The sequence below is a fragment of the Mustela nivalis genome (assembly GCF_964662115.1).
Source record: "Mustela nivalis genome assembly, chromosome: 6".
NCBI classification, from domain to species: Eukaryota; Metazoa; Chordata; class Mammalia; order Carnivora; family Mustelidae; genus Mustela; species Mustela nivalis.
In genome coordinates this window covers 45,794,652-45,920,114 of record NC_139025.1, presented here as the reverse complement: position 1 = coordinate 45,920,114, position 125,463 = coordinate 45,794,652, and the positions used below count along the sequence as shown (strand labels likewise).

Below are 125,463 nucleotides of genomic sequence, written 5' to 3'. Positions count from 1 at the left end.
GTTAACTATACTGGAATTAAAAGTAAAAATTTTTTAAAAATGTTTTTATCTCTATTTGGTTAAATTGCAACTTATTTTATTAACTGATGTGGAGGGTCCACATTCCAGGCTACATAGGCAGTTATGTAAGAAATGTGCTGTCTTTATCTCTATTCTGTCAGGTGGTCAAAAATTAATCTCAGGGTCTGAGATTCTGGGGTTCTCACCTGTGCCATTGAGTCATCCTGGAGCTGGGAGTCAGAAGCATCTCTTCTATGTTGTCATCATTTATCCATCCTGGCACCTGCCAAGATTGGCAGCATTCCTGTCTGATCTTGGATGATTGATCGGTGGGTCACTGTGGTATCTTTCTGGTCCCAATCTCAAGTTGTCTTCAGGCTTGTTAGCTTTCTCTGTGGTGTATGTTGATCATTATTCAGCTGGAGCCACACAGTGGCCTGTGGAAACCTCTGTGAAGCTGTCTCAGGTACTCTGAGCAAGAAGAGACACAGTTAATTTTAGCCATGCTGACTACTGTGAGGTGGTATCCCGTTGTGGTTTTGATTTGTATTTCCCTGATGCTGAGTGATGTGGAGCATTTTTTCATGTGTCTGTTGGCATCTGGATGTTTTCTTTGCAGAAATGTCTGTTCATGTCCTCTGCCCATTTCTTGATTGGATTATTTGTTCTTTGGGTGTTGACTTTGCTATGTTCTTTAATAGATTTTGGATACTAGCCCTTTATCTGATAGGTCATTTGCAAATATCTTCTCCCATTCTGTCAGTTGTCTTTTTTTTTTTTTTTTTTTTTTAGATTTTATTTATTTATCTGACAGAGATCACAAGTAGGCAGAGAGGCAGACAGAGAGAGAGGAAGGGAAGCAGGCTTCTGGCTGAGCAGAGAACCCAATGCAGGGGCTCTATCCCAGGACCCCAAGATCATGACCTGAGCCAAAGGCAGAGGCTTAACCCACTGAGCCACCCAGGTGCCCCTGTCCTTTGGTTTTGTTGACTGTTTCCTTTGCTGTGCAAAAGCTTTTGATCTTGATGAAGTACCAATAGTTCATTTTTGCCCTTGCTTCCCTTGCCTTTGGCGATGTTTCTAGGAAGAGGTTGCTGTGGCTGAGGTCAAAGAGGTTGCTGCCTGTGTTCTTCTCAAGGATTTTGATGGAGTCCTGTTTCACATTGAGGTCTTTCATCCATTTTGAGTCTATTTTTGTGTGTGGTGTAAGAAATGGTCCAGTATCATTCTTCTGCATGTGGCTGTCCAATTTTCCCAACATTTGTTGAAGAGACTTTTTTTCCATGGGACATTCTTTCCTGCTTTGTTGAAGATTAGTTGACCATAGAGTTGAGGGACTATTTCTGGGCTCTCTATTCTGTTCCTCTGATCTATGTGTCTGTTTTTGTGTCAGTACCATACTGTCTTGATAATGACAGCTTTGTAATAAAGCTTGAAGTCTGGAATTGTGATGCCATCAATTTTGGCTTTGTTTTTCAACATTCCTCTGGCTATTCAGGGTCTTTTCTGGTTCCATGACAGATGTTGGAGAGGATGCAGACAAAGGGGAACCCACCTACACTGTTGGTGGGAACGCAAGCTGGTGAACCACTCTGGAAAACAGCCTGGAGGTTCTTCAATAAGTTGAAAATAGAGATACCCTATGACCCAGCAATCCCACTACTGGTTATTTACCCTAAAGATACAAACGTAGTGATCTGAAGGGGCACGTGCATCTGAATGTTTATAGCAGCAATGTCCACAATAGCCAAACTATGGAAAGAACCTAGATGTCCATCAACAGATGAATGGATAAAGAAGATGTGGTATATATACACAATGGAATACTGTGCGGCCATCAAAAAACTGAAGTCTTGCCATTTGTGATGAGGTGGATAGAACTAGAGCGTATTATGCTGAGTGAAATAAGTCAATTAGAGAAAGACAATTATCATATGATCTCCCTGATATGAGTTGAGAGGCAGGGGGGTAGTTTGGGGGGTAAGGAAGGAAAGAATGAAACAAGATGGGATCGGGTGGGAGACAAACCATAAGAGACTCTTAATCTCACAAAACAAACTGAGGGTTGCTGGGGGAAAGGGGGTATGGAGAGGGTGGTTGGGTGATGGACATTGGGGAGGGTATGTGCTATGGTGAGTGCTATGAACTGTGTAAGCCTGATGATTCACAGACCTATACCCCTGGGGCAAATAATACATTATATGTTAATAAAAATAATTAATTAAGAAAAAAGAAGAGACACAGTGAAGGTATCTATCACGCTAGGCTGAATGGGTAGAGATCAAGGGCTTAGCAGGCTTCTGAGGCTCTTGACTGAAGTAATGAATAAAGAAGGTCTAGCTGTAGGGGCCTAGGAAAGGCCTAAGAGTACCTAGTGGGGGTAGGGAGGACAGGGTAGAGAGGTGGGTGTCAGGGGGAAAACTCTAGGTTAATATCTCAAAATATTATCCCACTGCACAAATATTAATGAGTCTGTATTTAATCCTTGATTTTTGGCACAAGGCAGCAGTGATAAACCTGTAAACTATTTTGACTTTTTCATTCTGAAGATGTAGCTCAGGCAGGATATTGTTTTCAAAAGTCCAGTGCTGTCCATATTAATAGTTAAAATGCAAAGGGGGTAATGTTGCCCAGTGCTTCTAACTTCCCTTTCTTCTCTTTCTGTATTTTAGTGCTTTCTCTACTCTGAGTTGTTTCTGTTATCTTGATTTCTTCTGTCCTGGGGAAAAATGAGATAAATTAATTCATGCTGAAAGTCTCTGTCTTCTGGAAGTATTTACATTTTAAAAGAGGGTGGTAGGGATAGATCCCTGTTTAACACAAAGGAATGGATCACTATAGGTGGAACTCAAGATAGTAGTAGGGCAGATATTTTTATCTTCTCATTGCAATGGTTCAAGGTAAAGGAATGGCCTTCTCTCTCCCTTCCCTGAAAGGCTGGAACAAATCAGGTAAGCAAGGAATGACTCAGACAAAGAAGAGGACCCCTGAGGCAGAGTGAAGGGCTGAATTACAGAGCTGTGGTCAGAGGAGCCAGTTGGAGATAGGCCTGGAACTTGGCTGGTGAACTGGAACATTAGGACAGGTTGAGAAGTGTGGAAGAGGCTGAAGCCTTCCCGGGTGAGGTAGGTAATAGGGAATAGGACAGGCGATTTGCTTTATTTATGTGGTGTGTGCTTGTTGTGTGTTTAAAGATACTGAACCAGACTGGTTAAAGGTCATGACGATATGATGAGGAAAGTAGACTCCCTAAAGTTCCTACCATGCAAATATGCTGTTTCTTGCTTTTGAAATTTGGTCATAATTCATTTCCAAGAGTTGATACTTGGCATTCTCCTTAAGTATCAAGAAAAGTTCATTTTAATACATGGTTTTAAGATGTATATTATTAGTGCCAAAGTTGTAAAAATTCTGTCTTAGTCCATTTGGGCTGCTATCACAAAAATGCCATAGACTGGGTGGTTTATAAATGACAAATTTCTTTCTTTCTTTTTAACGTTTATTTATTTATTTATTTATTTATTTGAGAGAGAGAGAGAGAGAGCATGAGTGGGGGAGGGTCAGAGGGAGAAGCAGGCTCCCCACTGAGCAGGGAACCTGATACAGGACTCACCCAGGGACTCCAGGATTCTGACCTGAGCCCAAGGCAGTCACCCAACCGACTGAGCCACCCAGGCACCCCATGACAAATTTATTTCTTACAGTTCTGGAATCTGGGAAGTCCAAGATCAAGGTGTTGTCAGATTCTGGCTAGATCTACTTCCTGGTTCATAGACAGCCATCTTCTTGCTGTGTCCTCACATGGTGGAGGGGGTGAGAGAGCTTTCTGGGGCCCCTTTTATAAGGCACTAGACCCATTTATGAGGGCTTCACCTTCATGACCTAATCGTCTATCAAATGCCCCACCTCCTAATACTATCATGTTGGGAGTTAGGATCTCAACATATTAATTTTAGGGGGATGCAAACATTTAGTCCATTAACACAGTGTTACTTCTAACATCTTCCAACATAGTTTCATTCCATTTTTGGCCCAGCAAAGTGGACCAAGGTCAGTATAAAAGGAATTGCCTAGAATGTCCTTGTACTCCCACTATCCAGCCTGATCTGCATGCATGTGGCTCAGTATCTTCTTACTAGACTTAGCTGGTCTCATTGCATCTGTAGCTTCTTAGTCAACCCTTCAGCTGATTCACTGGTTGTGATTCTGGATTTTGGTGCCATTTTCTTGCCTTCCTGATTACAGGTCTTTGCTTTTGGCCAGATCCTAGATCAATGTGCCAGGCCCTAAGTTTTTCCTTTGGCACATTATTGTCCAGACATAAGGGCATCGGTTAGGGTTATTAGAGTGGGGAGGGTCAAGATCGGGAGCAGAACCCAAATAAAAACATATAAGCTATACTCTTAATTTCTTCCACTTGTCTTCATTTATTTAAAAATATACTATATATTGGATACGCAATGTAACTACATAAAAAGTTCTTTTCAATACCTTGGTTGTAGATTTACTTTCTCAGATGGCTAATTAATTAAAACAAACAATTTTCTATGCTTCCATCTTTCTAGGTGACAAGCCATCAGAGTGTACATTTAGAGTCAGATACTTCTGAAGAATTACTAGCAAAAGGGATTATTGGTTGCAGTTTCACAAAGCTTGCTTGGGAGACTCTCCTGAGGTGAAGGGAAAGTTAAGACGAAGGGGGAAAATGGATGCACTTAAATAAATATATACAATATTTCTAGCTTTGGATTTTTAAAATAACGGGAACAGGTAAGCCAGTCAGACCCTAAAGAATCTCAGAGGTGTGGTCCTCTCTGAGAAACATTTCAGGACAGAAGTTAATTAGAAAGACAGTTTCACAAACATGGCACAGTCTTGCAGGGAGCAGGCTTACCTTACCCAGCCTTCCTCAGAGAGCAAGGGGTCCATTAGCACAGTGGCCAGAACCTGAACTTTGGAACCAGGCAGGCAAGTTGGAATCCTTGTTCCCCCTCTCTTCCACACCCCCTTCCCCACTTACCTGCTGTGGGCTCTTGTATATGAGACGAACAAATCTTTTTCAGCTTTGTTCCCCCCCCCCCCCCAACCATTAAACAGGGATAGGAATACAATCTGAGAGTTCATATAAATCTCTTGGTCATTAGATGATTGCCCTCGTTTCAATGAAGGAAGGTCAAATTCTAGTCACTCTCATAGTTGGCAGCCTCTTTATCTGGTTATGATGGATAATATGTATGTATTCCTGGACATGAGGGCCCAGCTCAGGATGGCCCATGACTGCCAACAAGTTCCACAGAGGCTGTATCCAGACCTGCCTTATTTTTGCCAAGTGGAGATAAACGCTGATAGAAACTGTCACTTGTCACATTCCCAGGAGATAGGCATCTCTCTAATCTCAGTTTCTCTCTGAGCAGGGCTGTCAGGGAAGGCAAATCAAGAGTTCAGATGAGGGACTGCTCCTTTGGCATCCCTCCTCTGCCCACTCACAGAGACGTGCCAGATGCCCAGAGCCAGCTTGGTGAAACAGACACATCCCCTTCAGAAATATCTGGAGGAGCCAGGATATTTTCATCATAAAAGATGCCTTCACATGTTAGTTTGAGGCAAAGGCATCTGTTTTTATGACAAATATTATCCCTTACCTGTGGTTATTGTCAGGATTAATCACAGCTTTAGTTAACAGTGCTGCCGTGTGAGCAAGTAAGAGGTCCTGGGAAAATGTTTTGGGCTTTTAAAGTTCATCGCAATAAAATTCGTAGAACTTCTGGGTGCTGATGTGGATTCTCACTTCCTAATTACACAGGTTCTCATTTCCTTATTTCATTACCAACTTATTTCAAAATATGAACTTATGTCCCAGTAGTGACAATTGGAGAGCCAGCAATTTCATAAGATCAGGGCTAGAGTTGGAAATGAGGTTTGTTTTTTAAAAAGGGGGAAGGGTTAACAAAAATCCAGACTCTTAAATATGTAGAACAAATTGATGGTTCCCAGAGGGGAGGTGAGTGGGGAGATGGGTGAAATAGGTGATGGGGATTCAGGAGAGCAATTATTGTAACTAGCACTGAGTGGTGTATGGAATTGTTGAATTGCCATATTGTATACCTGAAACTAATATAACACTGTATTTTTTTAAAAAGGTAAATTTTAGAAATACCACTGGAGAGTGGTCAATAAAGTTTGGAAATGGAAAAAAAAAAAAGAAATGTGGTTTGCTTTTAATTGGTGTCTTCTGCTGTCTTTCAGTCAATCATGTCTGAAGTGTTGGTTCATTCAGTGCCTCTACTGCCTCAAGTTGAGTGACAAAGGATATTAAGATTCACTGTCACAGGGGACATTATCATTCAGCAGTATTTATCATAAATTCACTGATGCACAGTGCCAAGGTAATATAAATAGGCAGATTAATTGCCCACTAGTAAAGACTGTTTAAACATAGGTCATTTCATAGAGCCCTTCAGACCCCTGTGCAAATATACTAATGGGACCTTGGATGTTAATTTGCAACAAAGACAACTTGTTGTTGCAACAAATGTGTTTGTTGCAACAAAGACAACTTGTTTGTTGTCTTTGGATGTTAATTTGCAACAAAGATAACACATTTGTTTGTTGCAACAAAGACAAAGGGGCAGGAGAGTTGGTAATATTCTAAAAGTTACTTGATAACAAAATATATACCTTATTTTCTTACAAGTTCTTCAAAAAATGGAAGTGGGAGGCAGTGTACAATAGTTTAGTGGTTTCCAGATACTTGATTTTAATAAATCAGTTAAATTTTAAAACAAAAAAAAAAAAAATGGGAGAGACTAATCAATACAAGGTTGTCAACTCTTTTTTTGCAAATTTTGTGGAGGAAATTACAAAAGAGATTTCCTATAAACTATTGTTATGATTTCATGAAGGAAGACATTCAAATATCAAAATGAAAGGGTGGGTATTATTTCAGGATAAAGAATGATCTTTCAAAATAGATAATAGTGTCTAACACTTATTGAACACTTATATGCAAGGTACTGAGACATTTGAATATACTGTATTACTCATACAACCTTGTGAGATGGATACTGTTATTATTCTCATTCTACAGATGAAGACAATGGGGTACAAAGAGGTAACGTGTCTAAAGAAACACAGTAATGGCAGAGTGTGGATTCATTTCTGCAGAGTCCATGGTTTTCAAAACTATGTGATAAGCATTAATCACACATTACAGTTAGTATCACTAAAAATTGGTTACATAACTTGCTTTTTAAATTTGGACATCAACAGGTGGAAACATGGTCACAGATCTACACCAGTTGGAAAGCCAGGGTGTCTCTCTCTCTCTCTTGAAGGGGCCAGAGTAGGACACTGGAGTGGCTGGGGTGTCAGCTTCATGCAGAGCCTCAAAGTTAGACTTTGATGTTATCTTCGAACACTGTTATACATTTATACACCAAGAGACACCAACTGGTTTAGAAGAAAAAAACAAAAGTCAATTACCAAACTTGTTTTTACTTGCCTACTGCATCAGATGTACCACCTGCAGTGCACTATGGGTTGATTTTTTTCAAAATGCACTTTGAAATTATCTTTTTTTTTTTTTTTCGATTTTATTTACTTATTTGACAGACAGCGAGAGAGGGAACACAAGCAGGGGGAATATGAGAGGGAGAAGCAGACTTCCTACTGAGCAGGGAGCCGGATGCGGGCTCTATCCCAGAACCCTGGCATCATAACCTAAGCCAAAGGCAGATTTTTAACTGACTGAGCCACCCAGGTGCCCCTGTAATTATCTTTTGAAAGACACCATTCTACTCGTATTGAAACTACATTGTGAATGAGACAGTACTTAATTTTCTTCTCCTCATGGACAGGGATAGGCCATTCATTTTCTTCCCAGAAGGAACAGGCAAGGCAAGGCAAGACCCCTTGCATCTGTCCCTTCACTCCTCCTCCGGGGAGATGGAATAGACCTTATTGGTGAATTGGCTTGGCTCTGTATCTTTTGGGCTCATCTTTCAGAGTCAGTCTGTCTTCTGGAGGCCCACATCCTCTGCTCTTCCCTATGGGTCACACTGAAGCAGCACTGCCTCCAGGAAGAGGCCTGCGAGCTCAGATTTGAGGGGAATTCCATTTAGGAAGCATGTTATAAACCCCTTTGGCTTCATATCTAAAGTAACATTATCTAATCAGTTTTATCTGCTGTAAAGGCAACAGATATTTATTTTTCTATCTCCTGCATTTTATTTCTTATTGGTTACAGGTTGTTTTTGTTTATTTGTTTTGTTTGTTTGTTTAAGATTTTATTTGTTTGTCAGAGAGCACAAGCAGGGGGAGCAGCAGGCAGAGGGAGAAGCAGGCTCATGTGGGACTTGATTCCAGGACCCTGAGATCATGACCTGAGCTGAAGGCAGGTGCTTAACCCACTGAGCCATACAGATATCCCTAGTTACAGATTTTAGAGAGGAAAAAAAGAACTGTTATTTATTTAGTCCTTAAACTCTCTGTAAGCCATTATATGATTGTAAGATTGAATTTAGAAGGGACCTGAAGAGGCCATCTTGAACCTGAACCACATCTAAGCTAAAGATTTCAATGCAGTAATCATCCTTTTTTCTTAGCACTTACTGTGTGACAGGCACTGGATCACAAGCCTTCTGCATGAGTGATCTCACTGAATTCCTGTAGCAATCCTATGAATGGGTACTAGTGACGACACCATTTTACTAATTAGAAACTTGAAGCTTAGAGAGGTTAAATAATATGCCCAAACTTATAGAATATTTTAGTAGCAGGGCCCCAGTTGTGGTGGGGGTGGAGGGGGGGTGGTAGAGATTCCATCCCAGCCCTATATGGAGACAACAGATATCGAACAATGAACAAAGGATGGATAACAGCTGTGAGTCATCATGCCAGGTGCTTAGCACACATAACCTCTAGTCTGAAGGGACAAGGAAGACATTCCTCCCTGACTAAGTGACATTCAATCGTGAGGCTCCACAGTGTGTAGGAGTTAGGAAGGCAAAGTGCTGGGTGAATGGGTGGGGCAGGATTAAGGATGAGGAATGGGTAGTATTCCGGGAGGGAAGAGGGTCTGAAGTGAGAAGAGGAGCTCATGGCCACGGCTCAGGAGGTGGGGGAGGAGGTAACCCCAGGTGACGCTATAAAACCCAATGGAGGTTACAGAAGAGGCTTTGCAGTCCGTGCTAAGGATATTGGATCTTGTCTCAGATCTGTGATGTCTTTGAAGGTGTAAAGCAAGGGCATGACAATCGTGCCCACTTTTCTCTGTAGCGTTCCCTATTTCTAAGCTTTTAATTCTGACTACATCAGAGAGAAAATTCCTATTAGGTGCTAATCTCTCTTTAACACCTGGTGGTTTTTGATGAACTACTCATTTCCCTCTTAATAATAAGGGGCAGCGTTCTCAGACATGGCTGTGTCTGAACAACTTTTAAATATTCTGATGCAAGGCCACGCTCAAGACCAATTAAATCAGAATCTCCAAGCATGGGAGCCAAGCATCTGTATTTTTTCAGACACAGCAGCCTCTGCAATTCAATTTACTGAACACTTATTGAGCCCCTACTGATCCTCAATCCAAGCACTGTATTAGATGCTGTGCATACAAAGATGAGTAAGTGTGAACAGCTGTTTTCAGCTGTGAACTATTCCGAAGTCCTAGCAGTCTGCAGCTGCTACTAAAGCATACAAGGTTGAGGCAGCCCCAGGCGTCAGGAGGCAATTAAAAGAATCCTTGAAGTCAAAGTCAATGAAAATAATAAATCATGTGGCTGCATATCTATAGTGTCTCACCTGTTTTTTTTCACCAGAAATCCCAGAAATCAGGAACCCAGAGCCAGGAGATTCAGAGAGCAGTCAAGACACCCTGCTAATGCTCTGATTGCTTTCCTTGCATTAGAGAACAGGCCTGAGGAGGGAGGCAACACTCCTATTTATTCACTCATTAATACATTTACTGAGCACCTACTTTGTGTCAGGCTGTGTGCTAGGCATTGGGGCTACTAAAGAACACCCACATTTCCTGAACTCAAGCTGCTCACAGGAGACAAGGGATCTATTCTGGTTTTTAGTTTATTTGTCAGAATAAATCAGAATGAAAATGCCTTCTGAATGTATTTCAAAAGGCTGAGCTGAGGATAAAAATAGATTATAAATATTCAAATGCTTTGGAAAATAAGGAGTCCATGATGAGTCAACAGAAAATCTTATACCTTGAATTGTGAAACCATAAAACTTCAAGTTTTGTCATTTATGCTACTGATCTTAGAAATATTTTCAGAGAGCAGTAATGATTTCTTCTTTACTTGTTTTATAGATCTTCTAGCATTGTATCAGGTACAAAGGGGTATTTAACAAATTTTTTTAAAATCATCACTGAATAACTCTATCCAAGTTAGAAAGGATAATTTTCTTTTTTCCTGAACAAAGTTCAAAAAGAAAAGCATTCCAAATATGAAAACAAGCCAAATGCTGAGGCCAATAAAATTTTGAAATTTTTTTTTTTTTTTTTTTTTTTAAAGAGAGTGAGAATGAGAGAGATCTCAAAGGGAGGGAGAAGCAGACCTGCTGTTGAGCAGGGAGCCTGATGTGGGACTTGATCCCAGGGCCCTGAGATCATGATCTGAGTCCAAGGCAGATGTTTTACCAATTGAACCACCCAGGTGCCCCCAATTTTGAAGGTTTTAAAAGAATATAGAACCATGTCTTTATTTTTAAAGCTCTGGAGATAACCTATATTTGTGAAGGTCTCTAGGGAGCTTAAAATTCTATGATTTCAACTAGAATAAGAAGGGAGGCATCTTTTGAAAATAAATATCCAAGTTTTCATTGAAGTGTTTGAATTTCTTCTCTTACTTGGCTCTACTTTGAGATAAACAGAAAAAAAATAAAGATATATTTTGTAGTCTTAGGGAATCTTAGAATTGAGGGGTAGAGGGCAGGGTTGGAAAGACTGAGGAGACATCCAGAATGGCCTAGAGAGCTTTTTCAGAGACATACTTGCTGGGTTTCTGATGAGATGATCTGGAGTATAGGAGCCATGTATGGGGGACTTAGCACGAATGCTTTTAAGAAGCTCTGCAGGGGGGCCTGAGTGGTTCAGTCAGTTAAGTATCTGACTCTTGATTTCAGCTCAAGTCATGATCTCAGGATCCTGAGACTGAGCCCCACCTTGGGCTCCACACTGAGTGGGGAGTCGACGTGGGGATTCCTTTTCCCTCTCCCTCTGCCCCCCCCCCCTTCTTGCATGTGGTCCCTCTCTATTTCCCTCTCTCCCCAAAAATCAATAAATACATCTTTAAAAAAAAAAAAAAAAAAAAAGGAAGCTCTCCAGATGATCCTGCTGCCTGTTCTGGTTTGGAACAACTCATCAAGTCCAATTATTCTGTTTTACAGATGAAGAAAATAAGACCCAGAGATTTGAAGTGAGCTATTCAAGGTCTCACAGCTAGTTAGTGATGGAACCTATATTGTGTTTTCTATTATATCACATAGATTTCCATATTTTTGCTAACATTACCATAGCCTCAATTCCACTGACACAGCCTTTGCTCTATAAATAATTAAAACATTTTCCCCCCCGGATGTTGTATAAGAAGGAAGCTTAGCTCTGGATGGACCAGTATGCTTAACCACCAGCAGCAGTTAGGACATCTGATTATAAATGCCTCAAACAACCATTTAAATAAAAGACAGGGATAACTTGATATGTTCTCCCAGCATATGGAATTAAAAGGAAACTGAAAAATCATTCATTTTCTTTAAAAGACAGAATATTTATCATGATACAATCTCTTTTGTTCTACTCTGACTTTTGAAATGAAAAATACTCAGTTATTTAAATATAATAAAAAAGCATACTATTGACAACATATTTAAAGTCTTCTTTATAATATAATAATTTGGGTTAGGTATCTTTTCTTCCCCCCAACCCCACCATTAAATATTTAAGATACTTTTCCCCCCATCTCAATTTCAAGTATGATCAGAGACTTGTATCTAGCCAAACATAATATATGGAGTGGAAAGTTGTGTCACAATTTGGGTTTCCACAGGTTCTCACTTCTATTTGTTTTGAAATACTCAAGAGATTAGTATGCATGGTGCTATTTATTCTAATGCTAAATGGGAATGCAAGTCCCAGTGCAACTCCAAGTATGCTTCTTCCAACAGCTCCAAATTACAAGGTTAACAACCTGTTTTGGTGCTCTTCTTTTCTGCTCATTCTAAAATTGCAAATGGTCCAGCTAGCTTAGCCCACGAGTAAGCTGAAAAGGGGCAACGTGGTTGGAGGTGTGTGTGCATGAATGTGTGTGTGTGTGTGTGTGTGTGTGTGTGTGTGTGTGTGTGATGGAAGGTTACAGAAGGGAGTCCCACTGAACTACTGTGGATAGTCAGTTTACTATCACTTCCAGATTGCCACCTACTAAAGAGCCCTTTAGCCTGGCTCTGTGGCGCAATGGATAGCGCATTGGACTTCTAAAGAGCCCTTTAATTTTTCTGTTCCATGCAGCAATCTTTCTTTCACAGAGAGACAATATTATACCTCTAAATATTAGATAATCATTCCTAGTACCATAAAAAGCACTAAACACGAAGTGACAAAGGGTCAAATTTCCAGAAAATCAAAATCTTAAGAAAAAAAAATCCATACTATGAAGCTATCCATGATTTCCTTCTTAAAAGATAGCCCTCGTAGACTCCGACAGAATTTTGCTTGTGCCCTCCTAATGCTGCGGGCCATCTTCTACTTTGTAATCTTAATTCTGCTGTGCAGCGTAAATGCACCGTGGCCAGTATATTTAGGTATCTGTATCTCCCACAGCCTTTGGGCATAGTAAGCATACATAAAGAGTATCAGAACACTGCATCTCTGACCTAAAGGGAGAGGAGTCACTACTTGATAAATAATATGGCATAAAACATTCATGAAAGGTTTGAACGTACCTGTTCCATGAAAGAACTATTCTCACATTACGTAGCCATCAGATGCTTCAAGAGGGAACAGGTTTCTTTCAGTGGACACGTCATGTGATGGGACTTTGAAAGGAGATATACCTAACGCTTTAGAAAGCTCATAGGAGGAGCTCCTGACCTCTCCAGGAAAGCTAAAAATAGGAAAGGGGAAGAGAATAAGAAAAACCTTTATGGAGGCTCTTTTTACCTGCAAGCTCTGATACAAGAACTTCCCCACTGGACAACCTCTCAGGGGCAAATATAACCTGGCTGTGAGGATTGACTCTCTGAGATTTTCTATGGTTCCCAAACTTTGGTTCCAAACCCAAGCCTAACTTGCTTGGGAACTGGCTAGAAATGTAAAATTTCTGACCCTCCCGGGACCTACTGAACCAGGAACTCTGGGGTGGATCCCAGCAATTGGCTCTTTAACAAGCCCTCCAGGTGATTCTGCAGCAGACTAAAGTTTGGGAACACTGCTCCTCACAGAACCTCCCTAGCTGCTCTGCCCCAGGGGTTCAGATCACTTGGGGCGAGCTCCCTAGGGCCTCAGGCTCCTGGACAGTGGAGAAAATGAGTGTTTGTGGGGAGAAGGGGAATGAAGCTTACTTTCTTTTTTATCCTATTGAAAATACTTCAAAGGTCTCTCTACCACAGTAACACTTTAATTATCCATTGTAATCTTAAAAGGGATTTGCTAATTCAGCTGAGAGGGAATAGTGTTTAGTTGAACACTGTAACTTGATCTGGATGCCCGGCTGAGTCAGGCTGAGTTGTCATTTATCTTCTGTAATGGCCATGAAGGAGGGGGTTAGCAAGATAAGCGATAGTGTATGAACTATTTTAAGCAGTATGTTTCATTTACGTAACCAAAAAATATCAGAGCAGCAAAAGACTTTAGGAAATGATTGTTTTTCTGATCTTGTGTTTCAGAGGTCTCACAGCTAGAGAGTGACAGAGTCAGGACCACAAAGGACTTCTTGTTCTAGGAATTCTAGTGCACGGTCTACAGTACCAGAAATACGTTACACCACCCAGCACTTATGCGTCAGCATTTTCCTTGCATGGGTTGGATGGCAAGTCTGAATTCTGGGTAGAGCAAAGACCAAGATCATAACTTGCACTCAAGAGATTCAGTTGGATGTTTTCAAGGCATCTATTCAAGTTCTAGTTTGAAGGCCTAGGTATACTCATTCATTGTTTCATCAAAAGGTTCAAGAAAATTCTCTTAAAGTCTATTGTATTAATTAGAATCGTTTTGGTTGTCATAACAGAAGCCTATTTGAGCCAGTTTCAGCAAAAAGGGGGCATTAATTACAGTGGTATTGAAGAAAGTGTGGACAAGCAGACCTCTAGAGGTTAGGGGTTGGGAGCATTGTAAGAAGCCCACCTCTTTTTGGATGTCCTCCTCATCTGCTTTTTCCTGCTAGTCAGTCTCATTAATCTCTCATACAACAGAATGGTATTTTTCTATTTTACAGGATCCATGGGAGAAAAAAGAAGCCACACATAGCGAAATATAAAACATAAGTTTTATATGTTACATGTAGGACTGATATTTGACATTTTTCTTTTTAAAGTTTTTAAAAAAGATTTTATTTATTTATTTGACAGAGAGACAGAGATATCACAAATAGGCAGAGAGGTGGAAGCAGGCTCCCCACCAAGCAGAGAGCTGGATGTGGAACTTGATCCCAAGACCCTGAGATCATGATCTGGGCTAAAGGCAGAGGCTTAACCCAGAGTGACCCAGGCTACCCTAAAGTTGGTTTTTTTTTTTTTTTTTTTTTAATAACAGGCTTATTGGGATATAATTCAAAAAGTCACATACCATAAAGTTCACTTTTAAAGTTGTAAAACTCAGTAGTGGTTTTTTGTACAGTTGGTTATTCATGGAAATGTGCACAGTGGTGAAAAATTTGAATTACTAGACTTATATGTTTCCAGCTGAGGTTAGACAACTCTCATACTAAAGACAGGTGCCCTTTTTGTGGTCTATTTAGTGTCGTGTTTTTTGCATTTTTTGTGCTTTTGTTGGTGATGTTGCTGTTTAGAATGGCTCCCATGTGTAGTGTTGAAGTGTTATCTACTGTTCCCAAGCACTGGAAGATTGTGATGTACCTTACAAAGAAAATACATAAGTTTGATAAGCTTTTTTTTTCCCCCATGCATGAGTTATAGTGCTTTTCACTACGAGTTCAATGTTAGTGAATCAATAATGCAGGACATCTAGGAAAAAAGAGGAGGAAATTTGCCAATCTATTCATGAGGCTGCTTTGGAAAACGCTAAAGTAACATCTCTAGTGTATGAAGAAGCCATGGTAAAGATGGAAAAATGCATAAAGCATAGTGGATGGCATCGTTGTGAGACCAAAAGCCAGAAAAATTGACTGTTGCATTACTCAAGGGAAGGAAAATGTTAAACTCTTCTTGGTTAGTGGTTTAGTGTAAAGAAATGCTGCCTATAATTAATTATAAGAAATATCTATTGAATAAGGTCACTTTAGACAGAAATACAAATAAAACAAGGTTATGTATTGATTGGTTGACTAAAATGTTATCAACAGAAGTTAGTGGGAACCTACTCCTCTATTTCCCTGAGGAGCAATGGCTTAGGGTTCACTCCTTGAGTGTTTATAGCTACTTTATAGAATATAATTACATTGAAAAATGAGAATCGGTTGTATACATTTATAAAATTATGCTTTAATAACCACTATCTAATTCCAGAGCATTTTCATCATCCCCATAAGAAACCCCATACCCATTAGCAGTCATTCCCCAATTCTCCTCTACCCCCGGCTCCTGGCAACCACTAATCTATATTCTGTCTCCATGGATTTGCTTATTTTGGACATTTCATGTACAAAGAATCATATGATGTGTGACCTTTTCTGTCTTGGTTCTTTTGCTTAACATAATGTTTTCAAGGTTCATTCATGTTTTCCAAAGTGCCTGCACCATTTTTCAATCCCAGCAGGAGTATATGAGGATTCCAATTTCTCCACATCCTCACCAACACTTGTTATTGCTGTCTTTTTGATTATGGCCATTCCAGTGGGTATGAAATGTTATTTCTTTGCGGTTTGACTTACATTTCCCTGATGACTAATAATGTTTCATCAATCTTTTCATGTGCTTATTGACCATTTGTCTATCTTCTTTGGAGACATTTCTATTCAAATCCTTTCCCTATTTAAAAAATTTGAATATTTGTTGACTGTAAGAGTTCTTTATATATTTTGGATATAAGTCCCTTGTAAGATAGGTGATTTGCAAGTATCTTCTTCCATTCTGGGGCTGTCTTTGATGGCTGAGTGGACTTCTGATCTGGATGTTAGAGTCTCACTTGTTCAGTTTGCAGGGGTGCATACTTTTCAGATGATGGGACAACACTGCAATGGCTTTTTGTATAACCATGTGAAGACACAGGGAGAAGACAGCTGCCTACAAACCAAGAAGAGAGGCCTTCAGTGGAACTAATCCTGATGATACTTTTTTTTTTTTAAAGATTTTATTTACTTATTTGTCAGAGAGACAGAGAGAGAGAGAACGAGCACAGGCAGGCAGAGTGGCAGCAGAGGCGGAGGGAAAAGCAGGCTCCCCGCCGAGCAAGGAGCCTGATGTGGGACTCGATCCCAGGACGCTGGGATCATGACCTGAGCCAAAGGCACCGCTTAACCAACTGAGCCACCCAGGTGTCCCCCTGATGATACTTTGATCTCAGACTTAGTTTCCAGAAATGTAGAAAATAAATTTCTGTTGTTTAAGCCACCCAGTTTGTGGTGCTTGGTATGGCAGCCCCAGCAAACTGATAAAACTAGTGTTGCTATAGAGATGATGTTTTTAGGTATCAACATTTCTCCTGTATCTGAGAAATGCTGTTATTAAGGGCTTTGATTGTGTTCTTGGTTATTTACCAATATCTACTAATTATAATATGTCATTAAGACAGATGGAGGGGTGCTGGGTGTCTTGGTCATTAAGCTTCTGCCTTTGGCTCAGGTCATGATCCCAGGTCCTGGGATCGAGCCCACATCAGGCTCTTTGTTCAGTGGAAAACCTGCTTCCCTCTCTCCCATCCCCCTGCTTGTGTTCCCTCTTTTGCTGTGTCTCTCTCATCAAATAAATAAATGAAATCTTTAAAAAAAAAAAAAAAAAAAGACAGCTCCAGAGGGGAACACCTGGGTGGTTCAGTTGGTTAAGTGTCTGCCTTTGGCTCAGGTAATGATCTTGGGGTCTTGGGATCCAGTCCTGCATCAGGCTCCTTGCTCAGTGGAGAGTCAGTCAGCTTCTCCTTCTGCCTGCTGCTCTCCTTGCTTGTGTGTTCTCTGTCTCTGATAAATAAATAAATAAAAACTTAACAAAAAAACAACCCTTAAAAAAAAAGAGCCAGAGGAATTGCTGCTTGGATATTCTGCTAAAAGAACTGCTATATATGATTATAAATAACAAACTCTTTTAAATTATCATGTAAATATAACTTTTTACCAACTGGCTTCTCCGAAATTAAAGTTAAGTTAGGAAGGTTTTGTTTTGCTAATTTAACAATTCTGGGATTTTTATTTTTATGTTCAAAAATTCTTTTTTTTCCTTTAGAGAGTACACTGTATCCTTGAGACTACACTTATGTAGCACTGATTACGAGCCATGCTGTAGTCTGAATTTTTGTGTCCCTGCCCCCCTCCTAAACACATATGTTGAAATAAATCCTAAGCCTTTCTCAATCGGTGCATTTTTCTTTGCAAGGAAGGCTCCAGGGGTGATTCTAAAGATCATTATTGTCCTTTCTCCATCTCTTTGGAAGCTGAGGCCGTCCCTCCTAAGGGCCGAGGTTTTATCCTCTGCCCCCCTACAACCACAAAATCAATATGAACCATTCCAGTAGCTATAACCTCACTGTCTACCTCCCCCAGTCATCCCCTACTGCATCTGGATTTTGTCTGTAAGGGTGAGTTAAAGGTTGGATTTTTATAAAATCAAATAAATATTTATAAGTTTTTATAAAATCAAATAAATTTATAAATTTATAAAATTTATAAAATTTTCTAAAAGTTGGATTTTTATAAAATTTTTATAAAAGCTGGATTTTTATAAAAATCACAGATATCTGTATATCCCCTATGCTGGCCCATGTGGGTCACTGTACAAGGACTTAGTGAACAGTGTATTTAATAAAGTGGTTATTATCCTTATGATGTAGGGCTATGTTGATACAATGACAGAATCCAGGTGGCTGAACCAGAGTAAAACTGAGTGCTCTAGGCTGTCTTGGGGCAGCTGCCTCCTGGGAGATATACAAATCAGGCTAGCCTGGGGTTGTCATTAGGGAAAGAATGAAGTATGCCCAAAGATCAGGGTTGGATCCTAGATTTTAAAAATAGGCTCATGTACCCCTTTCAAGACCTGAGAGATTGTCTTCTCTGGAGACAGCCAAATTCACTGTAGGAGGTGGTGGAGGAGGAAGAGAGGGAGGTCATCAGAATCTATCTGGATTGATTTTTATGGTGGCTGTTCCAGGCTCAACAAATCCAGATTTGTGTGCAGGGGAAGAAGTATGGAAAGTCCATCAAACAACTGTGCTGTATGGCTTTGGTGGAAAAGGTGGTCCAAAAGCTAAACACATTACACAGATTAGTTTCAAGACTCAGAGTGGTATGGCCAGAGTCAGTAACAACAGCTGATCATTTGTAGACTCTCATAGGTTTGTGTCAGTCTACATTGAGGCCCTACTAATTCTTTCTCTAAAAGGTCAGGTGGTAAATGTTACAGACTTGTGAGTTATACAGTCTCTGTTGTAGCTACTCAACTCTGCTACTATACTGCTAAAACAGCCATAGACAATACGTAAATAAGTAGATAAGGCTGTGTTCTAATAAAACTTTATTTATGTAAATAGCTAGTGAGTTGGATATGGCCCAGGGACTATGGTTTGCCCACCCTGGTCTAAGTTTAAGTAAGTTCATAACCTTCTTTGAGCCAGAGTCCTGCTTCTTACATATATTTATGCTACAACATAACCTTGTGTACTTATCTTTCTAAGGGCGTAATTTCACCATAATAATTTAAAATTACAGCGGCTACTTTGAGGACATTTTGATATAGACAAAGTTGTTCATTTGAGAGATCCTTTAGAATAAAAAGAGGACAAAATAGAAAATGTCCAATGTTCTACATTTTGTTGTTGTTGTTGTTGGTATGAAGAAGCACTGTAAGAAATTCAGATTCCAAAATTGCTTCCTGAGAGGATGCATGGTTAAAAAATAAAACAAAACTGTGAAAAACATAAAGTAATTTCCCTAAATCACAACATTACTTAATGGCCTTTATACTATTCTTCCTGCTTCTCCATCTCCCTCTGTCCCCATATCTCCTGACAGGCTGCCCTTCCTTCCCTTTGGCCAGCTGAGAATCCCCAAATATTGGTTAATTCTTAACTTATAAGGAAAAAATCCCTTGTGGCTGATTTTATTCTCATTCTAAGCTGAGAGCCATTTTGAAGACTTTGAAAAGCTTAAGTAAGATAGAGAGAAATTTGCAAAGAAATTTAGATTACTGTTGGAATGTAAAATAGATAATATGTTAGAGGAAATCTCAGACGCAAAATAACTGGATGGAAAATGTAGGAGAGGAAGACACTGGAGTAACTTAAAAGATGGTGACTGCACAGGAAACAAGAGGAATTTATAAGAGCTATAGATGTTTTACCACTTATTTCGAAGACTATCTTAAAATCTTCCCTGTGAAAATAGAATAGGCTCTGTTCGGTCCCATAAAGAAAGGATGAGTCTAATTGGAGATGTCAGGGATCAGCTCTTTAATTCTTTAGACAGCATTCAGGAGTAGAGCCGAAAGCAGATGTGACCCCAGTTCTCTCCTGACTTTTTATAAATGACCTTAACCCAGAAATAGGAGATTTAATATTCAACAAGAACCAGAATGGGAAATAGCTCTATTGTCAGATCTCTAACACCTTGCTGAATATTGAAAAGAGTCTTAAAAACAATAAGACTCAGAGTAGTTTGATAGCCTTACAGATAAAACAACTAGATGTTCATACGTGGTCCCTAACCACTGGCAGAGTCTTTCTATAAAGATACTTATGGTTTCTGTAAACAGAAAAGACAATGGAAAAACAATGGTCTGTATTAACTAAGTGATCAAAGAATGTGCTCAAACGAAGACTCAAAATAGCCCCATTTTTTTTTAAATCCTTGAACTGACAAGGAAAAATTCCTCCAAGTAAAAATGCTGCAATCTTAACTATAAACCCTACCATTATTATACAATTGCTTCCCCTGCATCAACAAACAGCTCAGTTTGTGGGTATCTCTAATAATTCTCAGACAATCTCCATGGCCCAGACCTTACCTGTCACCCAGACACATTCTTTCCTTCCTTGTGATATTATACTTACTAACTTAATAGAAAGGGATTTGCTATGCAAATGGAATAGCCAGTTTAAATGCTCACTCAATGGTCTCTTCCTTGAAATCCCTAGAGATCTCTATTTATAATGAAGTTATAACTAATTTAGACATTGGTGTTCAGGTATGTCTGAGCCTAAATCAAGCTATAATTGAAAGTATCAGAGTGCCAGCAAAAAAATTATATTGATGTAGGCAAGATTACTGGGGTTGAAACCATCAAAGTTCTAAACCTTTACCCAAACTGGTACAATACTCTCTAAAACCAGAAGCTATTTCCACTAAGGTCAGGAACATGGCAGGGATGTCCATTATCACCACTGCTATTCAACATAGTACTAGAAGTCCTAGCCTCAGCAGTCAGACAACAAAAAGAAATTAAAGGCATCCAAATCGGCAAAGAAGAAGTCAAACTATCACTCTTTGCAGATGATAAGATACTATATGTGGAAACTCCAAAAGACTCCACTCCAAATCTGCTAGAACTTGTACAGGAATTCAGTAAAGTGTCAGGATATAAAATCAATGCACAGAAATCAGTTGCATTTCTTTACACCAACAGCAAGAAGAAGAAAGAGAAATTAAGGAGTGAGTCCCATTTACAATTGCACCCAAAACCACAAGATACCTAGGAATAAACCTAATCAAAGAGGCTAAGAATCTATACCCAGAAAACTATAAATTACTCATGAAAGAAACTGTCGAAGACCCAAAGAAATGGAAAATTTTTCCATGCTCCTGGATTGGAAGAACAAATATTGTGAAAATGTCTATGCTACCTAAAGCAACCTACACATTTAATGCAATCCCTATCAAAATCCCATCTATTTTTTTTTTCAAAGAAATGGAACGAATAATCCTAAAATTTATATGGAACCAGAAAAATAGCCATTTGAATATTGAAAAAGAAAGCCAAAGTTGGTGGTATCACAATTCCAGACTCCAAGCTCTATTACAAAGCTGTCATCATCAAGACAGTATGGTACTGGCGCAAAAACAGACACATAGATCAGAGGAACAGAATAGAAATAGACCCTCAACTCTATGGTCAACTAATCTTTGACAAAGCAGGAAAGAATACCCAATGGAAAAAAGACAGCCTCTTCAACAAATGGTGTTGGGAAAATTGGACAGCCACATGCAGAAAAGTGAAACTGGACCATTTCCTTACACCACACATGAGAATAGACTCAAAATGGATGAAGTACCTCAATGTGAGAAAGGAATCCATCAAAGTCCTTGAGGAGAACACAGGCAGCAACCTCTTTGGCCTCACCTGCAGCAGCTTCTTCCTAGAAACATCGCCACAGGCAAGGGAAGCAAGGGCAAAATGTACTATTGGAACTTCATCAAAATCAAAAGCTTTTGCACAGCAAAGGAAGCAGTTAACAAAACCAAAAGACAACTGACAGAATGGGAGAAGATATTTGCAAATGACATATCAGATAAAGGGTTAGTATCCAAAATCTATAAAGAGCTTATCAAACTCAACATCCAAGCAACAAATAATCCAAACAAGAAATGGGCAGAGGACATGAACAGACATTTCTGCAAAGAAGACATCCAGATGGCCAAAAGACACATGAAAAAGTGCTCCACATCACTCGGCATCAGGGAAATACAAATCAAAACCCACAATGAGAGACCACCTCACACCAGTCAGAATGGCTAAAATCAACAATTCAGGAAATGACAGATGCTGGTAAGGATGTGGAGAGAGGGGAACCCTCCTACACTATTGGTGGGAATGCATGCTGGTGCAACCACTCTGGAAAACAGCATGGAGGTTCCTCAAAAAGTTGAAAACAGAGCTACCCTATGACCCAGTAATTGCACTACTAGGCATTTACCCTAAAGATATAAACATAGTGATCCGAAGGGGCACGTGCACCCAAATGTTTATAGCAGCAATGTCCACAATAGCCAAACTATGGAAAGAACCTAGATGTCCATCAACAGATGAATGGATAAAGAAGAGGTGGTATATATACACAATGGAATACTATGCAGCAATCAAAAGAAATGAAATCTTGCCATTTGCGACGACTTGGATGGAACTAGAGGGTATTCTGCTTAGTGAAATAAGTCAATCAGAGAAAGAAAACTATGGTATGATCTCCCTGATATGAGGAAGTGGAGATGCAATGTTGGGGGTTTGGGGGAAGGAAAAGAATAAATGAAACAAGATGGGATCAGGAGGGAGACCAACCATAAGTGACCTCTTAATCTCACAAAACAAACTAAGGGTTGCTAGGGGGAGTGGGATAGGGAGAGAGTGGTGGGGTTATGGACATTGGGGAAGGTATGTGCTATGGTAGTGCTGTGAAGTGTGTAAACCTGGCGATTCACAGACCTGTACCCCTGGGGCAAATACTACATTATATGTTTATAAAAAAATTTAAAAAAAATTATTAAAAGAAAAAACAGAAGCTAAAAAAAGACTAAAACCCAAAGTTGAGAGCTTAATGGAGAAAGGACTCATTATCCTTTATTACCACCCTTGTAATATTCCTATCTTCTCAGTAAAAAAACCCAATAGATAGGGATATAAACTCATTCAGGATCTCAGAGGCATAAATGAGAGACATTTCCTATTTCCTTGTTATTGTGATACCAACTGGTCTGGTCTAATACAATTCAATTCTGTTGCTAACCACTCAGAATTAATGACAGACTCCACAGGCACAGTATACAACTATTCCATTTCAGAAACCAGGCTATATGCACTTCTGACCAACTGGCTACAAATCCAGGGGGTTCCCATGACCCCTCCCCCCTTGGGTTTGAAATTCACCAGGATGACCCACAGAACTCAGGAAAGTATTATACTTACAATTACAGTTTTATTATAAAAGACATACATCTTTTATTATAAAAGATATAAAAAGATATACAAATGAAGAGATATAGGGTGAGGTGTGGGAGGATCTTGAATGCAAAGTTTCCATGACCTTTCCCTTTGGAATCAGGGTACGTTACCTTCCCAGTACACTGATGTGTTCACCAACCAGGAAGATGGAATTTTTATTGGGAGTGTCATTACAGAGGCACATTTGATTGAATTTTTGGTTATGCGATTGAACTCAGTCTCCAGTCCTCCTCCCCTCCCCTGAGGTCAGACTAACTCAAATCACCAAGCATCTAATCACATGGCTGTCCTTTTTGGTGACCACGTGCCATCTTGAGGCATTTTACCTACTCAGTTGTCATCCAAGGGACCCATAAATAACAAAGAAACTCCTACACTCAGAAAATTCCAAGGGTTTAGAGTCTCTCACCTAGTAATCAGGGATAAAGGCCAGTAAAATTCTTTATTATAAAATTGACCACCCTGTGGACTTTGGCCGTCATTCTTGTTATATGCCTAACATTTGGAGTAGCTGGTGTGGGGTAGGGATAGAAGGATGTTTAACTTCACCTCCCAATACATTTGGTTATCAATATCAGTATTATAATCAGTATCATAATCTTACCAACAATGCCAATGTACAGTATGGGAGATGTAACCTGAAAAATAAGTTAAAAGAGGCTAGTACATTCTCAGCTTCCCATTTAGTCATTAATAGTTTAGTCCATCATCATATCATATAACCAAAATGTCTCCCAAGGTGAGGTCACTCAGGTTTGCACGTTTCCATTTGATCTCCTCAGGTTCCCAAAGCAACAGTGGTCTCAATTGTATGCACACACACACACACACACGAATATTATTCATCCATTAAAAAAATGAAATCTTGCCATTTGTAATGATATGGACCTAGAGAGTATAATTCTAAGTGAGAAAAGTCAGAGAAAGACAAATACAATATGATTTCACCTTCATGTGTAATTTAAGAAACAAATGAACAAAGGGGAAAAAAGAGGAAGGCAAATCAAGAGACATACAATTAACTAGAGAACAAACTGATCATTACCAGAGGGGAAGTGGGTGAGGGGGTTGGGTGAAACAGGTGATGGGGATTAAGGAGTACCTTTGTCATGATAAGCGCAGGGTGATGCATGGAAGTGTTGAATCACTATATTGTACACCTGAAACTAATATAACACCGTATGTTAACTGGAATTAAAATAAAAAATTTAAAAGAAGTGATCTCAACAATATATGGTTTCATCTTTTCAGCCATCTAGTATGATTGAAAGACAACTTTATCTCTTGCTCTGTGTAGAGCTAATGTACTAAGTGCTAATGACTATTTTATTTTCCTCATTGCCTTACTCATTTACTCATTTCTTTATTCTCAGTTATGATTCCTCCTTCTCTCTGTTTATGTCCAAACTTTTCCACCTGTGGAAGGGATGTTAGGTTAGGCCACTGTGTTGGTCCAGGTTGTCAGCAGCGGTATTAGTCTATCAAGTGCTTCCCACTCAGTCCACACCTACTCATATAGGGTAAGGTTACATAAGTACAGAATTAGTGGGTTATTTCTTTTTCTTTACCTTTTTTTTTTTTTTTAAAGATTTTATTTATTTATTTGACAAAGAGAGACACAGTGAGAGAGGGAACACAAGCAGGGGGAGTGGGAGAGGGAGAAGCAGGTTTCCTGCTGAGTGGGGAGCCTGATGTGGGGCTCGATCCCAGGACCCTGGGATCATGACCTGAGCCAAAGGCAGATGCTTAATGACTGAGCCACCCAGGCGTCAAGTGGGTTATTTCTAACATTGGACAATATAGCTGCTTTCAAAGGCCAGCCAAATATTTTATTATATACAACCTGTAATAGCAATTCCAAATATGATTTCATCCTTACTGCCTCTGTGTATACTTTGTAGTTCTAGATTTGTGTTCTTCTCCCCTTAGTGTTCCTTTGGATCAAAATAGTCAGTACTTGTTGGCCTTCTCCTGAGAAAATCAGTAAGATATCTGATCTATTTAGGCCACAAAGGTTTTTGAGGTGCCCTCTTACCTTTCACAAGTCCTCAACCAGGGCTTGTGATTCTATTCTCATGAAGTATGTGAATGACCTTTATGTTGTGTTCCAAAGAAGAGGTAAGCTTCACAACTAATTCTTCTATCAACTTACTGTTATAACTTTGAAAGAGGTAAGATTTCCAAAGAGATGTTACAATTTCATTATTAGCTAGGACATGGTTTATCCAGAGGAAAATCCCCTACTCTTGATAGACTACAAACTATTAAAAAATTCCCTCAGACTAGTAATATGAGACAATTAAGATGATTCCTGGATTTCTCTGGCTACTGAAATTGCCATGCTATCATATGACTTAACTAAATCATGGGTAACCAAATCACTTCCCTATAAAGCACATGATTAATAGTCCTGGGTTTGTCTAAATATGAATCTTTCTACCTTTTTTACTTGAGGGATCCAAACAAGCGCTAGGTATTCTGATTCACCTAGGAATTCAGCAAATACCAAGAGCTTACTACAGTGTCTTGACTCAGTGATGAAACCAACTGGCTTTGCTTAAGACCACTATTTTGCAGCTGCTTTACTAGTGGAAATTCTTATTGACTTGATTTTAGGATCTCCTTAAATCTAGTGATCCCTCATGTTGTATAATTTTTTTTTTCCACACTGAAAACATGCAACATTTTCAACCAGTAGGGTTACCTCTTATGAAACCCTGTTATATTCTCTCATTCATCATTGTGGTCCTTTCAATTCTGCTCTTCTCCCATTATCTAAAGAAGGAGAACCTCACAACCATTGCACCTCAGTTTGTGAACTATCTGTGCCCCAAACTGACTTACTAAAATTCCTCCAGAAAATTCAGACTTAGTCTAGTTTGTTGACAGTCATATCTTAAAACTGAAAGAGGAAAATATCAGATGGCATGCACTAGACCAGATCTCATTTCACCTTCAAATGGGATCTTTGTCAGAGGCAAAAATCTGTTACGTCAGAGAACTCACTGCACTCATCAGAGTTTGTCAATTAGTGATGGATAAAAAGAGTTAACATATACATTGGTAGTAGATTTGATTTTGGGTAAGTCCACGGATTGGAATGCTTTGGATACAACAAAGGTTTTTAACTTTAGTAGGAAACCCTATTAAGAATGGCCAGCAGCTTAAAGACTTCCGCGTGTTCCAATGTTTCCTAAGGAGGTAGCTATTGCAAAGATAAGAGCACATGTAAATGCTTAGACTGATCACTATGCCTGAAAGGTAGTGCTTCCCAAGATCCTAGCACCCATGAAACCCTGATCTTTTTCTGGGTCTTTTTCTGACCCTGGATCAAATCTTTTCAAGCATTCAAAAAGGCTATTTTGAATGGCAGTAGTTGGCTTCAGAGTCAGAAAAAGATCCTGGGAGAAATTTGAATGCAGTCACATGAGAAAATTCTCTGGCACTCTGCCTTCTTCACAGCACAAGAAGTTCTCCAATGGGAAATTGCAAAATATTTACATGAAATTATCCCCCCCTCCCCTCAGAGTCAGAACACATTGAGTACTGTGCTTAATGAACAATTGCATGGAAATACCTGAGGACGTTTCTGATTCATGTTGCATTTGTCACCAGCATAGTCCTGGTAAAATTGTGAAGATAGGATATGGACAAGAGCCCAAATCTGTCTCCTTTGAATACCTCCAAACCGATTTCTTGTATAGTTTCCCTACAAAAGATATTTTTAAAAGTCAGATTTATTGAGCTATAATGCGTATTTGAAAAAATTGCCTTTTTAGTATACAGTCCTGTGAGTTTTGAGAAACATGTAATTATTGCCATGTTGAAGATTAGAACATTTCTGGGGTACCTCGGTTGCTCAGTCGTTAAGCAGCTGCCTTCGGCTCAGGTCACAATCCTGGGGGCCTGGAATTGAGCCCCACATTGGGCTCCTTGCTCAGTAGGAAGCCTGTTTCTCCCTCTGCTTACACCCCCTACTTGTGCTCTCTCTCTCTCTCTCTGTTAAATAAATAAATAAAATCTTTAAAAAAATTAGAACATTTTAATCACCTGAATTGGTTCCCATATTACATTTTGTCCTCAATCCTCTGTCTAGCCTCTGCTCCTAGAAACTACTGACTAAAACTAAAACTAAAATTAAAACACAAAGGTTTTCTCTCCCTATAACTGTCCATTGTCCAGAATGTCATATGAACCAAATCATACAGTATGTACCCTTTGAAGTCTGGCTTCTTTCACTCAACATAATTATTTTGAGGTTCATGTATGTCATTGTGTACATCAGTAGTTCCTTTTTGTTGCATGCTTAGACCACAAATTGCTTATCCATTCATGGGTTGAAGATTTATTTACAGTTCTTTTATGGTTATAAATAATGCTGTTATAAACATTTACATACATGCCTTTATGTGAACATATATTTTTATTTCTCTTAGATAAATACCCAGAAGTGGTATTGCTGGGTCACATGGTAAATGTATGTTTAACTTCATAAGAAACTGTCAAACTTCTTCCTAAAGTGGCTTTACCGTTCTTATACAGCAATGTATCAGAGCTCCAGTTGCTCTACTTTCCTCGTCAATACTCGGCTGTTGTCATTACAAAAAAATTCTAGCATAATAGGTTAAAACTTCATTGTATGTGTGTGTGTGTGTGTGTGTGTGTGTGTTTAAAGATTTTATTTACTTATTTGAAAGACAGAGAGTGAGAGAGAGGACGAGAGGGGAGAAGGTCAAAGGGAGAAGCAGACTCCTCGCAGAGCTGGGAGCCCAGTGAGGGACTTGAACCCAGGACTCTGGGATCACAACCTGAGCCGAAGGCAATGGCTTAACCAGCTGAGCCACCCAGGTGCCCCTTCATTGTGTTTTAATTTTCTTGATGACAAAATGATGTTGAGCATCTTTTTATGTTCTTCAACTTTTATATATCTTGTTTGATGAAGTGTCTATACAAATCTTTTGCTTATTTAAAGATTGTTTTGTTTTATTATTAAACATTGAGACTTGTTAATATATTCTAGAGATAAGTCCTTTATCGGATATTCCTTTCACAAACACGTTCTCCCAGCCTATGGCTTTTGTCATATTTAAGAATCCAAAGTAGCAAGTCTTAGGTTTCCCATTAGACATTTCATTGTTTCAGGTTTTGCATTTAGGTTTAATTCTCTATAAATGGTGTGAAGTACATATATATATATACTTGTTCCAGAATCATTTGTTGAAAAGACTCTTTTTCCTTTTCTCTAATGAAAGTCTCAGAGGCAAGGCTTTCTTAGTGACCTTGTCTTCCTTTCCTTGGCAATCAAACTTTGCCTTGGCAGGTCTTACTCAGGAGAGAGTTTCCTTCTCTCATCTTCTGTGCTATTGCCAAAAGTTGTACTTGTGTTACAAACCACATTACATTTCTACATTTCTATATTTTTACTTTAGACAGTCTTATAAATGAAATAACACAAAATTTTTATATTCACTTTCATTTTAGTGTTTCTGGGATTCTTCATTTCTTTTTATAGATCCAAATTTCTGATATGTTCCTTCTGTGTGAAGAAATTCCTTTAGTATTTCTTGTGGCACAGGTCAGCTGGTAATGGATTTGACCTGCTGTTATTTAACGGAAAGGTCTTTATTTCAGCTTCATTTTTGAAAAAATACTTTTTGCTGAGTATGGAATTCTGGTTGACAGTTTCTTTCTGCAAAAATGTGCCTTTACTGTCTTATGGGTTACGTAGTTTCTGACTAGAAGTATACTAATATTTGTCTTTATGTCTTTGTATATAATAGTTCTTTTATTCTGGTTACCTTTAAGATTGCTTTTCACTTTTTCTTTTTGCTTTTCAGAAGTTTTCTTTTCCCTTAGGGTTCCCTTGGGGTTCTCTGATCATCTTTATCTATAGTGTGATGCATTTTTTTTTTTTTTTTTTTTTTTAGTTTTAGAAATTTCTCATCCATTATTTCTTCCAGGATATCTTCTGTTGTTTTCTCTCCCTCTTCACCTTCTAAGATTCCAATATTTGTAGTTAAAATGTTCATTATTGTCTCACATATCTTGACTGTTCCATTCTTGTATTTTTTAAATCCATTTATACAATGTTTTAGTTTAGCTAATTTCTACTGATCTTTTTTCAAGTTCACTGATTCCTTCCTCAACTACCTTGACTCTATTTATGAATCCATTGAACTCATTCTTCACCTGTGTTTCTGTGGCTCTTAGAATTAGTTCTAATAGTTTTTATTTGTTATAGTTTCTTTCTACTGAAACCCCCCAAATGTTACACTAGAGCCTGTAAGATATTAGGCATAGTTATTTTATTTTATTTTTAAAAAGGATTTTATTTATTTATTTGACAGAGAAACAGAGATCGAGATCACAAGTAGCAGGCAGAGGGGGGGGGGGAGCAAGCTCCCTGTTAAGCAGAGAGCCTGATGGGGCCTCCATACCAGGATCCTGAGATCATGACCTGAGCCGAAGGCAGAGGCTTAACCCACTGAGCCACCCAGGCCCCCCAAGCATTTAAACGCCCTGTCTGGTGGTTTCAACATCTATATCATCTCTGTCTGATTCTGTTGATTATAGTGGGTTTCTTTTATTTGGTTTGTGTGTGTGTGTGTGTGTGTGTGTGAGATTTATAACTTTTTGTTGAAAGATCTACTTCTTGTTTAAAATAGTAAAGATTAGGGTAAATAGTATTTAGGCTAGGAAATAAGCACTCTTTTTCTAGGCTGTTTGTATGTGGGATTAAGTCAGTATTATCAGGAGTTGAGTTGGGTTTGGGTTCTGTTGCTTTGTGATTACCTTTAATGCACCCCAAACTTCAACTTCTTTCAACATTACCTTGTGCTCAAGGGGAGGGCTTGGTATTGATGGATTTCTCTTAGTATTTCAGTCCTTAGCTTTTAGCCTTCCTTGTGTGCCTGTGCCAACGAGATGATCTCCATGCTCTTGCCTTGCTCCCAGGGTTAGACTTCTTTCCTTATTACTTGCTGCATAATACCCTAGCAGGAATTTTCTGTTTTCTGGTCCACTTTCAGTCTTAGACTGGTCTTGTGTACTTAGGTCTTTGGCGGTGGAGATTTCTCAATGATCTTGTCTATCCTCCTTTGGCAGTCAAATTCTGCCTACTTATCTTTGTGTAGAAGAAAATTTCTTGCCCTTCCTCCAATGCTAGGAGATCTTTAATGGTCTGAGCTCAGGACTGCTTGCTGCTCTACTCTCAAAAGTCGAGGTTTTCTTCTTTTACCTTTACTTCAGCTGCAATGGGTCTTCACTGGTGTCCTGTATATGACAAGATTTTCCACCACTGTCTTAGTACCTTAAATTTGGGAATAGGGACTGGAAAGTGTTTAGTATCTTTTCAATAGAAAATGATGACCTCTTCATGTATGCATTGCTGAAGGAGGTTTTTTAACCAGTCTTCTGACTTGTCCCCAATCTTTCTTGTCAATAGCTAGTGGAAGTCCTTGGAGAAGATCCTGTGAGTAGGTATAAACTCCATCTGCATCTGCTGCTTCTAGGTTTTACCCTCTCACAGGAGACCAGTAAGGGGTTAATTTTCAATATCTATAAAGAACTGATACAACTCAGTACCAAAAAAACCCCAAACAATCTGATTAAAAAATGGGCAAAGGACCTTCCCCCTCCCCAGAAAAAGACATACAGTTGGCCAACAGACACATAAAAAGGTGTCGAACATCGCTAATCATCAGGGAAATGCAACTCTTACACCTGCTGTAATGGCTAAAATAAAAAAGACCAGAAATAACAAGTGTTGGCAAGAATGTGGAGAAAAAGGAGCCTTCATACACTGTTGGTGGGAATGAAAGTTGGCACAGCCGCTGTAAAAAACAGTATGGAGGTTCCTCAAAAAATTAAAAGTAGAAATACCAGAGGCTCCTGGGTGGGTCAGTTGGTTAAATGTCTGCCTTCAGCTCAGATCATGATCTCAGGGTCTTGGGATGGGATTCCACATTGGACTCCCTGCTCAACAGGGAGTCTGCTTCTCCTTCTGCTCTTCTTCCCACTTGTGCACACATTCTCTCTCTGTCTCTCTATCTCTGTCTCTCTCAAATAAATAAAATCTTAAAAAAATAGAAATACCATATGATCCAATGATCCCACTATTGGACATTTACCCAAAGAAAACAAAAACCACCAATTTGTCAAGATATTTGCACCCCTATGTTTATTGAAGCATTATTTACAGTAGCCTAGATATGGAAGCAAACTAAGTGTCCATCAATAGACAAATGGATAAAAAGATGTGGGTTATATACACTATTGAGTATTATACAGCCATAGAGAGGATGATTTGTGGCATTTGAGACAACATGGATGGACCTAGATGGTATTATGCTAAGTAAAATAAGTCAGACTGAGAAAGACAAATACCAAAAGACTTCACTCATAAGTGGAATCTAGAAGAAAGGGGAAGAAACAAAAAAACAGAATCATACCTGTAACTATAGAGAACAAATTGATGGTTGCTAAAGGTTCTTTTTATATTTTGGATATTAATCTCTTACTGGATCTATTTGAAAATATCCTCTCCCATTTACAAGGTTGTCTTTTTGTCTTATGGATGACTTCCTTTGTTGTGCAAAAGCTTTTCATTTTGGCATAGTGGCAATAGTTTATTTTTGCTTTTGTTTCCCTTACATTAGGAGACATGCCAGAAAAATGTTTCTGTGGTGATGTCAAAGAAATTACTGCCTGTGTTTTTGTCTAAGATTTTTATAGTTTCAGGTCTTAGATTAGGTCTTTAATCCATTTTAATTTTATTCTTGTGTATGGTGTTATAAGGTAGTCCAGTTTCATATTTTGCATATAGCTGTCCAGTTTCCCAGCACCATTTACGGAAGAGACTGTATTTTCCCATATTATATGCTTGTCTTTTTGTCATAGATTAAGTGACATTGATTAATCTTGCGTTTATTTCTGGGCTCTCTATTCTGTTCTATTAGTCCATGTGTCTGTTTTTGTACCAACACCATACCATTTTGATTACTACAGCTTTGTAATATACCTTGAAATCTGGAATTGTGATACCTCCAGCTTTATTTATCTTTTTCAAGATTATTCTGGCTATTCAGGGTCTTTTGTGATTCCATACAGCTTTAGTATCAATGTTCTAATTATGTGAAAAATACTATTGGTATTTTGATAGGAATTGCATTGAATCTATAGATTTCTTTGTGGAATATGAACATTTTAACTATAAATTTTTCCAACCTGTGAACATGGTATCTCTTTCTATTTGTTTATGTCATCTTCAGTTTCTTTCATTAGAGTTTTATGGTTTTCAATGCATATCTTTTTCCTCATTGGTTAAGTTTATTTCTCGGTACTTTATTCTTTTTAGTAAAATTGTAAGTGGTGTTATTTTCTCAATTTCTCTTTTCACTATTTCATTATTAGTGGATAGAAATGCTATCAATTTCTGGATGTTAATTTTGAATCCTGAAACTTTATTGGATTTATCAGTTCTAATAGTTTTCTGGTGGAGTCTCTAGGATCTTCATGTCATCTGCAAATAGTGACAACTTAACTTCTTCTTTACCAGTATGGATGTCTCTTATTTCTTTGTTCTTGTCTAATTGCCATGGCTAGACTTCCAGTATTATGTTGAATAAAAGTGGCAAGAGTGGACATACTTGTCTTATTCCTTATCTAGAAGAAAGACTTTTCGGTTTTTCACTATTGAGTATGATGTTAGCTGTAAGTTTTCCTATATAGCCTTTAGTATATTGAAGTATGTTCCATCTAAACCCACTTTATTGAGAGTTTTTCTCATGAATAGATGTTGAATTTTGTCAAATGATTTTCTGCCTCTGAGATAATCATATGATTTTTATCCTTTGTTTTGTTAATAGGGTATGTTATCTTGACTTTCAAATACTGAACCATACTTACATCCCTGGAATAAATCTCATTTAATCATGGTGAATGATCTTTTTAATGTACTGTTTTATATGGTTTGCTAGTATTTTGTTGAGGATTTTTACATCTACATTTATTAAGGATAGTGGCTTGCAGTTTCCTTTTTTATAGTGTCTTTGTCTAGTTTTGGTGTCAGGATAATGCTGACCTGGTAGAATATATTTGAACACTTTCCTTCCTCTTCTATTTCTTGAACTAGTTTAAAAAGAATAGTTATGAGCTCTTCTTTAAATTTCAGTAGAATTTACTTGTGAAGCCATCTGGTCCTGGACTTTTATTTTTTGGTAATTGTTTGATTACTGATTCTATTTCATTCCTTGTAATCAGTATTTTCAGATTTTTAAAATTTCTTCTGGTTCAATCTTGGAATTCCTGTATGTTTCTAGGAATTTATTCATTTCTTTTATGTTGTCCAGTTTGTTGACATATCATTTTTCCTAGTATTTTCTTATAATCCTTCTGTGGTCAGTTGTTACTTCACCTCTCACTTCTTATTTATTTGTCCTTTCTCTCTTGTCCTTCATGAGTCTGGCTAAGGATTGATTAGTTTTGGTTATCTTTTCAAGGAACCACCTTTTGGTTTTACTGATTTTTTTTTCTTTCTTTCCCCCTTTTCTAGTCTCTATATCATTTATTTCTGCTCTGATCTTTATTATTTCCTTCCTTTTACTTATCTTGGGCTTTGTTTGTTTTTTCTTTTTCTAGTTCCTATAGGTGTGAGGTTAGCCTGTTTATTTGAAATTTTTATTGTTTCTTGAGGTAGGCCTGTATCACTATATATTTCCCTTTTAGACCTACTTTTGCTGCATCCCAAAGATTTTGGACCTTTGTGTTTTCATTTGCATTTGTCTCCACATATTTTTTTATTTCTTCTTTGATTGCTTCATTGACCCATTGGTTGTTTAGCACATTGTTTAATCTCCACATGTTTCTGTTTTTTTTTTTTTTCTTGTGATTGATTTGTAGTTTCATTCTGATTGGAAAGATGTGTGGTATGATTTCAGTCTTCTTAAATTGATTGAGTCTTGTTTTGTGGCCTAACATGTGATCTATTCTGGAGAATGTTCCATGTACACTTTGAAAGAATGTGTATTCTTTTGGTTTTGGATGGAATGTTTTGTATATATCTGTTATGGTCCAGTGTGTCATCTAAAGATACTGTTTCCTTATTGATTTTCTGTTTGGATGACCCATCCATTGATGTAAGTGGGGTGTTAAAGTCCCCTACTATTATTGTGTTCCTGTCGATTTCTTTCTTTATGTCTGTTAATATTTGCTTTATATATTTAGGTGCTACAGTGTCAGGTGTATGGATATTTACAATTGTTATATCTTCTTATTGGACTGATTCCTTTATCATTATGTAATGCCCTTAAAAAAAATATTTGAGAGAGAGAGCATGAGCATTATTGGGAGGGCAGAGGGAGAGGGAGAAGCAGGCCCCCCATGGATTGGAGAGCCTGACATGGGGCTTGATTCCAGGACTCTGGGATCAAGACCTAAGACAAAGCAGGCACTGAGCCTGCTGAGCTTCCCAGCAGGCTGAGCCACCCAGGCACTTCTGTAATGACTTTTTTTTTTTGTCTCTTATTATAGTTTTTGTTTTAAAGTCTATTTTGTCTTTTTTTTTTCTTTGTCAATCAATTTAAGAAGACTGAAATCATACCACACATCTTTCCAATCAGAATGAAACTACAAATCAATCACAAGAAAAAAAAAAAAACAAACAGAAACATGTGGAGATTAAACAATGTGCTAAACAACCAATGGGTCATTATTTGATAGAGAGAGATTACAAGTAGGCAGAGAGGCAGGCAGAGAGAGAGAGGAGGAAGCAGGCTCCCTGCTGAGCAGAGAGCCCAATGCGGGACTCGATCCCAGGACCCTGAGATCATGACCTGAACCGAAGGCAGCGGCTTAACCCACTGAGCCACCCAGGCGCCCAAGTCTATTTTGTCTTTTATAATTATTGTTACCCTACCTTTTTTTTTCCCCACTCCATTTGCATGATAATGTTTTTTCATCTTTTCACTTTCAATCTGTATATGTCTTTAGTTCTGAGATGAATCTTTTGTAGGCAACATATAGATAGGCCTTTTTCTTTTTTTAATCCATTCTGCCACCCTATGTCTTTTGATTAGAACTTTAGGCCATTTACTTTTTTTTTTTTAAAGACTTTATTTATTTATTTATTTGAAAGAGAGAGAGAGAGAGAGAATGCAGGGGGAGGAGCAGAAAGAGATGAGCAGACTCTGCACTAGGAGCAGAGTCTGATGCTGGGCATGATCATACCACCCTGAGATCATGACCTGAGCTGAAATCAAGAGTCAGATGCTTAACCAGCTGAGCTACCCTCACATTCCTGGCCATTTTCATTTAAAATATAGGTATATACTTATTACCATTTTGTTATTTGTTTTCTTGTTTTTGTTGTTCTTCTTTGTTCCTTTCTTCTTCTCCTGCTCTCTCTGTGATTGAGGGGCTACTATGGTGTTAATTTTGGCTTTCTTTGTCTTTATTTTTAGAGTATCTATCATAGGGTTTGTGGTTACCATGAGGTTCATGTATAACACCCCAACACCACATATAACATCCCAGGTAAATAGTGGTGTCTATTAATTTGATGGTCATTGAAGTTCAAACACAGAAAAAAAAAACAAACCAGAAAATTTTTTTTCTCTTTTGTCCCCCCCTTCCCCCTTCCTTCTTCCTTCCTTCCTTCTTCTTCCTTTCTTTCTTTCTATTCCCTTTTCCATGCTTGGTATATGTTGTCATATTTTACATCTTATTATTTGTGACTTTCTTATGTCTAATTATGGTCATTTTTTCTTCATGGAAAGAAGCCGCTTTAACATTTCTTGTAAGGCTGGTGCAGTGGTGATAAACTTCTTTATATTTCGTTTGTTTGGGAAACTATTTCTCCTTCCAATCTGAATAATAATGTTGCTGTGTTGAAAATCTTGGTTGTAGATTTTTGCTGTCTGTACTTTATATCATGCTAATCCTTTCTGGCCTGCAGTCTCTGCTGGAAAATCAGCTGAGAACTTAAAAGATTTTCCCTTGAATGTAACTTTTTGCTTCTCTCTTGTTGCTTTTTAAATTTCCTCTTTATCTTTAACCTTTGACATTTTAATTTTTATGTGCTACGGTGTGGACCTTCTTGGGTTCATCTTGTTTGGAACACTCTGTGCTTTATGAACCTGGATGTCTATTTACTTCCCCAGGTTAGGAAAGTTTTCACCTGTTATTCCTTCAAACAAGTTTTTTACTGCTTTACCTCTCTTCTTCTTCTGAAATTCCTATAATGTGAATGTTTGTTTGTTGTCCAAGAGATTCCTTAACCTATCCTCATTTAAAAAATGCTTTTCTCTTTTGGCTGTTTAGCTTGGGTGCTTTCCATTACCCTGTTCTACAGATTATTAATCCATTCTTCTGCATCTGCTAATCTGCCCTCAATTCCCTCTGCTTTTTTTTTTTTTAATTTCAGTTATTATATTCTTAGACTCTGAGAATTCTCTTATATTTCCTATCTCTAGTAATTCTATCTATATTATCTATCTTACCAAGTTCTTACAGTCTTCTCTCCAGCCTGGTGAGTATCTTATGATCATTACTTTGAATTCTTTTATCAGGTATATTTCTTTCCTCCATTTCATTTAGTTATTTTTCTGAGGTTTGCCTTGTTCTTTCTTTTGGAACATATTTCTGTTTCCCCATTTTGCTTGACTTTATGTTTTTGTTTCTATGGATCACGCATAACAGCTACTTCTCCTAAACTTGAAGGAAGGGTCATCTCCTATGTAGGCTGTGTGCTGGGTGACTTTTCTTGGTTGGCTGGAGCTGTGGCTGGCATGGCTTGGGGTTCCTGGGGCTTCCACATAGCAGGTATCCTGTCAGAATATCTGGCTACATTTTACTTGTGAACTGGCTAATGCATTTAAGAAGATTGACTGTTGGATTTTCTTGTGGGAGCCATTCATCTTTCTTTGGTACTGGTTACTTGTAATGAATCCGTTGATTTTCTGGGTAATTTGACTCAATTATTAGGTGGCTTTTAAGATGGCAACACCACAAAAGGCCACACAGCCATAAATTTAAAATGCTTTATCATGTCTTATTTAGGAAAGAAAATTCTCATCTCTACCAAAATACTTAGAGACCTCTCATGGGAGCAGCTTTATAACTGAACTTTCACAGGAATAGAGTTTGGAAGAGAATCAGGGAACAGATGGTATATTTTTAGAGACTCTCTTACTTTTATAGATCTTATAAATAAGACTACTTTTCTTTGCTAATGATCTTGCTACTACAAATTTCATTACCTGGTCCTGGATCATTCTTGATTCATGGTGCCAAAATATTACAACACTCTATGACAATGTCTTGAGTGTATTTTGGCTTAAAATAGATCATAGAGTACCCTCTATGACTGGTATTGGATTTGTATACAAACATCTCCTGTGCTACTTACAAACTGTACAGGAACTTTTTTTGTTGTTAAAGTGATACCTGCATCCAGGGTAGTTCCTGATCTTACACAGAGCCTATTTTCGCCTATTGGTTTCCCTCATAGAACAAGATACTACAAGATAACTTAAATCAAGAAGGAAAAAATTGGGGCTTTGACTGGAAAATTGAAACCCTATCTACCAGAGAGGAATTCTGGATTGCTTTCTTCTCTTTTGGTCTCTTTCCTTAACTTTATTTCCTTATTATAAAAATTATAACAAGTCCAGAAAGTAGGGACACCTTACATGCTATGGCATAGAAGGGAGATGGACAATTCTACCAAAGCAATTCATCCAAGTTCATGAAATTCAAAGGCATTAGTTCAGAACAGAGCATTTTAGATTTAATATTGGCCTCTTGAAGGGTATGTTTTGTAGATTTTGAGGATGAATGTTGTATTTATATTCCTGCAGACCCCTTTGGGATCTTTAATATTATTAAAAATTTCTAGGGAATAAATAAATGAAGCATAAACTAGGTAATTTAGCTGATTTTATATACCTGGTTCTGCAGATTCTTCAGGTTGGGAATGGGATCTGTTCTCTGGTTTAATTGGAGCACCTTAGGCTTGTGGATAAAAAGTGGACTACAAATTGATCATAAACTCTTCTCTTGTGCTGCAGTGTTCAGATGAATGATATTCTGAGTCCAAGTTCTATTGACCCATAAAATAATCCAGCAAATGATCACTCAAAAAAGAACAGAAAAAAAAAATGGCATTTAAGGAGTTTAAAAAGAGCACCTTAAGAAACATGATGCATAATCACAACAATCAGAGTAGTGAACTTCCAGACTGATCATGTTTCCAGATGCGAAGGGTCCACCCTTCAGCTTGGGCTTAAGAAGGACCACAAGAGAGGACACTGAAAACTGAAACCATCTACAAATAAGTAGTATATATTCTAAATTAATATAACTTTCTTATTTCAATGTCTTCATTAATATGGCCTTGTTATTTCAGGAAAATCTTAACCAGGAAGATAAAAAATGATAAATAAATGCATTTTCCATTTCAAGAACGTCTCTAAAAACCCATTTAAATAAACATTAAAATGTTTAATACATAGCACAAAATGACAATTTATTCTCTAAGACTCTTTAAAACTCTTGCCTCAAAACACTTACCTTGCTGTGTATACTAATCACAAACTATTACGTCATGATCCTTACCCAATATTAATCAAAACACTTCCTTATTTGACAACTTGCCTTAAGCCTAAAGCCCGAATCTCATAAACATCCCAACTTAGCCTTTCCACTCCAAGATATAACTAAGACTCTGTCAAGGTAGTGCTTGCTTGTATCACTGTAAGCAATAAACTCAGCTTTGCTTTATGAATAGATTATCTTGGCAGTATTTTGAGGGAGACAGCATCAAAAACATTTAGCAGTGAGTATAGTATGGGTACTTGCCAGTCTAGCTGTGTCACTGGAGCAGGCTCCTGGAAGTCCGGCTGTGCCTGGCAATAACCTTTAATTGTTGGATTGTGGAGGAAGTAAGGGAGGCTCTTAGGGTGAACAAGAGTCAGGAAGGCCAAGTCTAGTGGATGGAAGAGAGTGTTTGGGGACAGCATCTGTTTACCAATTAGTTTAGAAGTTTTTCAACATTTTAACAATTAGCTAAAACATTGTACTGGGTGTAGTAGTGGGTTCCAGCTAAATGTCAGTCGTTGGTGAAGTGATCATGGCAAACCAGATGGAAAAAAAGATGACTCATTGATGCCAGCATGGTTTGGAATAGATGTACTTGGCTCTTGGCTGCATTGCCATGCTGTAACCCCCTGTAACTTAAAAAAAAACCCTTAGCAGAGTTAAACAAAACAAATCAACTCTTAGGAAAGCAGGGCATTAAATTGGTTAAGATTAAGTTTTGGCCACTTGGTTGAATAGGAATTTAATACAGGCATTATATCTAGTTCTGGAGAAACAAAGTCATTTGGGTAACCTGAGGGTTTTAGACTGAGATTCAGAAGTGCTATGTGAATATATTTTCTTTTTACAAATGGGATCACTGCTATCTTTCTACTTAGTAGTGTGTCTATGATATAACTTTTTAGTAACTTACCTTATTCTTTAATAGGGTTGCATAGCATTTTGCATGGTATTTTATTATATGAATGTACTATGGTTGACATAACCATTTCTCTGATGGGCATTTATCTTGTTAGAATTGTGTTGCCATGATAAACATTGCTGAACTAAAGCATTCTTTTACATATATCCAAGGAAAAATTCCTACAAATGGAATTTGAGTCAGATATTGTCTGCCTAATTATCTAAAAGTTTACATGAATATATATTTCATATCATGTATGAAAATGCATATTTTATCATTATCAATACTAGGATTTGCAAATGTTGATATATTTGCCCATCTGCTAGGTGGAAAAAAATGATCTTTTTAAAAATGTTTATTTATTTAAGTAGGAGTGAAGTTGAACATATTTATATACCTTTAATGACCATTTGTGTGTGTGTGTGTGTACTGCCTGTTAATGTTCTTCACCTACATCTAAAAAATTTGTTGTTCATTCTGATGTGATTTGAGCTGTTTGTTGAGAAAATTATTCGCTAATCTATTTTATGTGTTACAATGTTTCCCCTTTCATTCTGTACTTGATTTATGGTAGTTTTCCTATATAGAATTTTAGTATTTACATATAATCAGATTGCTAACTCTTCCCTTTATTTTCCTAGATTCAATATTATACTTAGAAAGTCTTTTCTACTCCAAGAATATTATTCTTAAAAACTTCAATCATGTTCTATTTTTTATGGTTCCTTTTTTTATGTTTGAATCTTTGATATATTTGGAAAGTCATTTTGAAGTAATATGGGAGGTAGTGATCCAGCTTTAATTTTTCAAAATATGCTTACTTTCTACTTGCTCAATGTTGAGTATACTGGATTGATTGCTTACTTGTTTGGAATCTGTAATGACATTTTCCCAAGTCTTAGTTAATGAGAATGCTTAAATTCCACTTTAGGGGTAGTCTGTAGCAATTCATTCTGCATGTTGTTTTCCCACAAATGCTGGCTGGCGGCAATGAGAAAAAAAAATTCTACTGTAACTAGAACAGGCTGCCGAGCTTTAACATAATAGGGGAGTGTCTTGATTCACAACAGAAAAGATGGCTTAAAAAATTTTTTGGCAGACTCCTTGGATGGGAAAATTGAAGCCCCCCTCTCCCCATCTACCTCACCCCAGGGCAAAGTCCACAATCTATGGGTGAATTACTTTGCATGAGAAAAGAAAGGGGGTTGTGGGAGAAAAGAAAAAGGAAGCTGAGGGTCAGAATCCGGCAGTTAGGAGAATTAGGGGCTGGGAAAAGAATCCTGTGAGGAATGTAGAGAGGCTGGCAACATGCTAGAGCCCGAGGGAGAATATGGACAGCTAGAAACTGCCCACAGGGAGAATGAGTAGTGGCTTTTTAGATCAGCAATTTTCAATATTCCATTTTAAGTTGTTGCTTGCATTTCATTATATTGTGATCTCCTTCTACAGAAGCCTATTATATACAGCAGTTTGCATTAGTGGTGTTCTGTGGGGAATGAAGAAAGTGGGGGTGGTATTTCCCATCTGGGCAGAAGAGATGGCATCAGCCACCAGGATACACGGAATACAGGGAAGTAGACTTCAGAGCAAATCTTCTACAGCAGCCCATCCCCTCCTCAATGTCCCTACTCCAAACCCACACACTGAAGGAAAGCTCTATGAGGGCAGAACTCTTTTTAACCTATGTTTTTCATGTTCTATCTCTAATGTCCATAGTACTGAGTGTGGACGGTTGAGCCAGTGCCTTTGGATGTTAAAGCAAAAGATTAACCCAGAAGGCTAGAGAGACTTGGAAATCTGGCTTTAATTTATCAGCCAGTAATCTTGGCTGTTTTAGTTCTGTTCTCTCATGTGAGCTGTCTGTGCATATGTTTGAATTTACTCTCTGTAGATAAGCGATTTGTGACACTGAGGTGATGGAAAGTTCTTTAAATTGTGTCCTAAATGCAATCTCCGCTGAAAATGGATTTTCCAGTACATATTACCATGACAATGTCTATGCAGTTCAGTCACCTCAGTCCTTCAGGGGCATTATACCTACATTACACCTACAGTGAGGTGATTTGGGGCTCAGAGGAAGCCTTCTAGCCAGCAGTTTATTCTCCTGTATGGGGGTCATTTAATTTTTGGAAGAAAGGACACAGGAAGGGAGCGCCTTAGTTCAGGAGTCCTAGTGTGACAACAGTGAAGAGGAATTAGTCTCAGTAAAGGATAACTTTATGAGTCCAGCAAGGTGAGGATTGGGGCTTAAATGGAGAATTCTTTCAGAATCTTCGGTGCCTCCACCACAGCTGTGATTCAAATTTTCCTCGGCGAGCAGGTCAAACTATGTTCATTCTGCACTAGTGACAAAAATGTGAAATGCATCTGTAGAATTATTTGACTAAGTTTAGGAATTTGGAGTGGCAACTATCATTCTAAAATGGCTGAAATACTTCAGAACAATTATCCGACCTCACAGAGAGTAAAAAGTTGACCTAGGCAGTTGGCGTCTGATTCTTTGAACTCACAAGCTTCTAAAGATCTTTTGAACTTCAGTTTCCTCATGCCAAAAAAAAAAAAAAAAAAAAAAAAAGGAAGTAATGATACCTACCCTGCTGGGTTTTGATGATTTTTAGAGATAATATATCTATAAATATCTGGCTGAATGCTAATATACACTAAATACCGAATAAATGGTAGCTATTGGGATCATAAATGTGTTTCAGATTTGTTTAGAAATAACTAGACAGCTGGCAGCTCAAGAAAGTCCAAATAAAGGACATATGGGAGGTCAGATTATTAACATACTAACATAGACACAAAGTACATGATTGGTACCTCTCTCCTCCAATAAGAAGCTAAGCAAGAGGCCAGACATTCATATATTCACCAGATTAAAACATGGCACAGAATGAAGGACATGGCTCTGTTTTTCAATTGTAGGAAACATGTTTAAAAGGTAGATTTGTTTTCCTGGCAGAACCTGATGAGGTAAAGAGAATAATGAATAATCAAGATGTAATAATTAGTGTTTTGGAGCATTTACTATGTTCCAGGCCTTGTGCTAAACTCTCTTCTGGAATTTTTTCCCAACTAGCATGTTCCTCCAACTGTTGGCCCTGAGAGATCCATGTTTTTGGTTCTGGTCCAGGAGGTGGTAGATTAGCTGGACTGGGGAAATCAAAGTTTATCCCATTCAACTCAGTCTAGTTAGATCTTGCCTGTTGGTGTAGATGGTTGTGACCTTTTTGTGCTCTAATTCAATCATTTACCATTATTGATTTTTTTTTGTCTTCACGCTGTCTGAAAATTTGATCATTGGACCACGAATACCCTCATTTAAATTGCCAATAAAAGCACTAACTAGTTAGGGACAAGGATAAAGCTCTGCTGAATGCTTTTAGAAATATCTTTCTGGGGTGACTTTGACTCATAATTCAGCATTCTTTGGGTTTGCTCTACTATGCTTTTAAACAGTCCTTTATCCATTGGTCTGCAAAGATATCATCATTCCTGAAATGCATATTTGTAATATGTAGAGCAGCTTTGTGATCCCCTACCACACCACTAATTTTAGGAAAAAAGAGCAAAAAAACTTGTCATGGGTGTTCTTGAATTCAGGGTGGTTCCTTGTGATTACCATTTCCTCTTTCAGTGCTTACTGCCTTTTAAATAATCCATTCGAGAATATTTCCTAGAATAATGACAGACATACCTACCATCCACTTTAGTTTGAAAAAAGTCATATTCTTCCCTTTGTTGATAATAAGAAATTGTGTTCTCCAGATTTCTGGTACCTCTTCTGTTTTCTGTGGGATGCCATTGATGATCTTAGAAAAGTTTTAGAAAAGAGATAAACTAGAAACCAGATTTTAAAGTGTTGAGTTAACTGGAGGGACTAAAAGTCAGATCTTAGATTTCATAATGTCTTTTCTTAATATGGTCAAGTCATTTTTTGTTTTGTTTTAAGTTCAGGCATATTAGTAAGAATTTCATCCCACTAGGAAATTTATGTATAGATAGCTCTTCGGCTTTTTGGGGGCACTTTTTCTTTCTGTCAGGTGGTTATTTACATAATAGCACAATTTATTAAACTTGGCACCATTCTTGCCCTTTTTAATATGTAAATCATGCTGTTTTAAATATATCTTTGATGATTACAATTGCCTGGATAGTTGGGATTATCAGAAAAACAACATCATAAGAATTGTACTTAATAAAGAATTTCAGCTATTAGTCTTTCAAAGCTTTTCATTTCAATCTTTTATTCTTAAAAGATAAGAAGACTACAATAGGCTTGATTTCAAGCACTCAACTTTGGTTTGTCCAGAAACATAATTGAGGTTTTCTTTGTCATTCTGAGACTCATCTACAGAACACTAGAGTCTGGAGCATTGGCCAGTATCTCTGTCTAGTACGGTATATATCACATTTTAAGGCACATTCTGGTAAGGGGTGACTCTGGAACTTGCTGCCTGGAACCTGGGAGTCAGGGACCTGGGATGGATTATATAGCCTATGTCTAGAGCAATGTTAAAACAAATCACCCTAGTGCTGGAAAAGTTTACTATTATCTGGACTGCACCTTCTTTGTTGTTGTTGTTGTTTATTTTTTAAAAGATTTTGTTTATTTATTTTGAGAGAGAGAGAGAGTATGAGCTGCAGAGGGAGAGGGAGAGAGAATCTCTAGCTGACTCACTGCCGAGCATGGAGCCCAATGTGGGCTAATCCCATGGCTCTGAGATCATGACCTGAGCCAAAACCAAGAATCAGATGCCAAACCAACTGAGCTACCCAGGTGCCCCTGGGTTGCTTTTTTAAACCCCAAGATTAAAGTCAACTATATAGTCTTTCTTCATATTATGGCACAGACATATTTGTGAAAAGTTGGTAGAAACTCGAGATGCAGGTTGGACAATATTTTTAAAACATTCTGGTGGCTTAATAGCTGAAAGTATGTATAAGATCTTTTGTAGTGTGAAAGAACTCTCTCTAACTTATCTGCACAAATATGGATTTTTATTTGATAATTTAAAAAAAATAGATTAAAAAAACCAAACCTGACTCTTCTTCTTTAAGAAAGACTGAAAACAGTGGTCTACTCTGGAAGTCAGCATTCTGGCATTTGACATCTATTAATGTTGATAGCACTTTCTTTGGGGATACATTGCTCTATTTCTTTCTCTTCTTTCCTTCCTTTCTCCCTTCTTTCTTCCCTTCCCTTCCCTTTCCCTCTCTTCACATGCCTTCCCTTCTAATAGGCTCCACGCTAGGACTCAGTGTGGTGCTTGAACTCACAACCCTGAGATCAGGACCTGAGCTGAAATCAAGTTTCAGGTGGTTAGCTTACTGAGCCACTATCATACTTATAATTGTCTAAATATTTATTTTTTTTAACATGGTAGTTTGAGAAACATTAAGTGAAGCTTTATCTTAAAAGCTGTCAGAAATTTCTTTCCTGTCTGACTTTTAGATAATGATATCTACTGGATAAGGATATGATACCATGTTAAATAAGTGCCTGAATGAGAATAAAATGATGTATTTGGTATTATCAAAATAAATACAGTTAAAAATAGGGTGAAACTCCAATAATTTGGACTGTACATATTTGGATTTACATAATTTGACCAGATCTTGTGTGGGGATTTAGACATCAGCAGCTCTTACCTCTGGTTGTGCTTTAGAATTACTGAGGAGCTTTTAAAAGACCCTGATGCCTGGGCCTCACACCCAGAGATTCTGACTGAGCTGGTCTGGGAAGTGGGTCAGATACGGTTTTGTCAAATATCCCTGGGTAATTCTAATGTTCAGTCAAAGCTGGGAACCACTGTTACATGGCCTTCAAAGGTAAAGTGTGGTGTATGAACAGTATTAGCTTCACATGGAACTTGTTAGAAATTCAGACTCTCAGGTCCCACCCCCAACTTCTCAAATCAGAATCTGCATTTTAACCAGATCTTGAGGAGATTCATTTGCAACATGTTTTTCGTAGCACTTTGACTTTAAAAGTGCTTTCACAGTCATTCTTTGGTTAATTTCTATATATTTTTTCCCAAGTCTGTTTATTAAGTGTCTGGGGGGGACAGACACTGCTCTAGATACCAGGAAATATGAAAGTATAAGTAAGATTTGGGCCTACCTTTCAGGAGCTCACAAGGGATCTTGGTGGGTGCATGGTGGAGACAGACACCGAGAGCAGAAGCAAGGCTAGAACTGTAATGTAGCTCTAACATCAAGCTGTCTATAGTCTCTGGGGAAAGAAGAAGAAGGTGAAACCCTTGCCCTCTCCACCCCATCTTCATTCAGGAGTGGGGTTTAAGCTGGGATTTTGAAATAGAAGTAGGTGTAAGGCCAATGGCTCTTAAAGGATGGTTCCTGGACCAGCAGCAGCAGGATTATCTGGAAACTTGTTAGAAATGCCAGTTCTTGGGCCTTTCCAGACTTAGTGTATCATGATCTCTGAGGGAAGGCACCAGCAGTTTGTATTTAATAAGCCCTCCATGGGATTTAATACACACTCAAGCTTGAGAACAGTGGGTATAAACATTTTCCAAACAGGAAAGGGGAAGAGAATTGCAGGCATTGGACAAGTACAATCCAAACTGATGTACCGTGAAATTTGTCATGGCTTGAATATAGCAGGCTGACTGTGCTGGGGATTTCCCAAGAATTTTGCTCAACATTTTGTTCCATGCATCTTTATTGTTCTGTGAAGCTTAATCTCTACTGTGTTAGGTCACAGTGATCGTTGTAAGGTCACTTAGGTTGTAAGTGATTGTAAGTCATGTTCTTACTCATATTTAAAAAGAGAGCTTTGTGCTTGGTTGTGTGGATGTTTGATTATTTTATTTCTTGAAACTTAGACTCTACAGTTGTCTGAAAACTCTTGTTATAATTGGAAGACACTGTGATTTCTATAGGAATATACAGAAGAGCACAGCATAAGGATACCCTTAATTATCTTTTAAAGAAAACTGCTTTAAATGTTCTTTCTTGGTGTGGAGCTGGATTTACATGGTCTATGACATTATGGGATAGAGTAAGTCTATATAAAACCAAGCCTCAGGGTGCAAACACCAATTTTAGTGATGTCAGTCTTTACATTTAAAAAAAAATTATTTTTAAAATTATTTTTTAAAATTATCTTTATTAACATATAATGTCTTAATTGTCCTGGGGGTACAGGTCTGTGAATCATCATAGCACTCACCATAGCACATATCCTCTGCAATGTCCATAACCCAGCCACCCTATCCCTACCCCCCCCCCCCACCTCCCAGCAATCAGTCTTTACCTTTTAATGTCCTCTTATCATCACATACAGGAAAGAGCAACCACATTTTTACTTTCCTTTCCTTCTCAAGTTGAAGTGTTAATTAGTACCTCGGTGGCCAAGTGGAGGTAACTAAAGAGAAGAAATGGGCCTGCCTATGTATCATGAAGTAGAGCCCAAAGAAAATTCCCACTGGAGAACTGGAAGGTATCAAAGAAATCAAATGGTTCAGCTTTCTCACATCAGAGACCTCTGAGAGCTTAAGTAAGTTGCTCAGAATCACATGGCTGGTGGGGAACCTGGAATCAGCAACCTCATTTCCAAACTTCTTCTTTAGCATTCTATTACACCACTGACACCCAGACTGTATCCCCATAAAAACACAACTGTATGTGTGAAAGGGGCTATTAGTATACTAGGTCACATCCAGTTTGATGGCTTTCATCATATATTAACTGTTATCTCCAAAATCCTCTTTGGAATAAATTAGAATTTGAGTAAATGATAAAAAGTAAATGTAAAAATCAATCAATCCATGCTAACTACCTTACCAGCGCCCAGATTTTATGTTCAGTAGCCTTCTGAGCAGGTCCACCAGGGCATTCCATATAGGCATTAAAGGATAAACATTTCCCCAATGGTATACATTTTCTCTCCTAAAACTTGCCTTCACTTTTTTATATTCTATCATCATTCACTCAGAACCTTTAAGATCACCCTCAATTCTTCTCTTTCTCTCACTCCACACATCTACTCAATCACCAACTCTGTCCATTTTATCTCATGAACCTTACCTCCCAAATAGTTTACCAATCCAATGCTTCCTCACCACCTGTACCTCCATTAGCTCAATTCAGGCTACTCTTACCCCTTATCTGGGCTATTGCAACAAACTTCATTCTGGAAATTTCTTTTTCACATTATTTCCAGAGTGGTCTTTCCTAAAGTACAAGATGGATCACCCACTTATTTTTTTTTAAAGATTTAATTTATTTATTTGATAGAGAGAGACACAGAAAGAAAGGGAACACAAGCGGGGGGAGTGGGAGAGGGAGAAGCAGGCTTCCTGCTGAGCTGGAAGCCCGATGTGGGGCTCCATCCTAGGACCCTGGGATCATGACCTGGGCCAAAGGAAGCCACTTAACGACTGAGCCACCTAGGTGCCCCAACCACCCATGTTTAAAACCTGTAAGAGGAGTGCCTGTGTGTGTGTGTGTGTGTGTGTGTGTGTACCACATCTTTCTTATCCATTTGTCTATCAATGGACACATAGGTTTCTTCCATATCTTGGCTATTTTAAATAATGCTGCAATAGATACAGAGGTGCAAATAGCAAATGAATGTTTTCCTTCTCTTTGGGCAAATACCGTGTAGTGGAATTACTGGATCATATGGTATTTTCAATTTTTTGAGGAAATGTCATACTGGTTTCCACAGTGGCTGTACCAATTCACATTCCCAATAGTGTACCAGTGTTTCTTTTTCTCTATATTCTCTCCAACAATTTTTATTTCTTGTCCTTTTGAATTTGGTTATTATGATACCTCAATGTGGTTTCGATTTACATTTCCCTGATGATTAGTGATGTTGAGCATCTTTTCATGTATCTCTTGGCCATCTGTATGTCTTTTTGGAAAGATGTCTATTTAGGTCTTCTACCCATTTTTAAATCAGATTGGATTTTTTTTTGTGTGTAGTGGTTTGTTTGTTTGTGGTTTTTTTGTTGTTGTTTTGTTTGTTTGTTTGTTTTTGTTTTTGGTGTTGAGTTGTATAGTTGTTTATATATTTGGATACTAACCCCTTATTGGATATATCATTTGCAAATATCTTCTGCTCTTTAGTAGATTGCCTTGTTGTTTTGTTGATGGTTTCCTCTACTGTGCAAACATTTATATTGATGTAGTTCCAATGGTTTATTTTTGCCTTTGTTTCCCTTGCCTTAGGAGAAATATTTAGAAAAATGTGGCTATGGTTGATGTCAGAAAAATAACTGCCCGTGTTCTTAGCTAGGATTTTTATGGTTTCAGATCTCACATTTAGGTCTTTAATCTTTATTGGGTTTATTATTGTGTATGGTGTAAGAAAGTGGTCCGGTTACATTCTTTTGCATGTAGCTGTCCAGCTTTCCTTGTACCATTCATTGAAGAAATTATCTTTTCCCTATTATATATTCTTGCCTCATTTGTCAAAGATTAATTGACTGTATAAGTGTGGATTTATTTCTGGGCTCTTGATCCTGTTCCATGATCTATTTCTCTATTTTTATGCCAGTATCATACTGTTTGGATTTCTACAGCTTTATAGTATATCTTGAAACTTAGAACTGTGATACTACTAACTTTTTCTTTCTCAAGATTGCTTTGGCTATTTGGGGTCTTTTGTGGTTCCATACACATTTTAGTATTATTTGTTCTGGTTTTCTGAAAAAGGCTATTGGTATTTCGATAGGGATTGCATTGAATTTGTAGATTGCTTTGGGTAGTAAGGACATTTTAACAATATTTGTTCTCCCAATCCATGAACATGGAATATTTTCCTTTTTGTTCATGTCTTCTTCAATTTTTTTCATCAATGTCTTAAGTTTTCAGAGTATAGGTTTTTCACGTTCTTGGTTACGTTTATTTCTATTTTATTACTTTTGGTGCAATTGTAAATGGTATTTTTTTTTTAAACTTTTCTTTCTGCTACGTAATTATTAATGTATAGAAATGCAACAGAATTCTGTATTTTAATTTTGTATGCTGCATCTTTCCTAAATTCATAGTTCAATTCTAATAGTTTTTTGGAATCTCTAGGATTTTCTATGTATAGTGTCATGTCATCTGCAAAGATAACAGGTTTATTTTCTTCCTTACGAATTTGGATGTGTTTTAGTTCTTTTCCTTGTCTGATTGCTGTGGCTAGGAGTTCCAGTACAGTGTTGAATAAAAGATGTAAGAGCGGGCATCCTTGTTTTATTCCCAATCTCAGAGGAAAAGCTCTCAAGTTTGATGTTAACTGATGAATTCTCATAAATGGCCTTTATTATGTTGAGGTGTGTTCCCTCTAAACCCACTTTATTGAGATTTTTATCATGAATGGGTGTTGAATTCTGTCAAATGCTTTTTCTGCATGTATTGAGATAACCATATGATTTTTATCCTTTGTTTTGTTAATGTGGTATATCACATTGACTGATACACAAATATTAAGTCATCTTATATTCCTGAAATAAATCCCAAGTGGTGGGGATAATCTTTTTAATGTATTGTTGAATGTGGTTTGCTAATATTTTGTTGAGGATTCTAAAACAAATTCTTAAAAATATTTAATTTATTTATTTGACACACAGAGAAAGTGAGCATAAGCAGGGGAGGGGCAGAGGGAGAGGGAGAAGCAGACTCCCAGCTGAGCAGGGAGACTGATGGTCTGGAAACATGACCTGAGCCAAAGGTGGACATGTAAGTGACAGAGCCACCCAGGCACCCCTTGTTGAGGATTTTTGCATCTATCCTCATCAGAGATATTGGCTTGTAGCTTTTTGTGTGTGTGTGGTATTTTTATCTGGTTTTGGTATCAGGGTAATAGTGACCTTATAAAATGTATTTGAAAGCTTTCCTTCTTCTTTTATTTTTTTAAGAGTTTGAGAAGAATATTATTATTCTTTTTTAAATTCACCTGTAAAGCCATTTTTGGGGGGTAGTTTTTTGTTTTTTTGTTTGTTTGTTTGTTTTATTGATTTAATTTCCTTACTAGTTACTGGTCTATTCATGTTTTCTATTTCATTCTGATTCAATTTGGGGATATTGTTTCTAGGAATTTTCATTCCATTCATTTCTTCTAGGTTGTCCAATTTGTGGCATGTAATTTTTTTCAGTATTTTATTATAATCTTTTATATTTCTATGGTATCAGTTGTTACTTCTCTTTCATTTCTGATTTAATTTTTTGGCTTATTTCTCCTTCATTTATTTATAATCTGATATTTATTATTTACTTCCTTCTTGGGTTCCCCTCCCCCCCCACTTGTTTTAGGTATAAAGGTAGATTGTTTATTTTCACTTTTTCTTGTTTCTTGGGATAGGCTTGTATTGCCATATATTTCTCTCTTCATCCTGCCTTCACTGCATCTCAAAGATTTTGGACCGTTGTGTTCTCATTGTCTCTTGTCTCCATGTATTTTTTAAATTTCTTCTTTGATTGCTTTGTTGACCTGTTGGCTGTTTAGTATCATATTGTTTGGCTTCTATGTGTTTGTGTTATTTCCAGTTTATTTCTTGTGATTGATTTCTAGTTTCATACAATTTGAACATAAAAGGTGTATGGTATGACTTTGATCTTCTTAAATTGATTGAGGCTTGTTTTGTAGCCTAACATGTGATCTATTCTGGAGAATGTTCCATGCGTACTTGAAAAGAATGTGTATTGTTCTGGTTTTAGGTAGAAGTTTCTATATATATCTGTTATGTCTAATGTGCCAAAGTGTCAAAGACAATATTTCCTTATTGATTTTATGCCCGGGTGATCTATCCATTAATGTAAGTGGAGGTGTTGATTACCATTAATATATTACCATCTTATGCCTGTTAATATTTACTTTATATATTTAGTGTTACAGTGTTGGGTGAGTAGATATTTACAATTGTTGTATTCTCTTGTTGGATTGATCACTTTATCATTATGTAATGCCCTTCTTTGTCTCTTGTTATATAGTCTTTGTTTAGAAGTTGACTTGTCTAAGTATTGCTACCCCAGTTTTTTTTTTTTACCTTCATTTGCATAGTAAATATTTTTCCATTCTTTCATTTTCAGTCTGTATGTGTCTTTAGTTCTGAGGTGAGTCTCATGCACATGGCAAATAAATTTTTCTTGTTTATTTATCCATTCCACCACACTATATCTTATCCCCATGGCATTTATTATTTTTTCTTTTTACTGAGGTTTTATCTTGTTCTTTCTTTTGGGGCATATTCCTCTGTCTCCCCATTTTGTATAACATTCTATGTTTGTTTCTGTAGGTTAGGCAGAACAGCTACTTCTCCTAAACCTGAAGGAATGGTCTTGTATATGGTCATCGCCTATGTAGACTGTGTGTGCTTGGTGAATTTTGCTGGCTAGCTAGAGCTATGACTGGTGTAGTCTGGGTGTCATGGGGCTCTCCATGTAGTGGGGTCCCTAGCAGGACAGCTAAAGCTGAAGTGAGCATAGATCAGAGCTGTTCCTGGGCTCTTCATGCAGTGGATGCCTTGGCAGAACATCTAAAGTTAAAGTGGACACAAGCCAGGGTGTTCCAGGGCTTTCTGCATATATGGAGCCCCAGCAGGGTGGCTAAAGCTGAGATGCAGGGTGGGCTGGGAAGTCCCTGGGCTTCCTGTGCTGAGGGAGCCCTGGCAGGATAGCTGAAGTGGAAGTTGGTGTAAACTTGGGTGTTTTAGGACTCTCCACACAGAGGGGGCTCTGAAAGGGTGGTTGGAGCCAGGGTTGGATGCAGGCCTGGAGGGTCCTGGGGCACTCCACACAGGGCACATGCTGGCAGAAGAGCTCAAGTTAAAGTGGGTGTGGGCCAGTGTTGTCCGTAGGCCATCCATGACACATGTGTCTTGGCAGGACAGCTGAAACTGAATTGGGTACAAGTGAGGGTGTTCTGGGGTGCTCAGTGCAGGGGAGTGCCTGGCTGGGCAACTGGAGCTGAGGCTGGTGCAGATAGAGGTGTTCTAGGTACTCTGAGAATGGATGCCCTGGTGGAGTAGCTAGAATGAATGCAGGCTAGGGGTTTCCTGGTGTGCTTTTCATAGGGGTCATCCTGGCAGGGTGGCTGGCTCTGAGCAGACTTTAGCTGGGTGGTTCCAGAGTACTCTGAGCCAAGTGTGCCTTCTCAAGCCACCTAAAGCTGAAGTGGGATAAGCCTAGAGAGTTCCGGGGTGCTTTGCATTGTGTCAACCTGTTACAAAGCCTAGAGCTATGGTGAGTGCTAACCAGGGGTGTCCTGGAGTGCACCACCTCGTGACCATGAATGCACAATCTTAAGTAACTTATGAGATCCACTAAAAACACATTCTTGAGCTACTTAAAACTCTATGTACATACAACATGACCATTACCCTGGAAAGTTGACTCATGCCCTTTCTTGGGAAATCCCTATTTCCTCTCCCTTCAGAGACAAAGATTGTTCTGATCTTTTTTTTCCAACTAACTTTGCATGTTGTAGAATTTTATATTGATGGGATGGTATATAATTTTGTGTAAGACTTCTTTCACTCAGTATGATGTTTTTGAGATTCACTCATTTTGTTGTATGAATCAGAAGCTAATAGTTTTTATATTATTGAATAAAATTACACTGTATAGATATATAACTTTTATTTTTATTTTATGTTTTTAAAGATTTTATTTATTTATTTGACAGAACACAAGTAGGCAGAGAGGCAGGCAGAGAGAGAGAGGAGGAAGCAGGCTCCCTCCTGAGCAGGGAGCCCGATGTGGGGCTTGATCCCAGGACCCTGGGATCATGACCTGAGCTGAAGGCAGAGCTCAAGCGCACCGTGTCTGTCTTCCTTCTTCCCTTCTCACTTCCTTCCATCCTTCCCTTTCTCTCTCTCTCTCCCATCCTTGTCCATCCCAGTTCATAGTTATATTTGTGGAATTTTAATTCCTAAAAATTATGGTAAATATATACCTGTAATATAAAATTTACCATTCTAGTCATTTTTAATTGCACAGTTCATTGATATTAATTACATTTGCATTGTTCAATTATTACCACCATGCCATCTCCAGAACTATTGTCATAGTCCAAAATTGAACTCTGTACCCATTAAAAAAAATCACTTCCCATTCCTCCCTCCCCAGTCCCTGGAAACCACCATTCTACTTCCTGTCTCTATGAATTTGCCTGTTATGGGTACTTCATACAAGTGGAAACATACAGTACTTACACTTTTGTACCTGGTTTGTTTTACCTAGCACTATATCTTCAAGATTCACTCACGTTTCAACAGGAGTCAGAATTTCCTTGCTTTTTAAGGCTGAATAATATTCCATTGTATACACGTAGCACATTTTTTCTATTTATTCACTGATGGACACTTGAGTTTCTTTTACTTTTTAGCTATTATGAATAATGCTGTTATGAACACAGGTATATGAATATCTGTTCAAGTTCTTGTTTTCAGTTCTTTTGGGTATATACCCAGAAGTAGGATTGCTGAACCATGTGGTTTTTAATTTTTAGAGGAACTGTAATCTTGTTTTCCACAACAGCTATACCATTTTACATTCCCATTAATAATGTATAAGGGTTCCAATTTCTCTACATCCTCACCAACACTTGTAATTTTCTGGTTTTTTGTTTTTTTTTTGTTTTTTTGGATAGGAGCCATTCTAATGTATGTGAGGTGGCATCTTACTGCAGTTTTGATCTGCATTTCCATGGTTAGTGTGGGGTTGAACATCTTTTTATGTGGTTATTGGCCATATACATATATATTCTTTGGAAAAATGTCTATTCAATTCTGTGCTTTTTTTTTTTTTTTTTTTTTTTTTGAGTGGACTTCCAGACAGATGCTCATTTTTTAGTGGAGTTTTCTTTGCTGTTGTTGAGTCATAGGAATTCTTCATATATTCTGGATATTAATCTCTTGTTAAATATATGATTTGCTGGCTTAACATTTTAAATTTTCTATTTTTTTATATTTTATTTTTGGTGATTTTGTGTTTAGATTCACTGAACCATCTTGTCCATAAATCCTTATTATTTTGTTAATTTAAAAAAGGATATAGGAGTGTCTGGGTGGCACAGTTGCTTTGAATATCTGACTCCTGGCTTCAGCTCAGATTGTGATCTCAGGGTTGTGGGATCAGGCCATGCACTGGTGCATGAGAATCTGCTTGAGATTCTTTCTCCTTCTGCCCCTCCCACTCATGCTCTTTCTCTCTTTCTAAAATGGGTGGATAAATCTTTTAAAAAATAATAAAAAAATTTTAAAAAGGATATAAAAATCAATATATATGAATTTACCTATTTTTATTATTATAATTTAAAAGATAATAATTTAAAAGACTACATGGATGTTGAAAAGTATTAACTGCATTTAACTATGATTTTTCTATTTGTTTTTTCATTTAAAAATAATGAGACTGAATTTCTATCCTGATGATAGAAATAGGCATTATTTAAAAAATAATCATTTTGGTAAAGAGGGGAAAACAAGAAGGCTAGGAGAAAAGCTGAATTTCCTGGAATGGGGGAATATTTTATTGGGGGAGGTGTTTATTTTATTTTAATATATTGTTATTTTTTGTTAGATGGAGAACACTGTGCAAGTTTCTAAGTATAGGAAAAGGAAGTGCAAAGAGACGGGGTGAAGAAGTGGGAGGGTAGGACAATGGTGACCAACTGCTAGAACTAGGTCACTTAGGAAATAAGATAAGAATCCAGAACATTCACAAGAAAATTGGCCTCAGCTGGGAGGAAAATAAGTGTAAATCTGGAAAGTGTGTAAATAAGTCTGTAGGCTGGGAGGTCTTGAAGCTGAGAAATGGTCTCTATTTTCTCTAAGTGGGACAAGTGCCATCATTCGGGGAATGCATGGAAGGGTGAGTAAGAGTGGCAAGGTTATACTGACAATCACGGTGTAAATGAAAGCGTGGATTGACCAGGGGCAGGGAAAAGGTATTTCTGAGTGGCACTAAGTGGCTGCAGTAGGAGATCATCTATTTATTCTGGCAGCAGTCCCCCTGGCTGCCACATGTAGGAGCATACATAGTAGATCATTGGATTGATCTATGGGTGAAGAAAAAGTTGTCTAAAATTCTGTAGACGGTATGGTGGAATTGAAGACCACTGGGTCTGTCTTGGCTGGATATGGTGGTAGAAAACTGATAAATTAGATCAAGAGAGGGATTGTGGGATTGGAGCTCTCCATGGGAGGTAGGAAATAATGAAGTTGGAATGAAGGAGTCTTAAAAAAAATAAAAGAGTAGGAGGCTATGGTCAGAGAGATAAATTTAGAGGGATTTTATTAGGCTTGGCTAACAATTCTGAAATAATGAATCTTTTCAAAGAGATAATCAGAAATATTAGTGTTTCAGCAGACTTTATATGAGAATTACTTTGGGAGAGTAAGATGGAGTTCATTTCTCTCCCCTTAGAGATCTCTGTGTTTTAAAACTACAAAATTAAGAAGTAGCTAAATATTTTCTAAGTCTGGAAATGAATATAGGAAGAAACAAAATCCTACATTACTACACTGAAAATGTGGACTAGATCTGACATTACCTTGCTAACCCAGATTACAACAAATGTTTGACTTGCCATTTTATTAATACTTTATTTCTTTTTATCCTTTATAGCTTCAGGCTAATCAGAATGGCTTATATCATTTTACATCATTACCAGCATTCTAATAATTAGGATGACTTAAATCATCTATTTCACCAGCTGGATTAAAATTGGCTAATATGCATACTTTAGAAAGGGAAAATTTGGCAGACATTTGACTGTCATTAAGTTATCTGCATTTTGTTATTTATCTTAATCAAACTGCTATGATTGATCTGTTCCTTTTTTTCACCCTTTATGAACTTTATGTGTATGGGTAGAGCCAGATCTCTTTAGAAAAGTAGTTTGGGCTGCGCCCCCTGAAGCTTTTAGAAGGCAGACTTTCCATGCTTATTCCCCATCTTCACTTCCTACCAGAGATGAGAAGATAGTTATTCCACTGGTGGCCAACCAATGCTAGACTAGTTCAATCACTGCCACCCTTGAATCTCTCTAAAGCAATGCCATTTAATAAGCACCATTTATTCTACATATTCTTCCCCTTATTTAAAAACTCTTTCTGGAGCATAAGGAGTAACACGGAGGACATTGGGAGAAGGAGAGAAGTGAGTTGGGGGAAATCAGAGGGGGAAAGAAACCATAAAAGACTGTGGACTCTGAAACAAACTAAGGGTTTTAGAGGAGTGAGGTGGGGGTTGGGTGAGCCTGGTGGTGGGTATTAAGGAGAGCATGGAGCACTGGGTGTGGTGCATAAACAATGAATCTCGGAATACTGAAAAAAAATTTTAAAAAAATTAAAAAAGATAAAAACTGAAAACAAAGCTCATCCACAAAGCCTTCCTTGATAACCATAGAAGAGATGCCCACATCTCATTTGACCTATTGGTTTCATTTAAGTTTCATGACGATAAGGACCAGGTCTATTCAACTTTTAAATAAATTGTAATCCTTATGGATGTTGACTTCTGCAATTAGGTACTTAACACTTTTTCATAAATTTGTTGACAACATTGATGGTATCAGAGAAACAAAACCCCGATTTGCTCATCTTATTCAGTCATATCAGTAGACTATTAGTAAAACAAGGAATATATATATATATATATTTTTTTTAATGTCTGATCTTATTTATTTGTCACTCTTAGAAAATCTCATTTTTGACTGGACTCAGACTTAGAGGTAGAAGCTCTCAGAGAGGACAGCCTCCGTCTCTTGGCAATCTGTTCCTGGCGTTTTTCTTTGGCCTCCTTCATTCTCTTGGCCAAAAGTTTAGCATATTCTGCAGCCTCTTCCTTGTTTTTCTTAGTGCGCTGTTTCTTCAGAGCAATACGCCAACGTTTGTGTTGGAGGACACGTGGAGTAACAAGACGCTGTATCTTGGGCGCTTTGGTTCTAGGTTTCTTACCTTCTTTGTTTAAGGGCTTTCTCACAACATACTGGCGGACATCATCTTCTTTAGAGAGATTGAAGAGTTTGCGGATTCTGCTGGCTCTTTTGGGCCCCAGGCGTCGAGGCACAGTAGTATCAGTGAGTCCAGGAATATCCTTCTCTCCTTTCTTTACAATGACCAAGTTGAGAACACTGAGATTAGCATCCACGATGCAACCCCGAACAGGTTTGCGCTTTCTCTCTCCCGTCCTCCTTGGTCTGTAGCAGGAATGCCCCTTACTCAGCAGCAGGTGGACACGGCCATGGGTCAAGACACCCTGCTTCATGGGGAAGCCTTGTTTGTCATTGCCACCACTGATTCGGACCACATAACCCTTCCATTCTTCACCGAGGGCGTCCGCAGCAACCTCTGTGGCCATACGCTTCTCATAAAAGGTTCGAAGTTTGCGTTCATCGTCCACTTCAATGAGTTTCTGGCAGCCAGTAGCTGGGAAAGAGATGTTCAGCTTCATCCTGAAGCAGCCTAACGCCTCCGAGGCGCCACGAAAAAGAGCAACAAGGAATATATTTTAAACTTCTATTTAATTTATTTAGTTTACTGTATTAAACTTAATTAAACTTATATTTAATACAGTTTAAAATGTGTATTTAAGACACACTATATGTTTCTACTATTATTTGCTTTCAGAAGTCAGACACTATCACTTTAACTTTCCCTTGAAAATGAAAATGGAGAGAAAAATAAAGTTGTTTTTATTTCGATTATAACGTTTTAATTATGTGGGTATTATTTTACTCCAATCTGCCTCAAATTCATTTTAGGTATTTTACATCTGTATAGAAAAAGATTAAGTAAGTTCACAAAGGAAGTAAGTAATATACTCTTTCCCACCTCCATTCTAACCGTCCATTCTAGAACTCTCATAAATCTTACATACCGGTTCTTTCTCTTAGAATAGGCAACACTCACAATCCTGTACCCCTGGGGGAAATAATATATTATATGTTAATAAAAAAAATTAAAAAAAAAAAAGCATGCTAACTTACTTCATTGTATCACTTTAGTAGATCCCAAGAGGATTATGACTGAAGAGGGAAGACATTTGTAATAGTAACTGCTTATGCTATACAGTCCAATTCACAGCAGGATTTTCTTTTGAGGTAATAAAAATGCCTGTGATGGAGGGATGCCTGGGTGGCTCAATCAGTTAAGCATCTGCCTTTGGCTCAGTTCATGATCCCAGGGTCCTAGGATCAAGTCCCACATCAGGCTCCTTGCTCAGCAGGGAGCCTGCTTTTTCCCTCTGCCTGCTGCTCTCCGTAGTTGTGTTCACTCTCTCTCTCTCTCTGACGAATAAATAAAATCTTAAAAAAAAAAATGCCTGTGATGGAATAGTGGGGGATAATTAAACAATCCTTTAATCAAAGTACTTAAGACATCTTTCACAAGAGGAAAAGAAGGAGACTAATTTACTGGAATAAAATAATTCTTTGGGGCGCCTGGGTGGCTCAGTGGGTTAAAGCCGCTGCCTTCGGCTCGGGTCGTGGTCTCAGGGTCCTGGGATCGAGTCCCACATCGGGCTCTCTGCTCAGGGGGGAGCCTGCTTCTCTCTCTCTCTCTCTCTGCCTGCCTCTCCATCTACTTGTGATCTCTCTCGGTCAAGTAAATAAATAAAATCTTTAAAAAAAAATAAATAAAAAATAAAATAATTCTTTGGCTTATAAAAATTCTCATTTGGAAACATTCAACAGCTCCCTTGTCATGTTCTGAATGTGTGTCTGTCTCTCTTCTCTCTACGTAATTGTATAACCCCTTCTCCTATTTCTGAACGTCAGCTTATTCACACTTTACATCTATGGCCTTTGTCCTAAGAATAAAATAGGTAAGAATAAGAAAATGAAAACCAAGGACTTAACCTTTGTATATACACACAAAAAATTTAATTTCACTTTCTTGGAATTTTGTTCACAGCATCATAGGTTTTGAATCATGGAAGGGGTCTTCCCACTGAATAGGGCTTAGCAGAAAGACCATTGGTTTTAGACTTAGAAGACCTACATTTGAATATCAACTTACAATTTAGCAGTTGTATGAAATTCAGCCAAATCATTTAAACTCTCTGATTTCCTCATCTCTAACATGGGGATAATAATATTTGTCTAACCAGCTTCGCAGGGTTGTTACATCAAGGTATGTAGAAAAAGCTTACAACCACCACGCAGAGTACGAACTTGTTATTATTACAACCATCATTTGACATAAGAGAAAACAGACTAGTCGGAAAAGTTAAGTATTCTCTCTAAGGATGTATAGGTTGCTACTAATAGAGCAGGAACTAAAAGTTGAATTTCCAGATTTTTAGTTTGAATTCTTTTCCATTGAATGTTTCTGAGGGGCTTTTATTTCAAAACTTATAAGAATTGTGTTTTTCTCTCTCATTCTGTGTGATTGGGTTTTATTGACTAGTACATAAATATAAACTTAAATTGTGTCTTTCTACTTTACAGCTTTAGATTTTAGACTGAAGGTTAATGTCAACTCCCTGGATTCAGAGGAAAGAGAAAGTTCAGAAGCGCCATTTGCCTTTTGCAGACTGCTTGCAAGAGCTTAATTGCTCTTTCAGGAGTAGGACATGTTTTTGTATGTGGGGAATTCACCTTTATCATGGCTTCTCAGCTACAATAGGTGGTGGTAGAGGATATACAGAAGCTCATCACACAGTGTTTGATCCCAATACATCCAAAATACCCAACACAGCTTCTAATCTTAGATGGGGCCCTCCAAAGCATCTCCTTCAGGTTAATTCATTGGACTTAAACAACAAAGTGTCCTTTTTCCTCACATGAGTGAGATAATATCTTCTCTGCGTGGTGTTCTGTCCTCTATGCTTCTCACCTCTCATGTTCTAGTTAAGTGGGAGTAGAAACTAAATGGGAACAAAAGAGACCTGTAACAGAGGGAGGAGGCTGATTTATGTAGTCGTAAAGAAGAGGAAAAAAATGAAAAATGTGTTACATAGACACACAGTGGGTAGGAGTCTGCCTGAAGGTGATTTTGGCAGTACTGACAGTTTTTTTAGCTATATACTTCCTGCTGCTATTTTAGATCTTTCTTTCTCTCTTTCTTTCTTTCTTTTCAGTGCAAAAATGTGTTTTTATTAAAGCACAAGGATAGGACCCAGTACAGAAGGAGCTGCTACCATTTAAAATTTCTATCAGGTTTCCTTTTTTTTTTTTTTTTTTTTTAAAGATTTATTTGTTTATTTTAGAGAGAGAGAGAAAAAAAGAGGGGCGGGCAAAGGGAGAGAGAGATTCTCAAGCAGACTCCCTACTTTGTGTAGAGCCTTCATGGGGCTCCATCCCAGGACCCTGAGATCATGACCTGAGCTGAAATCAAGAGTCCTGCTTAATCAACTGAGCACACAGGAACACAAGATTGTTTCCTTTTTAAAGCAAACAGTTGGAGAATATCAAATGGAACTAAAGGGCTGCATTGGAGAAAGTGTAGTTTCAAACACAAACATGTATACAGTAATTTAATACATTGAATGTAGTGAAGGTTCAAGTACAGTTCCTTGAACCTGACAAAACCAAGTGATCTGGAGTCAGAAACAAATCCAGAAAAAGACATGTTTTGGGGATACCACTCCTCTCTCACACATCAACCTATGAGATCATTGTATCATGAGACATTTCAAGAAGGAATAATATTTACAGACATTTTGTAAACACCTGCAGCAGAAAAATCTTTTGTCAGATTAATGAAGGACATTGATAGACACCTAAGAATCACAAGGAGTAAGAGGCAAATGGCTCTTACTGGCTAGGGCTGCCGAAAGCCCCAGGTGTGTGTGCGTGCGTGAACGCACGTGTGTGTATAAAAATAACTTGCAGCAAAAGCACAAATTCTCTTTCCTTTACTATAGCATATGTGTGAGGTAGTGGGGGCAGCAAGGAGTGCCTTGATTTCACTGCATTGTGGTAGAAAGTTCTTGGATTTCAGAGCCACAGCAACATGGATTTATACCCAAGTTCCGCTTCGTAGGAGCTCACTATGAGGTCTGTAAAGGAAATATAAAGTATGGTTTGGGATTATCCTCAGCTGAAATATAAAACACGCAACCAAATGTGGCTTATGCAATAAAGGCATTAAAAATCACTTAAAAAGAAATCTGAAGATAAGCTACTGTAGAACCAATGAGAAGTTTACCAATGTCATCAGGGGTCCAAGCTGTATTTTTATTTATTTATTTACTTTTTTTTTTACCAACTTGAGTATATTGTTTTTCCATTATTAAACTGGTCAAATCATGGTCCCAAGATGGACACCTTACATAAAAAATAATGCCTCATATAATCATATCCAGAGCAGAAAGGCAATAGGACTCTCTCTTCAAAAAGCTCCATATTGTATATGGAAGAAAGTTCCCTGATTCACTTTCCCTGTCTCATTGGCCAGAATTGAGTTGTATCTGGTCCCACCCACCAGTGATTCAGTGTGGGAAGGGGTTGGGGCCTATTTTCTCTGCTGAGATCTGTTAGCAGCTAACTCTGTCTGCTACAGAGTTATCTACCTTACAGGGCAGTAGAAAGCATTAGAGAGAATATGTGTAAAGTTGTTAGCGCTTTGTCCATCTCAGACACCTATTAAATGATCATTATTATTGCAACTGTTTTTAAACTATTAGTACTTTTTCTACAACCTGTTATTTTCCTAAAGAACATTTGAATGTACATAGTTGTAATCAGTATATAGGATTCTAGACACTGCTTTTATTTATTTTATCAAAGTTGGGGGTATGGCCAGTGATCAAATCCTTGCCAGTGGAATGAAGGCATATGTGATGTACTTCACTTCTGAAACTGATCCAAGAAACCTCTGAAATCTCCTCCTCTCTTTTTTCCTGGATGCATAGGCCCTAGTTGACCTTGTGGTAAAGATGGGAAACACTGCAATTGCCCTGGATCCTGAATGGATGTGTGGAGCCGAACCTCTCCTTCCCTCTCACCCTCTACTGCTTGGAACTGACCTGAATAAGAAACATATTCCAAAATGTCAAGCTAGTATGGATTTTGGAATTGTTAGAGCTGTTGTTACCACAATGAATATAGAAATTGTTATCTCGAAATGGTAGCTACTGCAATGAATAAGGCATTAATCTACTTTTATTTATATTTGCTCTCTGGAGCATAACCTTTCAGAATCAAAGAATGAGGGGCGCCTGGGTGGCTCAGTGGGTTAAACTGCTGCCTTCGGCTCAGGTCATGATCTCAGGGTCCTGGGATTGAGTCCCGCATCGGGCTCTCTGCTCAGCAGGGAGCCTGCTTCCCTCTCTCTCTCTCTGCCTGCCTCTCCATCTACTTGTGATTTCTCTCTGTCAAATAAATAAATAAAATCTTAAAAAAAAAAAAGAATCAAAGAATGATGGCGACGATGAAAAAGAACTTATTTCAATGAAAAGCATCAAAACAGTGGAGATAAAAAATTAATATGCATCCAGGAAGAAAATAAAACCACAAATCCAAATTGCTTAGAATGATCCATAATTAATGTTAATATAAATCAATTAATAAAAAGCATTTGCCATAGGGATTTCTAAGCAACGCATATATTTAACCATTTAAGTTCAAGGCTATCAATTAAGTAATGAGTTAATAAATTATGTTTGAATCCTGCTGGAGGGTTTCTTATTTAAAACATCACAGTGTTGCATGGCTGGGGCACATTGTAGCCATGTGGGCAACCGATACAAGATATACAACTCCTTTTAGTAACTGGTCTGTATCTCCAGACTTAATGCCCTGAAGCCATAGTTTAAACATATTCTAGCAGAATAGATTGCTTTAATAGAGAACGCTGGGTAATTGGGAGTGTTTGGGAGACCAGTTTGATTCTGGGTCTATTAGGCAACTCCGAACTTGGTGGAAAAATAGTGGCAGAGACTAATCCATTGATTTTTGTTCCCGGGAGGCATACCATGGAGGGATGGCTAGGGAAACTCAGGTTGTTAGGAAACTCATTTTGGGAGGGGGTTGCCTGAATCTCTTGGTGTATAATTAATTAATCAGACTCAACAGCTCTGAGCCTGCCAGGTAATTGCCAACCATTCAATGAGGAACAATAGATTAAGATATAACTCCATGTCTGACTCCATAGTAAGCACCATTATGATGATGATTTTTTAAAATATTTTATTTATTTTTCAGAGAGAGAGAGAGAGAGAGAGAGAGAGAGAGAACACAAGCAGGGGGAGTGGCAGGCAGAGGAAGAAGCAGACTCCCCACTGAGCAAGGAGCCAGATGTAGGACTTGATCCCAGGACTCTAGAATCATGACCTGAGCCGAAGGTAGATGCTTAACCAACAGAGCCACCCAAGCATCCCACCGTTATGATGGTTATTGTGATAACCAGGCCACTGGACTTTTCCAGTTACTTTGACTTTCAGCTTCTGGTAGCTGGGAGCCAAACCTGAGTTTAAGTTCTGTTCCCTGCTAGGCAGGTCTGGTGGGCCCTGCCTTGGTCTCAATAAGAACTGAGAAGGTAGCTGGAAAAGTTGTGGGAAGAGCACCACACACTTGAATTTGATGCAGGAACAGTGTTCTCAAGGACACGAACTGCAGCTGTATTTGTTTTGTGAAAAACATCTGATACAACTTAACTCTTGTTCACTAAGGTGCTAGTTAAAAATATTGTTATATTGAATGAAATAACATTTGATAGTTGAAAAGAATGAGGTAGATCTATGTGTACTGACATTGGAACATCTCTAGGATGTGGTCTTAAGTAAAATAAATTTTAAGCAATGTTTTAAAATAACATCATTATTAATGGAAAAAAATTGGATATAAGGAAGAAAACCAATTCAGGCAACTTTGCCCAATTTAATAATTTAAAGTCTTTTTTCTTTCTTTTCTTTTTCTGGATAAATGACTCATCTTTCAAATTTCCTCTCTTTTCCCTTCTCTTCCCCACTGGGGTGACTATGTACATAGAAGAACTTGCCAGGTCCCAGTGGTAAGGAGGGACAGTGATTCTTGTGTCCACATGGTGCCCATGGATTGCTCTTTAGTCCTCAATGGTTTATGTACAGAAAATGCCACTTATATTTCTGGCCACTGCACATCCTAACACACCTATAGCCCAACTCAGCAGCTGGAACTCATCCTCTCTTTTTTCTGCTTGCACAGGGCCCTATGTTCCTTGCTGCTGTGTTGAGTGCTGATGTCTGGCAGTGACTCTTAATTGGTCCCAAGTCAGGCATATCCACCCTTCTGCTCCAAGTTACAGCATTACCTGGCCCTATTAAGACAACTACCATAGGCTTGCCTGTGTGCACCATTCACTTTTCAAAAGTAAATGAAAATTTTTGAAATTCTGGGTAGCTTCCATATCACATGGCAGCAGAGGGAGACCCTGAATCCAGAATTTCTTTTAGTTTAACCATACTAATCTATGATGGGGATTTCCTTTCACAGTACTATTATTAGAAGTGGAGAAAAGTCCCTCATATCCTGCCCTCACATTCTTTCTTAAGGTAATGCATCTCTTTCTCTAGGATTTTTACTAGGAGGGAAGTGGTTTTCACACATACTGTTACCACCTATTCTTCCTACAGTCCTACCTTTTAAAAAAAATTAACATATAATATATTACTAATTTCAGGGGTGCAGGTCTGTGATTTCCCTCCTAGCCCTCTCCCCTCCAGCAACCCTCAGTTTGTTTCCTGTGATTAAAAGTCTCTTATGGTTTGTCTCCCTCTTTGGTTTCATCTTGTTTCATTTTTCCCTCCCTTTCCCTATGATCCTCTGTCTTGTTTCTCAAATTCCTCATATCAGGGAGATCATAGGATAATTGTCTTTCTCTGTCTTCTCTCTGTCTTCTCTCTGTCTTTCTCTGACTGACTTACTTTGCTTAGCATAATACCTTCTAGTTCCATCCACATCATTGCAAATGGCAAGATTCCAGGTTTTTAATGACTGTATAGTATTCCATTACACACACACACACACACACACCCCATATCTTCTTTATGCATTCATCTATTGATGGACATCTAGGTTCTTTCCACAGTTTGGCTATTGTGGACATTCTACAGCCATATCTTTCTCTTTTCAGAGTCATTTGGCAAGAAGGGACAGGCTTTCTATTTCCTCTATATGTGTTTTAGTAAAGCATGTAATAAGGTCATGATCTAAGGCACCAAGTTCAAATCTTGGCATACTAAAGGAGACTAAAAACTTTTTTTCTTAAGACTAAAAATTTTTTTTAAATTATTTTCTTTGTCAACAGTAAAGCCTGGCTTTGATACTATTGTATCAATTTGAAGGGGATGTGATTGTCAAAATACACTCTTATTTTGTATACCAGTGAGACTGTGACACAATGCCCTGCTGATAGTTCTGTGGAAGACCCGAACTGATCATACCAGCCTTGTATTTCAGTGAAACATCTTTTTATCTACACCAAGGGATTTGGGATTCTCTGGCCTTTAATCCTAATGCTTGGCAAGTGATGAGAAATAATTTCACATGTATGTCAATAAAATAATGTAACCTAGTTTCAGTGACATGTCAACATCTTACTTTTGTAGGGCTATTGCAGCACTTTGTTGTTGTTTTACAACAAAATAAAAATTGCAGTCATTCATCCAACTACAAGGTTTTGCTTCCCTTATATCAAATTTATATCTCATTGTATTGTTTTTTTCCATTCTGTATATGCAATACATTTTTTTAACCCAATGACATATCATAGTATAATATTTTTGAAGACTATTTAAATTGTAATTATGCTCAACCAGGGAAAAGATGATTAAGTTTGAGTGGCAAAGAGATCATGAGTTGAATCTTGAGGTGCTCTCCATTGTGGATCAGAAGCAGAGACTAGACTGAGGCAGAGACCTGACTTGGTGAGCAGCAGAAGCCCACCTTCCTTCAGAAGGAAAAAAGAGGAAAGAGGAAAACCATGGGCATTCACATGGTAACTGCCTGAGCCACTCTCACTTTCTGTCTTTCTTTAAGAGTCAGCCCCAATGTCGTGTCCTCAACAAAACTCTTCTGACCCACTAGAGATTAGGTTAGATCTTCTATTAAGTTCTATTATAGCACTTAATATAGCTAAAAAATGGCTTGTTTAACTATATACATTCTTATTAGAAAGGAAACTCTATGAGGGTCAGTCCTGCTCACCATTTGATCACTTTGCCTACCACAGTAACTGGAATGTAGTAGGCATTGAGTATTAATGTGGTGGAAGGAAGGAAGGTGGAAAGGAAGGAAGAGAAAAGAAAATATTGAAATTGCTGAAGGTGCCAATAAATAGTTGATTGGAGCTGGAGAATATAGAATAAAACTTTTCAGATTCTCTGTCTTGAGGTTTTTGGATGCTGACTCTGTCCAGATGAGGAATTAGAATCCCTCACACTTGCTAATGATATATCTGTACTGGGACAGTTGGGCTCATCCCTATGACCTATTAGTGTGTCTAGACATCTTTTTTGTTGGGATGGGGGATTAGGAAAGGCAGCCTTGGCTTTGGCAGAAGTCTGCTTAAACACGCTTTCTCCCACCAGGAAGGGTAGATTGTTGGTGCTTTGCTTATCAGTCTAAAGAGATAGTCTAAATAGATAAAAGCACATGCAAAAATTGTTTATATAGTCTTATACTTTCTGCTTATCAAATCAGTTAATAAGAATACTGCAGAAATTTTTATATAATTATGGTAAGCAGAATGACCCTCTAAAGATGTTCATGTCTTAATCTCCAGAAAGTGTGACTATGTTACCGTTCGTGGAAAAAGGGACTTTGCAGATGTAATTAAGATTAAGAATCTTGAGGTGGGAGATTATTTTGAATTATCCAGGTGGGTCCAATCTAATCACATGGTTCTTAAAAGACAAGACCTTCCATGACTATGGAAAAATGGTCAGAGAGATGGAACATTGCTGGCTTTACAGATGAAAAAAAGTGGCCGTGAGCTAAGGATTGCAGACAGTTTCTAAAAGCTAGAGAAGACAATGACAGTGTTATTCTCCAGAGCCTCCAGAAAGGAATGTATTTTTGACATCTGGATTTTAACTCAGTGAATCCTTTGCTGGACTTCTAACCTAAGATAACCTTAGATCCCTAAGATAATACATTTGTATTATTTAAGTCATTAAATTTGCAGTAATTTGTCATACATAGTAGCAATAGAATACAAAAATAATAATGATCTAGGGGCGCCTGGATGGCTCAGTGGGTTAAAGCCTCTGCCTTCAGCTCAGGTCATGATCCCAAGGTCCTGGGATCGAGCCCCACATTGGGCTCTCTGCTCAGCAGGGAGACTGCTTCCCTTCCTCTCTTTGCTGGCCTCTCTGCCTAGTTGTGATTTCTGTCTGTCAAATAGATAAATAAAATCTTTAAAAAATAATAATGATCTATACTTAATAATTTTATGCTAAGGTACTCATAGATGTTTCAACAATGTTGTATCTGCTGTGTTTCTCACTAAGATTCTGCCAGGGTGACTCAAATGCTGACCCTGAGACTTGGTATATTCCAGATGATCATGCAATTTACCCCAAAGTGTGACCCCTCATCAGTGGGAAATAGGAATGAATAGATTAAAACCTCAAATTCCTGTCTTCTGTTGAGAAATTTAAAGTGTGTTTCACATGCTTAGAGCCCTAGAGGAACGAGACCCTATTGCCCACAGCAGTAACACTTCTCTATTTTGCCTATTCCCTCCCTTGAGTGTTACATGGAATTAGGCAGAAATGAGCCAAACTTGGGAAGTCATGGCAGAAGCAAGGAGAAGCACACATCAGACCACTGCCGTCTAAAGCCTCAGTGTCTCCTGGTCTAGGGAGAATCACAGATAACTTTAGGGGAGAGGCTTTTCTGAGTAATCCTGGGGGTGGCAATGCATTTGGTCACCCGGTAGTGCTTGACCAAGGTCTTCAGCCACAGTAAGCCTGAACAATATTAGCAGGTTCATGCTTTGACCTCTTCCTATGAACAGGCTGGAGTCCTGAGGGAGCTCTAATCCTTACTCACATACTCTGGGAGTCAACTAGCAGGAAAAAAGAGAAAGAGCCTCCCTGGCAGAGTAGACAGTATATGAACACTGGTGTGGGGCCTATAGTGGTTGGGAAAGTGGGTTCTGGATGAGAAGTGGAAAATGAAGCTAGAAAATCCACACTGATAATATTTGTAACTGAGCACCTAAATACGTAGAGTACGCAGTAACAGACCTAAAGGGAGAAACTGGCTTAATACAATACTAGTCGGGGATTTTAACATTCCACTTGCATCAATGGATGGATCCTTCAGACAGAAAATTAACAAGAAAACAGTGGCTTTGAATAGCAATTTAGACCAGATGGATCTAACATATATAAGCAGAACATTCCATTCAAAAACAGCAGAATGCACATTCTTTTCAAATACTCATGGAACACTCTCCAGTGTAGTTCACATGTTAGGCCACATCACAAATCTCAATAAGCTTAAGAAGACTGACATTATATCAAGCATATCACCACAATAGCATGAGACTAGAACTTAATTGCAAGAAAAAAAAATCTGGAAAGATCATAAACACATGGAGGCTAATTAAAAAATGGGCAGAAGACCTGAATAGACACTGTTTTTTTTTCCAAGAAGACATACAGATGGCTAACAGATGCATGAAAAGATGCTCAACATCACCAGTCACCAGGGAAATACAAACCCAAACCACAAGTTATCACCTCAGGCCATTCGGAATGGCTAGTAACCAAAAGACAAGAAATAACAAGTGTTGGTCAGGATGTGGAAAAAGGATACCCTCTTATACTGTTGGTGGGGATGTAGATTGGTATAGCCACAGTGGAAAACAGCATGGAATTTTCTCAAAACATTAAAAATAAAAAGTATCATACCATCCCATAATACCATCCCATAATTCCCCTTCTGTCGGTTTACCCAGAAAATGAGAACACTAATTCAAAATGATATACACACCCCTATGTTAGCACAGCATTATTTACAATAGCCAAGATATGGAAGCAACTTAAGTGTCTATCCATAGATGAAAGGTATCTAGATAAATAGGTAGGTAGATAGATAGATAGATAGATAGATACATACATACATACATACCATGGAATATTACTCAGCCATAAAAAAGAACGAGGTCTTGCCATGAGACAACATAGATGGACCTAGAGGGTATTCTACAGAGTGAAATAAGTCGAATCCATGTTATATGTTTGAAATATAACATTGTGCATTAATTATACTTCAATAAAAATACAAAAAAAGAAAGGGCCTATATCTCCGTATCATATTGAATATCACATTGAATATTATTATTAAAAACAAAAAATAGGCAAAAAATATTTCTAACAACTATAGTTTATTGAGTATTTACTATGCGTAGGCACTGGGCCACGGGCTTTGAAGGTGATTGCCATTTGTTCTTCTAACCACACTACTGGTCATTTGCTTTTTGTTCGTAATCCCTTCCCTCCCTTCCCCTGGCTCCACATAGTATCGAAGGAGATTACAATTCCCAGGTTTCATTGCCAACTGGCAGCCAGTCAGATTGTTCAAAAGAAGACCCTGGTGAGGGAGGGGAAAGGAGGGACAGGGAAATCAGGATATTTCTCTGTCTCACCATATCTGATCATTGACTACAGCTGCATCTCCTCTCTGGCCCCAGCTCTATCTTCTAGCTTGCTCCCCTGTTCGGTGTGACGGTCAGGCACTCCAGGGTGAGGTGGGATCCTATGCTCCAGTATATGGTCCTCCACTCCCAGGAGTGCTAGTTGCTTTCCATTGTTGCCAACCTCTGGGTTGCCTTACCATTCCCTGCTTGACCGCAGCCCTTCCCTCACCTGTTTATTCCGAGTGCCTCATTACTTTTCCTCTCGTTCAAAATAGTAGAGTGGTTTCTGTCTTCCCTCGATTGCCACAAGCTCCAAGGGAGGCAGGCACTACTGAGAATCCATTTGAGGACTGAGGCAGCTGAGGCTTGGGAGAAAGTAAAGCGACAGGCTTCAAGTCTCACTGCTAGTGAGTGGGGCAGTGCGAGCTGTGCCAGCTGGGAAATGGCCTTGGATCCCAGGAATTGGGCTTGATTACACAAGAAGTGGAGATCAGCAAAGGCTGTACTCAGAAGAATGACATAAGCAGAACTGTCTTTTAGAGAAGGCACTGGAAGCATGTCTTCCATCTCTAACATGGTTGCTTATCAAAAAAAACTACCCAGTTTCCACCCAGATCTAAGTTGCAAAAAGGCACGACAGACCTTGATTGATATTGTCTATATGTTCTGATTCTCTTCATTGTATGCTGTATTTTTCTGCAGGTTTACTAAGAATCATTTTACTAATAAAAAGTCTTCTGTGCATCAACTCCAACTATCACTACCTGACCAGTTGAAGTCTTTTTGTTAACAGTTTTCAAGTCTCTGTGGGTTCTGTGATAATCTGTAAATACTTCTTTCCTTGAGGTTCTTTGGGCCAAAGAGTGTGCCAAATATACAAAATGAATGTATAAGACAGAAATTATTCATGAGAATGTACAATTTACTCTACACATTTACAAAAATAAATGAGGCAAAACTTAACGTTTTAATACTGACTTATGCCCTCCAGGTATGCCTGGGTTACCAATTAATTTAATTATTAAAGATTAAGCTGTATTTGCCAATCTTAGTGTATTTTCCTGTGGAAACATTATTTTTTTAATATGTTCAAGTTCGGCTGGTGAAAAATGTCTTTTTCTGCTATAAAGTCCCTACATATTAACATTCCATAGTTCTTTATTAATTTGGATAAAAACTAGGCTCAGGTATGAGCATCATAGACTATCTTTACAATTCTAGCACTTTCTTTTGTGTCCCTCACCTCTTTTCTAGCTTTCTACCTTTCTAAACTGGCATAGGATTGTACAAAATGCAGGTACTGATTAATGGTAAAAATTGTAAAAAAATAAGTAATCTATAATCTCTTACTGTTAACATGAAATTTTACTTCTGCAATTTATTTTTTTATGGAAGGGTCTTGTCATTCCATGAAAAGGTGCATGTATGATGATTAAGAACATGGATTCTGGAGGCTAGCTGTGAATCCAGACTACCTACTTACTAAAAATTTGTGCTTTGACTTGGTATAAATCACTTAACTTCTCTATGCCTCAGTTCCACTGTATGTAAAATGGAAAATAATATCTACATCATAGGGTTATTATGAACATGAAATGAGTTTAACAGTTTTGAAACATTGAGAGTTGTGCCCAGCACAATCAACATTAGTTATTATTATAAACTATTATGTGAGTCAGTCCATGGTTTGGCATGGAAAATTTTTATTCCCACCATATATGGTAGGAGCATTACTATATTTGTGGGAGGAGTAAAGACAATACATTTCCCAACCCTTAACTGGTAATATTAAACTATTTAAGCTTCATTGTAGTGAATTCCAGTGTCAATCATTCTTCCTGCAATCGGTTGCTCTTGTGTTCTATGTCCTTGGTGATTGTTAATGTCACAAAGGCAAGTCTTCAAATTTGGAGTAAAAGAGAGGATGAGGAAGGGGTCAGACACAGTACTGTGGCAGTTGAGGAAGGGCTGCTGGGGGCCTCCTGTGGGATATTTGCTCCAGGGCTGATTTTCTGGCGGTCCTCTTCCCTCCCTCCCAATGGCTTCAGAGACAGGGCTGCCTGTTTCCATCCGCTCTGGCTCTACCTACTACTCCTCATCAGGGTTTCTTTGTGGCAGGCGAATACGAAACACAATACAGTTGACAGGTTCTTTGTATTCCAGTGAGGCAGGCACATATTCACTTTCGGAATTTCTAAATTTAGGAATACTTCCTGATAATAGAGGAAAAGCACGAGTTAAAGTAGAACTTCTGTCTCCCCTCTTGCTCTCTCTCTCCTGTCTGGGATCCCCTCCTCACTTCATGGCTACTGTAGCTGCTCTAAGTTCTGTCCTTTGGCTCCTTACACAGCAAGATGGCAGGTTTTCTGTTGGAGTTTTACCCATCCCACAATTGGTGCCTCTTCTTTAGCTAGAAATTGTAAAAATGAAAAACTCACTCGGTACAAGTCCCTTCTTCCCAAGGGCTGACTCTCCTTCAGAATGTGCCTACTTTTGGTCACTCTTTTGGTGTCTACAGATAGTTGTTTTTATAATTTATCTAGAGTTTAGAGTCATTATTTCTGAAATGGTTGGTATGATAGAAATTTACGTGTCCTTTAACAGACATGTTGGGGGTATAGCTCATTTGACTGCATTAACAGACATGTAACCCCTGTATATGATCTAAAATTAACATTCATGGAGTCCTTTATTTCATTTACTATATTTTTTCAGTTGTAGAATTTCTTAGTTTTTTAAAAAATAGTTGTATTTATCTGTTAAAATTCTCCTTCATGTGTTTTGATTACTATAAAGTAATTATAAAGTATGATACTTCCCTTCTCTAGGTTCATTATAGGTCTGCTTTTTTTTTTTTAATGAAATCACAAATTCACCATCAATTAAATATTTAAGAACAGACATAAAAAAGAAGATAAATTCATTTCTTGATTCCATTCATCTTGCTACCTACAGCCCCATTTCTTTGTTTCTCTTTGCCACAGTGTCTTAGAAAGAATTGTTTATTCTTAACTTTTCCCTAATTATCTTCATCCATTTTTTCTCTCAACCTCAGTCTGAGCCATCCTTCTTTCTGTGCTCTCCACAAAACCTCTTTTTATATGCCCTTCGTGGCCTCCACATTGCTAAATACAATGGTTAGTTGTTAGTCCTAATCTTTTTGACCTTTTGGTTGATTATTTACTTCTGCTTGATATATTTCCTCACTTGGCTACCAGAACACTGCTCACTCACTGGTTGCTCCTTTTCTTTCCCTTTTATTGCTTTTCTTAGTCTATCTTTCTTTTCTTTCTCTCTCTCTTTCTTCCTTCCTTCCTTGCTTTCTTCTCTCCTTCCTTCCTTCTTTCCTCCCTCCTCCTTCTCTCTCTTCTTTTCTTCCCTTCCTTCCTTACTCCCTTCCTCCATCTCACCCTTTCTTCCTCCTTCCTCTTCTCTCTTCCTTTTCTTTCCTTCCTTCCTTCCTTCCTTTTCTCCCTTCCTCCCAGCTTTTCTGTCTTGGATTGACCCACCGCTAAATTCTTCCTCTTCTCTTCTTTAGCTCACTCACTCCCTGTGTGGCCTCCACCTGCCTCATAGTTTTAAATTCCACCTATATATTATAATTCTAAAAATTATATCTCCAGCCTTGATCTTTCTTTCAAATTCTGGCCTTCTATATACAACTCGCTACTTGGTATCTATATATGTGAGATTACATATACTCGGTGATGAGTAACCCAAGGGGGTGTTCAGAATTGGGGTTTTATATATTTAACATAGTAGGAGGAGGGAAAAGGGGAGAAAAGGTTCCTATGGGAAGAGCAAATAGATTCCTTTAGGAACGACAAATGGGTTTTAGGAGAACAAATGAGAGAAAAGAAAGTTTGTGATGTGATGTTTGTTTATGCAGGTGCCAGTGGTCTTTCTGTCTTCTTCATGACCCTGAAACTCTCCTGGAAAGATTTATGGTAGGTTCACTCTTGGTCTTTCTCCTGGGAATAGATCTATCCTGAAAAGGGAATTTATAACAGTCTTGTTTCTCAAAAGTTTTTGCTTTTAGTCAAATAACTAAAGCTCCAAGAAGGCTTCTTTCTGCATTTGTTGAATCTCAAATGTTTTTTTAATCTTAAAATAATCTTTATATACTTCTGGGAGGATGAGTGAGTCCCCACAAAATCTTTACTCAACTACTCAAACTCTCAGATGCTAGTTTTGGAAACTGAAAATTTAGAAAACATCCCCAAATGTTACACTACTCTCTCAGCTTTCCTCCTCTCTTGGATTTTGATTTTATAATCCTCTCTACCTAGAGAAATCTCCAATGCCTTTCAGTGGATTTTTAAAAAAGATTTTTATTTATTCATTTGACAGAGAGAGATCACAAGCAGGCAGAGAGGCAGGCAGAGAGAGAAGTGGGGAAACAGGCTCCCCACCGAGCAGAGAGCCCAGTGTGGGACTTGATCCCAGGACGCTGAGATCATGATGTGAGATGAAGACAGAGGCTTAACCCACTGAGCCACCTAGGCGTCCCATTTTCAGTGGATTTCTTAAAAAAAAAAAAGATTTTATTTTTTATTTTATTTATTTATTTGAGAGACAGAGAAAGAGGGAGCATGAGCTGAGAGAGGCAGAAGCAGACTCCCTGCTGAGCAGGGAGTTCGATGCAGGACTTTGAGATCATGACCTGAGCTCACGTGAGATCATGACCTGAGATCATGACCTGAGCTCACTTGAGCCAAAAGCAGACGCTTAACTGACTAAGCCACCTAGGTGCCCCAGCCTTTCAGTGGATTAAAAACAAACAAAACAAAACAAAACAAAACAACATTTCAGGGCACTGGGTGGCTCAGTTAAGCATCCAACTCCTGATTTCAACTCAGGTCACAATCTCAGGGTTGTAAGATCGATCCCCATGTTGGGCTCCACACTGTGCATGGAGCCTGTTTAAGATTCTGTCTTTCCCTCTCCTTCTGTCCCTCTGTGTGCCCCCTCTTTCTCTCTCAAAACAAACAAACAAACAAACAAACAAAAAACAAAACCAAAACAAAACAAAAACACTTTCGTCTAACTTTTCTAGTCTTTTTAGAAGGAGGGTTGGTTTAAAATGGCCTACTCTGTCATTGCAAGAAGTAAAACAGTTTTAAGTATTGTTTGAAGGACTGAAAAAAAAAAGTGTAAGTAAGCAAGAGCTCCCAGTCCCGCTGTGCCTCTTTATATTTACAGTTCTTAGCAATCCCTCAAAGTCCACAACCTCTGATGGTTGAATATATTGTTTGTGTTCCAACCTCTGTTAGTTCCAGGCTCTATCAGTTGGAGGTAGTATAAGTATGTCCTCCATTTTCTGCAGGAACTTATAATCAACCTCTGAGTGTAGGGTTACAGGACAAGCGATAGGACTTGTGAAACAACTTCGTAGCCCTTGCTGCGGATGAACAAGCCAGTCAGGCAATAGACTGTGGGAGGTTATCAAACGCTTCTCTTGACCATTTCACAAGACAAACCTTACTCCACCTATGCCTCTGCTTTCCTCTCACTCCTCTGTTGAACTCTGGTGTCTACAAGGCTTTGGATGCTTAATATATTTGAGCTTTATACAATCCTTTAACTTGACCATTATCATAAAATAAACAATGAATTCTGGTACACTGAAAAGAAATTTAAAAAATAAAAAATAAAAAATAATTCTTTCTTCCTACATGTGGACCACATATCATGGAGATATTTTGTATATATCATTTTGGAAGTTATTAGTGTTTGTCATAAGAAGGTCTATTTTATGATTTATTCCATTTGTTATTTTTGAGTATGTACTGGAAGCTGATGGCTTTGAAAAACTTACCTTTCTCATACAACTGCACTTTTAAAATGACATTTGCCCAGGGAAATGATTTCCATTTTAATTACTCTGAAGACTTCTCTATTGATATCATCAGCTAAATTGTTAAAAATTAAGTAGACAATATAATTATCTACGTAGATATGACATTTTTCAACAGATTTTTTTAGTCTGTATCAGGTCTGCTTTCTTTTCTACACATTACAGATAATTTCAGATTTCAAAGTTATCTAACAATTTTTTAAAATTTTATTTTTATTTATTTGACAGACAGAGATCACAAGTAGGCAGAGAGGCAGGCAGAGAGAGAGAGGAGGAAGCAGGCTCCCTGCTGAGCAGAGAGCCCGATGTGGGACTTCATCCCAGGACCCTGGGATCATGACCTGAGCCTAAGGCAGAGGCTTTTACCCACTGAGCCACCCAGGTGCCCCTTATCTAACAATTTCTAAATGTTGAATAACTTATGTTATAACATAGTCCCTTGAAGGAAAATGGGAAGTTTTCCAGTACATTACACAAAATCTTTATTTCAATAGAAAAAAATGACAACTAATATTTATTGCTGGCCATGTTCCACTTCTTGCCTTTGGTTATACTTTTGGTTTTGACTCATTCCTTGTGAGTTGAAGGAATCCTCTAGGACGTAGAATGATCCCGGGCATGTGTTGCTTGTAAATATTCCTTTGGTTTAATGATATGCTTCAAATAAGGTAATGTCTTAAATGTGTTCTGCTTACTAATGGCCTTTCATTTTTTTAAGTTTATGATGAATACTTTAAATTTACCATTGTTTTATATGTTTTACCTACATTATCCTATTTTATTTGAATTATTATTTATTTTATTTTGTAAAGGAAGAAACAGATTTATAGATAAGTGTGTTGTTTAAAAAAGGTAAGAGGTCATAACTGGGAAATAGTGGAAGAGGGGCTAAAGCCTAGATATTTTAATCTCTGAAGCCTTAATATCTATGTTATGCAACAATTTCTTAAAAATAGAACTTCACCTTTGTGTTTTACTATCACCAGCATTAATGCACACATATGCATGTGCACACATGCACAAACACACGCAAAGTTGCAAGAAACAGTAAGGGAATTGTAAGTAAAACACAGATCCATATTGGTAGTATTACAACATCAAAGAGGAGAAGAGAACTGACAAAAAGATTGAGAATACACCTACAATTTCAGAGAGTCCAAAACCAGATGAAGATTTCAGCAAGATTAGTATTAACTACAATGTAGTAGATTTAAGAGTTACATGAATATCTCAATAAAGCTGGAAAGAACTGAAGTAGTTGCTATAGAAAGGTATATATAATATATAGTAATGCTCAAAAACTGTTCAGAGCTTGAAAGCATAATAAAGGAATAAAAGTGTCATTGAAAGCTGTAAAGAGTATAATTCATTCAGAACAAAGATTAAGTTATAATATATGTGTAAAGGAATAGCAAATCACAACTAAGGTGTACAAAGATAATGCAAAAAAGAAATTGATATATTCATATAACAACCCTTTAGTGAGTACTTACAACTAAGTACTAGGTACTTGAGATACCTCAGTGAACAAAACAGCTAAGGCTGTTTACCTGTGGAGCATACATTCTTCAGAGAGAAGACAGTTGATAAACAATTTAAAAATATGTATATTAAATATTAGGTGATAATAAGTGATCTGGGGAAAAGGGTCATGATAAGGAAAATAGATTATCCTTGGGATAGGGGTGAAGCTGATATTTTATACAGGGTGGTCAGGAAAGCCTTTGTTGATAATGTGATCTTTGAACAGAAACCTGAAGGAAGTGAGGGATCAAGCCATGTGGACATTGAGAGAAGAACATTTTAGCTGAAGAGATTATGAAGTACAAAGCTTGTGAGGTGGGAGCATGTTGAACATGAAGGGGAAGTTAGTTCTGAAGGTTGCGGGGATAATTACAGGAAGAAAGATGAGGGAGATTCTAGAGATATATCATGTAGGGTTTTGAGGTCATTATAAGGCTTTTACTATGATGATGATGGTTTGCCTTTGAAGGGTTTTGAGCAGAGGAATATCACAATCTGATTTATGCTTTAACAGGGTCATTTTAGCAGCTACCATGAGGATCCACAGTAGAGGGCAAAAGAGGAAGCAGGGAGGTCATCTAAAGAGACTATTTAAAACTTCAAGAAGACAGCTATTTGGGAGGGATGGAAATGGTGGAAAGAGTGATAAGTGGTGGAATTTCAGAAATGCTTGGTAATAGATTGCATGTGGAGTATGAAAGCAAGAGAAGGTCAAAGATTATTCCAAGTTTTTTTTTTTTTTAGATTTATGTTTATTTATTTGAAAGAGAAAAAGAGAGAGGGGACATGTGCACAAATGTGGGGAGGGGCAGAGGGAGAGAATCTTCAAGCAGACTCCCCACTGCGTGGGGAGCCCTTCATGGGGCTTGACCTCACAACCCATGAGTTCATGACCTTAGCTGAAACCAAGAGTCAGATGCTCAACCAACTGAGTCACCCAGGTGCCTCAATTATTCCAAGTTTTTTAACTAGCTCAAATGAATGAACAGATTTTCCATTTATTGAGATGAGGGAGACAATGGAAAGAACAGGTTTAGGAGTTGGATACCTATCCCCCTCTGCAAGATGGAAATTCAAGGTTAAATCAGAGATTGAGAAAAAAAAAATGTGGGAATTAGATGGACTTTATGAGGTTATTAAGGGATGAGGATAAATTGAGAGGGAAAGAGGTCCAAGGCTGAGTCTGGGGAATTCTAACACATGGAGGTCAAAGAAAAGAAATTTCCAGCAAAGGAAACTGATGCAGTCCTCAATGAGGTAGAAAGAGAACCAAGAAAGAGTGGTGTCTTAGAAGCCAAGAGGAGAAAACAAGTACAGAACAAAGACAAAAATCAATGGACCAAATGCTGTTGAGGTTGAGTAAAATGTGGTCTGAGACTTATCATCATTGCTCACCTTGACAAAATCCTGGCTGGGGTGGTTTCAAGACTGAATGATAGAAGAGGAGGTGTAGACAGTAAGTATAGGTAACTTCTTCAAGAAGTTTTCATGAAACAGAGAGCATAGTATGAAACAGAGAGCATAGTATGTAACTAGAGGAGGAAGTAAGGCCACATTTTTCTTTCTATAATGGGAAATATTATAGCATATTTATGGGAGTGATCTAGTAATGAAGAAACATTTGCTGATGTTAAAGCAAGAGGAAACATTTCCTTGTTTGATGTCTTTAGGTGGGTGAAAGGAGATTTGACTTGGTGCAAAAGTGAGCCTTAGCTGTGAACTAAGGGTTGCCTAGCAAGGACCATGTCTAATCCCTCTGCAGAAATAGGAAGAAAGTCAGAGTCAGGAGAGATAAGGTGATGAAATCATATGGCAGTTCTCACAATAAAGTTTCTCACTGAGGGGCACCTAAGTGGCTCAGCCGGGTAAGCATCTCCCTTCAGGTCAGGTCCTGATTCCAGAGTCCTGGGATGGAGCCTCACATCAGGTTCCTTACTCAGCAGGGAGCCTGCTTCTCCATCTCCCTCTGCCTGCCACTGTCCCTGCTAGTACTCTGTCTCTCTCTCTGTGTCAAATAAATAAATAAAATCTTAAAAAAAAAGTTTCTCACTGAAATGGGAAGCAAGTTCATGAACTGAGTACATAGAGAGGGAAGGAAGTTAAAGAGGAGAAGGTGTAACCACTTGAGTAGGAAGTGCAGTAGGGTTCTCCAGAAGCACTACCGGCCTACTTGAGGTTGGGTATTAGGAATTTCTTCTTCTTTCTTTTAACAGCCTACAGCACTTAGCATTCTCAAGCAGTCTCCCATCCAAGTACAAACCAGGCTTGACCCTGCTTACCTTCTGAGATCAGATGGGATCAGGTGTATTCAGGGTGGTACGGCCATAGACAACAATTTAAACTGAGACTAGTCAACATATTTATGTGTTCTTCACCTACATTCAGCTACAGGTACAGTGAGTTGGATATATTTACGGTTGGATTTTACTAAATGTGATGGTTAATTTTATGTGTCAGCTTGGCTGGTCTAAGGATACACAGATAGCTGGTAAAATACTTCTGGTTGTGCCTATGAGGGTATTTCCAGAAAAGACTAGCACATGAATTGATGAATCCCAAGGCAAATGGCTTCATCTAATGTGCTGAAGGTCTGAATGGAACAAGAAGGCAGGTAAAGCTTGAATTCACTCTCTTTCTGCTTGAGCTGAGAGATCCATCTTTTCCTACCCTCAGACATCAATGCTCCTGGTTCTTGGGCTTTTGGACTCAGATGAGGACTTATCCAATAGCACCCCGATTCTTAGGTCTTTGGATTTGAATTGAATTACACCACCAGTTTTCATAGTTCTTCAACTTGCAGATGGTAGATTGTGGGACTCACTGGCCTCTATAACTGCATGAGCCAATTCCTATACTAAATCTCTTTTTACATATCCCTCTATACATATCCTATTGGTTTTTTTTCTCTGGAGAACCTTGACTAATACACTATGAGGGAAAGAGGGACAAGCTGGTTGAGGGTGTATGATTAGGGGTGATTAATATAATGGTCCATGGCACTAAGCTAGTTAAGGGGGGGGTAGTGAAACAGTGTAGTTATGGATAAAAACATAGTCTAGGGCATGTCCTGAGCATGTGTGACTGAGGTAGAGTAGAAAACAAGATTGGGAAGTATAAGCTAAGAAATTGAAAAGCTTCTGATTGGAAGAACATAGATACTGAAATTGTTAAGTAATAAATATGTCAAGAATAGTACAGGAGAAATTGATAGTGGCCAGGTAATAATATTCTTCAAGGCATGCGAGGGAAGTTCCAGGGGTCTGTGATGGCTAAACAAAGAAGAATAGAGGGTAGTAAAATCTGAGGGCATAATTTTCAAGACAAGATTTTTTTTTAAAGATTTAATTTATTTATTTGACAGAGAGAGAGAGAGAGAGAGAGACAGTGAGAGAGGGAACACAAGCAGGAGGAGTGGGAGAGGGAGAAGCAGGCTTCCTGCTGAGCAGGGAGCCTGATTCAAAGCTTGATCCGAGGACTCCAGGATCAGGTCCTGAGCTGAAGGCAGTTGCTTAATGAATGAGCCACCCAGGCACCCAAGACAAGTTTTGTTTGTTTGTTTGTTTGTTTAGGAAGAAGGAAAGGATAATATTTTAGAAGTGGCTCTCAGGAGCAGGCAGCACTCCACTGTCTACACTCCAGTATAGACTGAAACGATCTAAGCTCCATTGTAGTCAGTGTTCCATCTGTACTCCAGACTCAGGTACAAGGGCTGTGGGAAATGAAAACAGCCACCACTGGGGGAGGTGGGGCGATGCTAAAATGAACAAGGTATTCTCAGGAAAGAGCCAGTTTCAATTAGAGCAACAGGTGGAGAGCGCTCTGGCCATATTTGGACAATTCACTAGCAGGGCTCTTGAATCTTACAGTTTCTTTGTTGGAAGAGTTTTAATTATGGGTTCAATTTCTTTAATAGATACAGGGCTATTCAGATTTTTAATTTCTTTTTGTGTTGACTTGTAACTTGTATTTTTCAGGAAATTTGTCCATTTTACCAGATTTTTTCAGATAAAATTATTATTTGATTATTGACATCAATTGTTTATTATAGCTTCTTACTATCTTTATAGTGTTTATACATTTTTAAAAAATATTTATTTATTTACGTAATCTCTACACCCAGTGTGGAGCTTGCACTCATGACCCCAAGACTGAGAGTCACATGCGCCTCTAACTGAGTAAGCCAGGCACCCTAGTGTTTGTAGATTTAATAGTGATATTTACCTTTTCATTCATTTTATTGGTAATTTGTGTTTTTTCTTTACTTGATCAGTCTTGCTAACAGTTTATCAATTTGATTAATCTTCTCAAAGACCTAATTTTTGTCTTTGTTAATTGTCTCATTACATATTTGTTTTTTCCTTCACTGTTTTGCTCCAATTTTCTTTTTTCTACTTTGTTTGGGTTTACTTTGCTATTCTTTTTCTTGATTTAGAAGTTATAGCACAGATTTTCAACCTTCTTTCTTTTCTCATAAATGTGTTTAGAGATATAAATTTTCTGCTTAGCATGTGTTTAGTTGCATTCTATATGTTTTGATATATCATGCTTTCATTGTTCTTCTGATCAAAATATTATCTAATTTCACTCATAACTTTTTGTTTAACTCAGTGGTGATTTAGAAGTATGTTACTTTATTTCTGAACATTTGGAGCTTTTATAGTTGTCTTTCTGTTACTGAGTTGTAACTTAATTTCCTAAGGTCAGAGAACATATACCATATGTTGTGAATCCTCTTGTTATTTTTGCATGGTATCTTTTCATGAGCTGATTTGAGACACATCTTACAAGTAGAAGCCACACAGTTTAGGAATGGTTTGGTTGGTGGATGGTGAGACAAAGGAGTCAACTCTATAAAAGTGATGTTTTTTGGTTTATATGGTTCTTGGCACTTTCTATCTTATGTCAGAATTATTTAGGACTCTATGAGTGAGAGTTAGTGTTTCCAAAACCCATTTGGCCATGACATTTTCAGAATACTTCAGAAAAATCTAAACTAGACCTTCTCTTTTACTATAGGGAGGACATCCTACATTAAAAGTTCATATGTTAAATTCCATAGTTATGGAAACCTTCCTTTAAGGCAATTTGCTTTTTCCTATAGGTTAGAGTTTATATCTGCTTTTTTTTTTTTTTTTTCTTTGTGGTCCTTCACTTCATATACTACACATCTAGTAGATATTTATTGAATGAATGTGTTTGCTAACATAAGGTCAGGAAGATATTGGAGCAGCCAGTAAGTAGAATTTAATATTTAGAATTTTGGTTTACCTTATAAAGTTGCTGAGATAGAACAAAAGGCCAAACATGAAGTGGAATAAATATAGAAAACCCTATTGAAAAAAAATTCAGCCAAGTAAATTTGAAGATCTAACTGACTTTATTAAATGATTCATGGATTCAGCATTCCCATCTAGCCACATAAGGTCATCATCAGCCTTGTGGCAGGGGAAGGTTTCAACCTATCTGGAAAACATGCATACAAAAACAGGAACATATTGGTAACCCCTACTAAGTGGCAATTGAATAAAGTCCAGCTGCAGGTGTTCAAAGGGTCCAGAGGGAGGACATGTGAGGCCTCTAGGGACAAAAATAATTTTTCTAGGATTATGGACCTGACAGGTCAAAAGTGCCTGTAGACTGTTTTTATAATTTTATAGAAATCTCTCCACCAATGTCTATTCATAATTTGAATCACTTTAAATGCCCTGTGGTGGGTGAAGGAATGCAAAACCAGACATATGGAGTTCCTGAGGGAGTAGAACCAAGCAGCCATCTTGGGTTTCCCATAGCCCTGACTACTCTTTTATTTCCCCCGGTGTTTTAAGGGTTTTCATTAAGAATATGCTTTTCAAAGTAGCCACATATGAAAGTACATTTAGTATTTTTTAAGGAAGTTAGCATTAAACATTTTTATCCTGACAGCACATTTCAGAGAGAATATATTTGATACAAAATGGAAGACAAAAGACTTGACTTTATTCACGCATTTGTTTATGGAAGACTAAATTATGCATAGTAAATTGGCATAATGAAGTCACATGGTAATTTGAAATTAATTATCATTTGGACGTACTGGTTAAACTTTGTCTTCCCTCTCTGTGAAAGAAAGAAAGGAAAGAGAGATACGTTTTTGTTTTTAGCAAAGTCAAGTATACATAAAGAAAGGGCTTTGCATACTCTTAAGACCACAAAACTACTAGTGTAGAAGTAGCATATATGGACAAACATTGCTTGGGCTAATACAAAAGAGTTCCTAGGTTAATAAGTGAATATACTGTTTTCTGTTGTATTTTTAAAAAAATTTATTCCTTTTAAGTAGGCTTCATGCCCAACATGGGGTTCAAACTCAAGACCCTGAGATCAAGAGTTATATGCTCTACTGAATGAGCCAGCCAGATGCCCAAGTGAATGTATTTTTTAAAAAGCATATATTGGTATATAAACGAAACTTGAAGGATATATAAGATCAAAATAACATGACTTTTTTGACAGAGAAAAGAAGGGTTATTTCAGGATAGTGAAATAACATTGACTAGGATTTTGATATAAGAAGTTCCATATGACAGTCCTTTTGTTTACCTACCTTAATTTACAATGCAGGAGTAGATGGTTGTCATGTTGGGAGGAAATCAGGATGGTGAAAGTCCGACAGTGAAAGGCCTTTTTTTATTGCAGAAGCAGAGTGAACTTCATCCACAAGTGCCACAATCTTTCAGTATAAAGAAAGCTTAGTTATTACTTATTTGACTTCCCATGTAGTTTACATATCATGTATAAAGAAAACTGAGTTATTACTTATTTGACAATATTTCCCACATAATTTCCATATCAAATAAGCCTCATTAGTTAACAAATCCCATGAAATATTCCAGATCAAAAAGGTCTCATTTACAATTTGATTTTGGGAAGTTTGTCAAAAATACAAAAAAAGGTTTTAAAGCACTTGCCTAAATATTATCACAGATCATTATGAAATTTAATACTTAAAAGGTAAAAAAATTTTCACAATCTTATCAAAAGCAAACCAAAAGTTTGTGAAACTTTGTCCTTTTAACAGAGCGAAAACCAAATTCTAATTTTGTACCAGCTTACTTTTTATATTACAACTCATTCTTAAATGGATTCATTTTAATCTTAGCCAGCTTGACCACACATCAAAATTCCTTTTCAAAGATTCCTTGCCACAAACCTTTTACAACTTTCTTTCCCACATTCTGATTTTGTCCTATGTTTTTCCTCTCTCTCTCTCTCTTTTTTTTTAAGATTTATTTATTTATTTTGGAAAGAGAGAGTGCTCACACACATGAGCAGGGGGAGGGGCAGAGGGAGACAAGCAGACCCCACTGTGTGGGGAGCATAAGTGGGCTCCATATGATACCACGTCCCGAGATCATGACCTGAGTGGAAATCAAGAGTCAGCTGCTCAACCTACTCAGGAACCCCCTACATTTTACCCCTTTAAACAACCAGCCTCACTTTAGGATCAAATTTTTCTTTCCCTCAACAAAAAAATACATCTGCTTTTCTCATACCTTCTCTTACTGAAAACACATCCTACTTTCCTGGCATACAGAGATGTTTCTCTTATTATTTCTAGGGTTTTAATGACGTATATTAATTAGTCTTCTTACCCTTAAGAACTTTACTTTCTAGTGAAAACTAAGAAGTAAATAATTATGAACTGTCGGATACACCTGTATACTTTAAATTTGCCCATTTATGAGTGTATTTCATGATTTCTAGAAGCATATGCCTTTTAAAATTTTCCAGTAGAGAACTAACACATCCAAGCATTTTTTTACTTCTCTGTAATAAGAAGCCAAAAGTAGAAAACTTCTGTTCAGTAATTTATGTTTCAGTATTTTATCTTTTTTGGGAAGGATCTAGATATTCAATGACTAGCCATTATGTAATTTAATTTAGCAAAACTCTAAGGTTTTTAGTTACCAAAAAAGATTTGGGGAAACTATTTATGTAGACATGAATATTGCTGAAAAGTTTATTTGTAAACTTTTATCTTACTTGCATCTATTTCATTCTCTTGTTCTTGATAACTATGTTTTGATTAGTTATGAAAATTCACAAGACATCAAACAACTAACCATCATCTTTATCTTTCTTTCTGGCAAATTCTGTAACAGAGATAATATGAGCTTATTTGACTTTCAAAAAGCCAAGGTAGCATAAAAGTATTATAATTGATGCTGACAACTCTAAAAACATACCTGTTTTACTTAAACCAACAAATTTCCATTGGCTTTGATTTATTAAAGATTAATCCTAGAGCCCATGAATTTGAAACTTATTTGGGTTTGTTTCTATTATGTTTCTGAGAATTTAATTTATATAAGTACTAAATTTTCTTTAAGCCAATTAAATGAGCTCTCTTGGGGTACTTGGGTGGCTTAGTCAGTTAAGCGTCTGTCTTCGGTTCAGGTGATGATCCCAGGGTTCTGGGATCGAGCCTGGCATCAGGCTCCTTGCTCTGCCAATAGCCTGCTTCTCCCTCTCCTTCTGCCTCCCACTCCTTCTGCTTGTGCTCTCTCTCCCTCTCACAGTCAAATAAATAATAAAATCTTTAGAAATAAATAAATAAATAAGCTTTTAATTTTGGCAATAATACCACTCTGAGGTAGAAAACACCACACATCTACGACACATATGAACACAGAGATAGAGAAATCTTCTAGTTATTGTTCCAAAATTTTTGTCCATGAGATTAGGTATGATAAAGCAGAACTCATTCGTTTATAAAAGAATGGTTGGACACAAGCTTTTTCTGGCAGATGGGGTAAGTTAAGGTTACCTGCTCAGATTGTTAAAGTTTTTTATTTTTTTTTTTTAAACTAATATTGGGGAGAAGACATTTGAGATTTGTATTTATCCTGGACAAGTAATGTGATGGAAGTTGTTGGCTAGATTTTGAGCCAGAGTGCCTCTATAGCTATTTGCATTTTTTAAAAAGCTTCTTTTTTTTTACTTTTGTTTTTCTTCAGTCTTAGGAATAGAGGATGATCTAGGCAAAAGTTCCCAGAGAGTATTTATAAGAACTTTGAGATAAATGGAGGAGGTTTGAGGACCGATGGAAAGGATAGGTTGGAAGATGTTGAATCCTTTCAGAGGCCGGCTGTATTTCTAGTTTTGCAAAGATTTGTAAGATAAGTTGCCTGTAGTCTCTTGAGGAACGGCTGCAACTTCGATGACGTCATAGGTTGATTTACCCATCCAACCACACCATCCTCGACCTGCTTTTTTCCCTCTGGAATCTAGCTCTAATTTTAATTTAGAGGTAAAAGCCTTAAAAACAATGATCAGTTTGTGAATATCAGTTTATAATCTGGCCAACTTTGACTACAGAGATTAAAAAAAAATCTTGTCCATGTCCTCCCAGGACAAACAGCAAATTTTTCTGACAGTATTAAATAACTACCCTTGGGTGTTAGGTGAACAAGACACACTCTTTCCAAGATCCAGTCACTCCCAAAGTTATTAAAACAAGGAACCAACAACCTGCACATTCTTGGTAGGCTCTTGGGTAGGTGGAAATCAAACCCTGTTAATAAAAAATGAGACAAACAGGAAGGCAATAGCTATCCCAAGGAAAAGGATCCGTGAATGATGGATTTGGATTTGGAAAACAAAGGACAATGTGAAATTTTATTTTCCTCTCTTGACTGGGCACTGCAGACAGAGATTCAGAAAAACTGATGCTGGTTTCTGTCAGTTTTACCAGGATTTCCACTGGTGGCTCTGGTATCTATCAGAGTTCCCTTATGGTAGAATAATAGAAGTTTAAAGGAATAATGAAGCAGTTTACCAGAAAATCCCTGAGTGTCGTCAGCTCTGTAAGGGGCCCAGATGGGGGTCCCTCCTTTGAAGGTAGATATGGAGGTGTCTGTAAGAGCATGAACCAGAGGACTTCTATTTATGTTTGGGTCATCTTTTCAGAGCAGAAAAACAATTTAGACAGAGGATGAATGGAGTGACTCAAAGGTCGACAGAGGAGAGTAACAGAAGTTACATTGGTCTTACCGTCTTCAGCAACCCGATGGTTACCGAGCCAAATTCTTTAGGCCATGAAAAAAGTGTGTAGATTTTTATTGTTTCCAGGACCATAGTTCTTAGAAATAAAATAAGCAAGTCTACTGAAAGGTAGAGTGCTTAATCTTTAGAATTTAAGAATCCCACTAGCTAAGTCTTTTACACAAAAGACAAACATATGCACCTTGACACACAAGCAGTAACCAACACATGTCACTGTGGACTGGCCAAGAAAAGGCCACCAGTAATTCCCAGTGTTGACTAAATTGGCAGACTCCATGAATAGAGAGTACATTCTGGAAATGGGGAAAGGACTAAGCCAGCATACCCTAGTAAATGGGGACTGCAGACTGAAACTAGGGAAGGGATTCCAGTGTGGATTGGGGGCTGAATCCAGGGCCAAGAACTGGTATTCTGTTAAGAGCCCCCTGACCACTCAGGTTGACCCATAATTTGTTTTCCTTTGGACTGGAAAACAAATTAGGTCTGTAGTTTGTATGCAAAAAGAGCAAAACTCAAACCTAGAGGCACTTACCAGCAGCCTTTGGAGATAGTGAGAAAGGCAGTGAACTCAAAAAGGGTTTCCAGGGTGCCATCATTGCGTTTCTCATTGTCTCTGTATGCTTTGGGTCCCATCACTGCTGCCTGATCTGTTAAAAAACAAAATTCAACTAAATACATTTAAAGATCTAATTTGGCTTTAATAAATGATTCATGACTTCGCATTCCCATTGAGCAAACTGAGGGGACCTCTGAGAAGTTGTACAAAATGGAAGATTTTTTTTTACAAAGGAGTGTGGAGCAAGAACGTTTTTAGCAAAAGAAAGGAAAGAATTGTTCCAGGCAAGATCCTCTTGCCTTAGGTAGAAGGGCAGGGGGCCTTATTGGTGCATTTCCTCATCTTTTTGGGGGGATGGAAGGACCATGTGACAGATTACCTCATTGGCATTGTTCAGAAAATTCCTGATTGAAAGGCTGAGACGACATATCTGGGGGAGGTCGAAACTGCAATTAGGTATTAAGCGGCTACTTGGTGACTTGGCCTAAGTGGTGCCATTCTGGGCCTCTAGTCTTTTTTTTTTTTTTTTTAACAATCTTGAAGTTAAAAAGATTCAAGACCTTTAAATGAAATTTCCAGAAAACATTTTGAGGAAAGCTCTCTTTGGACTTCAGGAAGGTACCCTACATTCAGAATGGGTCAAAAGTTAAATACCACAGTACTGACACTTCCCTTTAAGACAATTTATTGTTTCCTTCAGAGGCTCTCAGTATATTTCATCTAACTTAGTTTCTTGAGCTTTTATATTTTAAATTAACATTTCAGAAAGTGGCCTCTTGCTGCCAAATAACATTTTCTTACCCACACACAAGCCTGAGTGTCTTAATTAATGGAATATACAATGTATATTTTTAAGGTTGTAATTATAGCACTGGTTTTTAGAGAAAAGCCACTGATTTGGCAATGGAATTCTAGTATCTTTTACTAGACAATGGACAAACACTCTCTTGGTGTTTTAAGATCAAAATGTCCCTGCTTTCCTGAAGTAAGTTTCTCTTCCATTTTAATGACAATTATTTTGATATATTCATAATAAAGTGCCTTTTTGCATCTATCCTATCAAATGCAAACCTTAACTGTTTGCTTCTTATCAAATGTAATGACATCATTAAATTTTTCCCTTAAACCACTCAATTGCAGGAGCTAAGAAAAAGCACAACAGTTAGCTTCATGGTATAAGCAGTCACAAGTCATTGAAATGGAAATCATTCCTTCTTAATCAAATACATTTTTATAGTTCTCATATATCCGATATAAAGAAGACACAAGAAGCATTCCTGAGCTCGTTGAAAGACAAGGACTTCTATATAACTCTTTGGAGTAGTATAATAAATGTTTTATATGTTATTGCATATTACATGATTGAATTTTATTGCCCCGTCTATGATAGTGGTCCTGCTGTGACTGGCATTTTCTGGGCACTTACTTTATAGTTCATCTTTAGAACTTAATATTATACCAGGATTAAGTTTTAAAGGCAACTTGTAGGGCAAGGGTCAAAGAGATTGACAAAATCCTTTAAAACTCTTCTCAAAATGTCATCTGCAGACAGGCACATGAGCATCCCCTGAGAGCTTATTTGAAATGTAAATTCTCAGACACACTGAATTAGAACTGGTGGTGGGGGAATGTAGGAATCTGGCCTTAACAAGCTCTCTAGCAGTTGAGATGGATGCTAAAATTTAAAGCTCTGCACCATTGTCCACTCACACCTTTTCTCCTTGATTGGGTTTGATGGTTACCTTTCTGGCAAATTGGTTTGCACGTCCAGATATCCAGACATTGCCATTGTTCCAGAATCTTAAACTTGAGTGAGTGTAAGAATAAACACGAATACAGGTTTATATTCATGAAGCCATGCTTACTGTATATAAGGGCAATTGAAGTGTTTTTCTCCAAAGGTTCATTAATTTTGCCATTCATGTTGTCTCTGCAGTCTAATGCTAATGTAATATATGATCTTACTCTATAACATTATTATAGCCATTGCATGATTTACTAGAATGATTAAAGCTTTCTGGTACATTGAAATATTTCTGGTTAGACTGAGTGAACTGAAGATGCTTTTAATGTTAACCATAATTGCTGGGAGAATCTTCCAAATACATTTTTCTCTGACTTATTCAGTAGACTTGCTCTCTTTGATCATTTGAGATCTTAAAACACTTCAAGATGATCATTATGGATATCATTGTACACTACCATTGATAAAGAATACTTATGTTAATGGGTGAATATGTACAGATTTGGAAATATTTCAAGGTTATAGCAAGCAGCTCTCCAAGCAGGGGTGGTGGGAGCTGTTTGCTTACCAAGGAGGAGTCTTATCACTGCTTATGTGGGAATTGCCAGCTCAAGGAGATACTAAAACCCAGAACTTCTAATATGTTTGAGTATTGTCTTAATTTTTTCTTCTTTTTTTGACAGAGAGAGACATCACAAGTAGGCAGAGAGGCAGAGAGGCAGGGGGGGCAGGGGGGGGAGCAGGCTCCCTGCTGAGCAGAGAGCCTGATACAGGGCTCAATCCCAGTACCCTAAGATCATGACCTGAGGCAGAGGTTTAACCCACTGAGCCACCTAGGTGCCCCTGTCTTAAAATTTTTGGCAGAAAATACATCCCCATGTTGACTGTACCCGTAACAGACCACTTCCTCTGCCTTATGCTTGGCACACAACGGGATACAGAATAGTAGAGAGGATAATAGGATAACTATCTATCTACCAACCAGCTTTGTCAATCTTAATATTTTATGATACTTCAGATTTCTTTTCTTATGATGAGATACCACATCACAGATACGACGGAAGCCCTTGTGTGCTCCTCTTTCTTCTGTTCTTACTCCAGTGGGGGTCACCATGTAACATTTAGATTTCTCCATTCCTAAGCATATTTTTATAATTTACTCCATAATGTGTATACCATAAGCAATATGGCATGTCCATATCCATAATCAAAACAGTATTATTTTTGTACATTATTAACTTAATATAAATGGTATTATAATATATATATCTATCTTCTTTCCCCTTCAAATTTTTATATGTGATAGTTATTCATCTTGACAAAAGTAGCTCTAATTCATTAGTTTTCACTGCAGTGTAGTGGTTTAAGCACACCGTGAAGTCTCCTTTTGTGACATGTAGGTTGTTTTTAATTTTTGGTTATCAAACAATGCTTCTATGAACACTCTGGTTCATGTCTTTCTGATATAATGGAGGACAGTTTCTCGCTAAGGTGTATAGCTAGGAGGGAAGCTGCTATGTCAAAGAGTAGGCATATAAAAAAAGATTAGGCATATATTTAATTTGAAACACATCATCAAAATCTGCAAGAGGCTCTGAGGTGGTGGGGCACCCACTGAGACATGATGACCATGGCCTGCGCTAATGCTGTAAGATTTAAATATCATCTGGGATAAGACACTCATTTATAGACTTGAAAACATGCTTCTTCGTTTTCATTCTTTGGGCAACTGCATTTTTTTTTTTCAAGATTTTATTTATTTGAGGGAGAGAGAGAATGAGAGTTGAGAGAGCCTGAAAGGGAAGAAGTCAGAGGGAAAAGCAGACTCCCCGCTGAGCAGGGAGCCCACTGGGGCACTCCATCCCAGGACTCCAGGATCATGACCTGAGCCGAAGGCAATTGCCTAACCAACTGAGCCACCCACGTGCCCTGGGCAATTGCATCTTAAAGGAATGACTTCTCCCTCCTTGGTCCTCCTTATACGCATTTCGATCTCTTCATCATTATCAATCAACATCATAGCAGTTAATTTTATTAACTCTTGTTATTTTTCAGGCACTGTGTAGAATACTTCATATGCACTGTTTGACTTATTCCTCATAACAATCTCACATGGTAGGTGTTATAAATTATTTCCACCTCACATGTAATGAACCCAAAGCCTAAGATAAATTGAGCCCTTGTTCAGAGCGACTAGCCAGGATTCAGGCTGTTACAACCCAGTTCCTGAGATCTTAACCACTGTGTGAAGTTGTGCTTTCTCTATTAATTCATGATCGAAAGCACAAAATCATTACTTTGTTTTCTGATTGGCAAAAGAAAGAGAGGTCTAGTGTCAAATATTTATGCAGAATCATAGAAAAATCAGAAAAGTTTAAAAAATAGATCACTACATTGTGATTTGAAATCCTTAATCACTGACTTAGGTTCAGGACAGTGTGTTCACTCATTTGTTATTTTTCCTCCTACTTTTTACAATGTTATTAATGTAGAAACATTCTTAAAAAGGTGGAAATATTCCTCATTATTATTTTTTCATATTCCCATCTTCATTCTCCTGGATGTCTTTTACATGTTGCAGTTTTAGTGTACATGTAGTTAATCTTCTTTTTTAACTTGTTTTAGAGAGAGAGAGAGAGCAGGGGGTGGGGGAGAAGCAGACTCTCTGCTGAGCTCAGAGCCTGACTTGGAGCCTGATTTGGAGCAATTAAGGGGCTTGAACTCATGAACTTGAGATCATGACCTGAGCCAAAATTCAGAGTCAGACACTTGACCAACTGAGCCACCCACGCACTCCTAATCTTTCTTTTTAATATTTATTTATTTAATATTTTTAAAAAGATTTTATTTATTTATTTGACAGACAGAGATCACAAGTAGGCAGAGAGATAGGCAGAGAGAGAGGAGGAAGCAGGCTCCCTGCCGAGCAGAGAGCCTGATGATGTGGGGCTTGATCCCAGGATCCTGGGATCATGACCTGAGCCAAAGGCAGAGGCTTTAACCCACTGAGCCACCCAGGTGCCCCAATCTTTCTTTTTTAAGATTGGCATTATATCACAAGCATTTTCCATACTATAAATTCTAATAATCATTTGGGTGGATGTGTTAGAATTTATTTATCCATTCTATTGTTTTCAAAGAACATTTTCCTGCATGTTATTTTTTCTTCCATGTGGGTCATTTTCTCAAGATGAATTCCTTGGGGGAAAATTACTAGGCCAATGGGCTGATCATTGCTATGATATCTGATACTCTTTAACATCAGATGCATGCTTAGAAATGAGAATGCTAACTAAATCTGAACCACATGAGGTCATCATTCCATGATCTCTATGGAGATATCTTCCTGACATACCACTTTATTGCTTACAATTGATGTTAATTAGAGGTTTATTTGCCTAATGTCTTAACTGATTGGCATTCTCTATGGTCGTTGTGGTTAGGTCTGGTTCATGACCCCATATCCCTCTGAGATTTATGTTCCTGGAGTTGCAATAAGGTTCAGTGTGCCTTTTTTTTTTTTCTTTTAAGATTTTATTTATTTATTTGACAGAGATCACAAGTAGGCAGAGAGGCAGGCAGAGAGAGAGGAAGGGAAGCAGGCTCCCTGCTGAGCAGAGAGCCGGACGCGGGGCTCGATCCCAGGACCCTGAGATCATGACCTGAGCTGAAGGTAGAGGCTTAACCCACTGAGCTACCCAGGCACACCTTCAGTGTGCCTTTTAACCATTGAAATGGCCATAGGTTTGTTTATTCTTCTAGAAAACAATCATTTTGTTAGGATTCAAAAACCTGGGAGAGCAAAATTGGATTACATGACAGAAAACTAGAACATGGTGGTGTGGACAAAAGGAAGTAGAACGCCCCGCTGTGATCTCTGTCTCATTGTCCCCACCCTACTGCGCTACTGACCATTGCACTAACCCATGAGGACTGTACTGCTGAACACTAGGGGAGGTATTCATGATTTACTAAATTGAATTCCAGGACAGTTTGGATAATCTCCAATGACATTAGCTATAAAAGTGTGTTCCAAGTTATCCAAACCTCTGGATCTAATTGGAAGGTCATACCTATCTTTGTCATTTTTGTTGCTGCCCTTCATCAGCTTAGCCAGATTCAGGACCCCAAAATGAGCTGCCCTCTCTGTGCTGTGATCATGGCCTATGCTGACCATCCCATTTCTCATCACTTATGCCCTAGCCCCCGAACCCTGATAGGTAACCCCTGGCGTGTTAGGAAAAGCATATGTCACTAAGCTCTTGGCGGGGACTGAAGGCAATATCCCATTACATATTTATAGTTGGAGATACTAAACTTGAGATATTAATCGGTGACTTAAAGGCTTGGAATTTGGAACTCCAAATTCAAGATTTCTTGAACGTGGGTGTTTAGTTATTCCCTTATTTTATACCATATGAAGATAAATGTCACATGTGGCCTATAGTTTGCCTCAAGGCTGCCCTCATTTTTTCACTGGTGGGAGTGGCTTCAATTGTTATTCACAACTGCTCCAGTGCAGATCACCTTCCCTTACCTTCCCCACTGGCGACTTGCTCTGCCTTTTGTTTTGAAAAAACCAAGAGTGATACTATTACTCTCTAGTTTCACTTTCCATTGAGTCCATGAAGGTCTCATGGCTTGTGACCCTTCTGCCATGGTCACAAGACAATAATAAGGTTTAGAAGAGACACTGATGAATATCTCAACACAGCAAGCAGCTGAGCCGATTGGCTGTTTCTTGCCTCTTCACTGAAAATTGGTGCTTCACCACATTTCCTTGACTATGACTTTCGGTTATTGTGGTGGTTGACTGTGGTCCTTTGGTCTGGCTAGATTGTTTCCATGTAAACACTTCTCTCATTTCAGCCATGTCCAAGTTCCTGCTACCTGTCCTTGTTGCTGATAAGGCCAGCATTTTACTATGGGCTGGAACAGCCTCCATCAGCTGAGGCTGAAGAGCAGTGGCCCTTGCTGGACAGGACAGGCATGGGCCAGTTCCCCTCAGGCAACAGTCCTTCCACATTGCCCATTTGGGATACTAGTTTGGCCGTAGGCATTTGCATTTGCAATGCGTGAACAAGCTCATTAGCTTCTACCTGCATGCTAGTAGGCTCTCTGTCTACCTGTATTCTATGTCCCCAGGACTGTGTCCTACATTTACTCATCCAGTGGCTGCCCCTGATTTGCCATTCTGAGCTAGGGACTGCCACCACTGCTAATGTTACTGGTGCTCTCGGGTGTGCAGAGGTTTACCAAGGACCCCAGCCATTAGGGCTGTCCATTTGCTCAGTGCTGTGATGGTTCTCACCCTGCTGAGCATAGGGCTACATTCTATCTCCCCACAGTGTCATACACTATTAGATGGTCTGGCCAGAAGTTGCTGGGCCCTGATTGCTGCAAAGTCTGACAAGAGCTGGGAAGTCTCACACACTCAGAGGTACTCTCACACACCCATTGGGCCATGAGGGCAGGTTCAAGAGACACTATTCTGCCCTTTCTGTACCTTGGAAGCAGCCTGCCTGCCCCTACCCCATGTTTGCCCTGTAGTAGAGTCTGGCTTCCTTTAGGATGATTTGCTTTCAGAAGCCCTGAAATTGAACCCTTTTCAATAGGACACTATGGGATTTCCCTGCCCTACTTCTTGGTTCCCACATGTTTACGTATTTCAAAACCCCACTTGCAGTTTTCAACTTTTCCTCTAGGAAGCTCTCCAGTCTCCATAAAAACTGGAGAATGCAACAGATACAGGGAAGGACAATTGTCTACCCTTGCCTCTGGAGACCTGAAACTTTCATATCTCAGCCTCCCCCAGAAAGTACTTCTTTGATATGCATGAAGTCCATGGTATAGCATCTTGTTTCCCAAAACATGCTGCAACAATGTATCTGATTCATGCTGCCCCCCCCCGCCCCCGCCTCTCCCCGCAAGTGCCTGGCACAGGACCTTCTTCACAGCTGGTATCCAATTTATGTTTTCATTAAATGAATAAATGTTTGATGGAATAAAGGTATGTTTTAAACACAAGGAAGAAAGTTGTTTTTAGCAAAGTTAAGTTTGGGTTTCAGGTGTTCAGTCTGTGCTTCCACCTACAGAATTATTCAGTTTCTAATTTAAAATGCTTAAGGGGCTTTTAAGTCATCTGAATAACAATGTTTTCTGGACTGGAAAGATGGAGGCAGGTAGGCAGCCAGACGTGGCAGAGCAAGTCATTATCAACTGGTAGTAAATGAAAAGTTAGGTCTAAAACAGGGCGTTTAGTGTGATCCCATTTTAAAAATGTATTTGCACAGAGAAAAGAAGGACTAAGGGACATATGGCATGAATATTAACAGTGCTCCCTAATAAATGAGTGGCATGATTATGGTCTGTGCTTGTCTTTTCTTTTTGATTATTTACAGTGAGGAATAAAATAGTAACAATGGACATATATTATTTTTTGTAATAAAATGTTATATATAATAGCTTTAAAATTTTTATCTTACTGTATTTATATCTTAATAACAAGGTTGCAAATGGTGTGCGGAATTTTGAGCCCCTCTGGGTTGTTCCTGGCTTGAAAACAAATGCTTACCTAAAGGAATTTCTGAAAAAATTCTAATAGAAAAGTGTATGAGACATCTCTGTGTATGAGGCTATCCCCATGGGAGGAAATATTGGGAGGTAAGAATGTTTGTCAGAGAAATAGAGTTGGTGTCCTCTATATAAAACAGCAAGGGTAGCATTTCCTCAGACCTTTTATATATACTGGGAGAAAAACACAGAAATGTTCTTGTGCAATTTCAAATGACCTTTGTGTAAGGGAAGGATATTTTTATTAGAATCCCATGAAATACTTTTTACCATCATAATCCTTACTCATGATAACAATAGCAATATAGCATAGCACTAAAGATCATGGCCTTGGCATCCCTCAGTCAAGTTTGAATCCTGGCTGTTACCAACTATGTGATCCTGAGCCAATCATTTAACTCTATTATTGTTAGCTTCCTAATGTATTTTACTTTATTTTTAAAAAGATGTATGCATGTATGTATGTATGTATGTATGTATGTAAGTAATCTCTATGTCCAGTGTGGGGCTTGAAACTCATGACTCTGAGATCAAGTCACATGTTCTTCCAACAGAACCAGCCAGGTGTCCCCAGCTTCCTAATTTTTAAACTGATAGATAATAATACCAACTTGATAGGGTTCTTGTGAGAATTAAGTGAGGTAATGTAGGCAAAGAACATATACTTTTGGCATATAATAATAACAATAATAATAATAATTGGCATTCAGTACAAGCAGGTATTGTTGATAAAATGTAATAGCAACTGTTGGTAATACTTTTTGATACATATTATGTCCAAGCCACTATTTTATTCCTTTTATGTCTCATTTTCACTTATTCTATAAATTAACTTCAAGTTAGGATGAGGATGAGAAAACAGGCCCAGAGAATAAGGTAAAGAAATGCATAACCAAAAAGCAAGAGGAGATTTGAACCATTATCAACCGATATCCTCTGGTTGTTCAATATTCCACAAGATTAAGCATTAATAAAGTATTATTGATTGTAATGATTTATTTTTAGTAATTACCAATAACACAATTTGACAGCCTTCTCAGCCAAGCTTTGTGGTAGAAAAAATATTTATCTGACCACCAGGTGGCGTTTGATCAAGGTTCTACAATTACACTCACCACTCAGAACCTTTCCCATTAGTTATGATCTAAAGTGAAATCATTTGCCAGGTTCTACGTGGGGGAATTAACAAAAGGCAGCGGTGTATAAAATGAAGTAAATGTGTTTACATGTGATATAGAGCCTGTTTTATGTAGTCTATGTGGAAAAAATGGGAATGAACCTTCAGACTATTTGGGGACTTCCATCCTTAGGCACACAATTTATTTAATGAACGTAATCCACTTTGATATGTATTAAAATAGCATCTGGCTTAACAATTTTAATGGTAACTCTGTATTTAATACGATTTTCATGTGCTCAGTTACAGTGCTTGAAACTTGAGATTTATGGGAAGAATGGCAGGTAGCAATTAATTCTGGTTACAAGGTGGAGCAAAGGCCTCCACTTTATTGCCCCTGAAGGAACCGAGCAAGCACACACCTATATTCCATAAAGATATAATGTGATTAAATAAAAGCAAGTATATGGCCATTTAACGTGTAGATTAGCAATTGAACACTTGTAGGGAGTGTTATTTTTACTCTGATAGTCTTGGTTTGTAAGTCTACAATACCTGTTCTTGTAGGCACTTAATTAACCTGTAGCACTTTGTGTCAATTGTAATGACAAGAACATGCACAGCCATTATATGTTTGAAGCCAATTTAGAATATTTGCAGTTTAAATTTGCCAATGGAAAAATTTCCCTCTAATTGTAAGAAACAGCAAATCTGAAATGAGAAGGGTCAATTCTGAGTTATCGAAAATGGAATTATTCCATTTTTAGATTGAGTCGTTTTGCTTCTCATTCCATCAATAGTTAAGAATTGGCCCATAATTTAACAAATACATGTTGGATGGATAAATAAAGAATGGATGAATGAATGTTCCTCATGTGCCAAGTGCAAATCTAGAGGCTGTGGGAATTATGAAACAGTAGTTTCCATGACCTCTGATCTGTAGGAAGTTGATGATATAGTTGGAAGATCAGAGACATAAAGAACAAGAAAAATAATACAAATGTTAAGTAATAATAAAAGATATCATATGGAAGATATAATTATATTCCACTGAATGCTACATAGGGTGAGAAGCATAAATTTGACACAGAGAAGGATTTCTTTGGACATCTGTGGTCAGGGAAGGCTTTCTGGAGGAGGTGGACATAAGCTGGCCTTAAAAGGTGGGAAAATTGGAGGAAGAAGAGGGCACTTCCAAATGGTGAAGGAAATAGGAGATGAAAAAATGAAAAGAACCAAACCCAAACAATGAAGATAGGAATGAATAGCAAATGGGTACTTGTGGTGGTGGAGATTGCCCACGGTGGTAACAGGTCTACAGGCCTATGCTTTTCAAACTTCAGCATTCGCCTCCCTAGTGGAACACTTGACCCTCTCATGTAAATGGGGAGAATTTCCTCACTCCCAATTTATACTTAAAAATGTGAAGGATAAATGTTAAATAATTTAACTGGCAGATATTAATATTAAAGTGAGTGTGGAAGTCCTACAGAGGAGTGTTGAAGAGATAGAAGTCCAGAAAGTTTGTGACTTGCCCAAGGTTGTATAACTTGTTCAGAGGACAAGTTCAGCTGGAATGGTCCATGGAGCAGGTTGTGCCCAGCCTTTGAACATCATGGTCAATGGTTTATTTTGCTTTTCTCTTACCGTTATTTCTTTTTATATTCTCTGGCGAATCTGCCAAAAAGTGGTAAGGGAAAATAATGAAAGGAATTTGAAAAAATTCATTATTTTTTCCTTCTTGTTCATAGCTCTGGTATAAGGATTGAGACATTATATCATAGATAAAATAAAGTTTAAAAATAATTTGTTATTTGTAATCCTTTCTGTGTTCCCTGATCTCTATTTTTATCAGAGACAGTAAAATTGAATATTAGTAAAATGTATTGTAATGATTACTAATAGGAAGACTGTATATATTTTTCAGATCTAGGACACATTTGATTTTGGGGAAGAAACAACTGATTCATTTGGCAGAATGTACTGGATGAATACAGCCAATTCAAATACTTTTCTGGGCCCTGAAAAATAGTCCTCCATCTTTAATGGTGACCTGGCTGGAAAGAGAATCTTGAACCCTAGTTGGGTGGGCTGGATTTCTTTTGTAGTCACAGGGCCAACTTCTGAAGACATTTCCAGAATGTCTTTTAGCAGAATGCTTTTTAGGGTTGAATTAAAACCTAGAGCAAGTGACTGAGAAATGCTACATTATTAGTATCCCAAAGATAAGGATGGGATTTGTTGTCAGGGTTTGAAGTGACTTGGGAACTCATTTAAGTAGACGTGGTACTCGGAGGGGATTGTGACCTGACTTGCCTCTCAGAAATTCTGGAAGAAAATGGGGAGGAGCAAAGTAATGCATGTTTTGGTTTGAAATCTTTTAAGTGTTGCAGAATAAAGATGCTGATGATTTGAATGAAGATCCAAGGTGAAATTTAAGAGAAAGTGTCCTGCCTAGGAGAGACTTGGAGGGTAAAAAGCAGACCCGTAGACCTGGTCTACCCTGCTCTAACCCGCATCCTCCTACTCACACACACCATGAATAAGAATGGCTCCTAGACCTTCTGCTTGTTCCGTGGGAATTTGAACCTCCTGATTCTCACAAATGATTCTGAAAGCTCTCAGGGGGGTGTATCACTAGTGTATTATTTTCCTAATGCAGCTGTAACAAATTATCACACACTTAGTGGCTGAAAACCATATACATTTATTATCTTACAGCTCTGGAGGTCAGAAGTCTAAAACGGGTCAGCAGAGCCAGGCTCCCTCCAGAGGCTTTAAGGGTGAACCTGTTTCCGTGTCTTTCCCTGGCTTCTAAAGGCCATTTGCTTTCCTGGACTTGGGGGTCCCATTCCCCGTCTTCAAAGCCAGCAGTACAGCACCTTCAAATCTTTCTCTGACCTCTGCTTCTGATGGCAAATCTCCTCTAACTCCAACTCTCCTGCCTTCCCCATATAAGCACCCTTGTAATTATAGGAGGCCCACCTAAATAATCCAGGAGAAACCTCCCATCTCAAGATCCTTTACTAAGCCACATCTACAAATTCCCTTTTGCCACGCAAGGTAACACATTCCCAGGTTCTGGAAATTAGGACATGAGAATCCTTAGCTGACTCTTCAGCTGACCGTAACCAGTTCTCTGAGAACTAGTTCTCTTTGTCACAACAGAGATCTATTATTTTCTTCTTCTTACACTGGGTCCCTGTAACGTGACAGTGGCAAGGGCAGCAGCGGTGCTACAGGTGTCCCATGGGCACCACGTCTTTGTGGATACACCAGTCTCCAAGATGGAGTGTGGTGCTGTTGGCCCTGATGTTGTCAAGGCCACTGCTGTCTTATTATTGCCATCACCATCAACGTAGCCATCACTGCAAAGGGGACCAATAATGTGGGCACATTTCTGGGTTTTGTTCTATCCCCATGGGAATCAGATGTGAGTCTGGGAAGGGGGTTACAAGGTAAGCTGATTGACAAGCACTCTATCAACAAGCACCCCACCTCCCCATGTGTCTTGAATGAGCTTCTCTTTGCCCTGGGGTTCAGTGTCTCCCAGCAGGCTCCTCTGTCCCTCCTCACACTACCACTTCTCTTTCCAGGCTCAGATATTTTGGAATCCTAGTATAAACACAGCTGGGACTCAGGCTGCTACATAACACATGCTTCTCTTAGGCTACCTTCCCAAGTGTTTACATTCCATGCTTGAAGAACTGGCTCCTTCACGAAACTCAGGGGAAAAAAAAAAATCAGTACAGTTCTTAATTTTTCACACTTTCTACCTAGTCTAGGGTTAAGCATCTGGATCCCATTGGAGGCCATTTGTCCTAATTTAGCACTTCCTATTAATTTTGTAAGGGATTACTATTGAAATACATAATTTAGTAACTTCAGATTTTACAAGCCATGTCAAGTGCCATACCAAATAGGGTTTGACTGAATTTATTACTGTTGAAAAGGAAATCTTTGATTTCGTTCCTCCTAGCTACTATTGATTCATTTCGTACTAGGGTGTGTGAAATTGGAGCTATAGAAAACATGCTCCCCCCCCTTTGATCTGGTTGGAATAAATGTTTTCACTTCATGAAATAAACAGTGAAAGGCTTTTCATGAATTTCTATGTGTTTTTAATGAGTTGTGCTTCTCATGATGGACTGACTGTATTAATACTTTACATGTTGTCCTCCCAGGAAACGGAGGAACCAGAGACCTTCCACAAGCTTTGGCTTATGCGATAGGGATTAATATTCATAACGTTAAAGCCCATGGCTGAACCTCTGGTTTTGTAGGTTGACCTCGCAGAGGAGGCAGGTTGAAGAGAGGCTAGCAATTGTTGCACAAGGGAATTTCCCTGTACATCTTTCAGCTGCTTTAGTTCCGCAGTGAGGCCACAGGTTTCTGATGGCTCAGGAATGTGTGTGCAGGTCTTTAACAAGGACTGAAGGACAGGGAGACGAGCGGTAGGCGTGGTGGGAGAGTTGGGGCTCAGGGAGCCTGCAACAGGTATATGAGTAGGGTCTGAGTTGTTGGGCTAGAGTTCTTCACCTAACCTTTTCACTGGTGCCCAAGCTTTGTTTACGGATTCTAAACCATTTCCATTTCCTGGGATAAGAATCATTTCATCCTTCAAAAAGAGATTGCCAAGTAGAGTTCAGCCTACCCAGTTCCGAATATAAGTCCTGATATCGTAGAGAGCTGTATTTACAACCTATTCGTAGTTATACCCAGATAACTTCCATTTATCTTACTTTCAGGGACAGAGCTCTAGTGGCGCTCCGCAAACTGAAACGAAGGACGCGTCTGCCACCTCCTGGACACTCTGAGAAATTCAAAGGATTTTTCCACAGGAAGAGGGTGAGTTTGATAAATTTCATTTCAAATTTACTTCAACAGATGAGAATTTAGCCAAGTATTAAACAGATTAATTTCTGCCTTTGTGAAGGCTTGCACGCCTTTGATCATTCAGTCGTTTTAATGAACTCAACGTGGTTGTTTCCGATTTGGCCTTGAAGTCTTGGCACCTGGCCACAGTCTGAGTGGTGGAGCCTTACTGCCTCCAGCTTGGGTTCCTCAGTTTTGGCAGGGCTTGCCTTCCCACTGATGGAAGGTTTACAAAGGAAAAAAAAATCATTATGTCTGAAATTCTGCCAGGACACATCAGCGTATTTCCAGGCTGCCATCTATCGTGCAAGTCTCTGAAGATTTAATATTTTTTTAAAAAATTGAAATGCACCTGCTCCTAAGGAAAACCATCTTGTCATATGATAGCATGCTTTTATTAAATCAGCGAATTTTAAATGTTATTTGTTAAGGTTTGCAAATTGGGTTTTTTTCCTTCAGGCTTCCTCATCTCTGTGTTGCTTCCAAGGTCAGCCTCCCACCCTCCATAATGAGCTCAGAGATTTACCAGGGACTTCTGACACCAGCTTTACCCAGCAAGCTGATCACAGCACTATTTGTGGTCATATCCCAAGTGATTCAGCAGCTCTTCTATCTTTAGACTCTTGTCTCATCCCACACAAAGCTCTTTTCAGACCCAGTTTGACATTATGATATTGTACTGTGGTCCCACAGGGTCAGGGAAAATAATGTGGCAATTCAGTATATGTCTTATAGCAGAAAAAGGGCATTTAATGTTTGGCAAAAGGACAGTCTGAAGACAAGGAACGTGCAAGGCAACATTCAGTGGCTTCTGCCACTTTGCTAGGTAGGAGTGAAACATGTCACCCTGAAGAAAATGGCTCCAGAAGCACATAAATTATTTTCTGTTGTTTGTTGGCTTTTGGGTACCAGGATCTCAGACCTAATCTGGTTGTGTGTGGCTAGAGAAGAGGCTCTTCTCTTTGGGATCCCTTTCTTGGTGTACCGTTTTGTGGCAAGTCCACTGAAGTTGACTTTGTTAAAGTCAACTTAAGTTACTGAGCAGGTCTGCTTAAATTATTAGATATCAGTTTTGCTGGTGTGCTTGGAAGCTTAAATCTATGAGGACTTTTCCAAATTTTATCCTCTATTCTTGTTTTCTTTCACTAGTGTCTGTAACAGGTCCAGATTCAAAAAGCTATTTGTGGCCATCCCGGAAGTGAGAATAGTAGAGCACTCCAAAAAAGTGGGATATTGGGTTTGCTCCATGGAATATTTAATATCTAGAGTAACCTTTCATTTAGGAGCTATTTTAACCTGAGACCTCACTTAGAGAGCAAACTGATGGATAGGACCATAAAAAATAGAAAGTTCTTGTGAACGTGATTTACATATTAACTATTTACCTTTTAGGGAAAAAAATGATAGCCATAATCTGTTCCTTCCTGATTAACATGCCATTTCTCACTATTAATGATAAGTAACAATAACAGTAATAATTCCCTCCTCTTAATCATGTTTCTCAGATGTGGGAGACTTGTGTTAGGTTTCTTCCAAGTTGTCTGTCCCACCCTAGACAACTTGGAGGGATAATGATGTCAACATTAACTGGATTTTCCTAATTTCAAAATTGCGTTTATTTGCTTGGGGCAGATTTGGAGGAAGTTTATCTTTGCACTATCTATGAAGACCTTGTTTGCTAGGCAACTTAACATTATCAAGGGAGGCGGAATTGTATTGTGATGTGCTTTGCTTGATGTGAGGACATTTGAAGTCTAGTTTTATTCTACTACTCACTAGCTGTGTGGTCCTGGCATAGAATTTTCTCATCTGGAAAGTGGTTGTTATAATGTTCTCTATGGCTTCTTCTAATTGTAGAATTCTATAAGCTGCCTTCAGTTGGGAGCCAAGATGACCTGTGACTGTTCTTGGGAGCAAGGGGTGCTATGGGCACAGAAAGGGGAGTGGAACATATCCCATACCAGGCACCTCAGGTACAGGGGCTTCACACTGGAAAGAAAAATCCCTAGAATATTTGGCTTCGAAAACCAGAGCGGGTTAACTTCACAAGTTCTTACAATAAGTGGGTTTTAACACTTAAAAATCATGCGCTTGTCTCTAGGAGAGCTGGAAGGGTGATAGGAAACTTGAGTTCCTGACCTTAAAGAGACAGTATGACAGTCCCTCTGAGATATAGCAGAGGAGCAGCAGTTTGAAAAACTCATGGAGTATACAAGAGGAAGATTTGTTTACAAATCTCAGAGCATGTGCTAGAGGGGCAGGGATCTTTGGGAGACTTCTCTAAGAACAAGAGAGCTGATGGGTGCCATTTTTCTTCCTCTCCCCATAGCCAGACACATGGACACCTATGGGAAACTGCACAGTGCCAACGCTCCCCCTAGCTTACTTACTAACAGCATGTCCCACTCCATTGTTCTCCTGTGGACATGCTTCCTCCATCATGGCTATGGCAGGAATTTTCCAAAGTGGCTCAAGGTCCCTAACCACAGTGGATTGGCACAAACTGTGCTAATACCACAAGCCCTACCCACTCCTTCTCCTACATACCTTCCCCCTTCTAAATCAGCATCAGCAAAAATTTTTCAAAGCAGCCACAGGTCCTTGACCACAGCCCACCTGCACAAACCTTACTAACACCTGGGGCCCCACCCCCACATTGTCCTGCAGACATGCTCTTGGCAGGGGTCTTTCCAAAATAGCACCACAATTGTGTTAGTGTGCAAGCAGCTCCAATAGGGGCCAGTGCCACTCTAAAGTGACTTCTGCCTGGGGAGGGGAGAAGATAACCACACATACCAGCCTGACTGTGCCCCAGCAGACATTTGGTCTGACCTTAGGTCCCACCTACCAATGAAAGCTTCTTAAGGGACAACACAGAGAAAGTACCCAGTAGTTTGGTGCTATTTCATCTCTGGTAAACACTGGTCTGACTCAACTCAAGCCCAAGGAGGCCCCAGACAGGCCCATTAACAGCACTAGGACCAAACCCTGCCCAGAATAGGCAAACAGAGCCATTGCAGATGACTGGACCAAAGGCAAAAATTGTTCAACCACAACCATAGGGCACATACAACACACATAGGGGACACCCCTGAGACACCAGGTTCTGGTACACAGGGCACACTGTACTGCAGGGCACTACAGGACCTCTTCTTCACAAGGCCACTGCTTGCAAGAGTAGGAGACATAGATAACTTTCTCAACATATAGAAACAGACACAGAGAGTTACATAAAATGAGGAGACAGAGGACTATGTCCCAAATGAAAGAACAGGACAAATCACAGCAAGAGACATAAACACAATGGAGATAAGTAGTATGTCTGCTAGAGAATTTAAAATAATTTAAAATAATGGTCATAAAGATACTGGACTTGAGAAAAGAGTGGAGGATCTTAGTGAGAACCTCAAAAAAAAAAAAAAAAAAGAGAGAGAGAGAGATAGAGAATGAATAACAACCAACCAGAGACAAAGGACTCAATAACTAAAATTAAAAATACACTAGAAGGAATAAATAGTAAACTAAAGGAAACAGAAGAATGGATCACTGATCTAGAGGACAGAGTAAAGGAAGGCAATCAACTGAGTTGGAAATAAAAAATAATAAAAAGTAAAAATAGATTAAGGGAATACAGTGACACCATGAAACGCAATAACATTTACATTATAGGGATCCTAGAAGGAAAAGAGAGAGAAAAGGGAACAGAAAATATATTTGAAGAAATAATAGAAAACCCCTGGATCTGGAGAAGGAAAACAAAATCCAGATGCAGGAGGCACAGAGAGCTCCCAACAAAATCCCAAAGGAGGTCCACATCAAGATACATGGTAAATGAAATGGAAAAATACAGTGATAAAGAGAGAATTTCAAAAGCAGCAAGAAAGCACCTGACTGGCTCAGTTGGTAGAACACACAACTTTTGATCTTGGTGTTCCAAGTTTGGGCCCCACTCTGGGTGTAGAGATTAGTCAAAAATTGAAGAAAAAAAAAATTCTTTGGGGCACCTAGATGACTCAGTTGATTAAATGTCCGACTCTTGATCTCAGCTCAGGTCTTGATTTTAGGGTCATGAGTTCAAGCCCTGCATTGGGCTCCAAGGGTATGGAGCCTACTTAAAAATAAATAAATAAATAAAACAAAAAATAAAACAACTCAAAAAAAGAAAAACAGTTACATACACAGGAAACCCCATAAGGCTATCTGCTGATTTTTTGGCAGAAACTTTGCAGGTCAAAAGGGATTGACATCATATATTCAAAGTGCTGAAAGAAAAACAAACAACACCCTGCATCCAGGAGTACTCTACCCAGGAAGGCTGTCATTTAGAAGAGAAGGGGAGATTAAGATTTTCCCAGAGATAAAAGAAATCATTGCCACTAAACCAGTCTTACAAGAAATGTTAATGTTAAGGAAAGACCATAAGCAGTAGAAAAAAAAGTAGGAAATATAAAAGCAGTAAAATAAAGTATATCTGTAAAAATCAGTCAAGGGATTCACAAATTTAAAAAAAAGTGAAATATATATCTAACATGTGTGGTGTTTAAAGGAGTAAAAATTTAATGCTTTTAGAATGGGTTCAAACTTAAGTGATCATCAACTGTTGTGTGCATAAGTCGTTATATATAAACCTAATGCTAAACACAAATCAAAAACTAGTAATAGATATGCAAAAAATAAAGAGAAAGGAATTCACATATATCCTTAAAGAAAGCCAGTAAACCCTGAGAAGAGAGAACAAGAGAAGAAAGAAACAGAGAACTATAAAAATTACCATAAAACAAGTAAAAAAGTGACAATAAGAACATACCTATCAACAATTACTTTGAATGTAAATAGACTAAACGCTCCAATAAAAGACATAGGGTGATGGAAGGGATGAAAAAGTAAGACTGATCTATAGGCTGCCTATTAGAGACTCATTTCACACCTAAAGACACATGCAGATTGAAAGTGAAGTGGAAGTGAAAAGAAAGCCTGGGTAGCAATACTTAAATAGAACAAAATAGACTTTGAAACAAAGACTGTAACAAGAGACAAAGAAAGACTCTACATAATATTAAAGGGAACAATCCAAAAAGAAGATAAAAAATATATAAATATGCACCCAATGTGGGAACACCTAAATACATAAAGGAAGTAATCAATCGTAATACAATAACGTAGAGGATTTTAACATCCCATTTGCATCAGTGGATAGATCATCCAGACAGAAAAGCAACACGGAAACAGTAGCTTTGGATGACACATGGGACCAAATGGGATCTAATAGATATATTCAGAACATTCTATCCTAAAACAGTGGAATATACATTTTTTTCCAGTGCACATGGAACACTCTCCAGAATAGACCACATATTAGGCCACAAAACAAGTCTGAACAAATTTAAAAAGATTGAAGTCACACATGCATCTTTTTTGACCACAACACTATGAAAATAGAAATCAACCACAAGAAAAAACCTGGAAAGGACACAAATACATGGAGGTTAAATAACATACTACTGAACAATGAATGGATCAACCGAGAAACCAAAGAGGAAATAAAAAAAATACATGGAGACAAATGAAATTGAAAACACAATGGTCCAAAAATCTTTGGGATGCAACAAAAGTCGTTCTAAGAGGGCAGTTTATAGCAATACAGGTTTACTTCAAGAAGCAAGAAAAGTCTCCAAAAAACTAGCCAAACAATACACCTGAAGGAGTTAGTAAAAAAAACAAACAAAACCCCAAACCAGTAGAAGGAAGGAAATAATAAAGATTAGAGCAGAAATAAATGAAATAGAAACTAAAAAAAAAAACAATAAAACAGATCATGAAACCAGGAGCAAATTCTCTGAAAAGATCAACAAAATTGTTAAACATTTAGACTCATCAGGAGAGAGAGAAAGAGAGAGAAGACTCAAAATTGATAAGAAAGAGGAGAAATAAAAACCAACACTACAGAAATACAATTATAATATATAAGAATATTATGAAAAATTATATGACAACAAACTGGGCAACCTAAAAAAAATGACCAAATTTCTAGAAATATATAACCTCCCCAAACAGAATCATGAAGGAATAGACAATTTGAACTGACCAATTACCAACAATGAAATTGTATCAGTAATCAAAAAACTCCCAACACACAGAAGTCTAGGACCAGATGGCTTCACAGGTGAATTCTACTGAATACTTATTTTTAAAGATTTTACTTTTAAGTAATCCCTATACCCAATGTGAGGCTCAAACTTAGAGCCTTGAGACCGAGTGTCACATGATGTATTGACAGAGCAAACTGGTGCCCCTTTACTAAATATTTAAAGAAGAGTTAATATCCATTCTTTTCTAACTATTCCAAAAAATAAGAGAGGAAAGAAAGCTTTCACATTCATTCTTGAGGCCAGTATTACCTTGATACCAAAACCAAATTAAGATCCAAAAAAAAAAAAAAAAAGAACTATAGGCCAATATGAATATAGACCCAAAAATCCTCAACAAAACATTAGCAAACTGAGTCCAACAATATATTAAAAAAGTCATTCACCATGATCAAGTGGAATTTATTCCTGGGATGCAAGGGAGGTTCAATACATGCAAATCAATCCATATGATACATCACATAAACAATAGAAAGGATAAAAACCATATGATCATTTCAGTAGGTATAGAAAAAGCATTTGACAAAGCACAACATTCATTCATGATAAAAATCCTCAACAAACTAGGTTTAGAGGGAACATACCTCAATCTAATTAAGGCCATATATGGAAAACCCACAGCTAAGATTATACTCAAGGGTGAAAAACTGAGAGCTTTTCTCTTAAGATCAAGAATGTTCACTCTCTCCACTTTTGTTCAACATAGTCCTGGAATTCCTAGCCACAATAATCAGACACATGCAAAAAGAAATAAAAGGCATCTAAATTGGTAAGAAAGAAGTGAAACTTTCAGTATGGCAGATGACATGATCATATATATAGAAAACCCTAAAAGACTCCACCAAAAATACCACTAGAACTGATAAATGAATTCAGTAAGATCACAAGATACAAAATCAAGATACAGAACTCTGTTACATTTCTATACACTAATAATGAAGTAACGGAAAGAGAAATTGAGAAAAATAATTCCATTTAGAATTGCACCAAAAATAATAAAATATCAAGAATAAACTTAACCAAGGAGGTGAAAGATCTATACTCTGAAAACTATAAAACATTGATGAAAGAAATTAAAGATGACACAAACAAAAGGAAAGAGATGCCATGCTCAACGATTGGAAGAACAAATGTTGTTAAAATGTCTGTACTATCCAAAGCATTTAATGCAATCTTTATCGAAATACTAATAGCACTTTTTATAGAACTAGAATAAATAGTCCTGAAATTTGTATGGAACCACATAGGACTCCCAGATAGCCAAAGCAATCTTGGAAAAGTTGAACAAAACTGGAGGCATCACAGTCCCAGATTTCAAGATATACTACAAAGCTGTAGTACTGAAATCAGTATGGTACTGGCACAAAAGGAAATACACAGATCAATAGAACAGAATAGAGAGTCTGGAAATAAATCCACTATTATATGGTCAATTAATCTTTCACAAAGGAGGCAAGAATATGCAAGGGAAAAAAGACAAGTCTTTTCAGCAGATGATGCTGGGAAAACTGGACAACTACATGAAGAAGGAGACTGAACCACTTTCTTACATTGCACACAAAAATAAACAAAGTGGATTGAAGACTAAATGGGAGACCTGAAACCGTAAATATCCTAGAAGTGACACAGACAGTAATTTTTCAGACATTAGCTGTAGCAACATTTTTCATTTGTCTCCTGAGGCAAGGGAAATAAAAGCAAAAACAAACTACTGGGACTGCCTCAAAGTGAAAAGCTTCTGCACAGCAAAGGAAACAACCAAAAAACCAAAAGAAAACCTACCGAATGGGAGAAGACGTTTGCAGTTGACATAGCCGATAAAGGGTTAGTATCCAAAAATATATAAAAACCAAAAAAGCAAATAATCCAATTAAAAATGGGCAAAAGACATGGACAGACATTTCTCCAAAGAAGACCATACAGATGGCAAATAGACACATGAAAAGGTGCTCAATATCATTTGTCACTAGGGAAATGCATATCAAAACCACAACAAGATAATATCTCACACCTGTCAGGATAGCTAGAATCACAAACCTAAGAAAAAACAAGCATTGGCAAAGATGTGGGGAAAAAGGAACAGTTAGACCCCATTAGTGGGAATACAAACTAATACAATCACTGTACAAAATAGTGTGGACCTTTCTCACAAAATTAAAAATAGAAATACCATATGATTAAGTAATTCTACTCCTGGGTGTTTCCATAAGAAATACAAAAATGCTAATTCAAAAAGATACATGTTCCCTTCTGTTTATCGTGACATCATTTACAATTGCCAAATGGTGGGAACAGCCCAAGTATCCATTGATAGATGACTTGGGAAAGAAAATGTAGTATATATATTCAATGGAATATTACTCAGTCATAAAAAAGAATGAAATTTTGCTATTTGCAGCAACATGGATGGATCTAGAGGATAAAATGCTAAGTGAAATAAGTCAGAGAAGGACAAATAAATATGACTTTATTAATCTGTGAAATTTAAGGAACAAACAAACAAAGGGAAAAAGAGACCAAAAAACCAGACTCTTAACTAGAGAGAAAAAAAACTGATGGTAACCAGAGGGGAGGTAGGTAGGGGGGATGGGTGAAATAAGTGAGGGGATTAAAAGGACACTAATTGTGCTGAGCACTGAGTTGTGTATAGAATTGTTGAATCGTTATATTGTACACCTGAAACTCATATAACACTGTATGTTAATTATATTGGAATTAAAATTTAAAAATAGAAAAAGAGCAAAGAACAGAGCTGAAAATGGAAAGAAGCTGGATATGTCAAGAAGTTGGTGAGCCACTGAAGTCTTTCCTACCCCTGGACTTTTCAGTTATATAAGACATTAAATTCCCTTATTTATTTGCTTTCTATGGTTTATCTCCAAAGATACCCTACACAACATAGATGAACATTCTCCTCATTTTATTGCTGAAGAAATTGGAGCTCAGAATGCTTGAGTGGGGCTGGATACACTGATCCTTTAGAAAACATCCAAGGTCATACATCTAGTGAGGTTGAAACTGGGATTGGAACCCAGGCTGTCTGCCTCCAAAGCCCATGCACTTAACCACCAAGCTCTTTTTTCTCTTCAAGAGAACTATTGTATAATTCAGACGTCAGCCATTGAACACTGGTTTACTCTCTATGTAGGGACTAACTCTAGAAACCGAGAAGTGAAGCCACAAAGTATGAGAAAGAATGTGGCTTGGGTTGCTAGCAGAGGAGCCACTATTTCTGCCTGCCTAACACTTCTCCTCTGCTAACAACCTTCTACCCTCTGCTATCCCTGCCCTACCCACTCTCAGCCATGTGGCTCAACTGCCCAATCAGATTCTTGCCCCCCCATCCCCACTGGAATATTTTTTTTTTTTAAGATTTTATTTATTTATTTGAGAGAGAAAGAGAGCATGAGAGGGAGGGGCAGAGGGCCAAGAAGCAGCAGACTCCCCACTGAGCAGGGATCCTGATGTGGGGTTCAGATCCAGGACCCAAAGGCAGCCACTTAACCAACTGAGCCACCCAGGCGCCGCTCCCCCTCCCCCTTCAGAATCTCTAGTCTCCCTGCAGGCAAAGACTGGATGGAGCAGTCATCTGTGGAAGCACATGGGAGGGGAGACCATGAGCTCCTGCAGGGGCTTCCAGGTGCCTGTTCTGTCTGAGGTCTGGTTTTTCATCTGTTCCTACAATTCTAAGAGTTCCAGCCACATCCTCCTACACAAACCTCTTTTGGCCTTAAATTAGCCAGTCTTGGTTCCTGTTGCTTGTAACAAAACATCCTAGGTTATACTTAGGACAATATTCAAGGCTCTATTCCTAAGGCCACCTGTATATTTGGTATTTGGATAATTGGTGGACTGCAAGGGCATGTGGTTATTTCCATGTACCAAGAAGAAGATGGTCCAGATGGTCAGTTCAACCTGCCTATCTCAGGAGTTTCCATTGTAGCAGCATTCAAAAGGATTCTTTTAAGAGGGGTTGTGAAAAGTTCCATTTAAAAGGTATCAAATTATAACGAGCAAGTTATGTATGTTGTAGTTATTAATATATATAGGTATACTATAATTAATTATAGCATTAGATGTACTCCTATTTACCCACTCCCAGCTCCACTCAGTTAAGGATTGGTAAAATCTTCTTACGGCTGTTTGAAGACAAAGAACTCTAATCTTTATCCTGATCTTGGGTTTTTCCTCACATATTCTCTCCTCGAGTTTCATGGTCGAAGATATCAATGATTCCTCTGTTTTTTGCTCTCAGTCAGAATGCTTGGAGGGACTGTTTATCCAGTCCCTGGAGTTTGGGACCAAAATAAAACTATTTCTGGGAAAGCATGGTCGTGTTTACTGAGCTCCTGGAAAACAGCAGGATTTTCTTTGAGATACTTTCCTCCTCACTCACCCCCCACCCCCTTTTCCCATATTGCCCCTTACTCCATATTTAGGACTGGTGTCAGCTGGTACTAATCTTCATCCGCTGCCCATCCTGCTTGATGGATGCTCAGTTCTTGAGTCATCACAGACAAGTTGAGGAAGTAGAACCAGAGCATCTGCTGTCCCAAGGGAGAAGGGTAAGGATTCAGGATGAAAGTGTGCTGCCACCGGGCTAGATATCCACTGAGCAAGGCTGAGCTCTGAGCCTCTATTTAGCCCTCTTGGTCACAAAATTATTTTCCTGTCTTTGTTCGATCTGATTAAACTTTTTACTCTCAGAGAGGGTTTTTTCTTTCTTTCTTTTTTTTTTTCCTCTCCAAGAAGCTTGGTGTCCTTTACTGCCATCTAGCTTCAGTAATGGGCTACCCTGGTCCCCTAGAGAGATATTTAACTACTTTAAACTTCAGAATGAAGGGAGCGGAATTTCTGGTTATTTATTTATTTATTTTTCTCTTTCAAAAGGTCTATTTCTGTGTAAATTTTTGGGTGCACACGGAAACTTACTTGGCACAGTCTGGGTCCCTGGCAGCAGCTGTGTTCTATGTTGGATCACAAAGTCGTGTTAGACCAATGCCTTACAACATTAAGTGGATAAATCTTTCTTGGTAGAGATTCTCAACAATACGGTTTCCTATAATACACCTAATTTTACATAAAAGAGCTATATCCTCTCTTTTTTACATAAGAAGGCCATTAAATATAAAAAATAGAAATATCAAGAAATATTAGTATAATCATATGGTGGTAACTATTATAAAAAATAGCTAAGAGAGCTGAAAATACTTCTGAAGTTATTGTTATGTCTTGTAAATTTATTTTGGTTTTTAAACTTACAACTTTTTGACTTTGAGGGAAATGAACTCTCTAAAAAATGGCATCATTTTTTCCTTACATGGACACAAAATTTGTTTTGTCTCCATGGATTATGTATGTGGTCTCAAAGTTCCCCCCATTTTTTGTTTATTTTGAGCCCACTCTTTGATGTTAGTGATTTTTCCCAAATATGTGATATTCATGGCTATAAGATCATACTGAAGCATGTGACACTGAGTGTAAAAAGAAAAGTAGAATGTAGGTAGATCTGTGCATGGGGGAGGAGATTATTGAACTGTTGAATAACTGGAATGGGCTTCTTCATTAGGGTCCTCCAAACGACAGTCTTTGTAGGATTTTTTCCCCCCTGGACTGGTGTTTTTCCAATGTGACTTTGCCATCTCTCATCAAGAGTTGAGTCTATTTCTCCACCGCCTTGAATCTCATAGGCCCTCGGACTACTTTGACCGGTAGAATCCAATGGAAGTGATGCTAGGTCAGTTCTGGGCTTGGTCTTTAACTAATCTGGCAACTTCTGCTTCCTGTGTCTTGAAAGCCACTAGCCATTTAACAAGTACAACTATCCTGAGGCCACTCTGCTATGGGAAGCCCAAGTCATGGGGAGAGGTTCTCTAGAATGAGATAGCTTGTGTGGAGAGGGAGAAGGGGAGGGGGAGAGAGAGAGAGAGAGAGAGAGAGAATAGGAGAAGGAGGGGGAGGAGGAGGAAGAAAGACGGAGGGAAGAAAGAACAAGGTCAGGTATCACTTAGGTGCCAGAATATGAGTGATGAAGCCATCTTGGAAATGGATCCTTCTAGGGCTGCCCCAGTGAATGCTATGAGGATCAGAGATGACCTGGCCAGCTGAGTCCTTCCTTAATTCCTGACCTATAAAACTGTGAGCAAAGCAAAACGGTTGTTTTAAATCACTAAGTTTTGGGGTCAGTTTTAATGCAGCAATAAATAAGAGAAACACTATATTATATATATTATATAGATTTTGAAAAAATCCTTTGGTTTTCAAACTTCTGCAGACTCTTTAAGAGGTATGAAGTATCCCCAGTTCTTGAGCCTTCTGTCGTCCAGATCAGTTTGCTTCTGCTTTTTCCCTTCTGCCAGCTGAGGTTTTATTTTTCTCAGGTTTGCTCTAAGTCAGTTATCACTAGTTCATTTGTTTTTCAGCTTACAAAATTTAGTTACCCTAATTTCTCTTACTGTTTTCTTTTTTGCAGGTATATGCTTTATTCTTTCCTTACCATAATTTTTGTGGCCTTTGCTAGGCAGTGGAGGTAAATATACACATTTAATTTTCCCACATTTAACTGAATGCTTCCTATAAGTTTTATTGACTACTTAGAAGGGCAATGGGGATTTGGGGCCTTGGGCCTAGAGAAATAATAGTTTCTGAATGTTTTTTTGGCCCAGGGAGAATTTTCTGATTTCTCCATAAAAAGTGAGAACTGAGTAGGGCTTGTGAGAAATAGGCTCTTGGTTGTCAAGGGAAAAAAGGACACACACACACACACACACACACACACTCCATGAACTTATATGGGTAAGTTCATGAAGATTCTTGAAGAAAAAAGCCGTACTGTGAGACTTTCTAGTATCAAGATCACTTACCATTCAGATGTTAGTTCACTAAAAGGGAGGGTGACATGATATGTTAAATGACTTTCTTGATTACAAGAAGAGGAAAAAGAGAACCAAAGTAAAATGGGATTTTGTAGAACACAGAAAAAGCTTAAAACAAAAGGCCACTTAGAGAGTTCTAAATTCTCAGGTAAGGGTTTAAGAACTTCTCTGACAACATGAGTTAGAATTCTGAGGGGAGAAGAATGAACCAAGCTTTTGTGAGATTCTTGTTCAAGATGGTGTTGTAGGAAAATCCAGAATTCACTCTCTCCCCTCAACAGACCCCAAGCCTACAGCTATATATGGAACAATTTTTTTTTCCTGAAAAAACCCTAAAAACTAGATGAGCAACTCCTACACATTGGGCAAACAAGAGAAAAAAAAAAAGCCACATCAAAGTTGGTTGAAGAGCCCAAGACACAATCTTGCCGTAAACCCCACTCTCAGCACTGTGACCTATAATCAGGAGGGAGCTCAAAACCCGGAGCTTCTCCCTGAAGAGCAAAGGGTTTGAATTCCACATCAGACACCTCAAATTTTAAGACCTGCACCTGAGAGATAAGCTCATAAAATATCCAATTTTGAAGATCAATGGGCCTCATGTCCACAAGACCCACAGGCTATAGCAAACTGAGAAATGAAATTTGTTATTGTAACAAAAAAACCAAAGATCTGAAATTGCTTTTTTTCTGTTTTTTTTTTTAAACATTCTAAAAAGTGAGACTGAAACTTCCATTAACTTTATGTCAGAAAGTACTTCACATCAGTTGGTTGAATTATCCCACAAAACAAACCAGCCAAACTGAAAACATTTGCAGCCCCATTATTATTAATTTTTTCCCCTGATTTGACCCTAGTCTCTTCTCCAACATGAAAGCTATCTGGCCCTATTTGGTCAAGAGCGATTTTAAACCTAAGTATTAGGTTTTGAAGGTGTCATTTCTCAAGGGAGGAACAAAAGTAATAGGCTGCAAAACAAAGCCTAAAAACAGAGTTTCAGGGAAACAGTGAGTAGGAGAGATTGGTGACACTGAGAGTTGGGAGAAGATTATGAAAAGCGACAGGACATTTTTGGAGAAACCTTCTTGTTGGAAGAACTCCAAGAGCAACAAATAGCACATTCAATGACCTGAAACAAGTTTATTAGGAAAGACTTGGGTGTGAGGAACAGCTCCACATCAGCCCCTGGGGATATGCATTGAAGAAACAAAGCCCAGTTCAAGGAGATTTTGGTAAGTGGGAGATCCAGGGATCATTAAACGGAAAGTAAGAATTAGCTTAAAAGTACAAAGGAGTTTTAAAGATCTTAGACAATTATCTAACTCATGGGGAGTTCCAAGTTTTGTGGTGAGTAGGAACTTCTCTGGCAAGAAGATAAACAACTGAAAGAGGGGAAAACTAATCAAATAACCATAGCCAAACTAAAGAGCCACAGTGTGTGGGTGGTGCTTAAAAACAGGGACACTATGCTCAGGTATTCTGGGATTTTAGTCCTTGTTTCTCCCTGGCTAGTCATGTGATTTTGGGAAGTAACTTATTTTTTTCTGAGCCTCAGCTTTCTCATCTTTAAAAGTAGGATAATAAAATGTATTTCCTTGGGTTATTCTGAGGACTCCACAAGAAAGTCTTTGGTAAGGACTTAGCAGGGGACTGGAACACAGTAAATGGTAGCTTCTGCTGCCACCACCACCACTATTATATTCATTTTAGCAGATTTGGGTTGCTGTCCACAAGTGATTCATGTCCTTTTTCATAGAGAATTGTTTCTGGGAAGTGGCTGCCTGAACAGGGACTACATTTCCCATCCACCCTTGCATTCAGGTGGGACCATGTGACCAAATTCCGACCAATGGAATGCCAGATGAAGTCATCACATCATTTCCATGCCTGATCCATAAATACCTTGTAGGTGATCTGCCTTCGCTTTTTACTCCTCTATTGATCATGTGTCAGTGGCCAGGGTGACCTTGGAAACCATGTGTTGGAGAGGACAGAGCCTTTGTTGGTCTGGTTTCTGCATGATTGCATGGAACAAAGATTTCAGGTCTTATCTCTTATAGCAGTTGTTAACAATGCAAATAGCATCATTGTGGCTCAGGATCACAGTAGCCTGGTCAAGTCTGAGTTCAAAAACAAACATTGGAGAAGCCAGCTTGGAAGAATCCTACTTTACTGGTGACTAAGATGGTAAAGAAAAAGGTTGTGGCTTAGACTGAATATAAACTATATCTGAACTTGTACATTTGTAAATTATTCAGCACATTCAGTGTTTCATCATGAAATTTCTTTACACTGTATCCTAAACTGCTGACTGGAAGTTTGTCCGGTGGATCTGTCACTACAGACAAACCCCAGCAAGGGGTAATAAGGGAGAGGCCATGACTTCTGCAGGAGAAAGGTCAATTTCCTTGGGTGTTGGAGTATTCATTATAGTAACTAATGCCAGATAGAGTCTTTGCTTTTGGACTCCTTAGCTTGTTTAATCCCAGGATACTGCAAGTCTTTCTGCTACTGTGTTGAGGGTTCAGATTCTTGAAAGAAAAAATTCAAGTGACTTTTTAAAAAGTCTTGGGAGTGCAGACTTCATATCTGGGATCTAGCGAGGTTAGATTATCTCCAGGAGTACTCAGTGACTGGGAAGTCCAAGCTATTCAAAGTAATATATTGGTTTTCTTCCTCTGTTATTTGTAGCGGCTGCTCTTTCTTCATTACTTTCTGAGAAAAAACAAACACACAAACCTTAAAAACACCAAAACTATAGACCAAAGTCTGATCTATGTAGCAGAACAAACTGAAATAGCTTTCTGGGTGGCAGTGGGTAGCCTTCTCTAGCTTTCATTTGGTGAATGATGGTGAGGATGTGGGGAGTGGATGGTAAGATGGGGAAAGCCTGAAACTGCCAAAGAATTGTGGTATGGCTGGGAGGACTGAAGTGTGTTCAGATTCTACTGTTACTTGTTTTGCATCTTTCCATCACCCTTCCTAAAGTCTTCTCAACCTTTCAGTTCTCTCCTTCTGCTCCTGTGAGCTGGTCTTAAGCTGTAGAGCTAGGTAGGAGGGAAGCAAGGGCATAACAATCATGTGCATGGGCTTTTGCTAATTGGGTCTAAGCCTAGTCAGTTAGAAGGGGGCCTGCGTATCCCAAAAGCAGTGGTCAGGGTCTTAGAAGATCGAAGAATCAGGAAGTCAACCTGTGATGCCCTGACTCAAGACTCCAGATGCATGAACATCCCAAAAGCTAACTCTATCATTTGATCCAGTCTAAAGGCAAGTGTTATTTTTATAGTTGTAAGTCCTATACCACAGCCTTAACCAGAGCCCAAACCTCTAACTGGGCTGGTAGTCAGCAGCAGAAAACTTTTTAAATCCATTTCTCTCATTTATCATCTTTTCACTAGGTCACCAGAGAGCAAAGCAGGCTTTGCTTATGGACTCCGAGCAAGGATAGGGAGGAAGAAAACCCCTTTTAGTCCTTTTAAAAAGTGATTATTGGCAGCCCTTTTTGTTTCCATGACCTGGAAGAAGGTTAAAATTATTGGGGGGTATTCGGTAATTAACTAAAAGTGTAAGACTTGAATGCTGGGGTATGTCATTATTGAGAAACAAAAAAGTGCTGCTGTTGCTTTGGATTTCTTCTCTCAAGTAAGTCACTGTGAGTCTCAGTGTGAGACTCACAGCCTGTCAGGTCCAAGCAGGGAGGGGTAGCTGATTCTGTGTGGAATCAGGATTCTAAGATTATCCCTCATGACCCATACCTTTGTATAATGCCCTCCCTTTGAGTATGGGAGAGACCTGTGAATATGATGGGATATCACCCTTATGACTTGGTTTCTAATCAGTTGACTTTGAGTTAACCAAGAGTTTATCCTGGGTGGGTATTACCTAATCAGCTATACCTGTAGAAGATGATAAAGTATCAGAGAGTTGCTCCTGATGGCGAGCGAGAAGCAGGCTGTGGGCTGCCCATGGAGGGCTGCATAGTTAGCATCTAAAGGACCTCCTAGGAGGTTTTAGGAAAGAGTAACTCCTAACCAGTAGCTGGCAAGAAAGTGGGGGACTTTATACCAACAACCTGGATGATATTGGAAAAGGACTTTGAGTTCAAAATGAGAATGCAGACCCAGTCACACCTTGAATTCAGCTTTGTAAAATGCTGAGTGGAGAACTCAGTTACATTATGCCCAGACCACTGATTCACAGAAACTGTGAGTCAATAGATGGGTGTTGTTTTAAACCAATAATTTTTGTAGTAATTCATTATGCAGCAATAGAAAACAAATACACACTGTTATCAGCATACTTCATTTTTTTTTTAGATCTGGGGAGTCAGCATTTGATTTACATATGGCTGGAGTTCATTTTACTATCACTACCACATTTTGTGACATAACAAAAAAGTAATACACTAAAAAGATCTTGTTTGTCTTTGAAGAGCTCACAAAAGTTCTGCATTTTTCATTTAGTTACTAACTGTGAAGATAATTGAATATATATATAATTTATATATATTCCTTATATATATTCCTCCCCCTCCTCCTCCTTCTTCTTCTTCTACTTGTTAAATCAATACATTTTACTTTTTAGAGCATTTTTAGACTCATAGCAAAATTGAGTGAAACGTACAGAGAATTCCCATATACCCCTGTCCTCACACATGTGCAATCTCTCCCACTACCAACATTAGGCACTAGAGTGGTTCAATTATTACAATCAATGAACCTACATTCATGAATCATTATTATCCAAAGTCCATAGTCTACATGAGAGTTTCACTCTTAGACTTATACATTCTGTGGGTTTAGATAAATATATTATGACACATACCTAACTTGTAGTATTTTATAGACTAATTTCACTGCCCTAAAAATTCTGTGTGCCCTGCCTATTCATCTCTGTCATCCCTAACCCAAGGAAACTACTGATTCTTTTACTTTCTCCATAGTTTTGCTTTTTCCAGAATGACATATAGTCAGAAACATATAGTATATAGCCTTTATATGTTGGCTTCTTTTAGTTAATTATATCCTAAGCCATCTTTTGAAAGCCTTCCAACCAATTAAATTAAGTCCTCTGAGGAAAATCTCCTTTTTGATGAACTTAAAGTCAACTGATTAGGGACTTCAAAAACATTTGCAAAATTCCTTCACAGCAGCACTTACATCAGTGGTTTTTGGTTTTTTTTGGTTTTGTGTTTTTTTGTTTGTTTGTTTGTTTTTTTAATATTTTATTTATTTATTTGAGAGAGAGAGAGATATATTGAGAGAAACAGCATGAGTGTAGGGGAGGGGAGAAGCAGGCTCTCTCCTGAGCAGGACCCTGGGATCATGACCTGAGCTGAAGGCAGACACTTAGATGACTGAGCCACCCAGGCTCCCCTATATCAGTGTTTGAATGAATGACTGAAAAAAAAGCTTTTGTGTGCTACAAACTAGCCTTGCTTCCCTTCTGTTCTCCAACTCTTACAAGAAAATATCACCTGCAGCACACTGTAACAAGAAGCATCCTAGAAACATACTGTCTCGCTTTCTAGGCTCCTGGGCAAGCTGCAGTGCTTCTCATAGCCTCTTCCTTGTATACTAAAATCTTTGCATATAGAAGGGAAAGGAAAGAAGTGAAGATGGAATGAGATGGCAGGATGAGAAATGCGGGCCCAACCCCCCATAACTTTAAGAAAAGACTGCACTTTAGGGTTTCCCTTCATCTTCCTGAGCAAATGAAGTGGAGTGGTAATGGTGGAATGACATGCTTAGGCATAAGCATAAGTGATGAGGGAGCAGGAGGCTGGTTGAAGACAGAGCAAGGGCTGGCACCTTGCACCCCCTCTCTTTCTGCTCCCCCTCCATAGTGTGTGTAGCATTCCTCAGGCACCCTTGACTGCCATAGGAGAGGAAGGATGTTGGCTTTGAAATATCTTAAGTTCTTTTCTTTTACAGTCTCCTCTTTATTCAGTCCAAGTTATCCATTGCCTTAGGGAAAATTCAGATTGTTAAAATGGGGATGCAAAAAGGTAAAAACAAGTTCCTATTTGGCCTTTGACTTCCGATATAAAAGGTTTGGAGTAACACAAGAAGTCTTTAAACCTCAGCTTTATCAAGAGAGTAGTATTTTCTAAATTCCATGTACTTTTTAAAAATATTAAGAGCCCAGTCTGGTGGAGTATCTCAAAGTGTAGAGGTGGCAGTTGGTGTCCTATGAGGGATGCTCCTGCCAAACAGGAAAAGAAAGTGGAAATCTCTCTTCTGTAGGGAGAAATGAATTGTAAAAAGATGGACAACTGAGTAAAGATGCTGCCTTGGGCAGGGGCTGGGGTGAGGTGGGGGGTGTTGGAAAAAAACTGTCAACATCATCTCATTGAGGGAACAGCTAGAAAGAGAGGTTACCTGTGTCCTGTTTCTCATTTATGACTTTTATTTTTTTATTTTTAAAGATTTTTTTTTTTAATTTGGCAAGAGAGAAGAGGTTAGAGTAGGCAGAGAGGCAAGCAGAGAAAAGAGGGGGAAGCAGGCTCCTCACTGAGCAGAGAGCCCGATGCGGGGCTCGATCCCAGGACCCTCGATCATGACCTAAGCCAAAGGCAGAGGCTTAACCCACTGAGCCACCCAGGTGCCGGCCCAACCCCCCATAACTTTAAGAAGAGACTGCACTTTAGGGTTTCCCTTCATCTTCCTGAGCAAATGAAGTGGAGTGGTAATGGTGGAATGACATGCTTAGGCATAAGCATAAGTGATGAGGGAGCAGGAGGCTGGTTGAAGACAGAGCAAGGGCTGGCACCTTGCACCCCCTCTCTTTCTGCTCCCCCTCCATAGTGTGTGTAGCATTCCTCAGGCACCCTTGACTGCCATAGACAATAAACAAATAGCTAACTTGCAGAGATCGTGGTCCTGCAGGACAGGAGTCTCCCTTGCTTTACGAATGCCCTGGAGATCTACAAACAGGGAGGTTACCTTACCAATAGCACAAATTTCCAGAGGCAAATAACTCTCAGTTCCTCAAACCCTAATGTCCCCCTCCCCACCATAAACAAAACTGGAGGAGGCAGAGGTAGAAGGGAATGTAAATATAGTTAAATCTCTTCTAAACCTAAATCTCACTAACAAAGAGGCTTGATAGCAGGATTGTGACTCCCACCAAAAATCTCCCAACTATCTTGATGTTAATGGCTGGCTTAAAGACAACACTGATCAAGCCTCAAGGCCTCAGGTATCCTTGTCGGCCCTCTTTAGCATATGAAAACTCCCTTGAAACCTCCCTTCACCTCACCTTCCCCCAACCGCAAGGTACAGAACCTGCCATCCTTCACAACCCAGGGCAGCAGCTCTTTCTGCCCACAGGTCCTGTCCCCATGCTTTAATAAACCACCATTTTGCACCAAAGATGTCTCAAGAATTCTTTCTTGATCATCAGCTCCGGACTTCAGCCCACTGAACCTCACCTAGGTTCTAGAACTTCATCATAAGGAGGCCTGAGACCAAGCCCTTATTCTCTATGGCTTGTGTGTGGCACATAACAGATATTCTCCCCGTGTTCTCCCACCCCCACCATGATGCATAGGGGAAGTAACCAAAGTGCTTGATGGTGACTTTGCCAACTGGATGACTGAAGCAAAGGATGACGGGACTTTGTAGATGAGGATAGCAGGCAGACTTGGACTTCTTGGGTGGGGACTGAATGAGAGTGGCAGCCACACCCCAGGGAAGCCACAGTACAAGGGAGAGCTGAGAGGAAGATGCTGAGAGGCTCTGAGTCCATCAGCTAAAGATACCTGCACTGCAGCAGGACTGCAGACAGAGACCCAGTCTAGAGACATTCAGGCTAAAACACCTTGAGCAGAGGGCAGTGTATGTACCAAGGGATCTTTTAACTAGCACTGAGTATATGTAAGCTTAGTTCTGCACCAAGATACCATCTTGAAGTGGGATGGACAAGGTAAGGGAAATCCTCTTAAGGCACAAAGAATCTACTCTGTTAGAGTTTAGGCTTGGAAAAGCTGTTGGGTTAACAAGGATTCAGTTGACCGGGGTTTTTTAAAAAAAGAGATTAAGTTGCCTTAGATAATTTAAAAAATCCTTTCTGTGTCATCTCCTTTTTCTAATAGGAGAACACCATTATACCTCCATCCCCAAGGAATGAGGAATGAAATTGCAGAAGTTTAAGACTGGTAACGGAAAATGAAGGAAAGTATGTTTTAGTTGTAGGTATACATTTGGACCCCAATACATTGCTAAACAGCCCAGTCCCATACCCCAGGCCCTGCCTCAGGTAGTGAGTGCCATATGGACACCGTGTTGTTTTGGACCAAAACTGCACCCTTAAGCACATCAATTGGAATTCTTTTGGCTTAGTTTTCGTTGATTCAGCAAATTACTTAGGAGAGGATGATCCATTGTCAAAGAAATGATTCTTAGAGGGAATGCATGTCTGGCAGACATAGCCCTCAATTTTCAGATTGTTGCGGTACCTGTGGTAAAAAGGATTCTGTATCTTTTTCCAATTTAAGAAAATTTCTTGCAGTTCTCTGTGTTGATGTGTGGTTCTTGACATCCAAATGAACTGATATAATTCTAACAGTATGCTGCATATTCCTGTGGTGCTGGTGGGTATTTTGTATTATGCTGCTTTATGGTTCTTTTTTTTTTTTAAGATTTTATTTATTTATCTGACAGAAAGAGTGAGAGAGCACTAGCAGCGGGGACAATGGGGAGAGAGAGGGAGAGGCAGACTCCCCACCCGAGCAGGGAGCCAGATGCGGGGCTGGATCCCAGGACAACGGGATCATGACCTGAGCCAAACCATCTGAGCCACCCAGGCGCACCCTGCTTTATGGTTCTTAAAGTGAACTTGACATCTCAGGATTACCAGTAAATTTCTTTAACAAACCAGGGAACTTTTCCTAATATTGGTGAAAGTTTTCATTACACTTTTGTTGCTTCTACAATGAAAACTCCATGTACAAAATCTGAAACTATCCCTCCAGTTGTGGTGCTTCAAGCCTGTGTCTGTATCTTGTGGTGGTTTGTAAAGAATGCTATCCTTATCATGAGCATCTCGATAGATTCTGTGGACATTTCCTTATCATTCTCCAAATTGCAGAGAATAGGGATTTTGTAATAAGTGATGCAGAAAGTCCTACCACATTGGAAATACTTAATAATAAGCAAAAGCAATGAGACAGATGAATATTGCCCTATAAGAAAACTCAGTTCTGCTGTTTTGTCAAAGTGGTTGTCTCACTCTTGATGGAATATATAGAAAAATTGAGGGGGGAAATTGCTCCCAGCTACTTCTCTCCAGACACACAATGGGAATACTTCTTAGGAATTTGTTTTTGAATTAACTATAAAATGTTGTAGGTTTAACCTCTTAATAAAGTAGTCACTGTTACTGGAAGAGGGCTTAGTAGATGAATCACCTGGAACTTACATTGTACTTGTAAAAACAAAAACAAAACAAAACAAAAAAAAGGTGGTGAATAGGTTTATTAACTTCTTGTCATGTTTGTTTCTTGGCAACTCTCAGCTCTCTTACCAATCCAGTTCACTGCATATGACCTCACTTTTTCTTTTTAAAACTTTCCTTAAAGGCTTTAATTTTAATAGTTGAAATCATCTTGAAAAAGATAAAGTCTATATTGGATAAAAAAAAAAAGATATTGAAGGCTTTAAGAGGGAGGGTACAAAACTTCATTTCCCTGGAGCAGACAGTGTTATTCACAGTGTTTATGAGAGAATGATAAACACCATGGTAATAAGACAAATAATGATTTGTACCTCAAAGGCTATTCCATGTGGTCATGTCTTAAACCATAAAAGAAAAAAAAAATCAACACATTTTTCCCTGGAAAAACTTAAGAGGCAGAAGGAAT

General features: G+C 38.4%; 1 protein-coding gene, 1 long non-coding RNA gene and 1 pseudogene across 15 annotated transcripts; 1 reads left to right on the top strand and 2 right to left on the bottom strand.

Annotated features, from left to right (window-relative positions):
- Window positions 1-57,381: 57,381 nt before the first annotated feature.
- Window positions 57,382-58,213, bottom strand: LOC309868178 (small ribosomal subunit protein eS6 pseudogene; annotated as a pseudogene). The gene has a single exon. The product of its transcript is annotated as a small ribosomal subunit protein eS6 pseudogene (transcript).
- A 3,362-nt stretch (window positions 58,214-61,575) lies between these two features.
- On the bottom strand, window positions 61,576-117,364 carry LOC309868180. Of its 2 annotated transcripts, none has more exons than XR_014313560.1 (4): window positions 115,590-117,364; window positions 88,248-88,362; window positions 84,255-84,380; window positions 61,576-61,720 (listed from the first exon to the last, which is right to left on the bottom strand). It is a non-coding gene; the product is annotated as an uncharacterized lncRNA (long non-coding RNA). The 2 variants fall into 2 exon arrangements; XR_014313561.1 differs by lacking the exon at window positions 61,576-61,720 and adding an exon at window positions 72,463-72,503.
- Window positions 79,919-117,429, top strand: LOC309868179 (uncharacterized protein). 12 transcript variants are annotated; one of them, XR_014313556.1, is made up of 6 exons: window positions 79,919-80,062; window positions 80,199-80,282; window positions 81,241-81,371; window positions 92,071-92,130; window positions 102,454-102,553; window positions 115,199-115,498. XR_014313556.1 is itself a non-coding variant. In XM_082737720.1 (4 exons), exons 2-4 carry the CDS (start codon window positions 80,266-80,268, stop codon window positions 104,651-104,653), a joined length of 333 nt encoding a protein of 110 aa, XP_082593846.1. In that variant the 5' UTR covers window positions 79,919-80,062; window positions 80,199-80,265; the 3' UTR covers window positions 104,654-109,026. The 12 variants fall into 12 exon arrangements, 1 of the variants encoding a protein (XP_082593846.1); XR_014313550.1 differs by lacking the exons at window positions 81,241-81,371; window positions 92,071-92,130 and adding an exon at window positions 117,358-117,429 and having other exon boundaries at window positions 115,199-115,255; XR_014313554.1 differs by lacking the exon at window positions 81,241-81,371.
- Window positions 117,430-125,463: the final 8,034 nt, after the last annotated feature.

Excerpts from the sequence above, each read along its gene's own strand:
- LOC309868179 (XM_082737720.1), top strand. Across the intron at positions 102,554-104,437 it reads GATTTTTCCACAGGAAGAGG|AATTCTATAAGCTGCCTTCA; the intron begins GTGAGTTTGATA and ends TTCTAATTGTAG.